The sequence below is a fragment of the Furipterus horrens genome, unplaced genomic scaffold, assembly GCF_987537825.1.
Source record: "Furipterus horrens unplaced genomic scaffold, mFurHor1.1.pri manual_scaffold_12, whole genome shotgun sequence".
NCBI classification, from domain to species: domain Eukaryota; kingdom Metazoa; phylum Chordata; class Mammalia; order Chiroptera; family Furipteridae; genus Furipterus; species Furipterus horrens.
Window position 1 is genome coordinate 74,521,140 of NW_028327182.1, and position 144,179 is coordinate 74,665,318.

At 41.4% G+C, this 144,179-nt stretch overlaps 4 protein-coding genes and 2 pseudogenes across 13 annotated transcripts in view; 3 read left to right on the forward strand and 3 right to left on the reverse strand.

Moving 5' to 3' along the window:
- Positions 1 to 3,448: 3,448 nt before the first annotated feature.
- LOC149996402 (protein-lysine methyltransferase METTL21C-like) lies at positions 3,449 to 13,354 on the forward strand. The gene is made up of 6 exons (XM_090258460.1): positions 3,449 to 3,472; positions 4,072 to 4,180; positions 5,636 to 5,774; positions 8,624 to 8,775; positions 11,692 to 11,809; positions 12,721 to 13,354. Exons 3-6 carry the CDS (start codon positions 5,648 to 5,650, stop codon positions 13,113 to 13,115), a joined length of 792 nt encoding a protein of 263 aa, XP_090114586.1. The 5' UTR covers positions 3,449 to 3,472; positions 4,072 to 4,180; positions 5,636 to 5,647; the 3' UTR covers positions 13,116 to 13,354.
- An 8,301-nt stretch (positions 13,355 to 21,655) lies between these two features.
- POLB (DNA polymerase beta) lies at positions 21,656 to 48,452 on the reverse strand. 2 transcript variants are annotated; one of them, XM_090258378.1, is made up of 14 exons: positions 48,156 to 48,440; positions 47,750 to 47,807; positions 43,254 to 43,320; positions 39,895 to 39,969; positions 39,230 to 39,288; positions 37,761 to 37,810; positions 33,905 to 33,956; positions 32,287 to 32,341; positions 32,117 to 32,189; positions 29,045 to 29,115; positions 28,288 to 28,374; positions 24,430 to 24,494; positions 23,779 to 23,918; positions 21,656 to 21,929 (listed from the first exon to the last, which is right to left on the reverse strand). In XM_090258378.1, the coding sequence occupies exons 1-14, from the start codon at positions 48,214 to 48,216 to the stop codon at positions 21,835 to 21,837; spliced, it is 1,008 nt and encodes a 335-aa protein (XP_090114504.1). In that variant the 5' UTR covers positions 48,217 to 48,440; the 3' UTR covers positions 21,656 to 21,834. The 2 variants fall into 2 exon arrangements, with proteins under 2 accessions (XP_090114504.1, XP_090114505.1); XM_090258379.1 differs by lacking the exon at positions 23,779 to 23,918 and having other exon boundaries at positions 28,288 to 28,319; positions 48,156 to 48,452.
- A 1,191-nt stretch (positions 48,453 to 49,643) lies between these two features.
- Positions 49,644 to 50,595, forward strand: LOC149996404 (STING ER exit protein pseudogene; annotated as a pseudogene).
- A 2,484-nt stretch (positions 50,596 to 53,079) lies between these two features.
- On the reverse strand, positions 53,080 to 106,101 carry IKBKB (inhibitor of nuclear factor kappa B kinase subunit beta). 7 transcript variants are annotated; one of them, XM_090258857.1, is made up of 22 exons: positions 105,968 to 106,034; positions 105,195 to 105,317; positions 94,555 to 94,649; positions 93,229 to 93,346; positions 90,437 to 90,506; positions 76,858 to 76,946; positions 75,688 to 75,777; positions 73,282 to 73,406; positions 69,691 to 69,798; positions 68,364 to 68,493; positions 67,798 to 67,992; positions 67,025 to 67,139; positions 65,909 to 66,032; positions 65,223 to 65,350; positions 64,973 to 65,034; positions 63,785 to 63,906; positions 61,973 to 62,022; positions 61,763 to 61,862; positions 61,406 to 61,553; positions 58,528 to 58,655; positions 56,240 to 56,330; positions 53,080 to 54,652 (listed from the first exon to the last, which is right to left on the reverse strand). In XM_090258857.1, the coding sequence occupies exons 2-22, from the start codon at positions 105,297 to 105,299 to the stop codon at positions 54,587 to 54,589; spliced, it is 2,259 nt and encodes a 752-aa protein (XP_090114983.1). In that variant the 5' UTR covers positions 105,300 to 105,317; positions 105,968 to 106,034; the 3' UTR covers positions 53,080 to 54,586. The 7 variants fall into 7 exon arrangements, with proteins under 7 accessions (XP_090114983.1, XP_090114980.1, XP_090114981.1 ...); XM_090258854.1 differs by lacking the exon at positions 105,968 to 106,034 and adding an exon at positions 106,037 to 106,097 and having other exon boundaries at positions 53,709 to 54,652; positions 65,199 to 65,350; XM_090258855.1 differs by having other exon boundaries at positions 53,709 to 54,652; positions 63,785 to 63,894; positions 65,199 to 65,350.
- A 4,167-nt stretch (positions 106,102 to 110,268) lies between these two features.
- On the reverse strand, positions 110,269 to 110,696 carry LOC149996406 (large ribosomal subunit protein eL33 pseudogene; annotated as a pseudogene).
- A 31,972-nt stretch (positions 110,697 to 142,668) lies between these two features.
- PLAT (plasminogen activator, tissue type) overlaps positions 142,669 to 144,179 on the forward strand; it is a 21,613-nt gene continuing 20,102 nt past the window's right edge. For 2 of the 3 annotated variants that reach the window (XM_090257996.1, XM_090257998.1), the window contains exon 1: positions 142,669 to 142,790. The gene's annotated coding sequence lies outside the window, so the exon portion shown is untranslated. Of the gene's footprint in view, positions 142,791 to 143,557; positions 143,606 to 144,179 lie in introns of those variants that run through there. The other variant, XM_090257997.1, reaches the window with a different exon arrangement.

A 144,179-nucleotide genomic window follows, 5' to 3' on the forward strand; every position in this document is an offset into this window, starting at 1 on the left:
GTTACCATCCATTGTAGAGATGCTGCGTTTCCATTTTGAAACTGTATTTATCAAAATCAGAAAATGTGTGTGCACAGGGTAGCCAGGAAGAGGAGGAGAGCCACACCTAACTCGCATTTTCTGGGCACAGCATCCCTCCTTTGAGCTGCCAGACCTGTTCCTAACCATTTGGTGGGTGCTTTTCACACCACCCAATGCTGACTGTAGGGCTGAACTTATGACCAAGTTACACCAATAAGAATATTTTCCCCCACATCTTAAATCTTGACCACAGTTACATGGGGATGGAAGGTGACTGAAGTTGAGGTCTCCAACAGCACCGTTGAATGAGAAAGCCCATGAACTCCTGCTTCTGAGATCTCTGGAGCCAGAGCAGGCCTGGACTCTTTATTTATCCAGCCCCAATACTTAGAGGTTCCATTTGATTCAGTGAGTAATCCAGAATCCTTCCAAAATGCACTGCTTTTTTTAGCCCTCTACTTAAATGACAAGCAATTTAATAGAAGATATTTGCTTACCAATGATTGCGAGCTTCTAGGCACCAGGCAAATTCTTTCAGATAAATAATATTTCATTTACTCCTTACAGTTGTGTAAAGGAATAGCAGCATTTCATGGGGCCATAGCAGATGCTGCCGCGCCTCACTCTCAGACACACTTGAGTGCTCAGGCTGTTAGTCTCTGCACTTGTGCTAAGAGGGTCATGTAGAAATAGCCCTAAAGCCTCCTGAACCTGGAATGGAATGATTCTGAGGTTTGTGATTTGCCTCATCTCCCAGCCTTTTGCCACGGTTGTAAGATTTTATCTCCCCTCGACCTCATTCATAGACCACTCTTTGCTGGCTTCTGCACTTACCCTCAATTATTTTCTCTTTCTCACTCCCCAAATATTTCTCTCAAATCCTAACTCTGGGTATTCTCCTGGGAGAAAGCAGATGAAGTGCAGACTGCCATGACGGATCTTTGGGAAGATGTAGCTCAGAATCTGGCATGTACAAGACACTCTGGAAATACTATCCCACCCCATTTTATAGATGAGGGCACAGAGACAGAGGGGACACAAGGATCACCTGGCTAGTAGAAGGTATATGCGGCATGGTGATTAGAATTCACACTGCATGACAGCCTAGATTTATTGCCTACACCAGAGTTTCTCAACCTCGGCACTGCTGACATTTTGAGGCAGACAGTTCTTTGTTGTGGGGGCTGCCCCATAAAACATAGAATGTTTAGCAGCATCCCTGGTCTCTACTCACTAGATGCCAGTAGCATGCCACCCCACTTGGGACAAGCAAAAATGTCTAAATCATCAAATGTCCTTGGGAGAAGGGAAGGATTCTTCCACGATGAGGACCACTGGCCAAAAGAGCTGGGTTCAGCTGGAAAAAGCCCAGTGACAGATCAGAGGTCTACGCCGATGGACAAAGGCAGAGAAAGTGACCTTGTATAAAGCTTTGATCCAATCTTTTATCTTCTGACTTCAAATCTGGCCCACTTCCCATTAGGCTAGGCTCCCTGAGATCAACTGTTCCATTGTTCTGCTTGTTAGAAAGTTCTTTCCTATAGAGCCCAATTCTGCTTCCTGGAAACTTACTTCATCAGCATGCCCTCCAGGGCCATGCAAGAGGCCTAATCCGTCTTCATGGATGGCACTTCAACTATCTGAACACAACTCCTGTGTCCCCTGCCCTATAGATTGATGTCTACTAAATGCCAAGTGCTGTAGACACACAGAACAGTTGTCAGACTGCGAGTTCAAACTTCTGAGCTCTTTCTCAGACCTTTGAACAGGAATTTCTAGAGGCCTAGAGTCTGTGCATTTTAAAGCTTCCAGGTAGTTCTGATGTCACCCGCCACAGTCCGATATTTAGGAACTTCAGACTGGACTCATTCCAGTTCCAGGTAATAGAGTTCTGCTTTGTTTTTTAAAGCAGATACCTGAAAGATGGTTTTTGAAGTGTTACAAAGAAACTCTTAAAATAATAGGATATTCCATTCTAGGTCAAAGAGGTACATGTTTTTATCCAGTTTCCTTTTCAGTAAAATAGCTTTTTATTAAATGTATGCAAAATAAAAAGGCCTAAAAGTTAATACCAGAAATGGTTTACTTCTCTATATAGTGGGCTTTAAAGAGGTTTAAAATTTTTTTCTTCTTTGTCCTCTTCTTCATTTTTAAAGCTCATAGGATGAATGCGCGTGTGTAAATGTACAGATATATATTCATATGCATTACAATCGGTTTTCAAAAGTTATTTAACAAGTTGCAATGATGACCGCTTTTTGCTACATCTGGTGGAAATAAGCGCAGGGCATGATCATAGAAGTGAACCATTTGGGGAATAATAAGAGCACTAGAATGATAGATTTGAAAAAGCCTCCAGGTCACCTCCCCTCATTTAAGGGAGTGGGAAAGAAGACCTGATAGTCACAGGACCACAGCATAGCCACATGAAGATCTGGAGTTAAAGGTGACAAACATCAAGTACCAATGTTAGGTGAAAATAAAAATAAAAATAGGCTCTTATACCTACTCAGGCTAAATCACCATTCAGCTTAAAGGTTAAATATAGTCCCTCATAAATATGAATGATTATTTAATTCCTATTGGCCTGAGAATTTAAATTACATGCCCTATATTCTATTTTAAGCGTTTCCAGGCTTCCAAAATGAACAAACACTCTTCTTCTTTCCCTTTTAACTGTCCCTATTTCTATTAAATAAATTACAACAGCTTGCTTTTTCCTTTACAGAATTTTTCTGATTTCCTGCTCAGTTCCGCCCCCACTAAATACCCCTTATGGGACTTTAAGCCCTTACTCATGTCACTTCTTATGCAGAGACTGTTCTCATGTCTTCCTTGCAAGTTTTCACTACCTCTTGGTAGTCTTACGTTGTTTCTGGGTGCTAGAATCAGGGTCCAGGACAGAGACCATGGTAGGCATGCCCCTTCCTTTAGCCACAGGAGTTTGGCTAATGAGCAAAAAGTTTGCAGGCCCATAAACTTCAACTTCTCAGCCCCCACTTTTTAAAAAAGCGAAATATAAGTCTACATTTCAAATAACATCACAGAATACCGCTGAGTGCAGTCTCTGCTCTGCTGGAGTGATTTTCTGGACCTTTTGAGGATGATTCTTATTTCATGTTCCAAGGATTGTGTGTGTGTGTGTGTGTGTGTGTGTGATAAATTTTAATATATGTGTGAGATAAATTTTAAGAGAGAGAGAGATTGAAAGAGACACAGAGAAAGAGAGAGAGAGGGAGTGAGGAAGAAAGAGAGGTTGAGAGAGAGAGAGAGAGGAAATCCTAGCAAAGCAATGTGTCTGGGTACTGGTGGGTAATGCTACCCTAAATAACTTGGACTTCCACTGGCTGGCTTTTGTTCATAAAATGCTAATCCTTTTAAGTGCAGATCTATATAAAACATTGGGGATTAAAGCGTACACAGATATCTCAAATCTCTTCTGCTACATAAGGTAAATATATCTTTAAACTAACAGCTCAAAATTATTTTGAGGGTACATACTAACAGAGTCATTTTTTAAACTTCCCAATTTTTTATTAAATACTAACGTGTGATATATATATGATGTGTCAAACTAATAATGAACGCTGGGCAGATTACTGTAGTTACATTCTAGGTCATTTTTCAATGTGTGACTGTCTTTGGGAAAAAATTGATTTCTCATGTCAACTATAATGATGGGGGAGGGAGTCACTTCATTTCACAAGGAAAATAATTCTCCTTCGCTTGTAAAATGAAGAAATGTTTTAAACTTAATGTTCAGAGTTCCATGATGCTGGACGGGAGTCTGGCACAGAGTGTCATATTGCATGACTTCTCTAGCTTCAGAGATGATGATCATAGTAGATATTGTAGTGAGTCTTTGCACAGATTACTTTTCTTAACTCCCACTACCACCATGTGAGGTAAGTATCATCATTATCTACATTTTCAACAAAGACAGCACATGGCAGAGCCAAAGTTCAAATGCAGGCTCCTTGCCACAGCGCTGAGACTTTTGCACCGAAGATGCTCTGTGGATTCATAAGCCACCAGTCTGCTATCTTCTAGGGGAAACTTCCTGGAGTTGTGGGAAAGTTGAAAGGAAGAAGCAAGTATCTTCAAGAGAAAACTCTTCTCCTACAAAGCACAGACCAACAGATCACTCTTGGCTGCTTTGGTGAGTTGGAGAATTAGGAAAAATGTTCACTTATTTGACTCTAGAGCCAATGAAAATGTTAAAGTACTTTCACAGCAATCTCATTTGTCCGAAATCCTCTTGCACATGGATTTGAGGGACATAGTTTCTACAGGTGTGGGATGGAATTACATTCGCCGCAGGGACTGGCACTCTTTCCTGTGTTTTGTTTGCTCCCTGGAGTAGGTCAACGCCTGGATGGCAGGGTTTCCTGTTGGTTTCTGGGTCAGCCAGTAAGTTCCGGTGTGGCAGGTGTGGCAACTTGCTATCCAACGTTGGCCAAAACAATATGATGATAGGCAATGCGTGTGTGAGTGGAAAATACAGAATGGTAGACACAAACAAGAAAAACCACTCACATTTTGTAAAAAAAAAAAAAAAAAAAGACTAGAAAATGTCACTGTGATGAGAAGACATTATGAGTCATTTCAGGGTGAATGAAGCAAGGAAAGGCAGGGCCAACTCAAGCTGTGTCCTGCCTCACATATAGGAAGACAGTCTCTGCAGCTGGACCTCGATTTGATTCCCAGCTCTGCCACTAACCAGAGCTGCATGCACTGGGGCTGCTTAGTCATCTCTCTGTGCCTGAATTTCTCTCATCTGAGAAGAGGCATAATAATGGCATCTACTTTACAGGGTTTGCTGTGAGGATTAGATGAATCAGTCCATGTAAAACACTGAAATGTGCTTGGCAACAATATGACATGTCCTGCAGCGATGTCAAGTTTTATTATTTTGACACCGATCAGTGACCCTAGCAGCCAGGTCCTCTTTCCTGAATCAAGAAGTTTTCCCATGCTGCACTAATCACTTTTGCTCTCCTGTTTCTCACCACGGCCCTAAGAGGTAGGCAGGCATTATTGTCCCCTTTTTGCTGATGAAGAAATGGCAAGGAGGAGATTAAATGAATTGCGAAGTGTTAGAGTGGGGAGCCAAAGCAGGCTCCTGGCTCTCTGCCCCACAGCCCTTTCTCCTGTCTTGCAATAAAGCCTCGGATGAAAATGGAGTGGCGCTGCATTTGCTCCAAATCCTGGCTTCTCACCCATGATATCATTTCAGTCCACAAGGCGCTGCCAATAGTCATATTGCTAGACCAGATTTTCTTTACTAAGATTCAGCTTCCAGAGTTATCAGAAGTACTCTTTAGACCCTGGCAACATCATGCCCACCAACTCCAATTGTTCTGTTTTTGCCTTTCTTCATGCACAGAATAGGTTCGGTCACGTTTAATGGTCTCCCTCTACTTTGCTCTGCACAACCAGGATGGTAGCTCCTTGAGCGGGTGCCCTGCTCGCCCAGGGAACTAAGCTGAAAAGCAGGTGTTCTTTTCCACTCAGCAGATGCTAAGGCGATAAGCTGCACCTTTTAGAGCCCTCTGAGAGACTCAGACAGTCTGGGCTGAGCCACTCGGGTCTTGTCCAACTTTCTGCTCTTCAGCCGGCTCCCGCTATGGACGCGTGTCTGAGCTCCGAGCAGCAGCCTGGGCGTCTGGGGAAAGGATCGGGCTCCCCAGATGGCTGGTTTGAGGCAGAGGAGGAGACGCTGCAGAAAGACAGCACCCGTGGACGGGTAGGAGGTAAACCCCCTTGTCACCTCAGCACCTTCTCAGTTGTTTTTCTAGTGATGGCATTTTCCAGCTAACTGCTGTGAGGAGAATTTGCATTTCCTTTTAACTCTAGATTTTTAAACGACAGTTATTGAGATATAATTGACGTGTAACGTTATATCAGTTTCAGGTGTACCACAAAATGATTCGATATTTGGATATATTGTGAAATGATCGCTACAGTAAGTCTGGTTAACATCCATCTAAATTGTTCGTATAATGAAGCTTCGTAGGAAGATGCCCTTATGCAAGCATAAGTATCATTATTTACTTATCAAAATCCACAAAGTTGTTTTGTCTTGTGTATAAATCGAAGATTGTGTATTTCTGTAACAAGAACCTTTAAAGAGAAATGAAACTTAGATTAGTTCCTGCTTTTCACCAAAATGCATTCCTGGCAGCTCTGTCACACACGGCATCCTTGTAAAGCAAAGCATATCTTCCCATCAGGACGATGGAATCATTACAGTTGCATTTCTGGACAGGGACTTAGTAGTTAGTAATTGATAGACATGAAAAATAATGTCATAAAAGCCAAGATATAGCATTTGTAACATTTACAATAATTTCATGTGGTATAATTATGTTTCAACTCTACTAAACTAGAATTTATTTATTTTTACTTAACTGTTTACCTAAAAATGCAACTTTACTTTTCTCTAAAACCTGGTCCCTCTAAAACAACCAGGCTAGCACAGATACACTAGATGAAAATATTTACTATGCAATAAACATAAATTTCTATATCTTTGTAGAGCATAAAATGTTCTTATGGGAGAATATTTATATACCCATGTTTCTTTACACTGTTGATCGGGGAAGTATAAACATTATTAGCTTATTAACCTGCGAAATGATGAGCCATTCAAAATCAGCCCATCAACTTTCTCCCCAGTCCTGAGGGTCCCTGGTTGGTGATATGTGGGAGGAAGGGAAGAGTGAGTGCTTGGGCCATAGCAGGGGTAGGGTAGGGGAAAGAAGCCTGCAGGAGTTGGCATGGGTGCCTGCTGGTGTCCGCTCTTGATGAAAGCCTTTGAGGAGAAGCGCAGCACTGTGCTGACTCCTCATGCTGACTGGCCTGAGCCAGCTCCTGAATTTCAGGAACTTTGTGAGTTGGTTATTAAAATGGCCATTATTGAAATTTAAGTTATATAAATGTATAATTAAATTGGTTATATGAAAGGCAAAGGTATCTTAAAAAACTAAGGTCATAAATATGACTCATCATGAATTATTTTAGTACATCTGACAATTAGCTATGCTCTTGAGGCCACTGATATCGCGGGTGTCTGGATGGCAGAACTACTCCATGATGGGGCGCTGCTGCACATCTTTTCCTGGTGACATTTTACCAGTAGTTTGAAGTCACCGGGTGGGAGTGTTTACGCCATGGTCAACATCACACTCTACAAACTGGTGCTTCTTTCCCTTGCGCCAAACTGGTCGTCAAATATTTATCGGTCACCACAGTCTATTCCTCAGCCTTCTAATTGTCTCTGAAACCGAATTCAGAGTCAGCCTCCCTGTCCTCTGAGAGAAGCTAGGGCTTCCCTGCTCATTCATAAATATTGGGTTGGTGTTGTTAGATGTCAGTAACTTCATAGAGGTAGGTGAGGGTCACAGGTCTTCTTCCCTCCCCTACAGACTCCCACAACCCTACCCAGGGCTCATGACAGGAAAAGACAACATCTCAGGGCTGACTTGGCCACTCTTTGTCAACAGTGCAGTCCCTGGTCTCTGGAAGCTCGCCTTTCGTTAAGGTTAAGAATTCTCCTTCCCGTGTGGGACACACTAAGTCAGAACCTGTGGCCAAGGGCAGTACTCTGAAGAGCTGCGGACATCTGTTACGCTATTTAATAAACCAGTCTCTTCGCTCACACTATGGTCAAAGACCTTTTCCCAATCTGCCACATACTGCTACTTTTTTTTTGTAAAACACAACAAAAATGAATTTCTAGGGAAACAAAATGAAAATACATGCAAAACACAAGCATGTAAATCGATTCAACAGGCATGATCAAATTATAAAAATTCTAAATGCTTACTCCAAGTTTCTGTACTGTTTCTTCCTGGGAACCTGTTACAGTCTACAGACCAGAAGCGTAGAACTGTCCTAATGCATATGGAAATCAGGGATACCTGAAATAGCCTGCGTGCCTGCCTCTCAGGGGTTGACTCCTGAGTAGGTTTCTTTAAAGGCCCACCAGCCTTCTTCACCCTCTATTCACATCCTTCTCCAAGCAGGTGCTCTTTTCCTCTCATTTTATGTGATATTTGAGAGCTGCCAGAGTGGGTCATGAGAGTAAGGAAGTATTTAAAGCAGTAGTAACTTAATAGTCAGAGCTCATCTGACAACCTCCCCTGGACTGCGGGGCTGGCTCATCTTTGGGTGACCTGTACCTTTTGAGGAGCCGATGTAGGAAGGATTTAAGGAACACACTCCAGCCAACGTGTAGGAATGTTACCTCAAGACCTAAAAATAGTCAGGTCCATGTTTGCCCAGGTCTTCCTTACACAGGCCGCCCATCGGTGACATTTTCCTGGTGCCATTTAGTTTTCTCCTGTCGTCAAAACAGAATGTGGGGATGGAGCCACACCTTTTACGTCACCTCCTAAATAGAGGGAAGGAATCAGGACATCCTTTGGCATTTCATCATCTGATAGAAATGTCACATCTGAATTTTATGTCCCTGTCACCCCATATCATTATTTTGTGTGAGTTTACAGCCATTGTCATTGATAGCATTGGCCCTCTGTTGAAAGAATTCTCAATCTGTTTCCATCTTACCAATTGTACTATTTTATTTTCTGCTCCACAGATTTTAACAGCATAGAAGCGTCTCTTCAGAGCCTCCAGGAATTTGTTCCTACAGATTATGCCAGCTACACTCAGGAGTATTATCTGTTTGCAGGCAAGAAGATTGTCATTCAAGAATCAATAGAGAGTTACGGAGCGGTGGTGTGGCCAGGGGTGAGAGAAATGTCACACAGGGATGGTAGGATTTCTGGAGGTGATAATAACACTCATACATCCGTGTTACCTTGGACAACTTGCCAAGTGTTTAACATTCTGTGTTTCTCCAACTGAGGCCCAGTTGTTGCCCTGCCTCCAGCGGTATGGGTGGCGTGCTTGGGCTGCACAAATACATAGCGCCTCTCCCATAGACATTGATTTTCCTCTGTGCTATGGTCTTGAAACATTATTCTTTATATTAACATAAACTTGAATATATCAGGAAGTAGAATGAAAAATTCATGTGAATTGTTAAGATAAGAAATCACATTTTGAGGGTTTAGGCTTTGCGGCATGTAGCTTGGGGCCATTCCCACATACCCTCTGGGACTTGTTTCCTTTCACACTGTGGATATTCCAGTAGAAACGTTTAGGGAGCATGACTGCAACTCATGTTCTCCTTGCAACAGCCCTGTGAGGATGCCGCCGAAATGGGAACGCTCTGAATTTAGAGCGAGAAAACCTGCTCTTCCCTGGCTGAGTGGTCATGGACACTCACTCCGCCTCCATTTGCCTTCATTCCCATATTCAAAGCATGGGGCAGGGTTAACGTCCAGCTCCCAAGGTGGTTGTGAGGGTTTAATGAAGTGATAGGCCCAAGCTCATGTTAGCTGTAATTGTTAATGTAATATTATTAATAGTAATGAATTACTCAATTAATGAAGAAAAGTTAATGATTTGGCAAAGCTATTGCACTGGGGGCGCAGTGCACAGCCAGGCTGGGTCAGTGGCCTCGGATGCCAGCGCTGCTGTTCTTTCCATTGAAGGGCTTTCAGCCTTGGCTAAGAGAGGCTCCAGATCAGAACAGGGTGGAGGTGAACCAAATTGGGATCTCGTTAAAATGCAGATTATGATTCAGGAGGTCTGGGGCTGTGCCTCTGCACCTCCCACAGGCCAGGGTGATACGAACCTCAGGTCCAGGGACTGCAGGTACAATGAGAAGTCATGATTAGGGGTTCCATGGAGAGCCCCCTGCATGATCCAGGGTACTGGCGGCAAGTGAAAGGGGAGCAGAAGGAAGAAGGGACAGCCAAGGGGCTCCACACTCTTACAGCTTCACCCCCTCTTGCTCCTCCCAACCACGGAAGCTCTGCTTTCACCCCTTATGCATGTGTGACTTCTTTCGAAATAAGATTTTTCTTTTCTTTTTTTTAATTGAACTTATTTGGGTGACATTGGTTAATAAAAGTATATAGGTTTCAGATATAAAATTCTGTAAGACATCATCTGTGTATTGTACTGTGTGTTCACCACCCCAAGTCAAGTCTTCCATCACCATGTCTCCCCAGATTCCCTCTGCTGCGAACCCCTTCCCCCATTTCCCTCTGGTAATCATCATGCTGTTGTCTGTGTCTATGATTTTGTTGTTATTGTTTTTCTTTGGTTTGATGACAAGTGAGAAAATCACCAAACTACTCCACAGCTTTCTATGATAATATATTTGACAAAGAGACAACCATGGCAGCGGTATCAGAGATCAGGAACAGAAAAAGATACTTGCCCACTGGGCTGTTTTATTCTCATTAAGGCCTAAGCCTTTCATCCACCAAACTCTGGCCTCTCTTGGGACCTCAGCCCCCTGAAAGCTATAAAAGAAGGGTTTACATAAAGTGGGAAAACACCCTTTTCTTCTGTGAGTTCTAGTGCAGCTCTCTGTGAAAAAGATCACTTTTCAGTGCTGACAAGTAGGGCTAAGAAGGAGTGGGGGAGTGTTTGTAATGTCAAAAGATATAACTGTTCCTGAGAAAAGCTCTGTCACTGGATAGCACCCCAGCGGGGCCAGCCTCTCACAGGGCAGGGCTATCTCTTTAGAAAACACCTCGAAAGCTATGTCCTCTTGAGAGCTCTAGTGACCCTGTCTTCCTAATATTGACACCCCCACATCGCAAATAATTACCCTTTTTTCTCAAGGGACGTTTGATTTTCTGTATAAAAAGCTATCTTAACTTATTTGCATGTTTGTTTGTTTTAACATCTCCTTGCTACTACAGTTCAAAGTGTGGTCCATGACCCAGGATCACTGGCATCACCTGGTGGCTTGTTAGAAATGTGGTCCTGACCCCCCACACAACCTTGACCCTACTGCATGAAGATGTACATCTTGAACCAGGCCCCCAGATCATTTGCATGCACACCAAGGTTTGAAAAGCGCTCTTCCCTTAGTCTAAGTATTTCTTAGAGGAACCACTTAAATAACTGCCCAGTTGTCCAGTATAACAAAGCCCTAGCCCACTTAAGTTTTGATAAAGGCTAGGAGAGAGGTGTTGAAGACATTTATACAACACTTAAAAAAAAAACTATTTTATTTATTTTTATTTTTAGAGAGAGGGAAAGGGAGGAAGAGAAAAAGGGAGAGAAACATCAATGTGTGGTTGCCTCTTGCATGCCCCCAACTGGGAACCTGGCGTGCAACCCAGGCATGTGCCCTGACTGGGAATTGAACCAGAGACCCTTTGGTTTGCAGTCTGGTGCTCAATCCACTGAGCCACACCAGCCAGGGCTTATACAACATTCTTAAAGCAGGTGGAGGTCCAACACGACTAAACCAGAGCAAGAAGTTGCTGTCTTGTAGGCCTCACTGCCCGGATTTGCAAGGCATGAGCTGATCTTCCAATTCCTAGAGATTGATCAAGAGTCTTCTAATGCAGGCGATTTAACAAACCTGTTTTCTTTGATGCATAGTATAATTTCTATATTTCAGAGATCTAAATACATCATTAAATGTATATTTTGATTCTGATGAATCTTTCCATAAACTGAAACATTAATATAATATTTATATTTAACTAAATTATTTAACTTGGGGTAGGGATTGGGGTCATTACTAGTTTCCAGTGTTCCAGTGCTCAAGTGACAACTACAAATATTTTTTAGGCTACAGCTTTGTGTCAGTATTTGGAGGAACATACAGAGGAACTGAATCTTCAAGATGCTAAAATACTTGAAATTGGTGCTGGACCAGGCCTTGTTTCCATTGTGGCCAGTATTTTAGGTTTGTGTATTTGTTTATTTCTGACCTTGTTTCATAAGATCTTTATTGTGACAACAATGATGTGATTTGTCATAGGCTGTGGTTTATCACAGACTGTAGTTTAGGTGCTTGGCCATGATTTCACTCATTGACTCTCCCTCAGATGTCATGAGCTAGAATCACTACAGAGATAAAATTATTGCGTCTTAGAGAGGCCACCAATTACCATGTGATGAAGGTGAAATTTTGGAGGTGTCACTTTTAAATGTCTGTTGTAAATAACTATGTTATGTTGTCTTCTGCTTTTTGTTGCAAATATTTTAACTAACAGTTTGAAGGGGGAAAGAAAAAAAAAAGTGAGTTAATCCAAGGTGAACATAGATCTATACCCAAAATGCAGGTTGTGAGTTCCCGGGCACTGGGCAAGAGGTAGGTATTAATCTGTCATACTTCTGCCCACAGTATTATAGCCTTGTTTTGTATTTTTAACTAATTTGGTGATCTATTTAGTGAACCATTGTCACTAGCTTTTAAATGCCTAAGAATTCATTTAAATGAATTTAGATAAGGGTGAAAGTCATACAAAATAGATCATCCTTTGTGGAAAGAAAACTGGCTGCTGAGTGAATACTTTATGCCAGAAAAAAATAAAATCTTAAGACAAATGTAATTCAGGTGGGGAGGTGCTACTGTCATCTAGTGGATGGGGTCCAGAGAAGCTGCCAAACATCTCACAGAGCACAAGGCAGCTCCCACCCCCACCACCGCCCCTGAAAGACTTATCCAGTGGAATTATATCAAATATGTCCAGCCCATAAGTCAGTAGGGCCAAGGTTGAGAAGCCCAGTTCTATTGCTTTTGTTTCTTCCTGAGAATATATGTCCACCCTGAAAGCCCAAATGTTTTAAGGTAACTAACACTTTTTCTCTTAGGAGCTCAAGTCACAGCAACAGATTTGCCTGATGTCCTAGGAAACCTTCAATACAACCTTCTAAAGAACACACTAAAACGTACAGCACATCTGCCTGAAGTGAAAGAACTGGTGTGGGGAGAAAGTCTGGAACAAAACTTCCCCAAGGCAACTTTTTACTATGACTACGTTCTGGCCTCTGATGTAGTCTACCACCATTACTGTCTGGACAAGCTGCTCACCACCATGGGGTACCTCTGCCAGCCAGGGACTGTGTTGCTTTGGGCAAACAAGTTCAGATTCAGCACTGATTATGAATTTTTAGATAAATTCAAGCAAGTTTTTGATACAACATTCTTGGCTGAATTTCCAGAGTCATCAGTGAAAATTTTTAAAGGAACACTAAAATGGGATTAAATTAAACAAAATACCTTTTAAAAAATTAGTGTGTTTGGAGCAGAGTTAGAGATTGTATTGTCAATAAAACACTTGTAAGGTTGAGAAAGCAGTGCATTAAAAAACAAACTTGTACACCCAAATAAACAGAATTTAATATTACAGCAGCTTTCTAAAATAACCTACTTAAGATTATCTGGTTAATCTAAGTATCCACAAAGAATAACATGAAAGTATAAAAATAACTTTGCTGGCTGGCTTCCAAAAGTCTCAATGAAATGTTTAGTAAATTTCACATGAATAAATTAATGAACAAGTATATTTTCTCCTTGTTATTTCTACTGTAGAACACAGTTATAAACTTGTCAATATACTTCTGTCACATGTTTTTTGAAGCTGAGCTTCATGGGGTTCTTACATCTTAATTTGAAGAATCTTCTTCTAAGGATTTTCATTAGCAAAAGGAGAGGATATGGAATGACAGAAAACAATCGTATGCTAAACAATGACTAAAAGTGAAAAATATGGAAACAGAGCTAGAATTAGGAAATGGGTGCTGCCTAAGAAACTTCTTAAGAGAATTGAATTTATAAATACTCTCCCTCTGTGTCAACTGCCTACGACCATTGCAAGCTAAACTTCTTGGTTGTCTGATATTTTTTTAAATTAAAATATCTTAGAAAATTAGGAAAGAATAGAATTTTATTTGTTCTAATTAAAGAAGACTACAGAAAAATCTAAACCAAACATCACAATTATAGAATATTAATAGGGTCTCTTTTGAGGTAGAACCAAAAAAACTTAAAATTCCAGCTTTCCACCATTTCTCATCAGCATTGTACTGGAGATTTTAAGCAACATAATTGATGAAAGGAAAGAAATAAAGCATGCAAGTTTCGAATAGTAGAAAACCTTTTTTTGTAAAGGGCAAGATTATAAATGTCTAGGTTTTGTAGGCAATATACTGTTTCTGTACAATATTTTGTGTATTTTTGTTTTGTTTGTTTGTTTTTTACAATAATTTATAAAAATTCAAGAACAATCTTAGCTTGTGGGACCTGTACAAACAGGCCTTTGGTTGGCTTTGGTCCATAGGCCATAATTTGCTGACCCTGGACCTGTAGATAATTTACTATGAAATTACTGAAATTTGTAAGTGTAGCAAGTTTGCCAAATGTCAACATACAAAGCTCAAGTGTATTTAGAAATTCTAACCACAAATAGTTAGAAACTGAAATTTAAATAAAGAAATTTTTAATACCAATAGCAAATGCTTAGAAATAAAAGATAAGCAAGAGCATTTTCCGAGGTGGCGGTGGAGTAGGTGGATCTGTGTTCATCTCTTCCCAGAAGCAAACTGGAAATACAACTAAACTGGGGAACAATCACCCCAAATGACTGACTGAAGACTGGTGGAGGGGGAGTTTTATAACCAGGGACTTGCAGAAGAAGCTGTGTCGAGACTACACCTGCACAGCAGCTCATACACCGTGGTCAGGGATGAGCCTCCCCGCCAGTCTGAGGGTTGATCCCACCTACCAACAGGCCAACAGCAATCAAGAATACATCACCAATGGAGCTATCAGCACCCGAAGTCACAGAGCAACACGCCGGGAAGCCCTGGGGAGGCAGTCCTCCGGAGCCTCGGTGGGAACACCAGGGGTCTTGGGCAGTGCGTCCACTCCATGGATGATGCTTTAGAGGGCCGATCCCTACTCCCTAGCTTATATAGATTTTACTAACAATAATTATATGAAGATAATTGCTCTCTGCATGACAAGAAACACCTGGTGGGTTCTTGGCCCCCAGAAACTGGCCAGATTCCCAGAGTACATAGAGCCCCACCCTCAACCCTTTCCAGTGTTCAAGGTTGGTCTAGTCTTGTTTTGGGGGATGCTTACATAATAACTCTTGGCACTTTTCCCTTCTGAGGTCATATCTGAAACCATGTCCCCGGTTCACTTTTAGACCTCAGCAGTACAAAGTCTTATTTTGATCTCAAATAAAAATAAACAAACAAAATTTTAGACATCATTTACTACATACTTGTTTCTCTCAATTATCCTTCTCATTCATGCTGCGTAATTAAAAAGAACAGGGGTGGGTTTTATATTTTGTGGCTTTTTCTGCATAAGTTGGCAGCTACTGTTATAATGTAAGCTAATTTTATTATTTTCATACTGTGACTGCAACTAATTTTGATTTCCCATAACTCTTGTTGATGAGCATTTCCCCCACTAGATTACAGTGAAACAGACAACACTGCATCATATCTAAAGACCAAAGAGTTGAAAAAGTTTCTTTCCTCCACATCTGGTTCTTTCTGCAAGTCCCAAGAGACCTTAAAGGAGGAAACTATACTATAGATAAGTAGTCATACTCTGTAAATAAAAAGTGTCTTTACTCATGTTATTCACTTAGTCTGGAAAGCCCTTTGCTTGATCATTCCTACTGACTGAAACCCTCATTCCCATATTCTTCCAGGAAGCCTCACCTAAAATCTCAAATTGGAAGTGGTGGCTCTTGTGTGTCCCACAGCACTGTCGCTCTGGTTTCATTAAACCGCTTAGGCTGAGGTCTACATCAGAGTAAATTCCATATCAGCAGGCCCCTGCGAGATTTCAGTTTCCCGGAGGGGTGTTGCATGCCGTAGAAATCCAATTAACATTGAATTAACTAAAAGGTTTTTTGTTTGCTTATTTTTAATCAAGTCCAGTCCTAAAACAGGAAACTAAGCTATTGCACTTGATGTAGTTCCAACTGAACTGTAGAAAGGCATGGACCATTATTTCCAGCACTTAAAACATAAATTGTATCATGCTTCCACACTGCTTCATTAATTACTTCACAAAATCTCCTGAAAGAGAGAATTCCTTTGAACATAAAAAAATGCCCTGATTTTCAAGAACTATATTATTGTTACGTAAAAATATTTGCAAATATGGTTTATATAAAAAACCAGACTAAAATACGGTTCCAAGTAGTAGAACTAAAACAGTGGCTATAAATAAGAAAATGTGCATTAGAATCACTCAGGGGCATTCTCCAATTATGAATGCATAGCTTCTATTCCCAAATTATTTATAATACCAAAATATTGTTCAAATGCATAGTTAAGTAACTTTTGGCACCACCCACCATTGGTGGTACATGCTACAGCCATTCCGGGTAATACACCCTCGTGGGGTTTTAGTGTTGGGAAGCAGTCATGAGGGGAAACTACAAAAGGACTGAAAGCAAATACTGAATGATTAGCAGTGACTGGGTTGTGGGGCAATGCGTGGTTTCACTTCCATCCCCCACTTAAAATAACATATCCAGAAACAGCTCCTTGGGGGATCCCCATATGTATATTTGTGATTAGTGACAAAGGCGAAGGGGCAATAAGGCTCCAGGGAGAACTTAAAAGTAAGATCTAAAATATAAGAAATCTGACTTCCGGCCAAGATGGAGGCTTAGACGGACACGCTAGGTCTCCCTCTACAACTATAGAGGAATACAACTACTTCAAAACAAAGGATAACTAGAAATTCCAGAAAATAAAACTACACGGAAGTCCAACATATGAAGTTATAAACCAGCGGTGCCATTTGGGCAGGTAAGAGTTAAAGTGGGCAGTGCTGTTTGCGGTCGCACCCGGAGCGGCGGGCGGCGAGGAATCCCGGCTGCGCAAGCCCCTGGCGGTGCGCGACCCCGGCGAGGAGTCCGGCGGCCAAGCCCCTGGCGCTGCGCGACCCCGGCGAGGAGTCCCAGCTACGCAAGCCCCTGGCGATGCGCGACTCCGGAGCTGGGGAGAGCGGCCGCATCGCCTTGAACAGTGAGGCCCAGGGGGGCGGGAGGACGGATCCCGGTCTCCTAGCTGAATAACTGTGTGAATCCATCTTGGACCCCCGCCCCCAAAGAAAGCACCACAGGGCTGCGAAATAGGTCGCGGACAGGCAGGCGCCGGCCGGTCGCTGATTTGTGACGCGTACACAGGCACTGCCCCCGACAGCCAGCCCAAGAAAACAAAACGCATCTGTCAAAATGAGGCAGGCAACTTTAGAAATACCGGTAACACAACTCACCAGGCAGCAGATAGAGAACCTGACAGATGAACAGATAAGAAACCTGTCAGAGGCTCAGTTCTGGGCCATTGTTATCAGGTGGCTTACAGAATTCACAAAAGAGCAGGAAAAAGATATGAAAGAAGCGAAAAACTTTCATAACGAAAGGAACAAAACAGCATACGAGACAGAAGGAAAGGAAATAAAATCCAGAGTTCATTTCAACAAACTGGAATATGGAGAAGGAACAAGCAGTCAACCAATGCAGCGAGAGGAAATGGGAAGCAACAATGAAAGGATCAGAAACCTCTGGGACAGCTATAAAAGACCCAACATAAGAATCATTGGTTTGCCAGAGAATGAGGAAGATGAACTAGAACTTCAAAAATTGAGTGAAAATATAATAAAGGAGAACTTCCCAGACTTGGGGAAGGGAATAGACCTGCAGGTCCAGGAAGCAAGGAGAGTTCCCAAGAGACTGGACCCAGGGAGAACCACTCCAAGACACATTATAATCAAAATGTCAAAAATTAAAGATAAAGAGAGAATCTTAAAAGCAGCAAGAGAGAAGAAAAGAATTATGTACAAAGGGGTCCCAATTAGACTATCAGCTGACTTCTCAAGGGAAACCCTACAGGCAAGAAGAGACTGGCAAGAAATATTCAAAGTAATGAAAATCCAAAACCTACAACCACGAATACTCTATCCAGCGAAATTGTCATTCAGAATAGAAGGACAGAGAAAGTGTTTCCAGGACAAAATAAAACTGAAAGAGTTCACTAGATCCAAACCACTGTTATATGAGATGTTAAAGGGACTGGTTTAAAAAAAAAAACAGAAGCTAGGGAGATGAAACAAAGGCAAACTAAATAGGCAACGAGAGTGGAAGAGGAACTGTGGGTATGGGAAGCATATTGGGGGGAGGTCAACAGGGAGGGGGAATGGGGAAAGGGAGGGAGATGATATAGGAATTGGGGATCAAGGTAGGAGGGAATGGAATAGACGGAGAGAGGTTGGGAGGAACTGTATGCACAACTAATGGACATAATCTAAAAGGGGGGGACAACTGGAGGGAGGGGGGCCACCGGGTGGAGGGGAGCAGAGGGAAGGGAAATTGGCACAAATGTAATAATTTAATCAATAAAACACATTAAATCTGAAAAATAAAAAATAAAAAAAAATAAAATATAAGAAATCTGGTTAGAGCTTGATAGCAAACAAGAAAAATGTACCAGTCCCCTTTACGGGAGAAAACCAACTACATTGAAAAGTAAAGATGCGGCCTAAGGCTTGTCACAGCACTCAAGGTGCCACTATGACTTGGCTTCCTCCACCTGCTGCCCTGAATAAAACGTCATTACCTTATGTCTTGTTGGAGTCCCTAGACTGGTGACAAGTTTCTCTTCACAGGGTTCACAATGTTTGTCTGACAATGACTGTGATACCATGTTGTGGCTGCAGAGGTGCCAACAATGCCGCGTGCTGCTGAGGAACGCTCTGCGTGAACATTAAGCCATCATAAACATTTGCAGGGACAGCTTTGCTCTAATGAGCTTTGCTCCAGTGATTTGTAGACTGAAGACAGAATCTCAATCTCATAGACTAGACTATCCCAAGATTGGCATTCTCGAAATGTTTCCTGGATTCATGCTTGAAGTAAATTCTTACAGCTGCCTTTTCTTGACACAAGAAAATAGTTTATTTACTGGCAATAGCTCTAGCCAGCAACTTGGAGATGATTTTAAAGGAAGGTGCAGGTTGGAGTCTTTCAAATTCTTCTGTTTTTACTTTGATTTTGTTAATACTTAACTACCTCCTGCCATACGTGAGCACGTAAATATTTAGCGCACATGTCCCAGAAACCTAGAAAGTTATATATAAACTGAAGGCAGAGGGTCTGCCAAACTATTCAACAGTACGGTAAGTAGCACGTCCATGGTTCTAATCCTTGAAGTTAATAGCTCTTACTACACCTGGTTGTCTCTTAGATGTTTGCTCTGCAAGGGAACATGCAGCCCCAATATTGGAAAGGCAGACTAATGACCATGATGACATTGCTACCTACAGAAGTAACAACTAAGCATCCAATTCAGGAAAACAAATCCAAAAGGAAGCCAAATATTAAGAAATCACAAGGCAGTAAGGGTAAGAGCAGCATTCTGAGTACTTAAAAAAAAATCTTAAGGGTAGACTGAAATTTTTACTCCTCTCTACCTCAGAAACACGTAGGGATCATGTCTTGCTTCTAATCTCTTTTCATAAGCAGCTATGGAGATCAGGTAGAAAGGAGTACAAGGTAATCAGCAGACCAAGAGGACAGAGGAGTAGCCATAATTATGGACTGGTTAGCAAGAAAACCTTTCATTGTTGAATTGAACTTTATATACACATCCTTTTACAGTCTATAATTTACCAAATGGCAGTTTCCCTTTTTAGATCCTCAGGATGCAAAATAGAGATGAACATAGGTGCATTGACTTTGCATTCTCAAACTTCACTAAGATGCTTTTTAACAAATTGTGGTGTCAAATTCCAATTTTTGACATAAAGCAGCTGGAAAGTTTGTGGGTGGTCAATTGACCATTCTTATTTGTGTCCTCAGATGAACTGGCCCCTTTGTAAGTAGTGGTCTTTGTATCAGTATAAATCTCAGTTAATAAAACATTAATGAATGATACTACTTTATTTTTCAGGCCTGGAAAGCCCACCTTTCTTTGGCAAATGTTTTAACTTTATAAAAAGTTAGTTCCGTCAGGTAGAGCTGAAATTTCTATTTCATTATTGCTTTCAGCATATCAAGCTCCAGGAGAACTGTATGCTGTTTCTACTTTTGCTTTGTGGCTTTTGGTTCTATATCCCAAGCCCTTATCTCAGTAGCAATTTCCCCCATTTACTGCTAAAGCCCCTATTAATCTTGTTACAGAAAAAGAGGGAGAAAGTTGTCTTAAAATTTTAAAAATTATTTAAGTATATTTTATTGATTATGCTGTTAACAGTTGTTTCAATCCCCCCCCACCTGGTACCCCCATTCCCTCCAGCAACCCCTCCCCTCTTAGTTCATGTCCATGGGTCCTGCATGTTAAATTCTTTGGCCTCACCCTTTCCTATTCTTAACATCCTCCTGTCTATTTTGTTCCTACTAGTTATGCTTCTTGATCCCTGCACCTGTCTTAGAATCTTTGATTGCATGCATGGACTTTGCTGTGCTCATCGTTTTGGGACTAAAATTTGTAAAGTAGTCCTATTGGTGGGACAGGTCTGCTCTGGATGCCATAAAGATACTGCTCAAATCCAGAAATCTTCCAGCATTGCGACTGTGGTTCCAGACTACTGTGTCAGTCACGTGACTAGTAATCAACAACACGCATGGTAAAGTGTGCCAAAAAAAATCTAAAACGCTGTAAATACTTCAAAATAAAGATGACTCATTGTATTCAAGCAGAAATTGCAGGTGTTAATTTTTAAATCTTTCCTATACAAATGTATCTTAAAATTGAATCTTGTAGCAATTGAATTATGACTGGGCAAGAGAATGGTGAGATGCTGCCTTGTAATGAATGGAAACTAGCTTTTGCTTTTGTCTATTTCTGCAGAAAGGTGATGTGATTCTGTAACAAAAAATTTAATTTTGATCTAATGATTCAATTAGTTCAAACAATCTTAAATAATTTCTGGTGAAGTTCTGGTAACTGACAGTAGCTTGCAGGGAAAAGTAATGGCATCTACAGTTCAATGAATTCTTTGATCTTACCAGTGGAAATAATCACAGCAAATTCTATTTTTTCCTTAAAAACATTGTTTATTTTCTTTCATTTCTTGGAAGGGAAATGCCATTTCACCTCAAAATAATTTAGTTAGTAAAGAAATAAGATTCAAAAGGCAATATCATCTTATGTTTGTACAGTTCTTTGCAAATTACAAAGCATTTTTACAGTTTGTTTTCAATAGCTTTACTTATCATTTGATAACTTTTTGTATTTTATATTTACATAACTTTTATATTTCAAAGCTACAGCTTTCAATGAGTGATTTTAGTTGTATAGTTTTATCATTTAAACTTAAAAATTACCTTGGAGGAAAACTAGGCCAAAAAAGTGAAATTTCTGTTAGAAGTTGAAGAGGCTGTATTCTGTATTTATGGGTGCATTGGAAGTGGCTTTGCTCAGGGAGGCTCTTTCTGATGGATCACAACCAGTATTTCATTTAAGAGTTAAACCACACACCTGTTCTTCTATTTAAGTATATATCACAAAATCGAATATAGCCAATCAAAGAAAAAAATTAAATTTATGAAGATCTCTAGTTTTTTAAAAATACTGAAACATCCTTAAGAAGATAGCCTCTGGGTGTATCTTAACTAATTTGTAATCAGTAAATAGAAGGAAAGAAAGTGGGGGTATGTTGATTTATAGCATAAGGACAGAAAATGAGAAAATAAAAATTCCCATTAAAGATCTATCATCTCATCTCTTAATTCTCTCTAGTAAACCCTTGGTAAAGTGTGATCAAAAACATATTTTCTAATAAAACCAGAACAAGATCATCTGATCACAGTACATGAGGTTTTATTGACCACAGTGCAGGCTCAAGCATGAAGAAACAATCATTTAAAAACACCAAAGACCCTTAAATAGCAAAGGTTAAGAAATAAATTAAGACTCCTGTTGGGCTGTGCCTGGGAGGAAGGAAAGGCATCATTCACTTCGATCCTTCGGCTCTCGGTATTTCCACTGGATGTAGTCAAAGATATCTTTCTCACTATCCACTGGCAGGGGTTCTCCTGCAACTCCTGCAATTAAGAGACAAAAGAAACTTATAAACCAGTCTCAGGACTGACAGTTGTATGGGACATACTTTCAGGAAAAAAAAAAAAGGTAACCAAGACACTAAAAATAATAAAAAAAAGAGATCCTGACCACCCCATCCTCCCACATGAGTTTGTGTTTGAGGTTTGTCACAGATGCCAGTACTACCAAAGGAAGCTGAGCATTCCAACTATGGCCTTTGAAGTGACTCTAATTCATGATTTTCCTCTCTGCTGGATCTCCGCTGCAGCCACCAAGTATTTGTAAAATACTCTAGTTAGTTCCTTTGCAACTCAAAATGTGGCTCCTAGACCAGCAGTGCTGGTGTCACCTGGAAGCTTACTAGAAATGCAGGAACTTGGGCCCCACTCCAAGGCCCACTAAATTAGAATCTGCGTTTAATGGGGTCTGGATGTGGTTTGGATACATGTTGACATGTGAGTACTCTCCTAGTCTACCAAGGAAGAAAGCCAGATTTTACAATTTTAGGACAAAACAACAAAATCTTCATTTTCCTAGTAGACAACAATAAACCACACAGTATACTGTGAAATGTTAACAAGATCCACAAAGCAGAGATTAAGCAATTCTTACCCTCTTAACCCTTTGCGTGCCAACGTCGCTTTGAGAGACTCTGACAAATTTTCCCAAAAGTGCCAGTGTCACTCCCAGTGACTTTTTCGATACTATAAATGTAAATAACAATGGAATAATTCATATTTTATGTTTGTTCTCTTTTATTGTACCTCAGGTTATATATTGATATAACTTTTTCTCATGTTGATCCAAATTTCAAATTTTTCTTGTTCAAATACTGAAATATTGTTATAATTTTTACTCACATTTTAAATGGTTCTTTTAATTTCATTTATCTTTGCAATAATCATTGAAACTCTATGCAGTGTGTATGATTAGGAAGCTTTTGCTAATGGACATTTTCATTGCTTCACAGTATAGCGTTAGCATTTTGTTTATAAATTGTTTTTCACTGTTGATATCTATTGATATATGTCTCTAGTGTGAATGCCATTTATGTTCATTTTTTTATATGTTATGAAATTTTCTTTTTTTTTAAAAAGAATTAATGCAATATTTGGTATACTTCTTGCTTGCTATCCATGTTGCTATGTGTTTTTTCAAATTATAATCATAGGTTTTATATTATACTTCAAAAGCCATACTGAATAATTTATTTTTTCTAAAATAATTGTTATAATAAAATAATTTTAATGCAATAAATTTTTTGCTAAATTGTATCAAAGAATATTGTTTACAAAACAAGAATGTATTTACTATATGTCGTGAAATTTTCAGCAAATTATTATGAATAATAATGTTTTTATAGACATTTTTCATAAACTCTGCATTTCTCAGCAAAATAGCCTGGCATTTCTCACACGAATGTTAACTATTACGTATGGCACTCAAAGGGTTAAACTTGAACCACATGGGCCAAAGTTACCAGATCTGGCTGGGCACCAAAAGCAGTGATACCTGGGTTCATCAGAAGTGTTGAAGGCACATTAAAAAAAAAAACAACACTTAGATCAATATATATTTTTTCTTTTTTTACTGACTATCATAGGTAGAAAGAATGTAATCCATTGTGATAAAGCTAGAAATAATTCTCACCATTGCGGGCCTGGGAGCAGGTATGGATTAAAGCCCCTTTTGCTGCCTGAGGGACTAACACTATAAAGAAACTAATTAACTAGTATAGTTACTTAAAGGCTTTTTAGATAAATCAAAGTTGCTAAATCAAAATATCCTATCTTTGAAAGTAACTTGCTCTCCAGATGACTGGGGTTGTCTCTAAGGGACACAAATGCTCACCAGTGACTCCTAAGGGACGAATTGAGTATTCGTTGATAGTGAAGCCCTTTTCTAAGGCATGAGCTCTCATGTTCTTATTGAAAATATCACTCCCAGTGAAATAGAGAACACCACAGTAATACTGATCCTTGGGTATCAACCTAAAAAAAAAAAAAAAAAAATATATATATATATAGGCAATAATGGATATACTTCTACTACACATTTCAAATTTAGTAAAAATAAGACTCTTAAAATCAGTAAGGCACATAGCACCTAAAAGAATTATGTGGCCAAATAACCTGAGAAGACTATCGTTAGGTAGACCATTCAAACTCCCCAACCTTGCAGTTTAGGTCTCCGTAAGCTACGCTCTGCAACAGGTGTGGAGAAAGGAAAAGCAGTCTCGCTTAGTACAACTAACTTTCTCTGGGCAGGAAACTACTCTTGAGCTGTGGAGGGCATCGTGATGAGATGGAGAGCGAGAGAAAATAAACTAGATCCTGTAGGCAGTTATTATTTACATATTTTCAGACTAAACATTGTCGATAGCCAAAATGTGTGGCACTTCTTCAGAATAAAAAGGGATTCTAGACATTTATGTGAATTCCAAGGTATACAGAGGGAGTGGGGGAAAGGAGAAAAGAAGGAAAAAGTCAGCAACAAAAATACCTGATATCAATTCTTCTGTGTGGATATTCCTTTCCATCATTTTTACTGGGAAGCTGGCAAACACCCTAAAATGGATATTCAAAAGAATGCTTAAAGATGTTTTTAAAATCAAGGCTTAATTTTAATTAAATATTGTTAAGTTTGAGGTTATATTTGTTTTAAGTGGAGGCAGTTTTCAAATCTGGAGCATTTGGGGATTTTTTTTTTTTGGTTGTCAAGTGATCTTTGATTGAAATATTTTCCTTTGTAGTGAACCAGCCAGGCATCCCGCTGCCCGCTGCCAGTGTCATCTACAATGTCGTGATGGTTGCAGCCATCAACACAGGCCGGGCAGTCCCTAGGAGTTCTTTAATGGTTCCGAGAATTCTCTAGCTAACGATCAGTGCCACACCTGTTAGGCAATGTTGACGATCTCATCAAAAGTGATATTTCCAGCAGGTGAGCATGGCCAAGTAGATTGAGCGCCTGCCTGGGATACAGAAAGTGGTATTTCCAGCATGCTTAATGATTTTTTGCTTCTTTCTGCCTTGTGGCGGTTCTCCTAGGGCTTTGATGATCAGGGCAGAGGCAGGAGGCACTAACTCATACAGGCCTGTCTGTTCTGAATGGTCAGTTTCGCTGTAACCCTCAGACCCTTCCCATAACTGGTTGCTTTGGCGATGTCATTACCAACCTTTTTGGGAGACAGGCCCAGGGGGCTGATCTTGGGGGCCAGGGCAGACGTGGCACCGACTTCCCCACTAGTGCACCTCAGGGGTATGACTTTGATCCCCTACGGGTCAAACTTTGGTGGCATGGTGGAAGTGGCTGGTGTTGCATGAACCCAGATTCAGGCAACCAAAGAAAGATGCACTCTAGCCTCCTCCGAGCTGAAAGCCAAAAAACCCGAATTCGGAGCACTTTTAACTTAGTTTTTCTAAACACTGTATACTCTCACTACCTCCCTATTACACTTCATAATTAAAGAGCTGCATGAAAAGCAAGCAAGGTATGAGGATTTGGCCTTTGTGTGATTCTAAACAAGCTAATCAAGGAAACCATCAAACATGAAAGACAGAGACCGAAACAAACAAACAAATGGTTTTGTTTGGGATTTCACTTAGGTAGCTTCATTCGAGTGTCTGAAATAAAGCCCCTCTCACTTTCTCAGGGTAGTCAAGGTTCCTTCCATCTGCCCCTTGAATCCTGACTGTAGTAGATATTTCACAGAAAATCATCCAAGGACTAACTTGCACAAAATGCTAAAATCTGAATGGTACTCATCATATATAAAGTAAATAGGCACCTAAATGCAGATAAAATTTGTTTTCATGCCAAATGTTAAATTCACAGGAAGAATAGCTTAACTATTTAAAGACTATGATTTTACAAGAAGATTTAGAATAATACTGGCTTTCCTAAGGTTTAATTACTATTAAAGGAATTAATGTTTTGAAGATAATTTGAAAAACATACAAATGGTCATATCTTTACAACTATTTAGACAGTGGTTATAGCAACAAGAGGTTTCGAAATCAAGTGGACTTAGAATGAGAAGGGTTTATTTAACCTTATAAATTGAATTCTTTTGCAGCCAACTTCCTTTCAGAAACCTAGAGATCTTAACTTCTTTGGCTGTCTCTCCTAACATTCACACACTTCGGGTCAGTGCTCTGCTGCCTCCTCTCCCTCCAGGTATCTACCTGGCTCAATCCCTTACCCCAAGTCTTTCCCCACAGCTCATTCTCTGTCCCTGATCATCCTGTGTAACACTGTCTCCTGCATGCCCTACGCCCCGTGCTCTGCTCTCTCCGCTTTTTTTAAAAATAGTACTTATTAGCCTAACCTAACACATTATACAATTTATCTATTTATTAAGCTCATTGTTAACTATCAGTTAGATGTTAAATACAGTTTTGCTGAGTGACTGAATATACCTTCTCATCCTGTTGACACTCATCCTCACCATTTTGTTCTTTCATATCATGAACAATGAGTTCTGACCCGGCCTGCTTTGTAGCATCCTTGGGATGTGGCTGCCCATGCACTTCCAGGTAAAGGTCTTCTCTTTTTTGATTGAGCAGTTTACTAAAATAACCCATTTCCACGACTTTCAGCAAATCTTTACGTTCACATATAGTTGGCTACACCTAGCCCACCAGCTTATATTCTTGCTAGCTGGACTCCTACAGCCTCTGTTGGTTTTTCCTCTAGATTGCTACTTGAGCACCAGCAGACTACTGTTCAGACTGTAAAAAAATGCTTCTGCTATAGCACTGCATAAACACCGTCCACATCGCTGATTCTGACAGCAGGCGGTGTACTTCCCCAGGTGGGAGTCTCAATGCCTTTCCCAGGGATGACTATCGGGGAGGAGCGGGGGGAGAGTCAGGCCAGAGAGTTGCCCAGAACCTGCCCAGGCATGTAAGCACATTCCTACTGTGAAAAGAAAAAAAATCCAACTCATCTAGTTTGTACTATTTTTAGGATTTTATCTTATTGAATGTACTTTAAATGTAAGATTTATGCACATTCATTTTAAGTAAATTAAAATTTAAATCTAAATTTTAAAAGGATGCTCATGGAGCATTATAAACCCTATTTTCAGTAAGATCTCACGTGTGCATATACTTTTGGACATAGAGAGATCAAAATCTGACAGATTCAGGAAAAAAGATCATATGTTTAATTCCCAAAGACTGACCAGAATTTTTATTTTTACCTTTCCCAAAGTTCTTTTGAAAACATTGATCAAGTGTGACCAACATAGGTAATACACTTTCATAGCCCATTAAAGTCACCAGGCTGGATTTAATAACATTTTATATGGTTAAATATAAAACATAAAATTTACCATTTTAACCATTTTTAGGCATGCAGTTCTGTGGCATTAAGTATTTCACACTGTTACGCAACTATCGCCACTACCTGCCACCTCCAGAGATTTTTCATCTCCCCCAGTAAAGCTCTGTACCTGTTACACAGTCACTCCTCATGCTCTGGCAGCCGCCACTCTCCTTTCTGACTGACAGAGTTCAACCATCTATCTCAACCATCTTCTGCTACTGTTGGTTACAACTGCTGTCAAATGGATGCACGAGACTTGCTAATTCTAGCATGTCTATCCTCCAAAAGCAGTCTCTTTCCTTTCAGTCACACAACTTGGGAAAAGGGGAACACAGAGAAAAGGTGATACAAATGATGTATATTTAAGTGATCAGTAGAATAAAGATAAGCCTTTATTACCTTATTCCTAGATTTCTATTTGCCTTCCTGATGGTTTTTACACAGGGCCGTTTATTAACCTGTTTTTAATCCATTTGCCATTTGTCTTGAGTTTTTACATTTTAATGCCCTAGATGACAGAATTTTGACAGTTCATCACTACGAGTTTCACTTTGAAAAATCTCTGCAACAGTTCCCCTCTGTGAACTCCCCTACTTATCATTCCACAGAACACATGTCTTCCCTGTGTGTTCTATCACATACCTTGATTCCTTTTCTTTGGTATTATAATAGGTTAATACTCTTCAGACAATTTTATTGGAGAATTATTGGAAAGTTCTGAGTCAGAGAGTATGAAAACATTTGTTATTTTAGGGAAAAACTTTTATATCAAGGTATCTTGATATGGGTGTCTTGAAAATAGATTATAACTAATGATCTATTGTGCTGACACAGATATTTACAAGTAGGGAATTTAAAACAAAATTTTTTACTAAAATATTCTGAGATTAGCAATCTGCTAATTCTTCTTCTCTAAGGTCTCAAGGATATCTACTGACTGCAAAACTAAGCTACAGTGAGGTCACACACCACCATTACTGAAGTCTTTAAGGTTTTTTTTTCCCTGAAATATTAACTCAAATGAGTACTTACCATGAATTTTGTTTCACCTTTAGACAGAGTATCTGTAATAAAACAGACCTTTTGTAACTGCTCCACAACACGATGTAACAACTTTGGCTGTAGAATCACAATTAGGGGATAAGAAAAAAAGCAGTCACTCTGTTACGGCAAGAAAACATTTTTAACACGAGTTTTCTGATTATCTGTGGAGAAATGCCTTTTTTTCTATGTTCTGAGTAAATGCTTTTTCTTTTAACATATAATTCATCATATTAAATAAAACTTATTTTAGATACCATCATTTCTTACCAATATCATGGCACTCCTAAATAAACATCATTTGTTTATGTTTCATTAAATCAAAAAATAAGCTGCTTCATCTTTAAAAGGCATATACTCCAAAATCAAAAACGTTTTGCCTTCTTGAGTTTTCTAATAAAGGTAGTTTTTTAAGCCAATATTTTTAATTAGAAAAATGTTCCTTTAATGAAAATCTAATTATTATACTGGGTATTTCTAAAATATCTGTGATAGACAATAAATCATTCTGGAAATATTTTACTAAATTTCATCTCTTTCAAATGCTGGACTGTCCTCCCAAGTCCTTGTGTATCCCTTTCAACAACTTACTTTGCCTTTCACATAATTCAATCAATACAAAACACTTCAGTTGACTTTTCAGAAAGATTAAAACAAAAACTTATTCTGAAAATATCCAACAACCATATATAAAATGATATTCACTGCTATGTAGGATTGATCACATCAATTATAAATTCTGAGGTACCTGTTTATTTGATTCAGAGGTAAAACTCGGATGGGTCAGAAGAACATCCATGTCACCACTGGACTCTGCACCTATGATAACAAAGAAAAGGTATGGAATTCCTCATGTAAATTTATCTATTAGACAAACAGAACCAGGGTAAGGACACACACAGAAGGGCCTTACTTCTCAATAGCCTAACTTTCTATTTCACTGTGCTTCATATTCAGAATTAGTGAAAAGATTTCAATTTTCTGTCCAATTATTCAGGTATATTGATGAAAACAGCAGAATCTGGTATAACAACAGTAACTGCCATTAAATATTACACATAATCAGTTAATTTAAGGTATTAAAAATGCACTAAGGTACTCAATAAAGAGTAAAAATAACATTTAAAAATAGCATCAAAATACATCTATGAATACTATATATCTAAAAATGTCAATTAAACCTTGAGCTCTAACTCTATATTTCAAGTCTTATGATTGAACTTATTTAATGAATAATTGGTAAAAATTACAATACAGGGTCATGGATAGGAACATAGTAAATGATAATAACTTAGGCTTTCATTCTGAGCCTTACTTCAAAACCAAGTAACTTCAGGCAGGTTACATACAGTTGTTTAAACTGTTCTTTTTATACAGAATTTTGCCTCCACTTAGATGGAATTTTTTCACTTTAAATTTCTTTATTCTTTGTTTTCAGTATTGCAAATGAAGACTGCATATTCCTTTAGACCTCACTTTCCTTATATACAAACTACTAAAAACAACTTTATAAGCTGTTGTGCAACTAAATAAGAATATATGTAAAAGGATCTAGACTAGTGCCTGGCACACAGCTAGCACAATATAATCCTGTTTATTGCCTCTTTGGCTTTTTTTCTTCCATTTTTATAAGTATAATTTATGTAAACAACACTTCTGGTCCCTGAAGATCTAGAAGTGTCTCTGGATCATCATCCTACCCATCAATAATCTTTAACCAGCTATTTAAACATAAAGAAGATTGAATATGTACTGATTCCAGGACATTCACAGAAGCCATTTCAACAATTAAAAAATTATTCTTTTCTTCTCATTTCTTTTTCCTCAAAGCTGAATGTCTTACACCATTTACCTACCACCAAAAGTGTACTACTTTACCCATTTAAAAAACAAAAACAAACTACTTCAGCAAATAAACAAGAAGCAACCCCAGGATCCATTAACAGAGGACTAGATAAAAAAAGATAAGATATGGAATATCCACATGAGCAAATGTTATGCGCAGCTATAAAAAAGAATAAGGAGCTCTCTATGTATCAATGTGGAAAATCCCCAGGATGCATTTTTAAGTAAAAAAAGTACAGTATTGTGTATATATTACCTTTGTGAAAGGAAAAGAAACCAAAAATGTATATTCACATTTAGTTATATTTATATGTAGAAAACTGAAAGAGTAAACAAGAAAGTGGTTATTAATGGGTCAGTAGTGGAAAAACTGAAAGAGTAAACAAGAAAGTGGTTATTAATGGGTCAGCAGTGGAAGAGAACGAAGATAGACAGTAAACGAATAGAGTAAAAGAGAGACTTCCTAGTGTAATGTTTATTATATTAAAGCACGTAGCCATATAACCTACTGAATAATAAATAAAAACAAAAATAACAAAAAAATTATATAAATCCAGAACAATTGTCATAATCAAATGAGCGTGCATGTCACCTGCTGTGTATCAAAGTCTATGTCTTGAAAATATTGATCGCAAGGACCCACCCAAGGAGATTCTTATGTGGTAGGTTTGTAGTGGGGTACAACAATGTGTATATTTTTAAAAACTAGGTGTTTCTGATGCACAGATTTGAAAAACTTAACTTTTTTCTTTTCAAGCCCCTCCCCCCCCCCAGGGTGGGTAAGGGAGGAAGAAAGAGAGGGAGAAAAACATTCATCAATTGCTTGCCCCTTCCTTGCACACCCTGAACCGGGGACCTGGCCCAAAACCCAGGTATGTGCTCAAACCGGGAATCGAACCGGTGACCTCTGGCTTCACAGGCCAGCATTCAACACACTGAGCCACACCAGCCAGGGCACACCTTGTTAACTTTAACCCTCTCATTCTGCAAATACGGAAAACAGGCTGTGGAGAAACAAACTTACTTAAAATCATATAGTGATAGATTTGGCCCCAATCCAATGTTCTTTTAATTTATCAGCAATTACAGATTTAGTCCTTTTCTCTCCCCAAATCTAAATTCCTACAGCAGCTACCCAGAGAATTTCTTATAGCCCATCACCTACTTCTAAGCAAAACTCCAGAGGTGGCCAGAGATTCCATCAGATATCTATTCTAAAAGTTTTAAATAAAGTTTTTCTATTCTAATCACTAAATTTTATCTTTTTAAACTTAATTACCCTTGCAAATTTTTGAGGCAGTAAGAGACCACAATTATGTGGTTCTTGCTTTGCTGGTATTCACACAGTAAATGGAAATCTGCAGAACCTGGTTGTTGTGAGAATTGGTTTCGAACTGGAACTTCTGGGACATTATTCTTAGACCCATTATGGAAAACTTAGAAAATACAAAAAGTAATATAAACAAAAAACTACCCACAGATTCACTAGCATCTAGCCAGACAACAACTATTAGGATTTTAACATATTCAAAATCATTTTATAAATTTTAATTAAAATTAGCTACTAAAATATCATTCTATAATAAATTCAGTATAAATTTCCTCTAATTTTTCATATATATATTTCCATCTATAAATAAATGTGTTAATGCAACTGGATCTTAGTCAACCTGTTAACATAAATCACATCTATTTATTTATTTATTTATTTGAGAGGGGAGGGGAGGGAGAGAGGGAGAGAAACATCAATGTGTGGTTGCCTCTCGTGCACCCCAACTGAGGACCTGGCCCACAACCCAGGCATGTGCCCTGACTGGGAATCGAGCCGGCAACCCTTTGGTTTGCAGGTTGGTCCTCAATCCACTGAGCCACACCAGCCAGGGCTAAATTATATCTTTTTAATCCATGTTTTTCATATACATTAGACAATTTTAACATCAAGGCATGAATAACCTGAGATTAGGAAGTATATTACCTCTTCTGAAACTGCCACAGACTGTAACAATGTATTCAGAATCCACTTTTTTAACTTCATTTAGCACAATATCCTAATAGAAGAAAAATTAGGTCAGTATTCTAAAAACGGCTTTTCACCAAGTGACACTGTCAATTCCAATCAAAGAATACAATTCAGCACACTCTTACTTGCATTTGTAACATCTCTTCTCGAGGAATTCTTTTCTCAAAGTCCTCAAAATATCTAAAGACAAAATAAATACAGTATTTTTGTGACATTTAAATCTTAAAAATTACATTTCCTACCGTATCAGGTGCCCTTATGTAATCAGATCATTCAAAATTCAAGATTAAAATTCATTAAGACAACAGTAAAACTGGGGGTTGGGGAAGGTTTATTCCGTAACTTGGATCAAAATCCTTAAATGTCATCTTTTCTGATATTCCAGATACTCCATCTAAACTTATTTATAAGTAAACTTCACATTAACATACCAAGAGTAAATAAATATATACTAGTACATTCGCAAATTAGATTGCTCCCTATTGACAAATTAAGAGGTTCTAGTTTATTTTCCTTAAATTGTGTAAAATTATTGTATTTTAAAATATTCTAGTAGGATCCTGCACAGGAAAGAACCCAGGCATTATTATAATTGAAAGAAGCCAGTCTCAAAAGACCACACACTGCATAATTTTATTTATATGAAGTGTCCAGAATAGGCAACTCTATAAAGACAGAAAGTAGATTAGTGGTTGCCAGGAGCTGAGGTGAGGGGTGGGGAGGGAAAGAGGTGGAGGGTTGGGGAGAAATGGAGAGTCACTGCTAATGGGTATGGGCTCTTTCTGATATAACAAAAGCACTCTAAAATTGACTGTAGTGATGGTTGTACAATTCTGTAAATATACTAAAATCACTGAATTGTATACTTTAAATGAGTGAATTGTATGGTAGATGAATTATACTTCAATAAGACTATTACAAAAACAGTATCTTAGTATGAAATAACATCTAAGAATAAAGCACCTGGTCAAAACCAATTCTCACAACAACTAAGTTCTTCAGAAGACTTCTATTTACTAGGTGAATGCAAGGGAAATGAAAACTATACCATCCTGGGTCTCTTACTTGCTAAAAGTTTTGGAAGGGCAGAGTAAGTTTAAAGTATTATGGTAAGGCATCAACAGAAAAGTTCAGGTTATTAGGACTGAATTGTCAACAAGACTACATAAGACTAGAGGAAAGCTATGCATGTGCTACATATTTTAAATAATTAGAAAGGGGGTTCCTGATTATATCTGTACACAAAATAACAGCTCATGCTGATATACAACATGCCTATTAGTTATTCCTTTACTGTTACTTAAGTGTTCGGTATTTTTCTTCTTTTTTAAAAAATTTAGTGTTTCAAGTTTATGTCCTATCATCTGAGGTAGACTCTAAACTTTAAGCACTAAACTGAGCCTGTTCATATCCTTACCCCAGACTCAGTGCAGTGTTTTGTATAATGTAACCATGGAATAACATGCACTGATTGCCTGATGCACTCAGTTCTACGTATTTGCAGAGGAAGCTCCCTGCTAAAGTGAGGAGGATGAGGGAGATACTCAAAACAAGCAAACTAGAAAGCAATAACAAACATGTGAATACAGGCACATTCTCTACTGGAGTCTGCAACAAATCTTAGCATTTCTAAATAGAAAAATGGTTGTTTAAGTTTTAAAAACTATTATGATGCATGGAAGAATGCTATAAAAATTTTTACTTTTACATCTACAAGAGTCAAAATAAAATTGGCCACCTTACTTCAATCCAATTCGCTGATGATGGTTCAATTTATCTTCATTTTTTCTGAGATCTGTTTTAAAAAAATGCTAAATTCAGTGATCCTTTTCATAAAGAACTACTGTGCTAAAAATCCTATTGAAAGGAGAAGTGTTATCTTTATTTTTTAATTAAAAAAATTGTCATAATAGCACATCTTAAATCTACAAGTAACTTAGTTCCACTTGGATGTTCCTTTATTGGGCATGAGTACTAGAGTAAGCCTTGTGTAAGAGACAGCAAAAGAAGTATGCTTCAAAAGCAACTCCTACAATCACTGTCATATTCACATAAACTCTCTCTGGAAATATAAAATGGAAAAAAATAAGCATCTTTGTGATACATGGAGCACTTAATATTTCTCACAGATGTATTTATACAGAAAATACTAAAGTATATGACAAATGAAACAGAAATATTGAGTTTATTTTATACTATATATGATATATCAACAGTTATATTACATATCTGTAAATTGTGAAATAATGTAAAAACCATTACAGTAGAGCCTTCACAATCCCAAGGTGGATGCAACTGAATACCTCTTGACTACTTTATTCAATATTTCACTCAGATAAACCACATATGCCACAAGCAGGAAAGCACAAACCCTGAGATATAGTTGTAGTAGAATTTATCTAGCCGTGTGACTCACAGATTCTTAGTAATATTACTGATTAACCATGCCTCTTAAGAGTTGATTACTATTTTTAAGTACATTCTGGTAAGTGCTTTATATACTGAATACCTTATTTCATTAAATCCTATGAGACAAATTAAAATACCGTTTGATAGCTGGGAAACTGAAGCACCATGGTCATTCATCCTAATGAAGTGGTAGAGACTAGATTCAAACTAGGTCAATCTCTAAAATCTGTCCACCTAACCACTGTGTCACTTACAAGTAGCTGAACGCACAAATATTAAATCCCAAAGGCCACAGTAATGTACTATAATGAATCTATATATATATATATATATAGCATATGCCCTTGGAAAACAGAATAAATAAATTATATTTAAAGGATTGCTACATTAGGTTTAAGGAAAATGTTTCATAATTACTTAAGTTCTATTTTAATCACTACTTCGAAAGCAAAAATTCAATAAGTGTTAGAAGCCTCTTACAGAATTTTTCTCAATATACATAACTTTTAAGCTAAATGTGTAGGACTTCATTGTCTAAAATTTTATTAAAGAAACAAAGGTAATTTAAATCATCTAAAAATCTGCAAATGAAATAGCTGTGTTAAAACCAAAAAGCCACCCTACCCAGGTAACTTAGTTGGTCAGAGCATAGTCCCAATATACCAAAAATATGGGTTTGATCTCCACTCAGGGAACATACAAGCAACCAATGAATGCATAAACAAGTAGAACAAAAAAAATCAATGCTTTTCTTTCTCTAAAAATCAATGAAAAAGAAAAAGGTGGGATGTCCAGTCAAGATGGTGTTGTACGTAGACACAGCTCACCTCTTTGCACAACCACATCAAAATTACAACTAAAATACAGAGCAACCACCACTCAGAACCAACAGAAATCAAGTTGAATGGAACTATGCTTTACACCTTAAATCCTATCAAACAAACAACAGCTGGTCTCAGTGAGCTCCAGGCCCAGCACTAGCTGCAGCGAGCCTAGATTCACAGCTTGACTTTGCCTGGGAATCTCCACACCCAGCACAAGTGGCAGCCATCTCAGATTGCTTTATAGCTCAGGCAGAGTGCCCTGGGAAAAACACAGGTGGCGTCTGACCTTGGCCTATACCACCCAGGAAGCCTCAGGGCCAGAGCACCCAGTGGAACCTACAGACCACATTGGGGGACCACCACCCTGACCCTGCACAGCTGATCCTCCACGGAGGGCGAAGGTTGGTGGTAAGTGGTCACAGCCACACCTTATAGCTGACTGGCCTGGGTAAATCCCTCCCATTGATCTACCAACAGCAACCAAGGCTCAACTACAAGAGGAGGGTGTACTCAGCCCACTTGAAGGGTGATAGGGGAGGCTATGCCACTGGACCCTATAGGACAGCTACTACATTAGGCCACACTACCAAGACACGGAGTCAAAGCAGCTCTATCTAATACATAGATACAAATACAGGGAGGCTGCCAAAATGATGAGACAAAGGAACATCACCCAAAAGAAAGAACAGATCTGAGCTCCAGAGAAAGAGCTAAACAAAATGGAGATAAGCAATCAATCAGATGCAGAGTTCAAAACACTGGTTATAATGATGCTCAGGGAACAATGGACTGAGCAGCACAAAAAAGACCCAAGTCAGAAACAGGATTTACTAATTGAAATAAAAAATAATTTACATGGAAACAGGAGTAGAGTGGATGATGCTGAGAATCAAATCAATGATATGGAACAGAAGGAAGCAAAAAACAACCAATCGACAGAAGAAGAAGAAAAAAGAAGCCAAAAAAATGAGGATAGTATAAGCAGCCTCCGGGACAAATTCAAGGGGTCCAATATTCGCATCACAGGGGTGCCAAAAGAGCAAGAAACTGGAAATCTATTTGAAAAAATAATGAAAGAAAACATTCCTAATTTGGTGAAGGAAATAGACATGCAAGTCCAGGAAGTACAGAGTCCCAAACAAGATGGATGCAAAGAAGTCCACTCCACGACACATCATAATTAAAATGTTAAAGGATAAAGATAAAGAGAGACTCTTAAAAGCAGCAAGAGAAGTTAGTTACCTACAGGGAAGTTCCCATAAGACTGTCAGCTGATTTCTCAAAAAAAAACTTTGTAGGCTAGAAGGAACTGGCAAGAAGTATTCAAAGTCATGAAAAGCAAGGATCTACAGCCACGACTGCTCTACCCAGCAAAGCTATCATTTAGAATTGAAGGGCATATAGAGCTTCCCAGACAACAAAAAACTAAAGGAGTTCATCATTACCAAATCTTTATTATATGAAAAGTTAAAGGGACTTTTTTACGAAAAGAAGATCAAAACTATGAGCAATAAAATGGCAAAAAATACAAATCAATCAACAATTGAATCTAAAAAACAAACTAAGCAAACAAGTAGAACAGAGACAGAATCACAGATACAGAGAGCATTCTGATGGTTGCCAGATGAGAGGGGTTATGGGGAAGGGGTGAAGAGGTGAGGAGATTAAGAAGTACAAATAACTAGTTACAGAATAGTCATGGGGATGTAGTCAAAAGAACTTATATGTATGACCCATGGACATGAACAATGGTGTGGGAATTGCCTGAGGGAGCGCAGCAGGGCGGTACTGGGTGGGGGGGGGGTGGGCAACAGGGGAAAATCAAGATACTGTAATAGTATAATCAATAAAATATAATTTAAAAAAAGAAAGAAAAGCCACTTCTTGCTCTTCTTGATTTTCTTCTGAGTTACAGGCCTAAACATGTTTAAGGAGAGAATATAAGCTACTCTTAAAAAAAAAAATCATTGATGAATGTTAGATTTTTTTTAAAAAGATTTGTTTTTAGAGAGGGGAAGGGAGGCAGAAAGACGGGGAGTGAAACATAGACGTATGAGAGAAACATCGACTGGTTTCCTCTCTTAAGCACCCCAACTGGGGACCAGGCCCACCACCCAGGCATGTGCCCTAAATGGGAATCGAACCAGTGACCTTTCAATTGGTGGAATAATACCGGTCAACTGAACCACACCAGTCAGGGCTAAACTGCTCTTTATATTTACTCTCTACTGTAGAGTTAAAAGGAAAACATCATTTGCATCTACTAATTAGATTCTACTAACTGAGAAACAGTTTTACAAGTTCTAGTTTGTTAGAGCATTTAAAAATCCATCAGGACTACATTTAATCTGGAATTAGAAACTCACCTTCTAATGTTTTAATTCCTTCATCTACAAACTTCCTTGCAGCAGATGGACTACAAAGAAATAAACGTATTATATCGATATTAAGCAAAACTCAAGATTCTTGGAACAAATAACTAATTATGTCTTCTCTTGTCAAACACAGAGTTATTATTGAGCTGAACAAGACTTGCTAAAATGTTGCATGGTTAGTTTGGTAATGTTCAATTTCACCCAAAGAGAAGAATTCTTAAAGCTTCAATCTAGGAATACAACTACAAACTTTGAAATGAAAAAGATGTCTAAACAGCTAGGTATCATAATTTCTATGCACTTTATTCATAAAAGACATAAAGGCACTTGAAAATTGTTCATTCATTCAAGATATTTACTGAGGGGCTATTATGGGCCAGATACACTTCTAGGTGCTAAAAATATAAAAGGAATAACACAAATAAGGGACCTACTCTTACCTATTCACATTCCAGTGTGCAGAGATAATAAATACAAATATGAACAAATAAGAAAATATCCAGTAGATGAATTAAAATAGAATAATATGACAGAGTGGCTAGGTTGGTGAAGGAAGGCCTCTGAGATGATATTTAAACTGAGCCTGGAATGACAAAGGGCCTTTTTACTGAAACTGTGTGGTACAGAAACTGATATTCATGTAAGAAAGGCAGTGTGACATAGAAAAAATAGAACTGAAAAGGGAGTCAGGAGACACAGATTCTAATTCTGACGCTGCCCTAGTTATCTCACTTTCTGAATTCAGTTTCTTGCCTGAAAAAAGAGGATTACATAACAGATGCCCTTTAAAACAACTTTTAACTAACATTTTATAGTGGCCTTGAATCCCCAAAGAATCGAGCTCATTTTCAGTAGACTAGGTTCAAGAATTTAATCTATTTTAGAGTAGCTTTCATTAAAATGTTGCCATTTAAAGAATTGTCATATATCTAAAAAAAGTCTCATTCCATGAGGATGAGAGTAAGTAAAGCATTATAGCCTTAATATTTCAATGTTCCCCTTTACTTTGTCTAGTGTCAAAGAGGCCTCCTTTCCTGCTAGTTCAAGTTTTAAAATAAAGAGTCCTTCATTAAAAAATGCTTGAGGGCTTGATTCAAATTCATAAGGTACTTTGCTAGATGCTATGGAAAAAAGGTTTAAATGCTTAAGATAAATATGCTCAGAGAGACAAATGAGCTTTAATCTGGAAGAAGTAAAAAAATGTACACAGAGTAAGTATTAGTAGAGTTGAGAGGAAGAAGAGATTATTTCAGGTTGGGGAATCAAACTGGTTACGTTAAGGAGATAATATTTGCCTTGGATGGGGCTTCCACAGTAGAGGCACCATCTAGAGAACCAGCCTCAGACATGTGAGCTATGGAAAAGTAAACTTGAAGGGAAACCGCATACACTTTAGTTTGGCTAACATAAAAACATTAAACCAACCTTACTATTGTGTCTGCTTAAAAAATAGTTCTTACCCAATGCCAGTAACTCGAGTCAGGAAATTGATGGATGAACTCGTATCATCCTGCCGAATCTTTAAGGAAAAAAAAAAAAGTAGAGCAATGATTTAGGAATGCTTTAAGGACTCAAATAATCTTACTGAAAACATACCAGTTTGCTAAGAGACCTGAACAACCACTTACATGTGCCTGGATAACCCCTACAGAAGTGTTCATATATAATGTAGGTGGTTATAAGTGATAACAGAGCAGCTGAAGAAGTCTCATCTCTTATTTATCCAATATCCTTAAAAGACTACTCATAAAAGACAAGAACTGATATAATTACTATCATCAGGATGAAACAAAATCCTAAAAATGGTTGGGAGAATTCAAGCATAGAAATTCTAAAAGATAACACCTTTTAGTCAGAGTTTATAATCTCTCCCCTGAATGGTACTGAAAATAAGGAGATAATTCTATCATATATGGTAACAGTCTCTTACATGCCACATAAATTAAGTGAACATTTTATAGAATATTCAAATTTCTAAGAAGTAGAATGCTTAAAGCTGTAAACCCCCTCCTCTCTTTTCCTTCAGCCTCACTACAGTAGGTGACTCTGCAATGGTGCTCTGTGACAGCTGCCGTAAAGACCGACATTAAAATCAAATAAGCAAATAAGTAAATTAAAAGTTTACCTTTTCCAGTTTACGCAATTTTCCAGTTGCTAAAAATTCATCAATTTTTTCAGCAATTTTTGTTCCTACTCCGGGCTACATAAAAAGTTAAGAATATAGAAGTCATATAAATGTAATGCTTACCAAATCACTAAAAAATAAAGTACAAAATGAGAAATGAAAAAACACATGATTGTCACATGACCAGTTTTGAAACAAAGTATAAAAGATAATTGAGCCCTAGTAAAATTTTGTTTAAACAATTTTATTATTTATTTATTTATTTTTAGGGAGAGGGGAAAGGAGAAAGTGAGAAAAACATCGCTGTGTGTTGTTTCTCACTCGCGCCCCCAACTGGGAACCTGGCGTGCAACCTAGTCATGTGCCCTGACTGGGAATTGAACCAGCGACACTTGGTTCGCAGGCCGATGCTCAATCCATTGAGCCACAGCAGCCAGGGGTAGCCCTAGTATAAATATGACTCAAATGACCGACAAAAGAGAAACCCTAGCAAAACAATTCTAAATGACTCGCTTTTAAAAAATTAACTTTATTGTAGAAAAATTAGACAATATAGTTGTATAAAGAAAAATATTTAAATGACTTGTTAATTTCATGACTCTGAAAATTTAAACAGTGAACTCATAACTTAATATCTGCTATATATTGACTTCTTTTGTTTATATATGTAAGTAGATTTACTACATATGTATATACATACTATGTTGTAAAATGTTCTTTCAACTTAAAAATACATTGTGAACAAATTTCCATATGAATAAATACAACAACGATATCTTTAATGGCTCATAAACATATCATTATATAAATGTACCATAATTTACTAAACAAATACCCTACAGGTGAACATTTAGATGCTTTCCAATTTTTGATATTATAACAAAGCTGTCATAAACTTCCTCTACAATAGAGGTTCTCAAGCTTTTGCATCCACCAGCATCACCTGGAGGATATGCTAAAACACAGAATGCCAAGTCCTACCTTAGAATTTCTGATTCAATAGGTTGCATTTCTAACAAGTTCCCAGGTAATACTGATGCTGTTGGTCTAGGCACCACACTTTAAGAAGCACTACTCTAGAATTGCAGTCAACATGGCAGCCAGCAGCCACAAGTGAAAATTTTAAGCTTACATTAATTAAAATTAAAAATTCAATTCCTTCGTCACACTAGCCACATTTCATGAGCTCACTAGCCAAATGTGGCTCATGGTTACCATTTTGGACAGCAATGCTCTAGAATATAAGTTCTAAGAGAGCAGAGATCCTGTCTTTTCTCTGCTTTATCCCTAGCACCTGGATAAATACCTGACATCAGGTACTCAAAAATGATGAACTAATGAATCCTTGTAAACGTATCTCTCTGTTGGTTTCCTTAGTATAAATTCCTCAAAGTGGAACTGCTAGACATTTTGCCAACATTCTGCCACATTATACTTCTGAAAGGCTATGAACAACCAACATTTTGATGAGCAATAAATGATCTTTATCCCTATTGCATATTACACTTCATAATTTAATAGGCATTATATAGCACCTTGTTTTAATCTGCAACTCTGATTACTCATGAAGTTGAATTTTAATCATGCTTATAAATGTTTAACATGCATTACAACACATGTGCCCGGTATTTCCTACTGTCTTTAAGTTCACTGCTACATCTTTTTTTTTTGGTTTGTCTGTTTTTTATATGATTCTTTCTTCTTTTGCCTTTTTTTATTCTTGATTTATTTAATATTTAAGTGTCCTAAGACTACTGAATGTATATTCAAGTTTTGAAAATAGCAAATACCAGCTAGAAATGAATACTTTATAAGAACAGACTGAAAAAGGGAAACTGCTCAGGTTTCTCATTTTGTATGTCAGAAGATACCTATTGACCTAAAGCATTTTAGGCCCAGGCTCTTTTTTTTACCTAACATTAAAGAATACAAGGCAAACTACTCATTCTGGAATGTTCAGACTCCTAGATTTATTGCGGAGAACTCAAATGCACCAGAAAGTAGTGTTTAAAAATAACAGTGAAATGGAATAAAGATGAGAATTTTCATATTAAGTCCAATCTTATGCAGAAAAAAGAAAAAAAGATTGGGTACTTCTGTATTCTTTTTAGGGATATGTCATAAGCTCAGATTTGGGATAAAGTGCATCAGAGCTTGACAGATGTTTGCTTCTAATAACTGACCAGGGTATTTGCAATTAACATAAAAAAGGAAATTCAGTGGTGATTAAAGAGGAACAGAATGGGAACAGAAGTAGCTCCTGAGGTTAACACTAGGACAGTTCACCAATAAAGAAACTTAGAATTAAAGTCTAATGTATTTATGACTTGCTTGACTAGCCTATTTGGGGAGGATATATTGATGTTGAGAAATATTTTGGCACAAAGGATTTAAAATTTAGACACCAGAGCATGATTTGTATTAAATAAATTCAAGATGAAGATGTGTGGTACCTGACTAATGTGGGTAATTGTCACTTAGTCATAAGAAGTACAAAATTCATGGTAATGTTAAGATTCTGAAGGATAAAAATATTAGGACAGTTATAGTTTATATTCCGAAAGCTGTCATGAGAAAATTAAGGACAATCAAATAATACCTACGGGACTTCTATGAAACACAAATGCATAAAGAACAACAGAAGAAGGTGATAACTAGTAGGACCTGGACTAATCAAAAGCCACATCAGTTTGACATCTTTAAGAAAAAATGAATAAGACAGAGTCTTTAATTTTGAAGAACTCAGAATCTTTTAGTGAGATTCAGATGAGAGAGAATCTGATTATCAATAGGTAAACTTTCCCAGGATATCCTTAACTATACTATTACAAATACTAAGAGATGTGACCCTCTAGAAATTGTGACACTACTAGGATACAGGGCTTTATGGAAATCGCAGGATAGGGCTAAATGCCATTACATACAAAAGGGGTTTAATCGTGTGCTTATTAATGGTAAAATCCCCTTGGAAACACTAGGTCACATAAGTTCCTATACCTGAGAATCTGAAAAAAGTAGCTGGGGACCAGACATGCTGGACCCACTCTGTCACCATACTCTTCTTCAGGACTACACTCAAATGGAAAATGAGTATGTACATGTACATGTGGAGAAAGCAGAGAAAGAAAATGATAATTACATATGTTTAAAAATTTTTAAACCCAACCCGCCCCCAATCAAAACAATTTAAGCTTGAAAATGTATGCGTGAAACAGAATAAATGTTATTCCAAGAAATAGTAACAGTGAAATCTGCCTGTGTGGGTCAAGGCAGCTTCAAAGAGGCAAATTTCGTTTCATAGGAGCCCACCAAATTTGTACATGTATAAACTCTTCAATCAACTTGCTCACTAAACTTACCAATTTCTTAGCTTCTGCTCCACTCTTTATTTTGTGTGGGTACTTTGCTATCACAGATGCTGCCTTTCTATAAGAAAAAGAAAAAATAAAAATTAGAAAATTCAGTGAAGTCTTAATTTTTCTTAAAGTGGAATTAACATATAAGCAAATATGCATCTTAAACTTTCACTGAGATAATTCTCCATATCTGTGTAAACCTATAAAAAACACAGATGAGCTGAGAGACCACCCATCACTCTAACTTTTAGAAGTATACCTTGAAAATCCTCACATTAGATGATAATATGAACTTAACTGTATATGTAAGACTAGGGAGATTCAGGGAATTGTAGCATTCCCTTTTTGAGATTAAGTGGAAATATCATTGGGCCTTTTTTAATAGCTAGTTTTTAGAAATTATTCATAACTCTTTTTAAAAATGTGCCCCTTAGTAGTAGTCACACTACTAGGTACCCAGTTGGTTAATGGATATTTTTAAATTCATGGTTTAAAGCTGCATTCCCCTAGGTCTTTAATACCATTTCTTTTTCTTTTCCTTTTAAAATTGCTTCCATTTCAGTTCCACATAAGGCAGTGACCGGTGATTCTTGCCCATCTCCACACATATCCAGCTCAGAAATCTGGTGACAGATTGGGTACACCCTGGGAGCACACTGATGGCATCCTGTCTATAATTTCAGTGCTAATTGTAGTTTAGTATTGATGCTGATAAATAGCCATAATACATCTAAGTCTAAAGCATAAATATTGGATAGTCTTTGGAGTCTTGGTTTTCATTCTACATAGTACATATAAACCTTTAGACTAGGATTTCCACTTATCTATTAGCATAATACTGATGATGAGTCTGGAAAGGTAGGTTGAAGGCAGTTTATGAAGGAAATTGTTTCAGGTAATTGGCACTATGGGGTAAAGCCTGAAAAGGAAGAATTAGATTATGAAAGGCCTTTTGTATGCCACAATGCATTTAGGCTTTAACAGGGTAAAGAAGAAATATTTAATTACTTGATATAGAAGAATATTCAAAAGAATATTTTGGCCACAATCAAGAGAAATGTATATCGGGAAAGAGAGGAACATGCAGGGGTGTTACTTACTTTTCCAGACTTATTTCCCACTCAGACCACAACTCTTAAGCAAAACTGACTTACTAGAAAATGCTATACCCCTTCATGTCTCAATGCCTTGGCACATTCTGTGTCCTCTCTCTAGACTGTTCTTCCCCTCACTTACCCTTTATTGGGTTTGTTCAAGACTAAACATTTTCTCTCTGAAACCTGCTGTGACTCAAATTATAGGGTTGATGATCTCTTTGATTTCTAGATCATCAAATGCATGGATGATAGTACAATTGCTCTACATAGGAAGTTACAGGAGGTAAAAGAGAATGGAATCATTTTTGAATTTCGCTGGCTAGCTGGGAAGGGAAGGAGGGAGCTGAGTTTAGTTTTGAAAAGGTAAAGATAAAGGAAACAGAGACCTAAAACTCTAGAGAAAAGCCCAGTGAGATGCAGATTTGGAGTCACTGATGTAACCAGTATCCAAAGCCACCAAGAATATTAAGATTGCCAGGCAAAGTATGAAAGTGAGAGAAGAGCATGAAGGGCAGACCTCTGGGAGCTACCAACATTAAAAGATGAGAGAGGAGCCCTGGCTGCTGTGACTCAGTGGATTGAGCGTTGGCCTGCGAGTCAAGTGTCGCTGGTTCGATTCCCAGTCAGGGCACATGACTAGGTTGCACGTCAGGTCCCCAGTTGGGGGCGTGAGTGAGAGGCAACCACACAGTGATGTTTCTCTCCCTCTCTTTCCCTCTCTTTCTCCTTTCCCCTCTCTCTAAAAAAATAAGTAAACAAACAAATAAATTTAAAAAAAAAAGAAACCTTTAAAAAAAAAAAGATGAGAGAGGAAATAGGGCCAAGATGGAGGCTTAGACCGACACGCTCCATCTCCCTCCACAACTAAGAAGGAATACAACTACCACAAAAACAGAAATAATCAGAAGTTCCAGAAAATAAAGCTACATGGAAGTCCAATGTATGAAGTTATGAACAAGTGGTGCTTGTCCGGACGGGTAGGAGGGGCAAAGCTGGGGAGGAGAGGTCAAGCTGTGCTGGCGGCGGCAGCTGCAGCGACAGGTGGCGGACTGCAATAAGCACAGACACCCGTATTTAAGGGGAGGTGAGAAGCGCCTGGGGAGCACCCACGACTGCAGTCCAGACCCGTCAGCTCGCGATTCCAACGCCAGGGAAGGTAGACCCCCATTGCCTCGGACTGTGAGGCCCAGAGGGCGCGGGGAAGGAGGAGGCAGCTCCCGGTCTTTCAGTGGAGAGTAACAGCAGGAATCCATCTTGGACCCCCACCCCCACACAAAGCGCCACATTGTGGTGAGAAGGGTCGCCCGGTAGTGACAAGTGAACAGGGCTCTGCCCCCAATAGTGTAGGAGGTGAAAGCCCCACCCAAGAAGGAAAGATAAACGAAAATGGTTAGGATGGCAGGAATCATGATTGAAATGCCAATCACACAGCTGACCAAAAAGCAAATATGTGAATTAACCGATGAACAAATAGATAACCTTTCTGAGGCTCAGTTCAGAGCTATAGTCATTAGGCAGCTTACAGAATTAACAAAAGATACTGAACAAGACGGGGAAGGAATGAAGGCTAGTCCTGCTGAAATGAATGAAAACACATACGAGACAAGTGGTGAGGGAAGGAAAACCAGGGATCAAATCAACAAACTGGAACATAGGGAAGGAACAAGCAGTCAACCAGTGCAGAAAGAGGAAACAAAAAGTGAGGAATATGAGGAGAGGATCAGAAACCTCTGGGACAGCTATAAGCCAACGAACAACCGAATTATAGGGTTGCCAGAAGGTGAAGAAGAAGAACTAGAAATAGAAAAATTATGTGAAAAAATAATGAAGCAGAACTTCCCTAACTTGGGGAAGGAAATAAGACTTACAGGTCTAGCAAGCACAGAGAGTTCCAGAAAAACTGGACCCAGGGAGAGCCACACCAAGACACATTATAATCAAAATGTCAAAAATTAAAGATAAAGATAGAATCTTAAAAGCAGCAAGAGAGAAGAAAAGAATTATGTACAAACGGGTCCCAATTAGACTATCAGCTGACTTCTCAAAGGAGACCCTGCAGGCAAGAAGGGACTGGCAAGAAATATTCAAAGTAATGAAAATCAAAAACCTACAACCATGATTACTCTATCCAGCGAAGCTGTCATTCAGAATAGAAGGGCAGAGAAAGTGCTTCCAGGACAAAGTAAAACTGAAGGAGTTCATTAGATCCAAACCACTGTTATATGAGGTGTTAAAGGGACTTGTTTAGAAGAAGGAGGATCAAAAGTATGAACATTAAAATGAAAACTGTATCACAACGACCAACAACAGAAGCTAGGGAATCGAAACAAAGGCAAACTAAGTAGGCAACGAGAGTGGAAAAAGAATTATAGGTGTGGGGGAAATTATGGGGGTAGGTCAGCGGGGAGGGGGAAAGGGGAAAAGGGAGGGAGATGATGGAGAAATTAAGAAGCATAGTAGGAGGGAATGGAGTAGATAGGAAGATGTTGAGAAGAGCTATATGCATAACCAATGGGTATGGACTAAGGGGGGGGCAACTGCAGGGAGGGGGGGTCACTGGGTGGAGAAGAGCAGAGGGAAAAAAATTGGAAGAAATTGGGACAATTGTAACAGCATAATCAATAAAATATATTAAAAGAAAAAAAGATGAGAGAGAAGAGGTGAAAGAACAGGTGTGTCATCCCAGAAGTCAGAGGTAAGACATGAACAGAATGAGGTAGTAGTGAATGTCCCGGAGGGTCCAACAAGAGATGTAGGTGAGGGCAATTTCAGAACAACAGAGTGGAAATTTTACTGCAATGAGATAAGAAATGACTGAGAATTAGGAAGTCCAGGCAAGGAACTCAGATTATGCTAGAAGGTTAACTGCAAAGTGGACGAAAGGGGAAGTTAAGAAGATTGCTTTGTTTTTGCTTTTAAGAGCTGAGGGATTTGGACACGATTCTAAGCTAAAGATCAGAAGCAGGCGGATGTGGGAATAATGTCTAAAATAAGGCCCCTGGTGAGATGAACAAGGATGGGATCCAAAAAGGTGACAGGATAAGACACAGACCAACCAGATGGAAAAATGTGATTCCTTGAACCACATCAATTTCAAAGCACAGACCTCATCCACTGTCTTTCATTAGGGCTTAAAATCAAACTGTATTTTCAGGAAGTCATGTTTGATGAGAGGAAATCAGCCTATTTTCAGTCAGAATTGGGAACTGATCAGAATAGATCCTACAGAGCTCTGCCCATGTTCCCCTAGAAAATTCCTATAAGGTGCCACCACAGAGGCAATACCCTCGTTTCTTGTTTTTCTCTCCTCCTGCAGGTGATCCAAATATCCACTGGACCCTCACCCCTTTGAACTGCCACACATCCCAGAACGCATGCTCCCAGACTGCTGCATCGTCCCACCTGTAAGCATTGTATTTGTGGATCGCCTGGTTCACGTTCTTCTCAAAGTTTGCGAGTTCTGAAAAGGCAGCAAGAGGCTCAGGTGAGCAACCACGAGTAAACAAATGAGAACTGAGTTTCCCTTGAGAGGCTGAAACAGCCTCTTAAAGGACGCCCCGCCCCGCCCCCCTCACCTTCTACACGGGCCAGGCCAAAGGCACCCGAAACGGTGACAGAATGCCAGTAGGGCTGACAATTAGCCACTGGCTACAGGAGCGGAAAGATCCGCACGGAAGGCTACTCGCTGCGAGGGGCCAATCCCACCCACGGGGCTGTCGGGACGGGAGAGAAGGTAGGGAAAAGCAATAGGAGTGGGGGGGTGGGGAGTGGGGAGAAGAAAGCCAGCGGCCCCCGGTGCGGTGCTAACCTGTGAGCATGTCGGTGATCCCTCCGTTGAGAGTTTCCTGTGGCGCCTTCCGTTTGCTCATGGTGGCCTTTACCTGAGAACCTCCGGGAGCACAGACCCAGGGACTGGCTCCCCTCTCCCAGCTTTAAGGAGGGGCAGGGATTGAACAGAGGGAGTAGGACCAGCCCACCCCTCGAACACCCGGCGCGACCTGCCGAACAATGGCTGCCTCTGACAGGGGGCGCGGCGCACGGCGCACGGCGTGACGTCACGCTAGGGGGCGGTGCCGGAGCGGGGCTAGGACGGCGCTAGTTCCTGGGAAGCGACTGGCAACGAACCGAACCGGGAGGGTGGAGGGGACCTGGAGCTTGGATTTGGTAGGAGGAAAGTGGGCACCTCAGAACTACATCCCAGTGGGTTTTCTGTAGACCTGGATTCCTAACCCAAGACTGTCTGTTTTCCTAGTACGTTTCTCTGACGTCCTCTCCCGAAGAAGGGGAAAAATTGGAGTCCGATTTTTGGCGCTGAAGTCAAAACTTAAGATGGTGGGGTCTAAGGTGGGGGGGTGGGAGGTGAATACTGAAGACTGCGCACATTTTGTATGCACAATAATAGTTACTGAATTCATGACGTATTTTATATGTGATATGAGGCAACACCAGGGTCATATTTTCTGTCAAAACTCTGTAAGAAAGTCCACAGTGCACTGGTGGACTCCTGCACTACCGGCGGCAGGAGGCCGGAATGAAACCTGACGATAACAGGAAAGCCTCCTTGTGAAACATTTCTTTCTTCCCTTGCCTTTTGAGGTAGGGGCCAAAGTGAAAAAAAAAAAAAAACTAGAAAGGAAAATGTGCCTAACCTAAATTGTTATTACAACATGATGACCTATATCTGAGAAACTTACAGTGCTGCTTGAGAAATGAAAATGTGACATCAGCAATATTTTACAAGTGTTAACTCCTGAGTTCATATTAAACTGCCACATTCCAGGCAATTGCTTTGTAAATAAAATTAAAAGCTTATTACAAAGTGATACATGGTTGGCTGTAAAAAAATCAGAAAAAAAGTATAAGAGGAGAAAAGTAAAATCAATGAATATCTCACCATCTACCTTAATTACTATTAATATTTTGGGATACATATTTCCAAGTTTTCTAATCCAGTTCTTTTACAGTTCCCACTATATTTTAATAATGGAATAATGCTTTTAGATATAGTTTCTTTGATTAGGTTGTGCTTGGTTGGTTTTTTTACAGTATCAGTGTATATCTTAAGTTAGACTTAATTGGACATTTGTGTTTCTTCTTTTGTGAATTTCCTGTTTATATCCTTTGTCCATTCTAATGGGGTAGTTGTCTACTAATAATTTGAGATTTTTAATATATAACTCCTAACCCTTTTTGTAAACTGTATTTTAAAAAATATTTGTATTTGCTACTTATCCATTGCTTTTTAACTTTATTCTGTAGCTTCTTCACACTTGGATTCCCACCTTCAATTGAAGCGAATCATCTGGATTTCTGCACGACCCCTTATTTTCGTGTTGACTTTGTGGGCTTACCCTGTGAACTATGCCTAAAGTTGTGTCCAGGTCGGTTGTCTGCTCCTACACCCGGGACCGGGAGGAATATGAGGAGAGTGAGAAGCCCCTCCACGTCTACTACTGTTTGTGTGGCCAGATGGTTCTGGTGCTGGATTGTCAGTTGGAGAAATTGCCCATGAGACCCCGGGATCGATCCCGGGTGATTGATGCTGCCAAACATGCTCACAAGTTTTGTAACACAGAAGACCAGGAGACTGTATATCTCCGCAGGCCTGAAGGCATTGAACGACAGTACAGGAAGAAGTGTGCAAAGTGTGGCCTGCCACTCTTCTACCAGTCCCAGCCAAAGAATGCCCCCGTGACCTTCATTGTAGACGGAGCAGTTGTCAAGTTTGGCCAGGGTTTTGGGAAAACAAATATATATACTCAGAAGCAAGAGCCTCCTAAGAAGGTGATGGTGACCAAACGAACTAAAGACATGGGCAAGTTCAGCTCTGTCACTGTGTCTACTATTGATGAAGAGGAAGAAGAGATTGAGGCTAGGGAAATTGCTGACTCATATGCACAGAATGCCAAAGTGATTGAAAAACAGCTGGAGCGCAAAGGCATGAGCAAAAGGCGGCTGCAAGAGCTGGCTGAACTGGAAGCCAAGAAAGCGAAAATGAAGGGGACTTTGATTGACAACCAGTTCAAATGATTAGGACCTTTCCCTGAACCCAGGCTAGAGGCATTTAGACCAGGAGGCAAAAAACTTTTTCTTCACTTCATGGACTGGTTCCTACCTTTATGCCCCAGCAGAAGGCTTTGAGTCCATCTGACCTGGTTTCTACAGATGGATTTTTTAAATATATGGGTCTTCTGTACTATTTTGTCCATTTGATGTCAACTTCTTTAGTTGTGTAGAAACTCTGAATGAATCAGTACTTGAGTGTCTTTTGTTTCTAAAGTAGCTGTTCTTTAATAAAATGTTTAAAGATTTTTTGGGAAAAAAGTGGATCTTAGTTTTTTTTCTGTTCATTTTTCCTATCCATCACTATTCCAGGCTATATTCATATTATTTTGTTCTGAAGAATGATCATTCTTCGTTGAAGTTTTTATTCACCTCTGAATAATGAATGTTACAACTTTGGGGAATTGGGGAATTATTTTTCATATGAGTATTATGCCAACTTAAAAAAAATCATGCCAGGAAACCCAAGGGAAATGATCAATTCTCTGTCCTTATCTTTTTGGACCAACCATTAACATCTGATCCACTTAATCAACTCTCTTCTTGAAATAATGTTTTCAATTGGCTTCTAAAATAGTACATGCTCTGCGTTTTCCTTCTTCCTTACTCTTCTGTAGTAGCCATTCCTCAAGTTTGTTGTTTTTTTTTGTGTGTTGGTTCCCAGCTCCTCTGCTCTCCAACCTCCATGGGAAAGTGCCTCTGGCCTTGATCTAACCAGCTTTTCCACCTTGTCCAGTTTCACCTTTTTAAATACCATGTCTAGCTTGAAGGTTCCTAAATTCCTATTTCCAGCCCTAATCTCTCTTGAGCTCTAGTACCATATATCACACTGCCTACTGGCTATCTGTAATTGTCCAAATAGGCACTGTAAAGATAAAATGTCCCATAGAACTCATTCTTGCCCCATTAGCTTCTCCTTAACTTTTCCCCATCTCAGTTATTGGCAGTTTTTAAAGTTTATTGGGGTGATCCTGGTTTCAAGTGTACATTTCTAAGATACATGATCTGTATATTGCACTGTGTGCCCACCACCCAAAGTCAAATCATATTCCATCACCATATATTTGGTCCCTTTTTACTGCCCTCCACCCCCTTCATTCTGGTAACCACCATATTGTTGTATCTATGAGCTTGAGTTTTATATCCTACATATAAATCATATGGTTTTCAGCTTTTTCTGACTTATTTTGCTTAGCATAATATTCTCAATGTCCATCCATGTTGTCACAAATGGCAGAATTTCATCTTTTCTTATGGCTGAGTAGTATTCCATAGTATATATGTACCATGTTTTTATCCAGTCATTTATCAAAGGACACTTCAGTTGTTTTCATGTCTTGGCCACTGTGAATAGTGCTGCAATGAACACAGGGGTGTATATATCTTTGCAAATAAATGTTCTAAAGTTTTTCTAGTAGCTAGCCAGAAGAGGGATTGCTGGACCATATGGTAGTTCTATTCTTAATTTGTTGAGGAGCCTCCATACTGTTTTCCATAGTAGCTGTACCAGTTTACATTCCTACCAGCAGTAAATGAGTGTTCTTTTTTGTTCACAACCTCTCCAGCTCTTATTACTTGTCTTGTTGATAGTAGCTATTCTAACAGGTGTGAGGTGGTATCTCACTTTAGTTTTGATTTGCATTTTCCTAACAGCTAGTGAAGCTGGGCATCTTTTCATGGATCTGTTGGCCATTTGTATGTCTTCTTGGGAGAAGTGTCTGTTCAGGTTCTCTGCGCATTTTAAAAAATTGGATTGTTTGGTGTTGAGTTGTATGAGTTATTTGGATATTAACCCCTTGTGGGAGCTGTTGTTTGCAAATATCATCTCCCATTTGGTTGGTTACTTTTTAGTTAATGACACTTTAATCCACCCTGCCATCAGGCAAAAACCCTAGGAGTTATTCTTAATTGCTCTTTTCATACTGCAAATCCAATCTGTCAAGTCTTGTCTGATCTGTCTTCAAAATATATATTCTCAACTGAATTCCCTCTCACCACCTCTAGTGCCACTACCCTACTGCACTCTACATGATCTCCCTAATTACTGCCATAGCCTCCTTGGTGGGCTTCCTGCTTCTCTTCTTGTTCTCTCCAAGTAGGACAAGAGTGGCTTCTTTTTTTGAAAAATGTATATCAGAATATGTCATTCATTTACCTAAATACCCTCTCATTGCACTAAGAAGAAAATCCACACTCCTTTCCATGGCCTACAAGGCCTAATGTGATCTATCTTCTACCATCTCTCCTACTTCCCACTTTTCCCTTTGTTTAGTGTATGTCATGATTTAGTGCACACATGTACCTGCTTCAAGGCTCTTCTGTCATTGTTCAGGCCTTTGCCTGGCTGCCTTCTTCTCACCATTCAAATCTCAGCCTAGCAGTCCCATCCTTATCACATTCCTGAATAACACTGAGGCACTCTCCATCCATTACTATGTTTTATTTTCTTCATAGCATTGAAACTATTTGAAACTTACACAATTATTTGCCTATTATCTACTCCTGGCTCTACCCACTCTTCCTACCAACATAAGCTCCATGAAAATGAGGAGATAATTTTTGTTTGCCACATAGAGGTGCTCAATAAGTACTTGTTGAATATCCTAAATTGTAATTTTGTTGAAGTGTCAAATGCTTTCAATTACACAGGATATGGACACATCATGCTGTAGAATGGCTAATCCTCCCATGTTGGCAGGGACTGAAGTTTACTGGGATACAGAAGTTTCTGGGCTAAAACCAGGAAAGTTCTGGGCAAACCAAAATAAGGTGCTTAACCCTAAGATATTATGACCATTTCAACAAATCTTTTGCCATGGGATAATTGATATAAACAAAAGTTAAGGTCCTATAGTATCTCACCAACATTATAGTGAAACAACTTTGAATGAAATGTTATTCAAAGACCTGCTTACTTTAATATACCAGTGTACAATGTAAATCTAAGAGGCAATTAAAGCATGAAGCATTTCCAAAACTTACTCAACCATGAAACCCTCTGTAGTATTTCCATGGAAGCCATTTTGTGAAACTCTTCTGTTCCAACTCTATTTTCCAACCAAACTCTTTTATCATCACCTGAACTTGTTTTGCTTTCCTGCTTTTATATAAAGGCGAAGTTTTATGAAATGTCAGAGGCAGTACTACTACTATGGCACTACTTGATACAGGCACTATCCCATCTTGTAAAATTTCTATTAAGTTGGATCATGAGTTCCTAAGTCCTAACCAAAGGTACTGTAAAAATGGATTATGAAACCCACTATAAGTGTTTGAGCCACATTAGGAGATATAGAACTATTTTTTTAAATAAAACAATTTAATACTGCTAGATGATATGCGACGTAGGGACTCCTTGTCCCACCACCACCACACACAGATGTGTGTGAGCAAGGACAGGAGGTGTGAGCATTGTGGTCAGCAGGCCAGTGGTTGACAGGTAACCTTTTCTTCTTTCCTTCTTCTCTATGACAACTCACTCCCAAGTTATCTTTGGGACCCAAAGGAAGGGAGTTGCTTCTCCATCCTGGTTCTAGTGAGTCACTCTGTGGCTGAAAGGACTACAGAGAGGGAGAACTTGCATACACAACCTTGCCAAAGGGAAGAATAACCACCAAAGTGTAGTTAAAAGGAAAATTTTAGCAGCAGTGAAATGAAAAGTGGAAGAGAGAGGATGGGGCCAGGCCAAGTTCATGACTTAAAAGTCAGTTCAAGAGAAGCCAAATCCAATGAAACAGTAACTGAGAGGACATTGGGTGAGGGCCTCTGGAGATCAGGAGGGCTCAGGAGAGAACAGGCTGGGACCAAGTGCTGTTCATCTTTGTCCTGAAAAATTCACCTCAGACATTTGTCCAGTGGTCTTTGTGGCAACTGTACTTGAGCACTTCTTTTCAGAGCAGAGGAAGGAGCTGCTGTGGCTTAGTCTCCCTAATGCTTGTGCCCGGCATCCATGTTTGCTGGGCTTCTGGGATGGAGGGCTTCCAGTGTACAGACAAGTTGCTGGCAGTGCCCACAGAGGGCCACACCCTTGGTCCACGGTCAATGCCACAACTGTGCGGGAAGTGAGAAGATCTCCATCTGGGTGCTGAAGATGCTGGGACATCTATATAGCAGGGGCCACTGAGGGACAGCCTCTGGCCAGGCAGCCCCATCAGGTGGTCAAGGCCACCCACACAGTCATGAGGCCTGCTCCAAGCTATTCTGCTCTTCTTCCTCCATCTGTAACCAGCTCCAGTCTAGAGACTGAAAGTCAATAGGCAGGTTAAAAATACAGCAGCCACCAATACACCTCAGGCTGTTTTTCTTCTCCAGGAGGCAACCAGCGAAATTTAGAAGGAAATTTAAACCCTCTCATTATTAAGCCTTGTTATTGCAGGGTACCCTTGAGCTAAAGTGACATATTCAAAAGCATACAGGATCTTTTTTTTGGACTGACTTAGAATCCCTGAGATTCCTGGACTATGGAAACTAGGAAGGCAATTTTAGTATTACTTGTACTCATGGTGCTTATTTATGCCCACTGTGGGTAGGTAGTACCAAGAGCATTCCAAGTGCAGCAAAATCATATGCAAATGCCCTGTGGCTATAGGAGTATAGCCTAATCTAGTAGCAGAGTGAATCTCAGCAATTGATTTCCAATCTCACCAGATGAAGTGCTCTAATTAGACTTCCTCTTCCTCTGGCATAAATGCAAATTAGCAGTGAAAGGATTAAATATACAGAGTCCTATGAGGAGGAAGAGCAGCAACAACAGGTATAGAATGCCCCCAAACCAGAGAACGACACTTGAATAAATACCAGATTGTTAAAATTAGCAGTATCCCCTCTGATTCTTCTGAAAACTAAGGAATTATAGGGCAGGCTAGCAGGTGATTGTACTGGCAAGAAAAGGCCATTTAAAGATTTGAGGGAATGATTTAGGATCCTCAAAGCAATGTTAGTCTTGTCATTTTTTAAATCCTCACCCGAGGATTTTTTTTATTGCTTTTAGAGAGAGGAAGGAAGAGAGAGAAGGAGAAACATCGATGTGAGAGAGAAACATTGATTGGTTGCCTCCTGTATGCGCCCTGACAGGTGATGGAACCTTTTTGGTGCACGAGACAATGTTCTAACCAACTGAGCCACCAGGCCAGCGCAGTTCTGTCTTAATGTACCTGTATCTTGACTGGTTTTTTCTTAGGTTAGTTTCCCTATAACTAGCACAGCACCCACAACACACAAATACTCAGCAATGGAACAAAAGCTGCTGGGGTTTGGGGGAGAAGGTCTTCTCAGAATAATATTACATTCTTCATAAGAATCAAATGCTGTAGGATTAAATGAGATAATGCACATAAAGTACTTGTGCCCATTCCATAACTGTTAACATTATTTTGATGAATAATAACCATGTACAGTTGACCCTTGAACAACACAGTTTGAACTATGCAGGTATATTTGTACGTGAATTTTTTCCAATAAATACAGTAAGTGTATTCTCTCTTCCTTATGATTTTCTTAATAGCATTTTCTTTTCTCTAGCTTACTTTACTGTAAAGTATACAATATATAATGCAGATACAAAATACATGTTAATTGACTATTTATGTTATCAATAAGGTCAACAGTAGGCTATTCATAGTTAAGTTGTTGGCAAGTCAAAAATTATATGTGGATTTTTGACTGCACAAGGGGTTAGTACCCCTAACCCCTGTGTTGTTTAAGGGTCAACTGTACTAGAAAATCATAAGTGTGTCTGAGATTGAGAAAACAATGGATTGCCTTCCCATTTTCGTTTCCTCATCTGCTGTAGAAAGGACAGGGGTAGCTGGGGTTCACACAGGCCATTACCCGTAAACTCTGGTCCTGCTCTTTCATGGTGTCTTGCACTGTGCTTTCTAGCTGGGTGCAGAGAGTATGTGCTTCAGCCACCAGTGCTTCACTAAAGAAAAGGATCAAGTTATTAGAAAGTGGTCAGTATTATTTTTTCAGAGGTGATATTACTGCTTTAAAATATGCTAAAGAGCTTTTGACAAGATTTTTAAAATTGAATAAAAATTATTTTGGTGCTGAGTGTCTTTAAGCACCATATTATTAGCTAGCGATCTTGTTCATCTAGTTAAGCACTTTTTGGAAACCCAGATCTAGCCATGAGCATTACCTGTCATGGCGTGGAAAAGCAAACAGATCCCTGCTTAATATAGAAGTTAAAAGTAGAAGAGCTCTTTTGGACTTAACTAGATAACTGATTTATTAATTCACTCCAAATTGCCAAAATCTAAAGATCACCTGTTTTCTAACTTTTGAGGTGGAAAAATATATATATAAATGAAGCAATTTCACCAGGTTCCCACAGTTCCTTGAGATCTGACGAAAAGCAAGGTCAGGGCAATGATATAATTTCATCTGTACTCTCTCTTTTCTAGGATAACAATGCACGTGTCCTATCAAGAATGGGCCATGGTGAGGTAGGGGACAGTCTAATAAGCCATCTCCCCTTTTCTAACCTCAGCTCTACCGCGTGGAGAAACAACTGGCAACCTGTGCTCCCAGGATGACTTTTCTAGATCTTTCAGTGTATCACTGGAGGGGATATGACAAATCCAGGAAAGCAGTGTCCTCTCACCTTGCAAAGTGTGATGCTCTGATGAAAGGAACACAGGGCACCTTTTTTGCTTAGCCTCACCCACAGGGCCACTAACTAGGTTAAAGGCTCAGTGCCAGCTCCAGAGGACAACGTAGGAGGCACAGGACCCAGTTATCATCCTCAGGAAACTCACAGTAGGTTGAGGAGAGAAATGAGAACTTAAACCCACATTTGATTAAGTACCAAACCAGTACAGGCTATGAACGCCTCAAAAACTGGAACAAGACTTTTTAAAACAATTTTACTGAGATAAACCTACATACCATAAAGTTTGCCCAGTTCAAGTGTACACTTTGATAGTTTCAGTATATTTGTAGTTATGCAACCATCATAATAATGTAATCTTGGAACATTTTCATCACCTAAAAAGCAATCTTGTACCCATTAGCAACCACTTCCCATTCCCCTCCCCACCTGCCCTAGGCCATCATTAATCTATTTCCTATGTCTACAGGTTTGCCTACAAGAACTGATTTTAGCCACCTCCAGTGCCTAGGGCCGGGCACATAGAACGTGTGGAGTTAATGGTGTGGGACTGAATTAAAAACAAAAAACCCAACAGGAGGTCCAAGAAGAGAGCAATCTCCGGGTGCTTGTGCTGTCACAGCTTTGGAAGATGTGGGAAGCAGATGTGTCTTCCAGATGGGAGAACCATTCCAGAGAAGTTCTCAAACTTGAATGTGCATCAGAACCAGCCTGGGCTTGTTAAACACAACTGTTTTGCCCCACCCCTGAGTTTTGACTCAGAATCTGCATGTCTAACAAGATGCTGCTAATGCTGCAGTCTGGGCCAGACTTTAAGAACCACTGGGCTAGAGCAAGGAGTTTGGGCAGGCACCGTGGATCTGCCTGAGCGGCTCTGACATGGCCGTGAATGCCCGAGAAGGCTCAGGATGCATCCATTACTAGTTACTGACCAAGGAATAACTTGATCCAAATGGTATTTTGTGAGAACTAATTTGACCAGAGAGGGCTTGGAGGCAGTACCGAAAGCAATGCCAGAAAGGGTTCAAGTGTTCTGTCCACCACCGCTGTGGCAGCGGTCCAGGTGACAGGAGGGGCGAGGAAGGGATGAATGGGAGGTGATGAGAGGCAGTAGGAGGAAAACGGTAACTTGGCAACTCAAAGTGGTGGTGGGGTGAGAGGGAGGAGGCCAGATGACTCCGGTGGGGAGTCTGGTTTTGAAGACCAGATAGTGACTGGCGGTCTACAGAACAGCATGGGACTGACTAGCACTTTCAATATTCTCACTGAGCAATTAGTAATCCAACCCTCACATAAAGAAATTTTAGTTACCAAGATATTCTGACTCCCAAGGGACTATGAGACATTTGTCCCTGCAGTGCCACCAAATGTACCAAACACAAAGGAAAATATGCCCAAAGTCATTAGACAGATGAAATGGTCTATCAGTGATAAACACCCATTTCCACCCCACGACCTGCCGGTATACCCTTGAATATTACACTTGGCACTGTTAACGATGACGTACCTTTTGTTGACTGACTCAGGTAAGCTGTCAGGGGCAGTGGGAGGCTGAGACATCAGCTGACCAGAGTGACTAAGGCGGGAAGCGTTCATGCTATCTGGGCTTCCACTAACAGGACCACGGACCTTGCTCTAAAACACAGAAAGTCAACAAAGTTTTGGGGCAAAGGGATAAGTCAACTCTTGCATTTACACTGTGGTATTTTCTCATGAGACAATTGGCCACAAGGCACATACTATTGCTAGAGGATATCAGTCAACACCTCCTTTCATGACAACAGTTTGTAGTTTGCCTTTCAGTTTAGAAAATGTTTCTGTTAGATGTACTTTTTGATAAAAGATTCTAAATATAGGGAGATTTGAGGGCCTGTATTTGTAAGCTTTATTTCATTAAGTTTGATTGCTTAATGAACTCTTATAAGGAAATTAAAAGTGAGGTGTTTCTATTCTTTTCCAAGTAGAAGACTAAGACACATGAAAAAGTTATCAGTGACTTTCTGTGAATTGCACCCTCTGTGGGACAGCTGAGAAGCAAACCAAGGTACTCTAACTCTCAGGCTGCTGCAGTCACTCCATCTCAAAGCCAAGACGCTAACCCAATGGCTCCTGCTTCAGCTACTTAAACCTCCTCAAACCTGCAGCCCACAGACGTGACCTATAGTCAACCTTCTCATCTTCCTCCCCGAGTCCCCACCACATTCTCCTCTGTTGGCCTCGCCTACTGCTCATTAACCCCTCTCCTTGCCCTCACTGCAGCCTGCAGTTTTTCATCCCTCTCAGCTGCTCAAACTGTGGGTCCCATCCTGGCTCCACAACCTCCCTTCCAGCTGAACGTCAAGGTCCAACCTCAACCAGCCATTCAATTACCCTATTCTGTCCTGCTCTGTGTCTTTCTACCGTGTCTTCCCGAGGGATGACCACCCTTGGAGAGACACCGCCACATACCTCCTTCACTTCTGCCTGGGCCTGCAAGTGAGCAAGGAGATCCCTATTGAGCTGTTCGGCCCTTTTCTCTTCTACCACCGTGTCCTGTGCACCACAGGACTACTCAACGCCAGCCCCCACCGAGTGGCCCCTCGCGCTCCCTGGTGAGGTCTGCCAAAGTCTTAAGTCTGTTCTCCAGCTGCCATCAGAGTGAGTTTTCTAAAACCCTAAAGTGGTTCTCCACTCCCATACTTAACTTCCTTCAATATGAAAGGAAAAAAACAAACACTGCAATGTTTCCTTGATGTCTTCAAAATAAAGTGCAGCCCGAATGATCTAGCCCTTGCCTACCTCTCTAGTGCCATCGGTGACACCTTTTCCCCATGCCACACCTACCTGCTTATACTTCCTCGCTCCAGGCTTTACAGGGCAATGTCATTGTCCTGGAATGTCTTCATCTCTGCCTAGCCACCTACCTACCTCCTACTCATACTGCCGGAGGAACAATATCTCCTTGTGAATGTTCTAAGACTGAAGAGGGCATTCCTCCTCTGCGTTCACGCCATAGCTAGTGCGTATTATAGCTGCTGTGTGGCACTTTCTGCCCCAAACTGTCCTCGCTCATTTCCCTGCCTGTGCTCCTTATCAGATTATGAGCTCATTGGGCCACGCACCATGCTTATTTTTCCTCCTGCAGCTCCAGTTTTCAGCAGCCTACTAGGCATATACAGTCAGCACTCAATAAATGTTGAATGGACGCAGATGGCAGATCAGGCTATCACTTGTAAATCCCTCAACTTCACTCTTAAATATTCTCTGCCTCGTCAAATCTCCTCTGTTCTTTTTCTCCTTACTTATAGGAGAAAATGTCACTCATCCCTTCCCAAGGCCAAGCTCACAATACTGACCTCTCCATTGTTCTCAACTGGAGGCTACACTGTCTCCTGTCACTTGGATACTGTGAATCCCCAGAACACTGTCTCCTGCTTCACCTACAAATAAGCTCCAGTTTCCATGATCTTAAAAAATGCCATCCTTTATCCTGCTTCCTTCCACCTTTGGCAATCATATTCCCATTCTCCTCTTTGCTCTTAAAGGCTATCAAGGACTACATGGCTCTCTCTTGAACCTCTTCAGCCTTGGTGCAGCCCCCACAGTGGGGGTCACTCCCCCATCAGCTCTGGCGTCCATCGTTTTTCCCTGACTCTTTTCAGTTCTCTGTCCTGAGCTTCCTTTTTTGTGTTATGTTTCCTAAGCAAACTTCAGTGGAATCACAGCTACATTAAGACAGAGAGTGGGCACAGAAAGGATGGATTATAACAGAAGCAGCATACGTAGATGAGGACCCACCACATCATGCTGCCATGCACTGTAGAGGGCTAAATGGAGGACTCCCCAAAGATCTGTCCATTCCTAATTCCAGAAACCTGGGAATGTGACCTTTCCTTGTAGCTGTAGTTAAAGATCCTGAGATAAGGTCATCCTGGACAACTTGGTGGGACCAAGATCCAATGACAAGTGTTCTTATAAGAGACACCCAGAAGAAAGACACAGAAAGGCCATGTGAGACAGAGGCAGAGATTGGAGTGATGCAGCCACAAGCAAAGGAACACCTGGACCCACCAGAAGCTGGAAGAGGCAAGAAAGGATCCTCCCTAGAGCCTTCAGAGGGAACCTAACCCTGCCAGCACCTTGATTTCAGACTTCCAATGGAATATTTTGTGGCAAATTATTACAGTAGCCACAGGAAATGAATACATGCATAAATAAGAACAACAAGCCTAGGCCCTAACGCTGTCCCCCCACTGCTCACTCTAAGTCATGAAGAAGTGAACAGTGAGCAGCAGCAGCTGAGTGGTGTATCGGTGGCTTCGTGGTCTCCCTTGCAATGTGATGACACACACAGAGGCAGAAAGGTCCAGAAAGGGCCGTGGGCCTGGCTACAGGGGCTCACTCACACAAGCGATCTTCAGGAGATTCCAAAGCTCCTTCTGCCGCTTCTCCTGAAGCCGAACAACAGTCTTCTCATCCTCATTCATTAAACTCACGACCTCTTCCACCTTGGGTAACAATTCCAGAGCCTTCTGCTTGCAAACCACAGTTTTACTGTGAAGAACAAACAAGACAAAGTCCAGTGGCATTTGGGGTATAGAAAGCAGGAGAACATAATCCCTGGCAGTTTCATGAATCCATTCAGCAGCTGCAGAAGAATTTTCTTCAGGTGGGTAAGAGCATCAGAGTGGATGAAGAAATGGCCTCACACAGGCTCGCTGCTTCCCCACATTCCACCCAAGTAGGAAAGTCAGAGCTTATACCTGAGCTGTGTGTAAATCACTCGCACTTTCTTCTCAAAGGCTTGGATCGCCTGAAGTAGCAGTCGCACCATTTCCTGACTGTCGCCCTCAGTTCGTTGGTCTGGAAAGAGGAAAGGAGGTGCACAGTTCTTGCAGGTCGTTGGCAGGGAGTACCACTGCCTCACACCTGAGATAAGAAGGGGCCCAAGGCTGGCATAAAACCCCACTTACCTCTTGGTTTTTCCCTGAGTCTCCTGTAAAGCTCCCTTGCTTGCTCTTCTCTGAAATATACAAAGAAGAAGCTCTGTCTAGATCTGAAACCAAATCAGCACATTTGAAGCATTCATAAGCTAATTCCTGCCAGGAGAATTACTGATTTCCAGAAGTAAGACCGGAATTATGTCTGACTAGAGAAAATGATTATTCCTGGTGATATTATAGGTGACATCTATAATAAGGGAATGACTACCCTCATTATCAAAAATCAAACATCTGCAAGGTTTCATGAGAGGGGTCTAAAGGAAAGGAGTCTCCACTCTGTCCCTTGGAATTCCTATCCACTTGGCTTCCACAGTAGTGATTCTGGGTGCCATCCCTGGACCCAAACCCAGAGAACATGGCTTTCTCTTGAAAGCACAAACCCAGAGTGGATACAAACTCCTACTCCTTATTCCCCTTAACACAGTGAGACAGGCCAACATTTTCAGAGGTGACTTTTATTTGAAAACTAGAGGAGAATAAAGGTGTATATGATTCAAGAAAATACAGAATACCAACAATCAGATTTCTGATGTTCTGGCTCCTGTTCCTGAGAATCTTAGTAAAAGCATCAGAGGACACTGCTGTGCCCAAATGAGCTGGCCCCTGAGAGGCTGATGTGCTTGCCTCCCTCCCTCCCTCTGCACCCCGGGGGCTGTGTGCAATTTCCTTCAGGCAGGAGAGCACTACCTGGGCACCTCGTCCTCTCAGAGCCAAGGCCAAAGTCCTGATGAAGACTCAAATGAACAGTTTCCAGGTCCAAACTTCTAAGAGTTGCCAGACTTCTCCTTTTCTACTCTACTTTCTGCTCTTTGAGCTACACCTGGGTCAGGGTCGGCTGGACGAACAGTGATGCCTGATACCATGGTAAAGGCTCCTTGCAGTATTGCTTTTATAGTTTACAAACTACTGCTCTATGTATTATCTGAACTGATTCCCATAACTTTGGGAGGTCAAACAATTTTTCTGGCCACTAAATATGAGGGATGACCCCCCCAAAAAAACCCGTAATTATCTTCTGGAGGGTGGGCCCCTTGTAGTACAGGTTTCCCCTGCTAGGTGAGTGTTCTAGGAACCCATCTGCATCAGGATACCAGCTGGTGTTGTTGTAAGAGGCTGCATTTGGCTTCAGTGAATTTTTTCTGAAGACTCTTTTAATGCATTTGCCCATTTCATGATGGGTGATTTATGAGCACACCTACCCACACCTCACTGAGTGTTCAGCAGTTTGGACCAAAAAATGGAATGACCTCCATGCCTCATCCTCTCTAGTCACCTGATCTTGCCCCGATTAACTATTTTTTTGTTTCCCTTGATGGAAAAAAGTCCTCAAAGGGAAATATTTTGCCGATGTAGAAGAGGTGAAACAAAAAATGACAGAAGCACTAAAAGGTATCAAAATCAATGAGTTCAAAAACTGATTTGAGCAGTATAAAAACCATCTCAATAGATGTACTGCATCAGATGCAGAGTACTTTGAAGGTGACTAAAGTTTAAACATGTAAGAATAAATACACAATTTTTATAAATAAATTCTGGGGTTTTTTGGGTTCCCCCCTCATAGATATGGAAACTAGGGCTCAGAGTGATGATCTGTCCTTGCTCATTTCTGGAACATGATAAGATAATTCACTGAGGGTGGGGGATACATGCTCTACAGGAAGGAGCACAGTCTCATGAGCTTCCATAATAACCATACACTATTCCAACACACATATAGAAACTCCAGTTGGGGCATGTGCATGTACTGGGGACAGTGTGTGGTCCCCGACCGCTGGTACTCACAGGTCGTCCAGCGTCCCGCCCTGTTTCCGACCCATTGGGCTTCTCTGCAAGTCCACAATGTCTGTCTGCAGTGCCATCATCCGCTCCACCAGATGTTTCACTTCATTCTCCTGGTGAAAAAGCTGTGCTAATGTCAACTGACGTAATGATAGCATTCTGAGATGCAAGATTTTCAGGGGAAACCCTCCAAACTCACTGCAGACTTTCAATTGACTGGCTAGAAGGAATATGGACTTTGGAGTCAGAATGAGCTAGGTTTGGATCTCAGGTCTACCACTTTCTGTGTGACCCCTGGGTAAGTTACTGAACCCTTGATCTTCAGTTTCCTCCACCATAAAATAGGCTTCTAATAGGGCCATTTTAGGGGTCAGATAAGTATGTAAAGTATCTGGAGTGGTGCCTGGCATATAGAAGATGCCCAATGCATATTCCTTTCTCTTCTCTTAGTTTGTCTCTCCAATGCCATCTCATGTGGGGGCTCAGATTCCTTTATTTCACAGATATGGATATGATACCAAGATGGGTGGAGCACTCACCCACCTATGGTCAAATAGGGTGTTGTCTAGATATATTCAGCCTTAAGCATGCAGTTGGTACTGATTTACAGTAACAAACATTAAAACACAGAGGTGAAGGTCCTCGCCCAAGTTCACAGGAGAAAATGGTGGAAAAACCCAAGAAAAAGCCTCAGAGCCCAAGGTCTTCAATTTCTGTGAGGTTTACTAAGTCACACTTGCCCCACCTTCCTAATTAAGACCTTCTAGTGGCATCTGAATACACTGTCCTAAAACTCCTTGCCTAGACCATTCTCTCCTCTGGATTTAGTATCCCAACAAATTTAAGCAAAAACCTTTGACTAGATGGAGTGTTGATCATTCTTCCAAGGCCCTTTCTATAGGAAGAGGTCTAGGCTTCCCCCCAAGGACACTTCACACTTTGCTCCTTATTCAAATCTGGGCCAGCTCTGTCCATCTGGGTAGCTCCTGGATCTGCCACAGTGCAGCCCCTTTTAGTGGCTACTCTCCCAGCCTCTTTCCAGCAAGTTCTAGTTAAAGTCAAAGAGCAAGGCGGAGAAAACTTGAGTTCTCACATACAAGATGGACCTAGTGTTTGAAGAGAAAGTGGAAAATGGTAGAAAAAGGCCTCGTCATCTTCAGTAAGGATAAAATCCTAAAATGAGTCTCCTACCCGCCCACAGAGCTCCACGGCCTGTTCCATTTCCCTCCAGGCCAGCAGCAGTTTATCTGATGCTGGAAAAAAAAACATAGGGGAAAAAAATGAAAAACAAAACAAAGACACCACAAAACCAAAACAGAAATAAGCAACTCAATTATAAAGGGATAAAAGAAACCTCAGGAGGATAAAAATAAGAATGAAATGGTCTCTCCAAACTCATTGAAAAGAGTACACTCACTGATCCCAAACTCAGTTTGCTCACTATACTTCTCCAGGTCAATCTGGATGCTGGTCTTAAAGAAATCCAACTTGGCCTTGAGCTGCTGAGACATGGAGGCCATGGAATTCTTCATCTTGGAGAGGCAGCTGTTATTCCGCAGGAGATTCATCCTGCAGGGACCACAAGAAACACAGCCTTGGGGCATCTATGGGATCCAAATACCATTTCCTGTACAATAACACAACTGCCTCAGATGCCAAGGCAAATCGCTGCTATAATTATTATAAGAACAGCCACTTATAACCATAAAGACAATTTCCTTGTCCTCAGCAGTGCATGAGGTCCTGCACCAACACTGGAATTAGGAACAAACTAGTCCTAACCTGGGAAAAAAGTCAGTCAGTTCCTGGCATGACAATCAGGGGAGTGTAGCTGACCCAGATTGCAACGACCTCCTCCATGTTCCAAATTCTATCCCCCACCCCATTCCGTCGGCCCAACTCTCAGTTTACATTCCTGCTCCGCGTGCTGAAGTCACTCAGCCTGTCAGGTCTAAAAGGGCCTCCCTCCCTCCAGCCCAGCAGACCACTTCCTGCCCTCCCAAACCAGTGTCTCCCTCTTGTCTCTCCTAACAGTTGCTTCTGGGTCCCTGCCTCCGCCACCTCCCTGTGGCAAAAGCCACCAAGCAATTTCAAATAAGTTAAGTTCAAAACCGCCTGGCACAATACATGGCAGCTCGCTGTCCCTGCTGCAGCCGGTTACAGTCCTCCTTCAGGGTTTGGATGCTGTGCCAAACCTGGCCCCACACTTTCCGCAGCTGGAAGAAAGACAGGTTCCTCTTGGGCTCTTGAACTGGAACAGAGACATATACAATTGTCAGAGAATAGCGCCCTATAATTAACCACATCCTGCCTTGCAACATCACAGGCTTTTACATTTTTAAAAGTTATATAACTACTATGCTATTATATAACTCTTTGGGGTGCTATGCCTCGTTACTGTCTCATGCACTTTTTTGTACCCCATTACAGAACAAGCATGTACCAGTCAATAAACGGCTATTGATTTCATCCAAAGAAAAACTATGAATCATGTAGACAGTCATATGTACACAGGTTCATATATATATATGTGTTTGTGTGTGTGTGTGTGTGTATATATATTTTTTAAAGATTTTATTTATTCATTTTGGAGAGGGGGTAAGGGAGGGCGAAAGAGAAGGAGAGAAACAGCAATATGCAAGAGATACATTGGATTGGTTGCCCCTCTTGCATGCCCCCAACTGGACCTGGCCCACAACCCAGGCATGTGTCCTGACTGGCAATCAAACCTGTGACCTTTCAGATCACAGGCCAGCACTCAATTCACTGAGCCATACCAGCCAGGGAGGCTCATAGGTAGAATATCCCTGGAAGGTATACCTAAGAATTTGATAGCAGCAGTTTCCCTGGAAGAGGCTGGGAAACTGGGGAGAGAGGATGGCTTATTTTTCACTGTATATCTTCTTCTTGTACCTTTTGGTTGTTTTTGTATCATGTGCATATATTAATTATTAAAATATAAATAAACTAAAAAATAAAATGGCCATCTGGTTCAAGTTCAGTGGCTTGCAGGCAATATTCTCTGTGCTCTGCTTAAAGCTAGGAGGCTGGAATTCACTGAAGACCTCCCTTGCTCTTTTTCGGCTGGGTTACTCCTCACATGCCCCTAGTGAAGAAGGCTGCCCCGAGGACAGCATAAGCCTATCTCCTTGGTGCAGACCCATCCCCTGGCCCAGGTCTCTTCCTCCTGCCATGTTCCAAGCATTACAAGTTATTATTTTTAAAAAGAAATGATGTTCTTACGGATACAGCTGACACTTTCAGGTTGGGGCCGTGGAGAGATCTGAGTCTCATAGGTGACTTTACTGTTGTCAAAGAGAAACACGAGATCCATGTCCAATGTGCGGCCCTCATTTAGCTGCAAAGGGACAAAAACACAATGCGATCTTGTGGGTCTAACCCCTCCTTTTCCTAAGGAATAATGAAGAGACTTCAAAGGGTTTCCCACTTTTACCAACAGCATCATCTTCCGCCAGCAAGTACTAAAGCAGCTGTCTTGCTTCTACTTCCTTTCCCTGTTCCTTTCACACTTATTTATCCCAATGTACAGCTTATTTACAGCTTATTATATTCTATTTTATTCTATGTTTGTCCTTTGGGTACAAGTTAGACATTTTCTGTCTCTTTTCCTCTCCAATAATTGTATTTTACATGTTAACTTCATCAGCTTTTTGCTGGGGAAGAGGGGGGCATGCCTTTCATTGCTGGGGCTATCAGGACAGCTCTGTACACAAGGGGTGCATCATAAATAGTTTTGGTTGCCTTGGAAGAACGAAGTATCACTTTGACAACAAAGGCAAAATAAAGGCACTCTAAGTGGTCTGAAAGTCACAAGTCAAGTGTGGAGTGACTGGGGTCTCCCATTAGGGGATCTCGCATTCCCACTTTCAAAAAACAGGCAGGTGTCTATGTGGTGAACAAAAATGATAAAGTAGAACTAAAATCTGAACACATTATTTTCCTTGCCAGCAAAGTCAGGGAAAAACAGAACATTCTGCAAGAAGCCTGGGGCTCACCTTGCCATCTGAAATACACTGAGTGGCAGGCTTGTCGGGGATCAACACCAGACCCGCTTCCTGCAACAGCTCCTGGTCCTCCTCGGGGATTCCCGTGTCCTGCTGGATTCTGGCCTTTAAGCTCTGTAGACTCTCATCCTCTGACACTGGATAGGTGTGAATGGTGCCCGTGACCATGTTCAAGATATGAACCAGCTGCAACACAACTCAGATGTTATTGGAAAATTGCAACTTTACAGAGATGCCCATTTCTTTGCCTGGATCCTCTGCTACTCCCAACACTTTCCAGCCACACAAAGCAAGGGCCTGGCTTGAGGACGGGAGCCGAGTGCCATACCATATATCCTCTAGTCTTTAATATTCCTATCCGTCCTTAGCTACAAACTTACGACTTATGTCCGTCAGCACAGGGGTCCTATCCTCTTACTTATGTAGACAGATACTCCCATAGCAGCCTAAATTTCCCCACTGGTCTGACAGCTCATGACCTGTTTCTTAATGAGCATTTCTTCCTCATAAGAACGGCAGTGTCCCATGGGGACCTGACCTGTTGCCTCCACACTCACCCTTAAGTTTAGGATGTCATCCAGAGCCTTGAAGCAGCCATTGGGCCCATACACGGGATCAGTGCCCCTTTGTCGGGGGTGCCACATCAGCATCAGCTGCAGCCACTTCTCCAGTCGCTGTGCCAGGACGCTGAGAAGAGGAGCACAGCGTAGGAGGTGACACCTCTGATGCGAATTTCAGGTGGCCTTAACGTGCAAAGTGAAAAGCACACACCTCACATGCATTTCACCATTACACACACAAATGGCAGCCAATAAATGATCACTGAAAATGAATTAATCTGAGAGAAAAAGGGACCATTTTCAACCAAATTAATTATTCAGGTGCTTATCACCTCTCCTGATCTGCTAAAACACTCCCTCAAATCAGGGATGTGTCAACAGATGGGTCACCAGGCTGATCTCCAGCTGCCTATGCAAGAATGATCTGTGACACTTTTTACATGCACTTCATAGGCGAGCCTGACCTCCAGGTGATTCCCTGCTGCAGATTTACTTATTTCTTTTTGTGAATTACTCCCCTCAAAGGCCTTTGGTGGGTTCACATGCCTTCCCTTGGCCCTGCCGGCCCCCCACAGCCTGCCTCCTGGAAGGTCTCAGCTGGCCTCTCACCACCCCTCCACAAAAGCCCTTCTAGAGGCCAACATGGCTACTGACTGATTTCCTAAACATGTCTTTTCTTCCCCCAGTCTTTCCCCTTTGAACTTCCTCCTTATCTATCCATGCCCTGCACATCTTTCCAGATCCTTCCACAAAGTTCTAGCTCATCCAAAGTTATTCCACCTTAGCTCTAATCTATACAATACGTCTCCCCATCCTCTAAATACTCATGGTATTTATTATCCATGCTACTCATGGATAACATGACTGCCTTGTACCTTTCTTTTCTACTATTACTGTTCACATTCGGGGTCTAAGACAAGATTGCAATTCTGTTCAAATTACAAAGGTTTGTTTGTTGGCTATGACACAGTACTAGGCTACATGAGGAGTGCAAAGAGAAATAAAGTATAATTCTCTACCCTTAAAAGACTTAGAGTTGAGTAACAGAGCAACTCAATGCAAAACCAAATGTAACACAAGGTCAAAGCTACTAAGGATAATAAGAGGTACAGATAAATTGCTATGGGAATTTAGAAAAGGTGATTTCTAGATGAGGCAAGGAGTGGGAATCCATTCTAAGTTTAAGACTGAGATAGACTATGCCTAGTTCTTAGACATAGGATGATACCCAGATAACATATTTAAAGCCATCAGATGTCACCTCAAACATCTATTTCAAAAAGAAGAGAAATATTTGTTGAAGAAAAATGCCACTGTACCTTACCTGTTAAGATTATTGGGGTAAGGTAAAGAGCTCGAAAATTTCACTGCTCCATTCAAGTCTTCACAAACAACGATGTCCACCTCACTCTTCTGCCGGACTTTGGAATGCCTGCAGACACATGTTCTTGTTCATTACAGCCTTTAAGTCACTTTGCAGTCAGGAGTCATTCTATATTTTAATATGTCACTTTAGAACTGTACAGGAAACACCCAGGTCACTATTTCATCTTTTCAGATAATGGCCAGTGCATTTGTATCCTGGTAGGAAGCCTTCTTTGAGAGTTTAAGAATGGTTGGTACAGCCTGAATGACTGAGTCATTAACCATCCTGTGCCCAGAGTTCTGCAGAGAGAACTGCCGACTCCTCACTTCATCCTTGGCTTGTCATTATCATTTTCTCTATCTTTCACTTTATCTAATTCAAAACTCTCATGTTTTGATGGAGAATAAAATTAGGACTTCCAAACCATGATTACTGCACATTTCACATTTACAGGAAATATGCACAACACACACACTTCTCTCTAAATGTAATGGCTCAATATTATTTCTAGGGGTAAATGAACTTTTACATTTCCTAACTTAGAGAACTACTGATGTATCTGAAATATTATTTAAAGAAAAAAAATTTAAGTCCAACTGGTTTAAAATCTTCTTAGTGACAAGGGTAATAACTTGAATTATGCTTCACAAAAAACCAAGTACTCTGACATTGAACATGCACTTCCTTTACCATGATAACCCTGTGTGGTAGACATTGTTTTTAGTCCCCTATTCATTGGTAAGGAAATAAAGATCAGGTGATTTGCCCAAGGTCAAACAACTGGAGAGTGGAAGAACTGGTGTTCTTTCTACTCTGTTTGAATGTCTGAATCTTTCCTTTTCAAAAAAAACTAGGAAATTCAAATAAAAAGTATTCTCCTGAACACTTCTCATTAGTAAGGGGTGAACTGACCTATCTGGAGCACATGGGAAACATGGAAGAGCTGGCAGACAGCAGAGGCTGGTGGGTTACAGCTCTGGCTGAAACTCACTACGATAAGTCAGGTGCACCAAGACTTTGTCATTACATTCAAGTGGGATGATCCTCTAATAAGAAACTTAATCTGTCAATGAAAAATTATAAAAATAAAAGGACATAGTAAATAAAATGTTTATTGCTTATGTCCTAAAAGGTATTGCAAATTAACTTTATAATCTTGTTATAAAGCTGAAATTACATTTGTCCTAAAATTACCATCTACCTGACATCTGAGATGAGAGAGTAAAATTTTAGAAGAGTTGTCTGAGGCATTACAAAGCGGATGAGACAGGCGCTTCTCACACACTAATCCACTACACAGCTCCTTGCTGGGGATCAGAGAAATTCATTTGAAAGTGGTCACCTGGCCTTGCAGCACTGATGAGGGGAGTTGTAGGAAGTGATTCGGCAAACAACAGATTTACTGTGAAGATGCTGAGCCATTAGGAATATATTTTCAAATAGCATTTGTTCTTCCAATTCTAATGGATTTTAACTCATTTTGTTATAAATAATAGAAAAAGTCAACATTTGAACTGAAGAAATGCAGTAATTCCTTGATTATTTAATAACACTACAGCTGTACAGATAGTTTGTAAATAATGGTTACAGTAGAAGGTGTAACTATAAAATAATTAGCTAATTCCTCAATATTCAGAACCGATGAAGATCAACAAGCATTGCTTGTTTTAAAACAGGCCACCACAGGAGGGCATTCTTTGTCATTTCATCAGACTCCTCGGGAGCAGGGAGCTGGCCTCATGCACCTTTGAATTTCCAACACCTGGTGTATGAAGGTTGACTGAATTGGACTGCTATCACATACTGTGACTCTCTGGGACAGATTTCAAAGGCTGCATCTTATTCTCATAAATAAATATTCTCATGATGTAAATACCTGTTTTTGAAAAAGTTAATTGTTTTTACTACTTTCGATTTAAAGGTAGAAAAATGACAACAGCCAGTGTTGGCAATGGTGTGGTGAAAGGAACAGCTTTGTATGTTCCTGGTGGAAATGGTATTAATACAACCTTTCTGTAAGCAGTTTGTTAATGCACATCAAAAACCTTTGAAACCATGCATAATCTTTGAATTGTTTCCAATTCTAGGAATTTATCCTCTATAAGGATTTCCCTACAAGGATGTTATTCTTGGTGTTATCTTAAGTAAAAATTATAAACCACCCATATTTCCAACAATGAGAGGTAAGTTAAATGAGCTACAGTATGGCCACTCAGTAGAATAACAAGCAGACATCACAAATAATATGGAACAACATAAAGCATTTTCAATAATAAGTTTGCAAAGCAGGTTCTATGTAAGTATATAATTTATTTGTATTTTTTTTAAAGTATAAAACACACCGAAGAGCCTGGAGACACAGAAATGTTCCAAGTGGTGGTTTCCGGGTTGTGAAGGAAATTCTCAGTGTAAAACTGCTTTAGGAGCACGTACAGGACAGAGTTCATATTATGCTACCACTGACATAAAAAGAGGGAGAAATCTATTAATTAACAAACAAATACATGCCAATTTGCTAGTGTATGTAGGAAATATCCTTGGAAGCATACCAAAAACCAATGCTATCAGGTCCTGTGGGAAAGGAAACCAGGCAGCTGGGAAACCAGTGTGAGATGACTTGTCCCTGTATGCCCTTACACTTATTATTATTATTATTTTGTTGTTGATATGATTTTTTATTTTGGATGTCTGTCACTATCTATATGATACAGCAGGGTTTGAGTCAACAATGGACGAAGGGAATCACAAGCTCTTACACTTATTGAAGTTCAAACCATATGAATTTATTACTGCTGCAAAAAACTAAAACCTAAAAAAAAAAAAAAATTGACACACAGCAGTATCATTAAATTAGTATGTGGCCTCTCAATGAACAATTCTGAATGAAACTTAACTGCTTTAGGAGAATGTTAATTTTTAAATTATGCATTTCAGTAATGATTAACTTTTATAAATATATAATGATCAACACATTTTTATAATAAAAAAAGTTAAAGAATATAGAGTAATTTTTAAAAACTTAATTGTATCCTTTGCTTTTTATACTAGAAAATCTTCCTTTGTAACTTATTTGGCTCACATTTTAAGCCAATTCTTATACTTTAAATAAAAAAAAAATTATATTTTTCTTTAGTCAAATTTGCCAACAATAAATTTTCATGCAAATATTTCTCATTTGTCTTGTGCACGTACCCTTTGTTTATTAATACACAGAATTTTCAGGGTAAGTGCACACGTTACACAACAATCTGTGAATGTACTGACTTGTTGCTACTGAACATAGGGCCAACGTCATTTCTGTCATATTCTAGTTAAAGATATTAATACTCAACAACTGCTCTACTTTTCTAGGTTTTTGGAGCTTGACCTGCCCACAGGCTGGATCCGAACAGGACTTTCTTTCTGGGAAGCAGATCACAGATGTCTCAGGCCGAGCCTGGGAGCGCCAGTGAGATGGAAACAGGTAAAGCGACATGACAAAGACAGAGGGACATATTCCTTCAGGAGACTCTCCCAGCCCCTGTCCCGGGGCCGTGGTCTCTCACTCACCACTGCACAGGCTGCCAGTTGGGGAGGAAAGGCCGGAAGCCCGTGATGCACTCGAAAGCCAAGGTGCCAAAGCTCCAGTAGTCGACGGTCACTGTGTACTTTTGCTGCTCCAGCAGTTCTGGGGCCTGCAACGAGGCAGGCGGAAACACACCTGAGCCACGGCAAGAGGGGCCATCCAGCCCTTCTAATCATGCCCCACACTTTCCCTGGCCGCATCCAGGAGGTACCGGCACGTCCACTCAAGGATGAGGGGGTGACCATGTTGGGGTGGTGTTATCTAGATTTTTCTGTACCTTGTTGACTACTGATGCTGACTCAAGAACCTCTAAGGGTATTTTTAGGTAGATTAGAGTACCTCATATGCCCTTCTCTTGGGCGCTTTATAGAGATGGGAAGATAGGCTACAAACAACAAAGGAAAATGATGCTGAGCTGTACAAACCAAATGCATAATCCATGTATTAAATGCTAACCAAGTCTCCTAAACTGATGTGGTTTACGACCTGTATACAATGAAATGGAATATTTATAATCAGGCAAGAAAAGAGCCAGAGGCATGACTGCTGCTCAAGTAGAGAGAGCTGGGGTGACCAAGGAAAGCTTCGAAGCATAGGTGGGAGAAGTCTTGGAAGAAGGCTCTCCATACACCCCTGCAGGAGTGCCTGAGAGGAGACATCCCAAAAAGGACCATCACAAGCAAAGGCACGGAGACAGGACTGTGTGTGATCTGGCTGGATGTGTGACACTACGGAAGTGCCCGGGAGTCCAAACCAAGAAGAAAAATTGGGGGATGGTCAGCTCAATCTCTGTGTCTGGTTATGGACAGAAGTTTTGGCTCCTGCAAGTGAACGATCTCACTGAGCATCCTGGTCAGAGTATGCCCCTCCACCCCCCACCACCAAACTGCTGCTGAGTCGGTGAGGATTCCAGAGGACACTCAGCAGGACCTACGTAATGACATTATGTGGACACAGGGCCCTGAATCACAGCACTCTGAGGCACCACTCTGAAACCTCTATTCCTTACAGTGGGTGATAAACTGATGGAACACATACCCTAGTTGGTGGGATAAGTAGGAAGTATGAATGCACTCAGAAAGACTTCAGAGAGTTTCCTTTTTTATTATTTATTTAAAAACTAAATGGAATATTTAAGCTCATCAAATCCAGTGGCTTTCAACCTTTCCTTTGGTTTTTTGTTTTTTAAACCAGAGGCTCCTTTATTCATCAGCATTTTAGTGGCTGTTATCATCCACAAGCAATCTACTGTACTACCAAGTCTTGCTATGCGTCCTGCTAAGCATTGCTCACATCGCTGCTACGTCCTCACTGCCGCCATCAGCTCTGAACTGCTGATCACAATGTTCTCCTTACTACTTGCCCAAATTTTACTCTTGTTCCGTGAAATTCATTCTCCCCACCCTATTAAGGGTGATCTTTTCAAGAGGTAAAACTGATCCCTCTCCAACTTAAAACCCTTCAATGTCTCTCTGGAGGTTTTGGGAGAAAGTCTAAAACCTTGAACCCAGCCAAAAAGGCCCTGAATCACCTGTCCTCTCCCTCCATCTCTGGCTTCAACTCAAGACACTCTCTTCCTTCTTCTGTAGGGTCCAGCCACACTTTCTGGTTTCCCAATGTACTACGCCTCTGCCTGGGATTTCCTCTTCCCCCTCCACCTCCAGCCCTTTTTCACCTACTCATCCTTCAGGTCCCAGACTAGGCTAGGTCTTCCTAATATACAGTCTTATCACACCCTGCACTTTTCCTTTGCAGCACTTATCACAACTGTAATTTTTTATTATTGGTGTAAGTTTTAGAGTAATGCCTACTTTCTTGCTAAAGTCTAAGCTCCTAAAAGTCAGGGAAATGCTTGTCTTCTTTACCAATGCATAACCAGCTCCTAGCACAGCGCCTGGCATAGAGCCTACAGTCGATCACTATTTCTTGAATGAATAAATGAATGAATGAATGACTCAAGTAGAACCACAGTACTCAGACCAATTACTATAAGAGAGGGTGGGAGCTCAGAACTCTCAGCTCCTCCTCAATGGCCCCCAAGACACCTCATGGAAATTGTGGTCTCTACCGACCAGTATGAATCTAATTTAAATTCTTTATTTTCAGACAAAACACCAAAGCACCGAGGTTATTGGATCTGTATGAGGGCACACCAGAAGAGCCCTTTTGACATCAAAGAAGATGACCATATCCTTCCACAGGGCCTCTGCTGGCAAAAGTGCTGACTTCACCAGATTATGGCTCTGACCTCACACAACAATTCCTATGCATCGAGGAAACATCCAAGGAGTTGGCAAGACTTAGGTGCTAGAAGGCAAAGATAGAGGGGAGCCCTGCAAACATGGCCATCAGAGAAAAACTGATCAGCAAATATGTAAATTGTTTCTTACCAGGTACTGCAGGGTTCCCACAAAGGAAGTACAGAGACTGCCCTGATCCAGTTCCTTGGCATATCCTAGGTCAATAATTTTGTGTATTAACTGGAATAAAAAGGGAGGAAGAGAAATAGGAGCATTATGAATATACATTGTCCTCCGATAAGAATTCTGATTGTTTGCTGATAGAGCAGGGACATTTCTGAATTTCACGGAGGTATTAGATTCTAACTTCCTAAGAACCACCAAATACACAGTAGAATGCCTTCAACATGGTAGATTTAGGGCAAAAGGAAACAAACATATGCAGTAAAAATGCTGGAGAAAGGCATATGTTCCTCCTTGCTCTGTGGCCAAACCCCAAGGGAAGGCCAACATTAACAGACCACCAGCCCTCAACATCGCTAAACCTGGACTTCAGGAGATGAAAGACCAGGCCAGTCCCTTCTCACAAGTAAATACCTTCAGTTCTCAACTGGGAGAATCAATGGCAAGAATGACTGTGAACTGAAACAGAGGGAAGCACCCTGACAGTCATGGGCCAGCTAGAAAGCTGAGGGAAGCTATATCAGAGAAATTAAGTGACCCCACCTGATTTACTACATTCCTCTCGGCTGAGCCCCTGCTTATCACCCCTAGCTAAACAAACAAGGCTGTGAAAAAGCACAGCACCAAGCCCCACGGGGAGGTTACCACCACACCTACATAGGAGGGCCACTGAAAAGATCCACTAAGAGCTCTAGGGAAACTGCAGTCTACACCAGGCTCCATGGGCCGCTCCAAATGCCTCTTCTCAACCACATCCAGAACCAACTTGGAAAGGTTTCCAAATCAGCATCAAAAGTGGATGCTTTCAAGCAAATGGAAAAAAAAAAAAAAAAGGCTATTTCCAAGAAGTGCTAGTCCCAAAGGCTGGGGTTGGGGTGGGGGACGGGACTTTTCCTTATCAGATTCCTGCAACCTGGGCAATTAACAATGTGATCCATTCAAACTTGCCTCAGTCTGAAAGCAGGAACTTTTTGCCAAATTTTGTTTCAAATCAAAAAGCATTCCCAGAGAGTCAAAGCAAATATAAACTCAAGAGAATGCGAATATAAACAAACATGAAAGCACGTCCCTTCTCCAGCAGGGAAGCTTCCCTGAGCCAGTCCCCAGGACCTTCCAAGTCCCAGGAGGGTCACTCACTCTTTGCTCTCCTTGCTGCAGGACAATGTTTTCTGGCTTTAGATCCCGATGGATGATCCTGTTTTCATGAAGATATCTAAGTGCAGAGGCTGAGAAAGTGGAAAGGGGAGTGAGTTTTCATTAAGTCTAAGAAACACTTCTCATTTCAAAATCGCCTATGCTGTGAAAGATGAATATTGTGTGCGCCTGGCCCATAGTCTGATTCCCAGTGCACAAACTCCTGGTGGGGGGCCTGGGCCTGGGCAGATGCCCCTCAGGTGATGTAAAGGAGGCCTGGCTATGTGAGCCATGCTGGATACAAGAATCTGGCTTTTTAACACAAGGAACTCATAGCCTCGCATCCATGAGGTCACCAACTACAGTCTGGAGCAGTGGTTCTCAAATTGTATTGCCTAGACCAGCAGCATCCAAACTTGGCAGAGATGCCAAGTTCTCAGATTCCACCCCAGACCTACTGAATCAAAAACTCTGGGGGTGATCCTGTCATCTATGTTTTAACAAGTTCTCCAGATGATGCTGATGCTGATCAAGTTTGAGAAGGGAAACTGCTCTGGTGTAGAGGCTCAAAAATCTGAATTCTACAGGGAGAAGTGCCTCTGGGCAAACAGCACTTTGGTCATCTGATCTAGAGTCCAATAAGGTCAGAGCCAGCCTCAAGGAAGAAGTGGAGGTCACTGAAGGAGAGAGCAGGAGCACCTTCAACCCATCTGACAGTCTGACGTGTTTACTATGCACCCAGTTGTCTGCTGGGTTCTGCGAGGGACATAAAATAAGGACATGATCCCCAGCTTTAAAGAGTTCAGAATCTAGCTGGGAAGGAAGGAGCCTGCACAATATTGGCTTTGAAGTTATCTGATACCCACAACTTTTGCTGTGAAGAGGAAATGTGATGATACATAGGAGGGCCAGGCACAGAGCAACCGGCAATCGGGCGGCGGTATCCATCTACAGCTCAGACTCCAAGCAGGTGTGATTTTTTACTTGTAAGGCAGGTTTTAATAACTTAACAGAAGTCTGAACTAACTATACTACAAAAGCAAAAAATGGAATTGGAATAAGTATACGAAGGAGATAAACTTATCTTTATTTGGAGATGATACGACTAGGTGCCTAGAAAACTCAATAGGCTAAAAACTGGAAAGAATTTAGTAAGTTATTTGGAATAAAAACAAGTATATACAAGTCAATAGCTTTTCTCTATGTCAGTTATATCCAGTTGAAAAAAGAAAAATAATCTCATTCACATTAGCAACAGAAACTCTAAAATAACAAGGAATAAATTTAGCAAAAAATAAAAAAATAAAATAAAGTAGTAGTAGGTGAAGAAAAGTATATGGCATAAAGAAAAGCAATACAAATAACATAGAAAGGGTTTAAAAGTATCTTTTATGGCAAAAGATACTATTCACAAAGTCAAGACAAAAGGGCTGGGGAAAAAATATCTGCAACACATATGCCAAAGAGTAAATACACCTAATAGACAAAAAGCTCTTATAAATCCATGAGAAAGCAACCCAGTAGAAAAGAAGGCAATTTACAGAAGAAGAAAGACAAATGGCGAGCAATGTACAAAGCTGCTCAAGGTCACAAATAATCCAAAAGGTGTAAATTAAAGCACAGCAAAATGCCTTTTTTCACATCTTCAAATGACAAGAATTTTACATAAGAAATAAAAGGTACTTTCTTACATTGTTGGAAGGAGTAAAAATTGCTGTGCTTTTTTGGGAAAAAAATATGTCAATGTCTATTAAATTTAAAAACATACATGTTGTTTGACCCACTATTTCCACCTATGGTAATCTAGTTTGTAAAATCAAAAGCACCATAATATATAAATAAGGATGCTTATTGCATACCTTGGAGTGAAATAGCCAGAAATACACTGGAAGTCATCAATCAGGGAATGGTTGAACAAATTATGATAGATCCATATTATAATAGTCAACTGCTTTAAAGTCATTTAGGTTTACAGATGATAAAACTCAGAGAAAGTATACACAGGAATGTCAATGATGCACTTTCAAGTTAATAGTGTGACCTGTGTTTTTGCTCTTTAGCAAAAAGTCAAAAGCAAATGTAATAACAACACTAAGAGAGGTTTAACAATGATAAACAAACTCATCAAGCCAGACTCAGAATGCAGGCAAGCCAGGGAGGAGGGCAGCCCTCTGGCCCGGTACAGCAGAGCAGGAGAAGAAGGCCTCCACAGGAAACCAGTGATCAGACACGCTGCATAAAGACTTTCATGCTGAATGTTTCTTGAAAATAGCTGAAAGTCAAACTGAGACAAACAACTGACTGACAACTGATTGGGGCAGTTCCATCTCAGGACAAAACCTCTAATTACATCTGCTCCTTTGAAATGAGCCTTTGATCATATAGTTCCAGCAATTCATACTTGCTCCTGATTTTTCTTTTCTTTCATAACTGAATTGAGCACATTGGCTTAGATTCACTGAGTGTCCCAATGACATGACAAACTTGCTACTGTCAATGCCTAAACAATTCTATTCCAGTTTGTTCTCTATTGTATTAACTTTTAAAGACTAATGCTTCTTAATGCATTTTCACTTTTGTTCTACTAATTTTTATTAAAGAATCAAAGCAAAGTATAATAAAATACTGTAATAATGGCATAAACACAACCTTGCACACAGGGATGGTATAACTGTTGAAATTAAACTAGCAGCTGGCAGGGAGTGCTTATGTGCAATGACTCAAAATGTTTATTGACTGATACAAAAAAAGGTCTGTTTGGGTATATGACAAGAGTGTCAGGATATAACAGATAAAAGTATGGGTGGATGTGTTCAAACGCAGAATGAAAGAAAGTTGAGACTTGCTGTATTTGGAACAAGCACATATACTCAGATTAAGATAAGGCCTCCGAAGCCGTAGATGTGAAAATCTCAGTGCAAACAACATGGGGCAAGAGCAGGGGAGATGTCCCAAGCAGCCCCCCAGTGACTGAGAAGTACGTTCAGATCAGACTGAAAGCATCATTCTCTACGCCATGCTGATTAAGGGTTGTCACCAAATCTTTAGAGAAGAGATGGCAAGTTGGTCACTGAATCCACTGATTACTATTAATAGCTGTCTATTTTCATGCTTAAGCAACTGGACATAATTAACTTTAATCCTCATTTGGGGGCAGTCACTTATTCTCAAGCATTTCTGTCGAAGTTGGAAATTAAAGAATCCTACCGATATTGTTATATGTAGTTTCTTGAATTGAGTAAAACACTCAAAACTTTGATAGGCAAACCTCTTAAATAGTTCCCCTTACAGAATCAGTCCTTAAAAAACTTAGATTGGGACTTTCAGTCAAGATGAAGGCGTAGATAGGTACGCTCCGCCTCCTCGCACACCATAGAAAGAATTACAACAAGATCTCAAAACTAGTAACACCCAGAACCATCAGAAAATTGAGCTGTACGGAAGTGCAACAACCAAGGATTTAAAGAAGACGTTCACCCAGACGGGTAGGAGGGGTGCAGTCACGGAGACAGGCGGAGCAAGGAGGAAGAGGCACAGTGGCGCAGAGAGGCAGCGGTGGTGGAAAGTACAGGAGGGACACATTGCGAGCCAGCGATCCCAGCCCCAGGCCAGACTGCACAGCCCCGGGTTCCAGCACGGGGAGGACAGACCCCGCCTCCATTCCCTCTGGCTATAAAAACTAGTGGGGGTTGGAGCAGCAGAAGAAACTGCTGATTTTCGCCCATTAAAGGGCCAGCATGGTCCTAGAACAACACAAACCCGCACACTCTAGGATTCGCCACTGGGGCAGCAGCTGGAAGGGCACCAGTCACATACGGGAAGGCGGTGAAGTGACTGGAAACGAGGAGAGTGCTGAGCAAACCACCAGAAGCCAGGCTGTGGCACTGTCCCCTCTCCAAGCCTTCCCCACACAGCCACAAGACAGTGAAGCGGGTTGCCCCACCCTGGAAATTACCTAAGGCTCCGCCCCATACAATTTACAAGTGCCTTTTCCACACACGCCACACTACTAAGACAGGGATTAAACGCAGCTCTACCTAGTGCACAGAAACAAACACACGGACGCTGCTAAACTGAGGCAACAAAGAAATACGGCCCAAATGAAAGAACAGAACAAAACCCCAGAAAAAGAACTAAATGAAACAAAAATAGGCAACTTATCAAATACAGAATTCTAAACACTGGTGATAAGGATGCTGAGAGAACTCCTTGAGTACAGCAAAAAAGTAAAAGAAGAAGTGAAGTTTACACTAAGTGAAATAAAGAATAATCCACAGGAAACCAACAGAGAAGGGAAGAAAGCTGGGATTCAAACCAACAATTAGGAACATATGAAGAAATAAACACTCAACCACAACAAAAAAAAGGAAACAAGAATTCAAAAAAAAAAAAAACAAGAATAGGCTTAGGAACCTCTGGGACATCTCTAAATGTGCCAATATCTGAATCATAGAGGTGCCAGCAGGACAAGACGAAGAGCAAGAAATTGAAAAGTTATTTCAAATAATAATGCAGGAAAACTTCCCTAATTTGGCGAAGGACATAGACATATGAGTCCAGGAAGCACAGAGTCCCAAACAAGCTAGACCCAGAGAGGACCACACCAAGACACATCATAATTAAAATGCCAAAAGTTAAAGATAAAGAGAGAATCTTAAAAGCAGCAAGAGAAAAGAAGAGAGTTACCTACAAAGGAGTTCCCATAAGACTGTCAGCTGATTTCTCAAAAGAAACTTTGCAGGCGAAAAGGGACTGGCAAGAAGTATTCAAAATAATGAAAAGCAAGAACCTACAACCTAGATTACTCTATCCAGCAAAGCTATCATTCAGAATGGAAGAGCAGATAAAGTGCTTCCCAGACAAGGCAAAGCTAAAGGAGTTCATCACCATCAAGCCATTATTACATGAAATGTTAAATGCACTTATTTAAGAAAGAAAAGATCAAAACCATGAACATTAAAAAGGCAACAAATTCATAACTATGAACAACTGAATCTAAAAAACACACAAACAATCAGAACAGGAACAGAATCATAGGTATAGGGATCATTTGGAGGGTTATCAGCTGGGAGAGGGAAGGGAAGGATGAGGAAATGGTGCAGGGATTAAGAAGCATAATTGGTAGGAACAAAATAGGGGAAAGTTAAGAATAGTAAAGAAATGGAGAAGCCTAAGAACTTGCATGCACAGCTCACGGACATGAATTAAGGGGTGGTGGGAATTGCTGGAGGGAAGGTGGATACCAGGTGGAGGGGCTCAAGGGTGAAAAAATTGGGACAACTGTAACAGCATAATCAATAAAATATACTTAAAAAATAAAAAGATAAAAATGAAGTTAAAAAAAACCCAAATTTGGTACGGCCTGACTGTTATATTTTACAAAATAGTACCTGAAGAGCATCATGAAATGAATCAAAATTGTCTCAGGCCAAGGGAACTGAATTTGATTTAAAATAAGAACTTCAAATTAAGAGAAATACTTTTGCACTTGAAAGTTTATTTAAAAACCTAAACTTCTAGCAATAGTGATAATACACATGTATAAAATTAAAACCCACAAGCTCCAAAGCTTAAATGTTCATTTGTTATATTATAATTATAGAAAAGAACTTCTAGGATAGATATGGAATACAGAGAGTCCAAGTTAAGAACCTGCCACAGGAAAACGATAGCCTCCTCCTATTATCCTTCTCAGGGCTGGCATCCAGTCATTTACCTCAGCTTTCCCTTAGCTCAAGACGTAGACAAATATATAACTGAAGAATGCAACACTTCTAGAGTTCTTATTGACGAACCAGAAACCCAAGTCAGAGCTCCTGTATATTTTTTCAGATTACAAACTACAATTAGGGAACAGATTTCCTCGTAGAAAAGGTTTCATAAGGGTTGTGTCCATGAGTCCCTATTTACTACACTCCAAGTTCAAAGGGATTACTAGGCTCCCTTAAGAACATTTTTGTTTGGGATACATTCCATAGAGAAGACATGGAAAGATAAATGGGCCTAAAGACTGACAGAGATTAGAAGAGACAGAAAAGGCAGTCACCAACTGGTGATTTAAGTCACCAATGAGTAAGAAGGGCAACAGGATGTTCATTCACTCAATAAAAATTGGCCTACTATGTGCCAGTCACTTTGGTGTCACTAGACTTTCCAAACAGCTTATAAGGCCAAGTGCAGACATGTGGAGAAAAGATTTAGTCCAGCTAAAGGTTTCTCGGCTAAAAGAGTCCCTATGACTAATCAGCAAGGCAGAAAGGCAGTCACACGAAGTGCTGAGAAAAGTGAAAACTCATGCTCTCATCCATTCAACTAGTAACTTATAAAGTGTCTTCTATTCACTAGGTGTTGTGGAAAATGTGCCAGTGAATCAAAATGTTTTCTTTACTTACTGCACCAAGTCTGGTCAACGGGCCTCAGGCCCAGAAGTCAGTCCTTACTGTCAACCGCAGGCAGAGATCACATAACATCAGCAGAGATGCTGAGTACTAAGTGAGCAGAGTAGGCCAAAATGGGAAAAGAAAGCCATGAGAGCCCTGACTGCTGTGGGTGTTGTGCTGCAAAGCAAAAGGTTCCCAGTTCAATTCCCAGTCAGGGCACATGCCTGGGTTGCGGGTTCAGTCCCCGATTGGGGGTGTTTGAGAGGTGGCCAATCAATGTTTCTCTCTCACATCGATGTTTCTCTCCTCCTCATTCTCCCTCCCTTCCTCTCTCCCTAAAAGTGAATAAATAAAATCTTTCGGAAGGAAGGAAGGAGGGAAGGAGGGAGCTGTGCGAGGAAGAATCACTGTGAGTGATGGGTCAGGGCAGTTCCCATGGAAGGGATAAGTCTAAAGCTGTACCTGAAAGATAACAAGGCTTAGGGTTGTTGGGGAGGTGCAGGAGCAGCATTCTCAAAGGAGGAGCAAGTGCAAAGGCACGCAAGAGGACTGAAAAGTGGGCTTTCCGAGCCATGCACACGTGAAGTTGGCTACAGTGGATGAGAAGAAATACAAGGTTAAAAGGTTTGGCCTTGAGAGGACTTCCGGCCAAGATGGAGGCTTAGACGGACACGCTAGGTCTCCCTCTACAACTAGAGAGGAATACAACTACTTCAAAACAAAGGATAACTAGAAATTCCAGAAAATAAAACTACACGGAAGTCCAACATATGAAGTTATAAACCAGCGGTGCCATTTGGGCAGGTAAGAGTTAAAGAGGGCAGTGCTCTTTGCGGTCGCACCTGGACAACGGCAGGCGGCGAGGAATCCCGGATCCGTCAAGCCCCTGGCGGTGCGCGACCCCCGCGAGGAATCCCGGCTGCGGCCAAGCCCCTGCCGGTGCGCGACTCTGGCGCTGGGGAGAGCGGCCGCCACATCGCCTTGAACAGTGAGGCCTAGGGGGGCGGGAGGACGGATCCCGGTCTCCTAGCTGAATAACTGTGTGAATCCATCTTGGACCCCCGCCCCCAAAGAAAGCACCACAGGGCTGCGAAATAGGTCGCGGACAGGCCGCCCCCAAAGAAAGCACCACAGGGCTGCGAAATAGGTCGCGGACAGGCAGGCGCCGGCCGGTCGCTGATTTGTGACGCGTACACAGGCACTGCCCCCGACAGCCGGCCCAAGAAAACAAAACGCATCTGTCAAAATGAGGCAGACAACTAATAGAAATCCCGGTGACACAACTCACCAGACAGCAGATAGAGAACCTGACAGATGAACAGATAAGAAACCTGTCAGAGGCTCAGTTCTGGGCCATTGTTAACAGATGGCTTACAGAATTCACAAAAGAGCAGGAAAAAGATATTAAAGAAGCGAAAAACTTTCATAACGAAAGGAACAAAACCGCATACGAGACAGAAGGAAAGGAAATAAAATCCAGAGTTCATTTCAACAAACTGGAATATGGAGAAGGAACAAGCAGTCAACCAATGCAGAGAGAGGAAATGGGAAGCAACAATGAAAGGATCAGAAACCTCTGGGACAGCTATAAAAGGCCCAACATAAGAATCATTGGTTTGCCAGAGAATGAGGAAGATGAACTAGAACTTGAAAAATTGAGTGAAAATATAATAAAGGAGAACTTCCCAGACTTGGGGAAGGGAATAGACTTGCAGGTCCAGGAAGCAAGGAGAGTTCCCAAGAGACTGGACCCAGGGAGAACCACTCCAAGACACATTATAATCAAAATGTCAAAAATTAAAGATAAAGAGAGAATCTTAAAAGCAGCAAGAGAGAAGAAAAGAATTATGTACAAAGGGGTCCCAATTAGACTATCAGCTGACTTCTCAAGGGAAACCCTACAGGCAAGAAGAGACTGGCAAGAAATATTCAAAGTAATGAAAATCCAAAACCTACAACCACGAATACTCTACCCAGCGAAATTGTCATTCAGAATAAAAGGACAGAGAAAGTGTTTCCAGGACAAAATAAAACTGAAAGAGTTCATTAGATCCAAACCACTGTTATATGAGATGTTAAAGGGACTGGTTTAAAAAAAAAACAGAAGCTAGGGAGATGAAACAAAGGCAAACTAAATAGGCAACGAGAGTGGAAAAGGAACTGTGGGTACGGGAAGCATATTGGGGGGAGGTCAACAGGGAGGGGGAATGGGGAAAGGGAGGGAGATGATATAGGAATTGGGGATCAAGGTAGGAGGGAATGGAATAGACGGAGAGAGGTTGGGAGGAACTGTATGCACAACTAATGGACATAATCTAAAAGGGGGGGACAACTGGAGGGAGGGGGGCCACCGGGTGGAGGGGAGCAGAGGGAAGGGAAATTGGCACAAATGTAATATTTTAATCAATAAAACACATTAAATCTGAAAAAAAAAAAAAAAAAAAAGGTTTGGCCTTGAGCTAATGATGGATTATGATAAAAGCGCCCTTTCAAATGAAAGATGGATTAATAAAATGGAGCTAAGTGAGGCTAGAGGTCATTACAGTAACTTGTTATGACCAATGAGTGAAGGCGGTAGGAACAGAAAGGGAAAAGGGGATAGACAACACAATGAAGGTTGAAAGTTTTAGGAGACTTTTTATTTTTACTTTGTTTTTTATTTTTTAAAAAGTTTTATTTATTGAAGAGAAACAGCAATTTGTTGTTCCACGCATTTATGCATTCATTGGTTGGTTCTTGCATGTGCCCTGACTGGGACTGAACCTGCAGTGTTGATGGATGGGGATAATACTCTAACCAAATGAGCTACCCAGCCAGAGCATACTTGGAGACTTTTTAAACAGAAGTGTATGGAGCAGGAAGAGGAGTAGATTCTAAGAAATGAGAGTCAAATTGGCAGGAAGATGGGACAAATGACACAAGAGATCAGAGTTGAACATACAAATTTTGGAGATGTGGCTGATACAGATGTCATGAGAATGGCCTGGTAGTGAGCGGTCAGTCCAGGGATGAATAGCACGGAGCAGAAATAAAAGAATGCATCTAGCAAGGCTCTCGGCAAGAGAGGGTGCATTAAGAGAGAGAGGAGAGAAAACTGTGGGAAGCAGTCAGGATGGGAAAATGGAGTGAACATTAAGACATTCTGGGGCAACTATTCTGAAAATCAGCTACTTGAATAATGAAAATGGACTATTTAGAGCTAGAAGGGACCTTCTCTAAGGTTACCTAGCTCAAATTCCTTGTTTTAAAGTTGAGGACATGTAGGCCAAGAAAGTTATCATAGTTTTCCATAAAAAAGAAATGGAGAGATAAATAGACCAAAAAGTTCCTCACATAAGGAGAAAGAGCTGGGAAAGTAAAAAGGCCGGAACTGAAAGATAGTTGTCTTATTATTATACTCATTAATCTGGTTATTTGTGCTTTCCAAATGATCTAAATCTCTGAGATCAGGTAATCCCCTTTTGTTATAAACCCACAATTAGAGAAACACTAAATAGAGAGCCCAATTTTTTGATTTCTAGAATAGAGCCCTGTGTTCTCTTTGAAACCCTCTCTGCCCTTAATGTTGAAGTACTGAATACTGCTAGGAGCAGCTCCAATAAGGACAGAGATGGTGACCCAAAATAAAAAGCACAGATAAAAATAGGGAGTGGGGTTCCTGAAGGCTCAGAAGACAGGATGGTCAGTCACCATAATAAACCAACCATCTGGAGAATCAAGGAAGATTGAGTCAGATCTCAGATCAGATAAGGCCCTGGCAAATGCACAACTGGCCCACCCAGCTGGGCCAGGCATGGGCAGGTCCCCACCCCTCAGGGAGCGGAGACACGGGACTCCAGAGTGTGGCAATCTGTACCTTAATCTTGAGTGCCAAGGAATCTTCTCCTCTACTGGCAGAAGGAAACACACACCATTGTTTTCCAAAGATGAGCAAGGCTGTTTCAATAGAATCCACTTAGATACCACTTTCTTAAGCTATTTTAGGACCACATTAGGTGGAAGACAAATAATTTCCAGCTGCCTCTGACCCTGTCTCTGGATCTCTTACCAGCATAAAAGCAATGGTCTAACAGGACTGTCCTGGTGGAGGATACACGGCTTACCCATGTGCCAGGCATCCCGTTCATTTTCTCTGTGGACATTGCAATATCTTCTCGGGCAATTTAAAATTCACTGGATTGCCTGAGGGAGTGGGGAAATGCTGGGGTGGGGGTGGGGGGCAGCAAAAGGAAAAAAAATCAGGACAACTGTAATAGCATAATCAATAAAATATAATTTAAAAAAAATTCACTGGAAAAATCCTACCCATGTCTACTGTATTATTCTTGTCACTGCTCTGAGAGGGCATCTCTGGGAGGTTAGCAGCACAGAAGATATGGGGAGTAAACAGGTTTAACCAGAAGAGAAGGCAATGAATCTGGACCCAGCAGTCAAGGGTGTGGCAGGGCCACTTATCTGAAGTCAACTTGGCAGAGAACAGAAGTGGCAACTCCAACAAAGGGAACAAGGCGCCAGCACTTGAAACAAACTGGAACAAAATATGCTCAGGAAATGTTACGGAATACAAAAGAGTTATGTGAGATGAGCTCCAAAAAAAGCTTTTGAACTCTGGCTCAGTGACAAAATCCTTGCAAAAGAAATAAATGTGGTGAATCTTGTACACAAATCAGAAATAGGAATAAAAGCAAAATACAAGTTTATCAGCCACCTCCACCACAACCACAAACAACATTCAAAAGGTGGCTGAGACAGGAATGCGTTTGACAAAGGGAAGTCTCATAAGACAACCTCCTGCTGGATCCCAAGCTCAAGTCAATACCCAAATTAGCGTGATGGAGGTTTTTCAGCAGGGGTGCTATCATCCAAATCCAGAAGCGGAAGGAAATGAGAAAGGAACTAACACTTGCTGGCTGCCCATTCTGCCAGGAGCAGAGCATGGTGCCAGAAGCTTTATGTACATCATCTCATTTTATCCTCATAATAATTCCAATGAGGTAAGTAATGGTTCCATTTCACAGCTAGCAAAATCAATGTTTTTGAAAATTAAGTAACATGCCTAAGATCACACTGTCAATAAGTGGAAGAGCTAGTATTTAACCTGAGAGTGTTACATATATGTGGATACACTCTTTTTTAATACATCCTTATTTTAATTTCCCTTGAGATTTATTTCATTCATTTGACAAGTGTTTATAGAGAGGCTGCTATATAAGGCAGTACTGTTCCACAGGCTGAAGGTATAACAATGACTAAAACCTCCACTTTCAAGAATTTAATTCTAGTCTACTAATAATTCAAAGCCTCATTATTTCCAACTTGGGGTTGCAGAGAGGAAAGATGGGGAATCAGTGACATAAAGGGTTTTAATATATTCATCTATATATAAGAGAACTGAACAACATTAAGCCCTTGAGAGTTTATGTCTTGTTTTTTCTGATTTATGTATAACTTAAACACAGATGTACAACTTGAACAGGTAATAAATAATATGAAAGCTACCCCACAAGTCAATGCTAACTGGATACACAATGTGCCCAGACCAAAGAATACAAAACCAGAAGAAGTTCTATTAATATCACTAGAGAATCACTTGAGGAAGTATAAAAGTTATATAGGTACCTAAGTCACTAATTTAAGACTTTCTTAACAACTATCTGCTGCATGCACAAACGAGTAAAAGAAAAATATTTGAAAATAACATTTTTAAAAATGACCTGAAGCTATAACCAGGGAAAAACAAAAGTTGTCCATGAAAAGCAAAAAATATTCCCCAACCTACTAACTTGCTTTCAACCCAACTTAACAGAGAATAAATTAATGATCTATCCATGGGGAAAAATAAATCAACTAAATGTCTGAGCAAAATGTAGATGGGTGAGTCATGTAGCAAGATGCCATGAAAACAGGTGAGATTCTTGACCTATGGATTAGACCCTGTGGGTAGACAGACAGGATCCTTCCAATAGACCCACAAGGGCCAATGTATGAAAGAATCAGTCTGGCCAGCAGTGGATGTCCAACCAAGTCAGATAAAATTGGTGCCATGTCAAATTGCCCTCACTCTGAACTCCATTCAACAGACAAAGACACAGGACAGAGAAGGAATCGGAATTTTCTATGTCAGATTGTTTGGATCCAAACCTTAAATATGTCATTGCTTGACTCTGCCCCACTTCATTCCATCAAAAGTGTCAAAGAGTAAGGAAGAAGCAGACCCACAGCAGCAAAGCGAAGTGCCTTAGAGACTAGAGGCCCACCTATCCTTCCAGGCCAAGACTTAAAAGAACACAGCTTATGGCAAAACGGTAACAACAGGTGAACCTAGATGACATTGTATGTGGGTTTCACTGTATTATTCTTTTAACTTTTCTATGTGTTTGATGTTTTTCTAAAAACTGAAGTGTCAGCATACAAAATGAAGCTTCAAAAAAGTTTCAGTGAGAAAGGGATAAAAATGGTATGTATATCACTCCCCAGATCTCAGAGCAAGACGCAGCGCTAATCAACTCCAGGTAACGCTAAACTTTAGATCTTCCAAGAGTCAATTTGTACCAACAACCCTGGAGATTAAAAATAATCTTTCTCTCAAGAGGCCTGGGAAGCCCCTCTGTCACTCCTGATGTATATGTCGCTAGGCTGGCGCCATGTGCTGACTACCTGTGGAGTTCCCCCTCAGAGTTCCCTCCTGCAGTAGGCATCAGGGGCTAGGAGGTTGCTTCTGGCCTCTGCAGTCTCCCCGAAGCCAGCCTGGTCTCCCCAGAGAGTGCCACAGACACCCTCACTGAGGGCACCAACAGTACCAAAGGACTAAACAAGGGCAGTTTTTCCTACACCTGTGTTGGCAAAAGAGCTGCCAATGTGGAAGTGGAAAAATCCATTGCCAAGGGATGAAATTCATTCAAGTGACAACCTACTCTATTACTGGTCATTCCAGGAAGGTAGGGAGTGGAGATCTTTAATGGGAAAGGAAATCTGTTATTCTATACACATAATTCACTTCATGACTTAGTCCGGAAGGAAGGGAACTCTATTTGAGTTCAGTGCCTGCCTGACTAGTCCTTTGTTGCCCTCCCCACTCTGTCACCCCTCAACCAAACCCTCTGCAAAGACCAGGGGGCCAAAATATCACCCCTCCTGTGCTCACAGGGGCACCACACACACTCCCTGGAGGGCTCGGCCTGACCTCCAGGGCTAGGATTTACCAATGTCACTCAGCAAGGTGAGGATGGCTCCTTCCCGTAGGCCACAGCAGTTCTCAAACTGGTTCAGGTACTGTCAAGAAGATAAAAAGAAGTGTCAGACTGAGTGGTCACCAACCACCAATAAGCCCTCCAGTGGCTTTTGCCAGCTGAAGTCATCTGAGCGCGGTCCTGGCCTGGGCTTTGGGGACCTAAACTGACAGCCAGCCCAGGGAAGCAGGACTGGCAGAAACTAGCCCAAGGCGAAGGAGGAAGCTGGACTGAGAGCTCTCAGAAGTGCCCACTTACGCACAGTGAGCTGTCCGTGTCACTCTATGATGATGGATTTTCAGTCTCACCTGTGCTGCTGTTCTGAGGGAGACAGAACAGTCTCAGCTCAGCCACAACTGGTCCACTGCTCCTGAGCATCCCGCAAAAGGCAGGGTGGAAGGCAGTCACTGGGGTGATGATGACAGGAGGGGGTATTTAATGAGCACTTACTATGTGCCTCGCACCAGGCAAACCTCTGCACAACTTAGCTGGGAAAGCTTTACCTGCATGTCTCATTTCATCCTCCTCACTGCCACTGAGGTAAGTACTGTTGGAATTTCCATTTCATAGGTGAGGAACCTGAGACTGGTGGGGGCCAGCGATCTGTCTGCTCACACAGCCACTCCAGGGCAGAGCTGGAATATGAAGCCATGTGTCTGAGGCTCAAGCCCAAACACTTAACTCATTTGCCCTCCTGGCCCTCTCAGCTTACTGAGGGGCTCCATATACTGCTGAAAATTGGCCTCAGATGAAGACAATGGAGAAAAACCTTCCCAACCATGAATGTCCAAGAGCCTGTTCCTGAGCCAGGCATACGGACTCCACTCTTTCACTCTGTTCCAGCTTTTACATTTGCTTATGTGCTGGCCAAGCTTGTCTCTATAACCAGGGTATAGATTTTGGACTTTTTAGAGAAGGCAAAGACAGGCTACCTAATCTGGAGAACAAAGGGAACCCCATCACTCTGAGCAGCAGCACCCTCCTCCAATCTCCCCCACCCCACCCCATGGGTAACAAACAACATTGACAGGGGCCTCTTAGGGTGCAATCATTTCCTGCTTCCCCAGATTACCCTGCACCCACACCAGGTCCACCATACTGAAATGTGTCTCTTCTTCACTGACTGGTCGACTCTTTGTTGCTTACAAGATCAAGTCTGAAGTCTGCCCAGTTTTAGGGCCCTCAGTAATATGGTCATATCCCACCTACCTCCTGCTCAACTACAACATGGCTTTATTCCTTAAATAACTGCAGTTAGTAATCAGATGACTGTCAAAGGTTAGGAAAATAAAGAAGAGAACTGAAGCTTTGTCATGTTCCCCATTTCTCATATGTTATCAGTGCCCTGTCTGTGGTCATGCCAGCGACTATGTTCACATCCGGCTGTGACACTCCCAGGATGCGCCCACCTCCCATGGCAGGAGAAAGCTACTGTGGCGGACCAGCCCTCGTGGGACGTTCCCTCGTCAAAAAGAAGGTGGAAGGGGACGGAAGAATAATGAGAATAGCACACAACGCTGGGTCCAGGAAACTGCCGTGTGAAGACAAAAGAAATGCCTGGGTATCTCCCTCCCCAATATCATGGACCTTCTTCTAGAGGAAGAGCTTAAGGAGATGAGCACTAATAGAGAAGCCTTTTTTTCAATATAAAAATGACTTTTTTTTCCCTAGTCTTCACCCAAGGATGTTTACTGATTTTGGAGAGAGAGGAAGGTGGAGGGAGGGGGGGAAAAGAAACTTGGACGTGAGAGAGAAACATCAATCGTTGCCTCCTGTACGCACCCTGACTGGGGCTCAAACCCACAGTCGAGGTGTGTGCCCTGACTGGGGACTGAATCTGCAACCTTTTGGTGTACGGAACAATGCTCCACCTGGCCAGGGTGCGGAAACAGCTCTTTTGTCCAGAGCATTTAGTTTTCCTCATGTTACTGTATACGGCATTATTCAGTTTCACAGATGGAGAGGTGGCCTACAGTTGGGTTCATACTGGCTATGACCCAAGCTCTGTCACTGCAGCTGTGTGAGGGCTGGTAATCACCTAACCTCTCTGGGCCATGATATTCACCCTTTACATGACAATCATATCGGTTTTACCACCATTATGGGGTTGTTGAAAATCAAACGAGGGAATGCAGAAAAGCAGGTTTTGTGATGCTGTTTCAGAGAACATCAGGGAGGCGGACACACACCTCTGTCCCTGAAATGAGCTGGGGCTGCCGTCACCCACCCTGTAGTGTACACTGTGGTGAACAGAAGTTAATGTGGTAACGAGGAAGAAAGCAGAGCCCAGAAGGTGAGTCAGTGGTGGCCCTGGACTCTAGGCTCGGTTCCCTGATTACTAAGCCAGCCCCTTCCTGCTGTGACACTGAGGGCGCCACATCTGTGGGAGAAAATCCCTCCTAATAAGGACAGCAGTGACGCTGACATGAAAGACTGAAGTGGCCCTGACGTGCTGAGGGAGGAAAAGTTTGTTTTGGAATGTATCCAGGCTTTCCCCGTCCTCGAGACCTGGTGATTGCTTCCTTGTCATTTTAGTAATCACTGTGCAGAACGTACAGTGAGCCCTTGCCTGACCTTCTCGTAAGAGCTTCTGATTCAGTCTCGATTCACACCCCTCACTGGGCATGGATGGGGGATCTAAGGAGGAAAAGCAATCCTGCTGAAGTCACTGTGGCTCCCTGAGCTTCGTACTGATGAAAGCGGTGAAAGGCCTCCCCACTGCTCCCGCCCAGACAGGCTGCGCCCCGCCACCTGGGAAGCCTCACCTTTCGGAGGTCTCCTCCTTGGCAGTACTCCATGGCCAGCAGAGGCAAGTCATTGGGAGCCAAGTTCTGCATCCCTTCGGGGACATCCCGGGCGGCCACCACATTGGGGTGGTTGAGTCTAAGAAGGAGGAAAAACCAATGAAGGAGGGACCCAAGCATTGGCTCAAACCCATTCCTCACTCTGTCCATGTCTCAGTAAAGCTCGCCTTACACCAAAGGCCTGGAATAGCCAAGGGCCCTCGGGAATAAGCAGGAGGACAGAGGTCAGGAACCAGTGACTCACCACAGTGCCAGGTCAGTTAGCATCTACCCAGCTCCACTCTCAGCACCGTGAACTCAAGGACTCTGTGAGAGCATCAAGTATGACTTAATTTAACTTTGAGTGCCCCATGTCAAGTCCTCATTGTACTTGAAAACTGCTTCTAAAAGCAGAGAAAGTAGAGGAACTTCCAATCTCATGCAATTCAAGTGGAGATGGTGTGTTTGTGTGTGCATGTGTGTGTGTGCAGACAAGGTGATGCCTCCCCTTTTTTAAGAGGTTCGTGGAGGGAGCACCTGTTTGAGGTCTTCCAAGCGGACGAGGTTGTTGGGAGGACAGCATCCATCTAGGGACAGACAGGCCCTGTCTCCACACAGGAGGAATAAATATCAGCAACAGGTTCACAGCAGTGGAAAGTCACATGCCACCTTGGAATGGGAAATATAGGGGGAAAAGGATTTCTGCTAACAAAGGAAAATTCACTGGGATGGTTGTTTAAAATTCCTTAATATAGCCCTGACTGCTGTGACTCAGTGGGTTGAGCGTCATCCCACAAACCAAAGGGTCGCTGGTTTGATTCCCAGTCAGGGCACATGCCTGGGTTGCAGGCCAGGTCCCTGGCTGGAGGCATGCGAGAGGCAACCAATCCATGTTTCTCTCGCACATCAATGTTTCTCTCCCTCTTTTTCTCCCGCCCTTGCTCTCTCTCTAAAAATAAATAAAATAAAATCTTTAAAAATAAAACACACAAATAAAAATAAAATTCCTTAATACAACAAATAAAACTGACCAAAAGCTCTTGACAAGGCCTGGTGTTAAGACACCAACCACCACTACTCTGGACGACAGCTACCTGGACAGTCTGGCTGGTATCCGGGCCGAGGGACTGAGGTACGCCGAAGGTGGGACCGAGATAAGCAGCAGGAGGGAGCAGGTGGGACTCCCCCTAGATTTCATTTCAATGTCTCATGGCCCCTCAGCTGCAGGAGCAGCCTTGTGCCCCCCAACCCACCCCCAGGGGTAGCTCTGTCAAAGGGGCTCAGTGGACCGGCGCACCGAGCCCTCACCTTCTCATGATCTGGATCTCCAGACACCACCGCTCTCGGTTCCGAGGGCTGAGCTCCTGCCGGCACTGCTTGATGGCAATCTGCTCGCCTGTTTCCTGCAGTGAGAGCAAAGGGGAAGCGGTCAGCACAGCCTGTGACCAAACACAGAGAAACCCACTGGTCAAATCTGAAACTGTCTCCCTAGGGCCCAGAGCATGGGCTCCCGGGGCCCGCGTATGTACCCACTGATAGACATCGCCAAGTCACCTGCCAGCCCATCAGGCTAGTAGTCTCCAGCCTCCCCACCTCTCACCTTGCCTTCTCTCTCATTTCTCTCCGTCCAGGGTCTAGATCAAGGCCTTGCACCCTTGCCACCACCACCTCGAAATCTCTGCTGACCATTCCAGCTCAGGAGATTTCTCATTCCTCCGAACCCCAACTGCTGTCATACCAGGTTGAACCACATGACATTGTGATCTTGACCATTCTGACCTACAAAACTGGCACTTCATATGGTTCAACCTAATAGTTAACACCACATTCTCCTTATGTTTCATGTTTCTCTTCTTTATCATGTTTCTCTCTCTGGAGGGAGTTTTATCTCTCCAGAGAGAATGCAAGCCTAGTACAGTAGGTGGAAGACAGACTGATTCAAATTCCAGCTCAGCCATTTACCAGCTCTGTGACCCCGGGCAGACCACTTGGTCTGACTCACGTTCTTCATCTCTAAAATGTGAATATGGATGCCCAACTTTCAGGGCCATCATGAAGCTGAGCGCCTAGTAATGTCCAGCCCTGAGCAGGTGCCCAGTAACACTCCTGGAGGCACACCCATGTCACGCATGTACTCACGGCATTCAAAGTCCTCTGAAGCCTGGCTCCAGCCTGCCTTTCCAGTCATTCCCCCATGATTCCACCCCAGGCACCTGACGCTGCAGCTCGGTTACACCACCTGCCCCGTTCCTGTGCTTTTCTAGTCTATGGTCTCATAGGTACACAGGCACTAGTCTTCCCACTGCACGGGGCCCTTGCCCTCCTCTCTAAACAGCTAACTCCTCCACTGTACATACCTACCAAAGACTTATGTTCTGTAGGGTCGTAGGGTTATCTTCTCTTTTCTTTGTTAAATTATAAGTTTGTCTATCCTCATGCACTTTAACCTCTACTTGAGTAACTAGCATAATGCACTCATTAAGGTTTCATGAATGGAAAAGAAGGTAATCAATAAAATTTTTGTGATTAACTGGCTGCCCGAGTCCTGAGGATTAACTTTTCCCTTTTCCTTAGTGCTCTAGGCAGCACCAAGGAGCCCATGAGGACAGACTAAAAGTGGAGGGGCCCGAGGCTGCAGCATTGGCAACAGCAGGGACAGTGGCTCTGGCCTTGGCCACTTCAGCCACCACAAGGTGGACAGGAGGGGAGTTGCGACTATGCTGCTTCCACCTCCATGGGGGCCTCCAGGATTGGTGAGGGACAGCAGCAGCTGCCCCTGGCTGTGGCTTTGGTGGCCACCAACCTGGAAGCTGGTCCTGTCATCAGTGAGCAAGCTATACCAATACCCTGTGGGCTCTGTGCACCTATAGCAAGAACCTCCCCTACAGGACCATGCTCAACATGCACCAGGGAAAGAGCCACAGCCTGCAGGATGGTACAGTAATCCATCAGTAAGAAAAGATTTCAAAATCATACCAAAATCTTACTGTTGCCCAACTGAAGCATATCCTAGAGGTCTTATCACACCATTTTCTCATTGTATGAAAACGCATACTGAAAACAATCATAAGCCTTATAAGTACAGCACTGAACGGGACTTAAATATCACATCGAGGATTATGGCAAGACCTCCCAATGTGCACGTGGCTGCCCTTCTGGCAGCAGAACTGCATCACAGCCACGCATTTATTAAACTAGCCACGATTCCTGCAGGAACAAGGGCCTTCCCAGGAAGAAAGGAAAAATGGATGTCTCCAAACACAAGCAAAGTTATCTAAGAAGACCACTGAATCATTGCTCAGTAAACCAATCCCTGAATTGACAGTCAAAAACTGTAAGCTTGAGACCTAAGATAGAAGCATCTCTGACCCTTACAGCTCCAATGGGAGAAAACAGATACTTACTATACTGCTAAGATACTCTCAGAAGTTGTTTTTACCAAATCCCAACATTGCTGTGGTTAAGCTCTCCGTCATGCAGTTAACTCACACACCTACCTTTTTTTTAGCAGCTCTACTGAGATATAATGCATATATTATACAATTTGTATATGTAAAGTATACAATTTCATAGGTTGGGCTATATTCAGAGGGGTGCAACCCAAACCACAGTAGATGTTAGAGCATGTTCATCATCCCCCAAAGAAACCCCATACCCATAACCAGTTACTCCTCGTTTTACCTCCAACCCCTCCAACCCTAGGCAACTACCAATCTACTTTCTGTCTCCAGATTTGCCTGTTCTGGACATTTCATATAAATGGAATCATACAATATACGGTCTTTAGTGATGGCATCTTTCACTTAGCATGTTTCTAAGGCTCACCCACGCTGCAGTCACATGCCTACTTTTGTGACAACAGAGTCCTCGGTGCAGCCCTCAGTAGTAGGTGTAGATAACCAGGTTCTGCTGTATTATTCACATACGTCGCTAATAGGTCCCTGACATTTGCCTAGACTTCCAAAGCTCTCTCTGAAGATGTTCAAAAACTGCAAACTGTTTCCACTGAACCAATTAGCATAGTTGTACAAGTAAATCTGTGTAGAAGTCCGCCTAGGAAACATGTCAAAAGAATACAATTTCTTCAATCAATGTACAGACTTAATTACATCTCACAAAATGTTTTACCCTCTACATTATGCACTTCCAAATTTCTCTCTGTTCTTAAACTGGTTTGAACTTGGTTTCAAGCCCTGGCTGGTGTGGCTCAGTGGATTGAACACAGACCTGCAAAACAAAAGGTCACGGGTTTGATTCCCTGTCAGGACACATGCCTGGGTTGTGGGCCAGGTCTTGAGTTAGGAATGTGTGAGAGGCAACTGATTGATGTTTCTCTCACACATCGATGTTCCTCTCCCTCTATTTCTCCCTCCCTCTCCCCTCTCTAAAAATAAATTACTAAAATCTTTTAAAAAAAGAACGGGGTTTCAAGTTTCGCTTCCTATTCCTGTTCAGACTCACACTTTTGCCCAGTTCTCTAGTAACTTCATCAAGAGCTCTCACATGCCATTACAGGTGCCTGTTACCATTCAGATGGGATCTCCACAGAAACTCAGACCATGGAATGCACAGTTCTACGTGAGAGAAGATGGATGGGCCAAGCTGTAAAATGAGGCAACATTGTTGAGAGTGTCCACTCAGCATGTGACTTTTTTTATGGACAGTCTTATAAGCCACAGTTTACCAGACAACACTCATGGTCTGTTACTTCAGAATGACTCTGAGAGTTTATATCAAGATATTTTAAAATGTGCATCTATTTTAACTTCAATTCACGGAAGAGTGTGTTCATTTTCGATGGCTGCTATAACAAACTGCCACAAACTCAGTGGCTTAAAACAACACAACTTTATGGCCTTCAAGTTCTGGAGGTCAGAAGTCTAGCACAGGTCTCACTGGACTAAAATCAAGATGTCAGCAGGGCTATGCTCCTTTCTGAGGCTCTAGGGGAGCATGTGTTTGCTTTCCTTTTCCAGCTTCTGGATGGAAGATGCCTGCGCTACTTGCTCAGGGCCCCTCCCTCAATCCTCAAAGCCAACAATGACCGAGTCTTTGTCCCATTGCATCACTTAGACAGTGGTTCTCCTGCCTCCCTCATCCAAACCAGGATAATCTCTCCATCTATAGTCAGCTGATTAGTAACATTAATTTCAACTACAATCTTAATTCCCCTTTGTCATGTAACTTCATATATTCACAGGCTCAGGAAATTGGGACATAGACCTCTTTGGTAGGGGCCATTATTCTACCTACTACCGAAAGTATGCTTCCTTCATAAAAGTGACAGATAAATCAAAACCAAAACCAAAAGGTAGATTTATTAAGTGACTTAGAAAATATTTTAGGTACTCTGTCTACCTATACATTGAGTAATTGTAGATAATTGTAGTCTTCTGTTCAACACAAATATTGGACCTAACACACTTGTCACTGGCTCAATCCAGAATCTAGGAATAGATTTTTATATTGAAGACTGATATTAAAGATTGAAGATTTGATATTGGCCTCAATATTCAAACTCAAACTAAAGAGTGAATTTAGTAGTATGAACACTGGAGTAACTGGCCATAGAGGCCAAAACTGACTTTCTATTTGTGGACAGTTGAGCTTCGTCCTACGGGGAAATCCTAACTCTCTAGGCCTGGGGATGCCCCATACAGATATAGACACACAAACTATTCTTACAAAGTGGCCCTCTAGGAAATGTTCTAAAACATTCCAGTTTTTCTGTGAGTAATGTTTTATCTGAAACATAAACCCAAACACTGACATCCTGTGGCTTAAAACACACCCCCTCTAGAAAGCAAAATTCGATGAAACAGTACAGAAACAGACTATACATACTGGTTTTGAAATCCTGGGGAGTATGTTCTTTACCAGCAATGAAACTCAAATGGCAGTGTATGACTTTCTTTATTTGGCCTGGTACTCCCTAGTCTCAGCTCAGTTCTGTGGCATCCTAGACTTGGCCCGAACCATCTCGCTATCCAACTTCCAGTAAGTGGACTCTGTATGTGGGCCGAAATGTAAAATAAATTTGTATTTTGTGAAATGAAGAAAGGGGCCAACAGTGTAATCTATGTTGGATGTAGTTCATTATGAAAGTCATTAAGAGTCTCTATGATTCTTTGCTTTTAGTACATGAAAATATAAAACTTGTGTATAAATGTGAGTGTATTACAAAGTGTAGAAGGCAGGAGGAGGGAGGACACATTCTCGGACTTGTGAGAACTATCGAGAGTTGCCATAGCAAAGTGATCTGGAAGGCTAGTTTATATAGGAGCTGGCGCAGCTTCCCAAAGTTAACCCTCTTTTAATGACCAGGGGAAACTCACAGGAAGCCAAAAAAATACATTCAAATGCTTGGAAGAAAGCTCAGTCTCTTGTTACCATGGCAACCATCCAACAGGTCACCGTGGTATAAGGGGACAATTAGTAATAACCTCCCATTTCCTCCTCATGCCCTGCCATCCAAAATGAATGTTTCAGAAAGAAAGTGCAATGCTGGGCCAGAGAGATCCTAGGGCCAGAACCCAGGCCTGAGAGTCAAAAGGTCCAGGGTCTGGCTGCAGCTTCACCCCTGACTCAACAGCATTAACCAGTCTATGCTGAGAGGGCTCTGACTTGAACCCACTCTGTTCAGTATAAACACCCAATGGATACAGTGGCCTCCAAACTCACCCATGGGGTTTGGGGGTGAAGTAGGTCAGGGTGTAAGTCCCTCATCCTTCACCTGGGAAATGTGACAATGAGCTCATTACTTAAGCTTCTGGGTCTTTATCCACAAGATGAGATGACTCTTCCACTGTTGTCAGTTAAAATGAGATGGAGTGTCTGATACATAGTGAGCCTTGAGTAAATTACAGTGGTATCATTTCCTTTCTCTAGCTCTTTGTAGATGTTGTTCTTCCCATCTGAAATGGCTTCTCTCCTGTCAGACTAAGGTCTACTTCCTTTCAAGATCCTGCTTAAGTTCCATTTCCTCAAGAAACCTTCACTCTCCTCTGAGCATTCAAGAAACAATATGGATAAAGCACCTAGACCCGCTGGCAGATGACACTTTTGACAAACAGTAGCCATTATTATTTCCACACAATTTGATCCTTAAATATAGACATACTTGATATATTCCTAAGTATTCATTTTCTCTCCTCAATTAGAGCATAAGCACATTAAGCAAGGTCATGTCTATTTTTTCCCTGGATGGATCCGTGATGGAGCTTAGGTCAGTGTTCAATAAATTCTCAGTGAACTGACTGGCTAAAGTCATTACTTCAAATCACACAGATAAGCTAAGTGAGCTTAGCCTTCTCCAGTGAGGGGACAATAAAAGTCAGTACTACTTCATCAAGGGATTAATAATACCTTATTTTTTATATCTCTGTAACAGCCCAGTACCTACATCACCTCATTTAACCCTCACACAAGCAACCTTTGGGACCCAAAACTGCTTCTCAGACACTTTCACAACAAAGTGAATATATGTAGAAGGCATCCTAGAACTTTTCCAGATGCTTCCAGAGAGCAGCTGCCCATGAGTGGCCGAGAGCCAGTAGGGATCAATATATCCACATCCTCAAAACCCACGGAGGAAGTTGTGATCCAAAGCCATGACGCTGACCATAACAGAGCCAGGATTTGAACCCAGTGTTGTGTGGCTGCAAGTCACATATTTTTTTCCCTTTTCCCCATAAGGCGCTGCAGAATGAGGTCACTCAGATCATCTCCTTTTCTTTTTCCTTTATATGTAACAAAGATGTTATTGAAATTATCAGACTGTTTAGGCTGGACTGACCCTTGGGCTGAAGATTTAAGTGAGTACCAGTGCAGCAAGGATTGTCAAAGCCCATCCTTAACAAGAATAAAAAACCAGGAGTGGGATCATTGATACACTGTCCTTCCTCACTGAGAAATAATCATTTTCGAGTTCTCCATTAAACAAGGAAGACATATTTTGCCCTCCAAAGGAGGGTTTCTCCTTAGTGCTTTAAAATGGTTTAGACTGATTGTAGAGAACTGATCATGTCCTAGGTGTGTCTTCCCGCTTGGACTCCCTCACCATGGAGAAGCCACAGAGAAGAAGGCAGGAGGCTGAGATTCCAACAGGTATAGGCTCAGATTCCAACACTTTCACACTAACTAGCTTAACCTCAGGGTAAGTGACTTGACCTCTCAGCTACAGTTTCAGTTTCCTCAGCTATAAAACAGGATTAAAGACAATAGCACAGCACTTCTTTCTAGTGTTACTGTGCAGACTGATAAAGCATGCAAAATACCTAGCTCAATGCTGGCATGGAGTAGGTTCTCGTTAAATGATGGGTCTATTATTAGGCATCACTTATCTGACTGAGGATACCAATGCTTAGGCTCTTTTATGCAATTTCTCTTGTGATAAAAAAAAGTCTCTTTTGTAGAGAAGATAAAGTACATGGAGTATAAGGAAAATGTGCATGATTAACAGCAGACCCTCCATATCACCCCGCCCAGGCTCTGTAGCTTCAGCTTCACTGGAGAGGACACTCCAGCGTCATCGCAAGATGTCGATTCAACACGGGAGGAGACAGATACCGTGTCACTCCCGAGTCGGACTGCACAGCCATTCTCGGCGGTGCAGATAGACTCTTAAGAAGCTACACCATCGTCTCTCGAGACGGACGGCTGCCGACGACGATGTTAAGTATAATCATTATACCTGACTGGAGTTAAGTAAATTGATACCACCCAATCCCAACTGCTTTCAAGAGGTTTTGAACAGAGGGGATTCCAGCAGACAACACAATGCTCATGTTCTGATCCTCAACCCTGATTAAAGAACCTCCCCTAAGCACCTAAAGCAGCTCTATAGGTTTCTCCAACTGAGGAACAAGCCACGAGGATGGTGGAGGACTTCCTGGACTGAGCCAGGCTCATCAGCAAGCCTTCACTAAGTATTTGTAAACACTCAACGCCTCCCCTCCCTCAGCCCCTCCACCTTCTATTCCACCACTAAGTCCGGTCAGTTTTACCCCTAAAACAGCTCTTTAATCTGCCCACTTCTCTCCATCTCCGCTGCCCTCAGCCCTGTCCAATCTCTCACCTGGACTACTCTAGACACCTCACAACAGGTGTCCCCACGTGATGGGGCAGTGCCAGGGGGGCCCCCGGGGACCAGTTCCTCAGATCTGATAGTTAAATAATCAGGAATTGAGTGGGAACTGGTTGTTATACTATCAGTGTCTTCAAAGAAGCTATGGTAGGAGTAGTTACTCTGTGGAAATTGGAAACCACTACCAATCAGGTTTTGTTTTGTTTTGTTTGAGAGCTGATTTTCCAGCACACCTCTTCTTGGGCCCCTCCAAGCTGCTCCTGCAGTCAGAGAGGACTCCCTTTTACAGCTTCCTGTTGCTCTTTAGGTCAAGGCAACATCTCAGCAGTGTCTGACTCACCTTCTATACTTTAGCCTGCCTGGCACCTGGCTCTCTGTCATCCTTCCTTCCAGTCACACTGGCTTTTCAGTCCCACCAACTTGCCTTGACTGACCTGTTTACAGGAGCTCTGAAAAGGCTATTTCCCTCTGCCTGGAACTGTCTTCCCACATTCTCTGCCCAAATAACTTCTGTCAATCACTCAGGTCTCTACTGGAGTGCCACCTCCTTGAGAAAGCCTTCCTCAATCCCTGGTGGAAGGTCTCACTGCACTGGGTCCCTCTCCTGTGTCATACTTATCATAGTTGGGAGTTTACATGTATAATTATTAATGAATGGTTCTTTCTTTTTTCCAGAAAGGTCTTCCACAACAGACAATATTTATGGACTCACTAAATGAATGATTTTGTGCACCTAAGACATGTATAACATAAAGATAGTTGCTATGGGGGACTTGAAAGAAACCCAAAGTTGGACAGAGCCCTGGGTGACCTTGACAAGACACACTCCGACACACAGACAAAAAGGCATTTTATGAAGCATGCCAAATGAGTACAGCTGAAGGATTCAATGGAAGAACTAATTCCCATGGAATTAAGGTGTCCATGATGGGTTTATGGAGGATGGGTTTATGGATGGGTTTATGGATGGGTTTATGGGTTTATCTTGAGCTGATCCTGGAAGAATGGGTAGAATTTATATACAGCTGTCCAGGAGAGAGAGACTTGTCCCAGAGCAGGCTCCTATTGGAAGTCAACAAAGGGCAGTAAAGCCAGAAAGACAGTGGGAGGCCAGGCTGTGGAGGGGCCTCAAGTGACGGGATGAGGAGTTTGGCTTTTGGCTTTTTAAAAATAAAAAGCAAGTTAAGATTTTTGAACAAGGGAAGGAACTTGAAAATAGTAATTCTAGAAGAGTAATACACACACACACACACACATACACTCTCTCTTAGGGTCACGTATATGAAGCCAGAAATGAAATTCAATCTGACAATAGCTTTCCAAACCCAGAGATCAGATGGAGAGGGCATTTTGGGCTAGAGATGATGGACAATTGGTACATTTGGATAAAACTCTTGAAGGAAACCAAGATGTCTCTAGTTCAGCTGCAGCAAGATGTCTGCCATAGCCAAGACTCTGAAAGCCCTCGCCTATTTAGAAGCAGCCCAGCCCAGGTATATGTGGGCTATAGAATGACCTGGCTCTTCTGTTGCAATGCTAGGTCCCTGGCTATACTCTGTCCAGAATTTGAGCCAGTGGTGTTACTAAGTCGTCCCTGCCCAGTCAGGTAGAGTGTTTGCTGGAACCCCAGTTTACCAGTTGGGTGTGAGAATGTTACTGTAGGGCAGAGTACAGTCCTGGCTGGCCGGTAGCCTCGATGACTCTCCCTGCTCGCTGCAGCCAGGCTCCTGGGAAGTGATATACAATTTGCTATTCCTTCAGTCCAAAAAGATGCTCAGCAGCCCTTGACTAAAAAGTAGGTGCTTTTCTCCAAGGATTTCAGTGGGTCTGAATTTTGGATTAGGAAGCTAATTTAGCTATTTGGTGAGTGAGGGTTCCCGGGAGCAGTGGTCTCCAAATTGGGTATATGCACACAGGGATTAACCAGGACTGGAAGTCAAAAAAGTAAAAAAAGAAATCAGGCTTTTCTGATATTAACTATATGGCACTCTCCTCAGGCCATCTGTCAAAAGGTCACTTGCCACTTCTGGTACTTGAGGTATCCTGAGGAAAAAGGGCATTTCATAGGCAGGGGTGGAGAGAGGCCTATGGGAACATGTACTCCACTTAGTTAGAATTATGGGTTGCATTCTATAATTTTTAGTAACTCTCATGAAATGGTTGAGTGGCTTAAAAAGATCCCTACAGAGAATTTCAGTACGTGTAACACCTGCACAAACAGAAAGATGGAAGAACTAGGACTTCTAGTGTGAGATACTCACGTCAAATACATAAGGAATAAAAACAGTGAGGTGCTAATCAGCTCTAGAAAGAAAGCAGTCCAAAAAATTCAAAATTATTTGAAATGTGGATTTTCATCCAAGATCCTTAATGATAATTCTCACTCTCACATGTATCTGTGTATGTTGCGCTGTGAAGTATTGCAAATAATACTGGGAAGACATTTTAAAATATTTCATTATTCCCATCTTTTAAATTTTCCTATTTGTATGTTTAACAACATATGATATGTTAGAACACAATACATTTAGTACATGATAGTCTAATGTTTGCATAGATATGTATTGTAACTTAAAATATATATACAATTGAGGCTGAAAGCTCAAGTTTTTTTTTTACAATTTATTTAGGTGGCATAGTAAATAAAGCTTGGAGACCACTAACCTAGAGTCAGCTTAGCGGCCCTGACGCCCCCTTTCTCAGTCCCCGTTTCTCACTCTCTCCCAAGAAGCCCATGGCAAAGGAGTGCCCCGTTGTACCCATCAGGCACATCACCGGGATACAGGCCTTGAGAGGGAGGACTGGCTTCCCCAGCCCCACCCCCACCTGCCCATGGCTCCTCCCAGCTGCACAGAGTCCCTACCTGATTGTGCCATCGGATGACGTTTCCAAATCCCCCTGTCCCAAGTCGTTCTTTCATTTCCCAGGCCCCACATGTCTGAGTTGGCAGGGAAGGTGACCAGCTCATACCGATGCCGTGCTAACGCTGTAAGCAATTCGGGGTGGGGGACAAAAGGTTAAGGTTAAGAAAAAATGGAACTCAAGGAGATGGAGAAGGTAACTGATACCATAGTCCTTCGGTGTTAAGAAAAAACTGAGCTGGTTTTCATTTTATATGAAATTAAAGTTTGGTTTGTATTTTGGTTTTGGTAACAAACTTTTGTCTCTTGATCACTCTCCCCTACCCCCACCTCGGCCACTGTGCAAGCAAGCAGGGAGGAAAGGCACCCCAGGACTTCGAAAAGGGATCCCCAGCCCGGACTTCAGCAAGGGGTGCCCTGCCCTGCCATTCTGCCCAAGGTGGCAGGGGCAGAATCTCTTAGACGTTCCCCACGGTCACGTGTGTCTTCACACAGTCAGAATGAATCACGGCTCCCTCCCAAAGCCGCCCACCTGGAAGCAGCCACCTGGAACCGCCCCCGCTAGAGCTGTTCTCCTGGGCCTCCCAATTCCAACTGCACAAGAGAAACGCTTCCACGCCCAGAATCCCCCAACTTCTAAGCTCGACATAAGTTTCTTCAGGGGCCTCAAGTGAGGTGGGAGGTGCAAGTACGTCTGGGCAAAGGAGACATGGGGTCGGCAGGTGGCGCCGGGGCCCCGGCGCCCGGCGGCCCACGCTCCCCCCACCCGACTCACCTGTTGGCGGGGACACGGGACGGGGGGTGCGGGGGCTAGGGCGGCAAAACTGGGGGTTCTGGTACCAACCCGAATACATTAAAATGCGGGAATCTTAAACCAGCCAGCCGAGCGCCTCTTCCTCAAACACTTCCTGCTCTAGCGTCACGAATCACGTGCGCCCCCGGTCCGCCCTTAAAGGGGCCGCCAGGGGTGCCGGCCAAGGTCACTGCGGTGCCTAAGGACTGCGTCCGCGCAACCCAGGTGATACATTACGGCCCCGGCGCTCAGGGGACACTGGGAAGGATGCATGTGGCATCTAGACAATGTTATTCGAAATTGTACAGGCTGTGCTCTCAGAGATAGAGAACAGCCCTAAAGCAAGCCCTAATACTCCAGAGTTCGCTTTAGTAACTTCCACCTGAGGCAGGTTTCCAGAACAGGGGTAATGGGGATTTCCTCACCCCGGCGCTCCCGGGGTGAACTTGACCCTGCTTCCTAGACTTTTACTTAGGTGGAATTTCCCGCGCCCCCGCCAGGACTGATTTAGGGACTGTTTACAAGACTTGCCACTGGCAGCCTGTGCTCATGCTGCACTCCCCTGGTCTGAAGGTTCTTCGGCTCTATATCTGAGAATGATAAATCACAACTGCACTCCTTAGAAGTGACAGCCTCCGCTCTCCTCTTTAAAAAATAAAGAAAGGGGAAAAAATCTAGCGTAGCACTGAAATGCAGCTTCAGGCCCAGTGATGTGGAGAAATTGAGAGAGGCTCTTAATCCTGAGGTTTATTCTCCATCTCCTCCCTACTTGGCATTTATATTAGCAGACAAAGGAGTTGTGTGTGTTGGTATATTTACTAAAGTAGGAAAAAATATTAAAATATTAAAGGAAACCAGAAATAATAATAGTTGCATTTATAGAGTGCTTACTAAGTACCAGGCACCATCTAAACTCTGTACTTGAATTTCTTCATTCAGTCTTCAAGACAACCCACCAAACTGAACAATACTGAATTATTATCATCTCCATTTTATAGATGAGAAAACTGAAGCACAAAGAGGAAAATTCTTTTTATTTTTATTGTTTTATTTATTGATATTTGGAGAGAGAAATACCAATTTGTTTTTCCACTTATTTATGCATTCATTGGTTGATTCTTGTATGTACCCCAGCCTAGAATTGAACCTGCATCCTCGGTGTATCAAGATGATGCTCTAACCAACTGAGCTACCTGGCCAGTTTTTTAATTTTATTTTATAAGAGTTTTTGTTTTTTGTTTTTTGTTTTTTTTTTAACCAAACTGATGACATATGTTGGGAACAAGATCTAAAATGCTCCAGAAAAGTCTTTATCCCAAAATCACAGGCCAGTAAGTTGATGATCAGACATTCAAACTCAAGCAGCTGGTTCTTGGGTCCATGCTTTTAATATTTAGTTAATAGTGACTTACTGAGAAATTCAGAGGAGGCCAACTGACTTTTGAAGCAGCTACTGCTATTTGCAGGCTACCTCAGAGAATCTAGGGCCAATTACTTAACCACTGCAAGCATCCATTTCTCTTCCTTAAAATGTAGGCAATATGAGATGGAATTGCATGAAATTGTCATTTTTATCATTCAAAAACGGTTGAAACATAAACAACAAAGACCAGCAGTTTTATCTCGTTCAGTCTAAGAGCAGCAGGAAGACGGAAGGGCACACAAGTCAGAGAAAAGAGGCGCCAGCAGGGTTGTTGTGAAGGACAGATGAGGTCATGGAAGAGCCGTGCCTGACACAGAGGACACTCCTGCCTGAACAGAGCCCAGAGGCTGAAGTTAGTTAACTCTTGGGAGCTATGTCAACCCAAACAGATGGGTCAGCAGTACCCAGGGCCACCCTCGCACTCTGGGCAGCTCAGTATTTCTTGGTTTACTCTATGGTCTCCACTAAATAGAACACTCAGCCTCAAAGCAGGAAGAGAGAAGAACATGAGTAAACACCTGTAAAGCAATATGTGTTTGTTTAACAAATAAATTTTTTAAAAGAAGACATTTATTGAGCTCCTATTGTGCTAGGCCCTCTGTAGGGTCTATTTCCTGTATGACATCATTAAAGGTTTCTCTATAATCCTGTCACCTCTGAAAATCACTGTCCCTGAGAAACTTAGGGAGACATCCACTGATAACTGATAGGCCGAAGGTTTACTCTGTGCCTCTATAATTTAAGAGTTCTCATTGTTCAGCTCAAAATAACTTGGTTTTCAACTGAATGTAAATCACTCTGATAGTCATATATTATTAAATTTTTTTTAAAAATCAGTGGTGGCTCAGGAAGGTGCCTCTGGGTTTCATCACATCCAAGATACTTACCAGCTTATTCTCTGTTTTCTCTCCAGATAAGACATGTCCACTGTCTACATCTGGTCCCTATCCTGCTTGAGAGATGTGAGCAGACTGTTTACAGAAATATGTTTTCAAATGGTACAGAAAAAAAAAATGTGTGTGTATATATATATATATATATTTTTTTTTTTTTCCTTTTTTGAGTTTGAGAATGCTATTTAGCAATGACTATAGGATAATTGAGAAATACCGAGCAACTAGAGTGCCTCCTACAGCCCTGGGCACTGCTGACCCAGGGGATCAAGCCACATAACTCTTCATCAGGGACACCTAGAATCTTACTGGGAATATAAGACTCATAGAGAGCCATCAAAGAATGTGAGATAAGGACCAGGCAATAAAAAAAACAACTGATGCTAATTAGTTCTGCAATAAAGGCAGTAATGTTTTTGTGATAAGAATAAAGCTTCAAAGCGTTCATTTTAAAATAAAATCTTTTTCCCATGATAAATCAAAGATATCTATTCTGTTACTCGGTCTTTTTATACTATCATTTGAGAAAACTCTGCTCTCTCACCTAATAGCATCCAGGCAAAGCAACACTGAGCTCCTTTGGGTGAAGAAAGGATTGTTTTCTGAACAATCTGCAAGATGAGTCATAGTAAGAGAAGCCAGGCTAAAAGATAGGAAGGTAATAAAATAGACCACTCCAGACAGAGGGGATTTCTCCATTCCCCGAGCCCCCAGAGTCAGCTCTGATTCAGTCATTTCAGCAACTCTTTCATTATCTTTCCAAGTTAATTTTATCCCAGCCCTGCAGAGAGAAGAGTTTGCAAGTCAGACTGCTCCTTCAAAAAACAAAATGTCTTCTGCCAGAAAAGTTAGAGAGCTCATTTAATTGGAAGACACAAAAAAATCCACCCTTCTTCTAGGGAAGCTGGTGGGAGATGCAGGGGGGCTGGTGGAGGCAGATGGAGGGAATAAACTTTGGTCCAGACCCCTGAGAGCTCAGTGCGTCACTGGCTGCAGAAGAGAAAGGGAAGAAAACATGACTGATTTTTCTCTCTGTGAGTAAGACCTGGACCAATGGTGAAACTTTACAGGAACCAGGAAACTTTAGAGGCACCAGGAAATTTTAGAGGGAGAGCCAGGTCATGACACCTCAAACCTTGAATGAAACACTGAAAGCTGAGGATTTGGGGCACTGATAACCCTCCCTGGTGGAATGATAGATTAAAGGGGAAATGATAGCTTCATATTTATGTGTACATGTTTTTATTCCAGTAAATGTAAATTAAAGAGGAAGAAGTTACTAAAGGGTGGCTGCCCAACCTTTGGTAGTTGTGGCCCAGAGACTTGCATGTGCACTAGGTTTATATGTTTATACCACCTGGCAAGTATGTTCCTCAGCTCACCGTAGTTATGAGCTGCTACTTTTGCTCCATGGGAGCAGAGATCTTGTTCACTGCTGCATTCTTAGTGCCTGGTACGTCATAAGTGCTCAATAAAAATTTCCTGAATGAATGAGAATTGGCCAATGCAAAGACTGGGAATAACTACACTCTTTAGCTTTTGGTTATACATCGTCTCTGGAGTCTGAGAGATGTGGGTTCTAATCCTGCCTCTGCATTTTCTTGGCTTTGTGAACTCAGTTTACTGAAGCTCACTGAGTGTCAGTTTTCTCATCTGTAAAATGTAATCTAATAAACCCTATTCCTCAGGGTTATTTGGTTTAAGTGAGATTATATATATATAAAGTGCCTAATACAGAGCCTGGTGCTTATTAAGCACTCTTTGAGTAGTGGTTTTTAATGCTGTTTTGTTTGTTTGTTTTTACTTTAAAAATGATTTTATTTACTTATTTTAGAGAGGGGGAAGGAACGGAGAAAGAGAGGAAGAGAACCATTGGCGTGTGAGACAAACATCCATCAGTTGACTCCCCTTTGCATCTTGACCAGGGACCAACCCCGCAACCCAAGAATGTGCCCCAACCAGGAATCCTTTGCTTTGCCAGAGGACCCCCAACCAACTGAGCCACACCAGTCAGGGCTGTTTATCTACTTTTCAGTAAGTTTAAATCCTTGAGGGGTACAGCATTACAGATTCTGTGTCCAATGGCCTTAGCAGGAAGGTTGCTTCGGAATTTAACATGAACCATGCCACTGTTTCCATGAGCACGAATTACCTTTCCCCAGATGACTCTGGTTTTGTTCGGTTTACCACTAGGAGTCACTGTGTTGTTCTTTGCTTTGTACACATAAGCACATCTCTTACCTAGCTAGAATTCAGTTTCATCTTGAGCACAAACACCTTCAATTTTAAAAAGAGTTGTGCGCTCCCTCTGGTTCCAGAGACCCCATTTATAGCCAGCAAAGATGGCCTTGAACCGCAGCCTCCTGGACATATTTGTTGTTGTAGAAGTCCTATTCCTGGCACACTCCACAGGTGCCAAGATGGCGGAAAAGGAAAGCCAATGCTGTTATTCTTTAATTGCAATAATCCAGAAGTCGGCTGAGTTCTTTGTGATTCCAGTGAAATGGGCTTCAGCCCTACCCCCTTACAGTGAGAGGCTCCAAGTCCTTTCTCAACTGTCACATCTTTCCAGGAATATGATGTAAGAGGTGATGGTGTTTCTTAGTTTCTTAACTGCCCTTCTAAATAGGTCCTCCTCTCCACCCCAGCTGGCTATTTTGTCACATACTCTACTCTAGACCTTCAAAGTGTTTATCACTAATTTTTAAAAAAAGTTCAGCTTTATTGAACACATTCCCGAAGAGGTTTAGTTGAAAAGACCTAAGACCACATCATCATCAAAGCCCTCAGATCCTTCTTTCTTTGCCTTCACTCTCTTCTCCCTTCCCTCACTCCCCTCCAGGGGCCACTGTCATGGTGCTGGAGGGGGCAGGATCTCTTGCTGGGCAGGGTCACCAGTCCTTGCCCTTAAGTTGTAGATGAGACTCCTCCCAATGTTGATGACCAGGGCGTTTGCAAAGGTTCAACATTTACATCAGCTGCTGTAAAGAAAGCATCAACCTTATCTTCTGTGACTGTCACCTCATTGCCTGCAGTATGAGGACAAGAAGATACAGGCTACTTCAGAGACAGATGCCCAGGTGTAGGCAAATGCTGGTCTGATGGCTGCCAGGCTTGGTGCTAGTTGCTGGATGAAGAGAGGTCCTCACCCCAAAGCAGCCATAACTTCCTTGGAAGGACCCAACACATTAATGACACCTGTGGAAAGGGGGTCATCACTAGTTTTAATACAATATTAATTTATTATTTATTGGTTGCCTCTCCCACTACTGTTAGCTTCCTGTCTGCCTATTCTGTCTCCCACTGTTCATGCATCACCTACTTGTGTGCTGGCCACAACATAACAACAACAACAACAACAACAAGCACTTGTGGCTGCACAGTAGGTGCTCTATAATCATTCCTATATTGGAGGAATTTGATCAGTTTATGGGTCATTTTACCATCCTGGGTTTCTGGATCTGGTTCTTTGTCCAGCCATGAAAATCACCCCTTTCCCTCAAATTCATCCAAATGATCATACACTTGGTATTTCACAGAATTCACCAAAGATTTGGAGAGATGGAGGGATTTGTATCACAATGCCACAGGCAATTTAAAATTAAACATCAGATAACTTTTTTTCAGAAGTTTCCAGAACTAAGCAACGAGGAGCTAGCCAATCTAACAGACAAGGAGCTAGCCAACCTAACAGACACAGAGTTCAAAACACTGGTGATAAAAATGCTCACAGGCTTGACAGATATGCTTGAGTACGGCAAATGCATAAGGGAAAAAGTAAAGGCTATGCTAAATGAGACTAAGGAAAATCCACACAAAACCAATGGTGAAGGATAGAAAACCAAGGTTCAAATCAAGGATTTGGAACATAAGGAAGAAAAAAACAGTCAACCAGTATAGAATGAGGAAACAAGAACTGGAAAAAAAAAAAGAAAAAAAAGAGGCCTAGGAACTTCTGGGACAACTTTAAACGTGCCAACATCCAAATCATAGGGGTGCCAGAAGGAGAACAGGAAGAGCAAGAAATTAAAAGCTTATGTGAAAAAATAATGAAGGAAAACTTTCCAAATTTGGTGAAGGAAATAGATATACAAGTCCAGGAAGCATGGAGAGTCCCAAACAAGCTAGACCCAAAGAGGACCACACCAAGACACATCATAATTAAAATGCCAAGGGTTAAAGATAAAAAGTGAATCTTAAAAGCAACAAGAGAAAAGAAGAGTTACCTACAAAGGGGTACCTATAAGACTCTCAGCTAATTTCTCAAAAGAAACTTTGCAGGAAGAAAAGACTGGCAAGCAGTATTCAACATGATGAAAAGCAAGGACTACAACCAAGATTACTCTATCCAGCAAAGCTATCATTTAGAATGGAAGGGCAAAGAGTGCTTCCCAGACAAGGTAAAGCTAAAGGAGTTCATCATCACCAAGCCATTAGTATATGAAATGTTAAAGGGAGTTATTTAAGAAAAAGAAGATTAAAACTATGAACACTAGCCCTGGCTGCTGTGGTTCAGTGGATTGAGCATCGGCCTGAGAACCAGGTGTCGCTGGTTCGATTCCCAGTCAGGGCACATGGCTAGGTTGCACATCAGGTCCCCAAATGGGGGCGCGAGTGAGAGGCAACCACACAGTGATGTTTCTCTCCCTCTCTTTCTCCTTTCCCATCTCTCTAAAATAAATAAATAAACAAACAAATGATTATATTTTTAAAACTATGAACACTAAAATGACAACAAACTCACAACTATCAACAACAGAATTTAAAAAATAAAAACAAAATCCAACTAAGCAAACCAGTATAGGAACAGAATCATAGGTATGGGGATCATTTGGAGGGTTAGCTGGGTGGGGGAAGGGGGAGAAATGAGGAAATGGTGCAGGGATTAAGAAGCATAATCGGTTGGTACAAAATAGACAGGGGGTAGTTAAGAATAATATAGAAAAGGGTGAAGCCAAAGAACTTATATGCACAACCTATGGACATGAAATAAGCGGGGTGGGATTACTGGAGGGAAGTGGAGTACTGGGCAGAGGGAGCAAAGGGAAAAAAATTGGGACTACTGTAACAACATAATCACTAAATATACTTTAAAAAGTCAGGCATATATATATATATATATATATATATATATATATATATATATATATATATATATATATATAACTTACACAAAGTAAAATTTGCCAATTCTAAATGTACAATTTAATGAGTTATTTTACAATAACATACAGGTTCTATCACTCCAAAAGCTTCCCTTGTGTCCCCTTGCCATCAACCCCCTCCCCTGCCTCCTGACCCCTGTTCTCCACTGCAGCCCCTGGCAACCACTGATCCACAGTCACTATCGTTTTACAGTTCGGCTCATTTTAATTTAACTTCTTAGTCATCATTTCTAGAAAACTGTTAAGGCGTGACCAGACTGCTGGGCTGGATATTTCACGCTGAGGAGTCAGAGGTCGGAGATGAGGCAACAACTGAAGGGCCTGGGACTGCTCGGGTCGGCGGGTCCGGAGTAACGCAGGCTGAGCTAGCCGAAGTGGGAAGGACCGCTAATCCTGAGCCTCCAGAAGCCTTGCCAAGAATGAGGAACAGAGAGAAAAGGGAAAAACCAGAGCACAGTCTAGAGGGAGGAGGTGTGGAAAAGGCCAGCAGAGATGGGAACTTGACCTGAGCTGTGCTGCAATTCAATGGTCAGATCCAAATGCATCCTGAGCCCAGGCTGCTCTCAGCGCTTCCCCTTGTCAGAGGTGTCCGTCCCACCTACTTGCCAGCCCCAACTTCTCCCTTCTGCGGGAGAGTGCGGTGTCTGGACGACCCCTCTTCTCACTTAGGGGCTGCAGGCTGAATCTGGGAGCACCACACTTAGCTCCTTTTTCCCCTGGGCCTCTGTCTCCAAGTTCATGCTCCTGTCCATGTGTGGGACCCCGTGCCAGGGCATTATGAATTTTAATAGGAATAAGGAAAGGAAGAAAGCAAATTAACATCTATTGATCATCTTCTGGGTTGGGGGCGGGGGGCGGTGCGCGGGGAATCATAGTTAAGAATGGCAGGCCCTGGCTGGTGTGGCTCAGTGGATTGAGCGCTGGCCTGCGAACCAAAGGGTCGCCGGTTCAATTCCCAGTCAGGGTACATGCCTGGGTTGCAGGCCAGGTCCCCAGTTGGGGACACGCAAGAGGCAACCACACATTGATGTTTCTCTCCCTCTCTTTCTTCTTTCTTTCCCCTCTCTCTAAAAATAAACTTAAAATCTTTTTCCAAAAATAAAAAAAGAAATGACACAAATGAAAAGTCTCTTTCTGTCTTGATTCCTAGTCTGTCTTCCAAGAGCCAACACTGTCAAACATTTCCTGTATGTCCTTTGAAGGGACAAAGAAGGGATAATGCTTTAAAACAGCATAATATACACATGGCTTTGCACCTCTTTATCACTGTATAATCCATTTTGGAGCCCTTTTAGTGCCAGCATATATATTAATTTTGATATAATTTCAAACCTACAGAAAACTTGCAAGAAAAATAAAAGGAACTCTTGTACAACCATGACCCAGATTCACCAGTTATTTACATTTCACCCCTTTTGCTTTATCATTTTCTCTGTTTCTATCTATCCATCTACATATTATTTTTTCCGAAGCATTTTAGAATACACTAAAGACATTGTACTCCTTACCCCCTAATTACCACAATGTGCATTTTCTAAGAATAGGATTTTCTTTTACATAGTATGAAAATTAGGAGATTTAACATTGGTACAAAACTATTACGTACCTGACTCACAGTACATAGTTAAATTTCATCAGTCATTTCAGTAATATCCTTTATAGCTAGTTTTCCCAGGTCCAGGATCACATACAGTACTGCATTTAATTTTCTTATCTCTTTAGTCTCCTTTATCCTGGAAAAGTTTCTCAGCCTTTCTTTGTCTTCCTTGGCCTTAACAGTTTTAAAGAGCACACACCAGTTATCTGATGGGGTCTTGTATCAGTACATCATCTCAGGAGGCATACGTTCATTTTCTCTTATTCATTACTGATGCTAAAAACTTTGATCACTTAGTTAAGGTGATATATGCTAGATTTCTCCATTTATAAAATCACCATGTTTCCTTTGTGATTATGGAAAATTGTGTAACTATCCAGTTCCTCATCAAACTTTTATCCACTTTTCTGCATTCATTGATGATTTTCTAACTCTATTATTTCTTATAATTGGTATTCTACTATCAAGAAGTTTTTTTTTTTTAAGCTGGTGTTCTGCTCTAAAGAATGGCTTTTCCTTCTCTACTATTTATTTATATGTTTTTTTGTTATATTAGTGTAAACTCTTGGATTCTTATTTTATTCAATGAGTTATAATCCAGTGCTGTTTTTTAAAAAATATTTTCATGCTCAAATTAATTCAGAGGGCCAGTGAAAGTCACCTCAAGCTGGTGCCTGTGTCTTCCTGACATGTCCCCATGATTCTTTGAGTACTTCCTTACATTCTGATACAAGATGTTCCAGGATCATGTTATACTTTCTATGGTATAGCCCTGGAATCATCCTTTTCTTGAAGGAGTCCTGGTTCCTTTAAATGGAGAATGTTATTTGGAAACCAAGCACATATATTTTCATCTAATTGATTTAGCAGCTGAGTATTATTCTATTATATGTACATAACATGATTTATATAACAACCAGTTAATGGACCTTTGGAGTGTTATCAGGTTCTTGCTATTACAAAAATGTGCTGCTGTGAATGTTGTTACACATATATCTCAGCTTACATTCGGAATTATATCTGTAGAGCAAATTTCTAGCAGTGAAATGCTGGATCAGGTTTGTGCATTTAAAAAATGTGATAGATGTTTCCAATTATTTCTTGAAAAGATTAGAAAATTGTCCTGATTCATATATATTCCCATCAGGGATGTATGGGAGTATCTTTTAACCCAAATCTTGCTAACTCTAACTACTACCAAAATTTTACATTTTTGTCAACTTAACTACAGTTTTAAATGCATTTCTTGTGTTACAAGAGATGTTGAATCTCTTTCATTGGTTTATGATCATTTGTATTTCATACTGCCTGGTCAAATCTTTTTCTCATAAATATACATTCTCTTTATTCTTATTGGTATATATACCTCCCTTGTTAATTAAGAATATTAGCCATTTGACAAAAAGCTTCCCAATTTACTTTCTGACACTGCTTAGTGTGGTTTTTGTTTTGTTTTGTTTTTTGCCATGAAAATGTTTTAAATGTTTATTTGATATTTTGTGGCTTCCAGCCTTTATACTCTGATTAGACAAAGCTTCTCTAATACAAAGATCATATAAATTTCACTCAGATTTTCTCTTTGTAACTATGTATTTTCTTTTGGGGGGGTTTAAGGATCCATTTAGCATTGTTTTTGTGTGAGTAATAAGGTAGGAATTCAGCACTGGCCCCCCCAACCCCCACCCAGGAGCTAGCTTATTGTTAAAGCCATTTATTAAAAAATTCATCTTATTTCTCGCTGCATTGATATGCTATGTTTATCAGAAAATTCATTCTCATTTGTTTTGAATTTATGCCTGCATTCTATTTTGTTTAATTCATCTTTCTTTTCTTCTCCATAAAAAATTATTTTAATTATTGTAGTTTCATATGTTTTAAGATCTGGAAGATGATTCATGATCTCATTTATTTTGCACCTCAAAATAATTCAGGGAGAAAAGTATTTCTCCATCACTGCTAATAAGGAAATGGAAAAGAGGTGTAGCAATTTGTACCAGGCTGCAGAGAAGTTAGTAGAATACTAAGACCAGCACCAGCCTGTCCATTGCTCTCCAGGATTTTTTTGAATTCATGGCCTTACAGCAGGGCTTAGTAAGTTCTGATGTCTCACTAGGATGCAGAAGAGTCATCATGCTTTTCCTGCGACCATTGAAGGTCTTGCCGTTTATTAGTCTCATTAATCTTAGATAGTCCCAGTTAATAGAACTACTTCCTGCTCTATGTGATAAATGTTTTTGAAAAGTTGAGTATATCTGGCTTTATTACCAATTTTTCAATTTTTATCAAGTGAATCCTTTTTCAAATAAACCAGTCTCTTCAGAGCTCTAGGGAAGCAGAGTCCTTTTGCAATTGTAAAAGACACTCCTTCCCTTATCTGTCTCGTGATCCAGAGTTAGAGACAATATCTGAGTTTCTTAAAAATAGGCACACCCACCCTACTAGAGTCCTGTCCCATTATGGCAAGTGGGCATGAGGGCCCGAGATATTTGTGAAAGGGGCAATAAGGTTGGACTCTAAGGTAAGATCAGCGCTTCCTGGAGAACATCCTTCATCTTATTTCACCAGCATCTGATATTCACAAAACAGTTGTCTGGCAAAAATGACCAGCAAGACAAATGATAGTATCAACAGTTCATCTTCCTTAAACAGGAAACTTGAAATTACTATATCAGGACAGTCAGAGGGCAGAAAAGCTACTGAAGAAACTTTTCCACTGGCCCACCTCACTGAGGTGCTGTGTTTTTTTGCAACAAGCTCAAGAAGGTATCTATGGCACCTAGATGTTTACTGATATTGTAGAGCTAAGATTTAGTGAGCATCACTCCACGCCTGATCTGTGCTAGGGGCTTTGTACATCTCATTAAATCTTCACATATATTTTTTATTATATACACATTTCCTATTTAAATGCATTTTAAATGTAAAACAATGTATCTCAGAGAGAAAAAAAACAGAGCAATACAGAAATGTAGAATACGAAAGTGAAAAGTTCCACAAGGCCATTCACAGAGGTAAACTCTTCTGTAATTTGTCCACTTAATACTATGTCTTGTAGATACGTATATCTGTGTCAGTTCTTACTCTTTTTCATAGTGGCTTTGTATCCTGTTGGATGGATGTATCACTTCCTAACCATTTCTCCATTGATGATTGTTCCAAATTTTGGTCATTACAGCAGTGTTGTGATAAACATCCTTGTATGTGTCTCTTTGCACATGTGTCAAGAATTTCATAGAAACTTCTAGAAGTGGAATCAGGAGTTCAAAAAGCATGCAGATGTAAATATTGTAATAGTTGTTGCCAAATGGCTCTCCGGAATGTGTATGTTGTATAGGCATTTTCCAGATATGGGCTCTTGTATCTGAGAAACTAAGGGCTGCCTTTCCTCGCTGAGCCTGAGAGTCCTTGATAATCTTATGATCACAATAAGATGAAACTATGGGTTCCTAGAGACAGAGTCTCACTCTCCCTTTATTCTGCTGTCACATGTGTGCCAAGTGGTGTCCAGATGAAGCTCACACTGCTCTCTGCCTGCCTGTGTGATTCTCAGTCACCCAAAGCCTCTCCCTCACAGAGCAGGGTCTTCCTTGGGCGCTGCTGACAGATGACCAGTGACCTGTCGCTGAGCCTTTGTGAACATTATCAGTCTGCAGTACTGCGGTGCCATAACCTCTTTCGTTGCCTTTCGCAGATCAGAAGTTGTAGACCCAGTGTGTCATCCAATCACAATGCCCTCACTTCTTTGGGGGTACTGAGGGGAAAGTGGACAGGTATTCCTAACCTGTATAGAATCATAAGATGTGTGATTTGCAAATGAAGGGCCTAAAAACCCCATTAGGCCAGGGCTTTCCAGGTGTCCAAGTGACTGGATACTACCTTCCAATTCCTGACCCAATGACAGGGAGCAGCCCAGTGTGACTAGATTATTCATTGAGAGCTGGCAATTCAAAATATAAAATTAATTACGAATTATTTTTTAATCATTGTTATTCCAACACAAGAATACAGTGAAGAGGAAAAGAAGTAAGAGGAACTTGGCACACTTAAATCAGGCTTGTTTGTTCAAAACATAATATGTACCATCGTGTGTGTTACAGGTACTACCTGCCCAGTCCCAAGTCCAACAGCCACAGTGCTGGAACTGCCAAGGACACAGTCTCCTTATTTTCTAAACAGGAAAGAGAATGGACCCTGTTTTACTATGTTCTTTTCCTAATCAGAATAATTAACTACCTTGTGCTGAGTAGGATCAGATTAAAAGACTCTGAAGCTTTAAACAATGAATCCAACCAAATAAAATTACCCCACCGATGTGACAAATGCTTAGGCCTGGATTCCCACATTTTGGTTGGATGACCTCAAAGCATGATAAAACTCCTACCCTGGCTGGAGTGGCTGAGTAGATTGAGCTCTGGCTTGCTAACCAAAAGGCTTCTGGTTCGATTCCCAGTCCGGGCACATGCCGGGGATATGGGCCAGGGCCCCAGTTGGGGGCATGCGAGAGGCAATCAATTGATGTACCTCTCACACATTGATGTTTCTCTGTCTCTCTTTCACCCTCTCTTCTCCTCTTTCTAAAAAATAGTAATAAATAAATAAAACTTAAAAAGCATGACAAAACTCCCAAATAAAATAATAAAGACATTTTATGAAAAGTATCCATATATCATCAATGCAATTAAAACCTGATGAAAAGAAATATCCCCCAAATAGTGGGGATTTTGTTTGGTAATTTAGATAAACAAAACGGTATACAGCCTTGAAGTCTGATAAGAACACCCCTGTGGGTATAAACTGCTAATAAAACCAGATATGCTCAATGATTAAAATGCATCATCTGAGTTCAGCCCAGTTTCTATCTATATCCTAATTTTTCCAGTATGGCCAAAATCCTATATCATAATTCTAAAAGCTCAAATATTATGTGTCCAACTACAGATGCTCTTAAAATTATTAACCAAGGGAACAGGATTGTTTATCCTTTTATAAAACTTTTATTAAATTTTAAAGAAACAGAGAGAGAATCATTGACTTGTCGTTCCACTTATTTATGCATTCATTGGTTGATTCTTGTATGTGCCCTGATTGGGGATCAAATCCACAGCCTAAAGTATATCAGGATGACGCTCTAACCAGCTGAGCTACCTGGCTAGGGCTGTTTATTCTTATTTTAATATTCTAAACACCAGTGTATCATCATAATCACTTGGGGTTACAAGCTTCAGCTTCCTATCTGTAGTGTCTATCTCAAACTCAATCCTATTATCTGACTCAACTTCAAACCAAAGTAGCCTCATGTAGTGCTAGAAGCAGTAGCACAATTTCATACGAGCTTACGCTAGTCTATACGTTAAATAGGAGTTATCAGAGGCGGATTTAACAGCAGGCACATCGGGTGCACCGGACGTGTGCCCTGGGCCCCGAATCTGAAGGGCCCCGCAAAACCCCAACTTTACACTTTTTTCTAATGACACCAAGTTTGGTTTCATATGTGCAATTTTAATTACGTACAAGTTGTAAACTTGTGGGGCCCTTCAGAAGTCAGGGCCCAGGGCGCGCGCCCGGGGCGCCCGTCATTAAATCCACCTCTAGTTGTTATTATTAATCCTAACCACAATTCAGTGGAATGGTGGGACATAAAAACCCCAGAGATGTTTTGGGACTCTGAGAACAGAGATCTGTGCATATATCCTGAGTGACTTGCTTGCTGTCAGCAAGCCCACAGCAGCCATGCGGACGTGGCGACTGGCGGTGTCCAGTCCCCAGTGTTCCTCAGCCCTTCAGGAGAACATCAGAAGTGACTGGTGGAGGCTCTGAGAATCAGGAGGAACCTCTCAGAAAGGATGGGCAGACACCATCAGCAGAACTGTCACTGGCTTTATAAGCCAGAGGCCATGAAAGACTGGGCAGCAGCAGCAAATGCTGCAGGGAGTGAGGACAATGACCAATGGCCAGGCAGAAGCCTTGTGGAGGGTGACAGAAAACATCATGGACCAGAGTGCTCCCCAACCACCTGCAGAACTTAGCCATAATTAATTTACCAACCACATAGGTATAGAGTTTTCATTATACCTTTATTATTTCTTATAGGGGCCCTACTTCTTTTATATACCTACTTGACAACATCTACCTTAATATCTCTAATTTTTCTATTATTTTCAGTGCACAGTGCTGCTATGAGGCTTGCTAATAATATCTAACACCTGCAATACCTGCCTACTCAAAATCTTAATCATTTTTAATGCTAGAATCTTAATCCCAATCACAGGGATGGTGCTTTACATTGTCTTTACTTTAAACTGATGCTCTCTGTTTTGTCATTAATGCCTCCCTCCCCTGATATAAGTAAATCAGTTATCTAATTTAAGCTCAAATTCCACACTGACCAGTTCCACCATCTCTTTCTCTTCTCCCACTACTTTTATCACAATTGCTTATAAGCAGACAAGCTTGTATTTCTATATTAACTCATTCCACTACTACTGATTGAGACTCCCGGTTTTTTCATGTGTTTCTAATGTGTTCCTAATCATTCACTAAAGTATTTTTATAGTAGCTGTTTTAAAATCTTATCCAGTTAATTCTGACATCTTTGTCATCTCCGTCTTGGCATCTGTTGATTGTGTTTTTCTCACTCAGTTTGAGGTCTTCTTCGTTCTTGATATGATGAGTGATTTTTCATTAAAATCTGGATCTTTTTTAAGCCTTGTGTTTTAACTTGCTGCCTCTGACACCACTCCTGGAGGGGAAGGTGGAGGGAAGGTTACCACTTCATTACAGCCAAGAAGAGTAGAAATCTAGATTCCCTTCTCAGCCTTTTTTTGTTTTTGTTTTTGTAAAATATAAGTGTTTTATAGTAATTTTTAAACATACATAAAAACGTAGAAACCAATACAACATATGCACATGTATGCATCACACAATTCAGCACCATCAACATCTGGTCATTTTTCTTTCATCTACTCCCTACCCCTCTCTTTCTTTTATTTTTAAGCTGGGTTATTTCAAAGTAAATTCAAAATTTGGCTCTAATATAATTTCATATAATTTCACCCATAAATACATCAGAATACATCTCCACAGATAAATCTTTAAAAGACATCATTGCAACACCATTATTACACAAATAACAAAATTAACAATAATTTCTTAATATTTCCTAATACTCAATCTGTGTTCAATATTGCCCAGTTGTCCCTGAAATTATTTTCTACAGCTAATTTGTTTGAAACAAGATTCAAGTAAGTTTCACATATTGCATTTGGGTGATAGGTCTCTTAAATCTTTTTAAAATTTGTAATATTTTCCTATTTCCATTTTTCCCCCAGGCCATGTACTTATTGAATAAAACTTGTCACTTGAATACAGATTTTCCTATTTTATGGACTTGACTGATTGACCCTGGGTCATTTGGCATGTTCCTCTATCCCTTGCATTCTTTTAAATTCAGATATAATTGGCATATAACATTGTGTTAGTTTAAAGCCTACGACATAATGATTCAATATACATATATATTAAGAAATAATCACTACACTGAGTGTACTTAGCATCTCATTCCAGTCAGGCGGGGGGAGGGCAGTGGTCTAGGCTATTCCCTGGGCCTTTGCTGGTATGGGTAGGTGTGGGGCCACGGTTTTTCTGTCATGTTTGTCCCGAAGTTTTCTCTCTTGCTAGGCTGCCACTTCCCCGGTCCTTTGCCTAAAAAGAGTGGGCTTTTCATGAGGGTTTTTTCTTTTTCTTTTTTGTCTGTACCCATTAGCATTTCCAGGTGGCTCACATCTTCAACTGCAAGTCTGGAATATATGAGGCCAAAGGAAAACCCAGAGAACTCACCTCCATGTAGTCCCCTGGGTTTCGGGGTCCACAGCCAGTCTGTCTTTTTAGGTTTGTTTTATATATAATGTCCAGGATTTCTAGGTGTAACTAGTGCAGGAGGAATAAGGAAAAGCAAATCTGCTCCATCTTCCCAGAAGCAAAGAATTTTTCTATTTTTACTACTGCCTGTAAAGGATATTTTTATAACCAGACTGAAAAAAAACATTACAAATGACCTCTTCAATAGCAATAGTTGCAACTGCACTAATCAAGCATAGGAAGATTTTTAGGGACTAAAACTATTCTAATCTCTCATGTTTCACTTTTATATTATTTATTTGGTAATTCAAACTATAAGGAAATTTGTGGTAGTACCACCCATTTGTGTGAGGATTAAGAACATTGCTACTAGCTAACTTAACAAACTTAGCTTTTTTCCTCTTGTTAGTCTGATTGGAATTAACTTATAACTAATGCTTCTTTCTTTTAATCAAGCACTACTGTTTTACTGATAGGTCCAAATTTAGTAATTACATATCTTTCTAATTATACAGCATCATTATAATAGCATGTAGCATATGTAAATACCATTTTAATTGCACTAAGCCATTTTTTATGTATAAACATACTCATAAATATTTACATGTAATCTCTCTTCTACTCCTTAGCTTAACCCTAAAGTTATTCTTGGCTTCAAGTATTGTAAATATAATTTAAATTAAAATGGACTGTGATCCTAGTAAGAGAAGCTTATTCTTTTTTACAAGAAAGATTTAAAAAATTTCTAATTCCTATTACTTTGTGTAACTTTTAAAAAATCTTTTTTATAATGGTATTTATTTATTTTGTTTTTAGAAGCCAAAAACTTGGTGATATTCCAAATTAAAGAGTATTAATATATTGAATACTTTGATAGTAATAAATCTGATCACTTTTCCTACAACATCCACACATTCACACAAGTCAAATAAATATTGAAATGATCTTAAAATAGTTATCCCACATGCCTGTTGTAACCAGTCTTGTCTATACCCTCAAATTTACTAATGCCGATTAGATGACTAGCATTTCAAACATGCAAAGAACAATAATCAATATAGTAATAATAAATTTTTAGGCTAACAAAAAATGTTTTTTGATTATTTTTCTGTAATCTTTATTTCTATTGATCTTTTTATAACAGGGTTAGTTCTAAAAATTTCAAAAGTGAGTACATATTTACTCAAATATTAACCAATTACTTTATAATTTTGCCCTCATTTATGATCACTACATCAAATTTATTCCTAACAATAGTATTTGCAAACTTTTTATTGGGTAATAAAACAGAAGTCATGCCATGTTACTAATGAACTAATGACATGATCAAACAGATGCAAACACTGCATCCCCTCCAAGGACTTCTCTATAACTGGGTTGAAAAAGTAAGCTTTGAATCACATTTGAAAAATTTAGAATTAACTCTACTTCATAAGCTGTGAACTAATTTTTATAATCAACCCTACTTGGCTACTTGTATTTTAGGAATACTAGACCCAATTTAACCTCTGGTCATGACTGCTTTCTACCATTAATAGCTTTACCCTGTTCCAGCACAAGAGTAAGAACAGGGTTTGTTTATACTACTCTGAATCTAATATCTCCTAGAGAAAACAAAACGAAACACTTAAAGCTAAACCTCTGTTAATGAGCCCAGATAATATGGCAATCTAAACAATTGTATTTTAAAAATAGTTGCTGTTTCAACTTTTGACCTACTAGGAGTGATAATAATACTAATTGGAATTAATCAAATCTGCTTAAAAAGAAGATACAGAAGTGCAAATAAGCATATAAAAAGATGCTCCACGTCATGTCATTAAGGAATTGCAAATTAAAACAACAATGAGATGCCACTACGCACCTCTTAGAATGGCTCAAATCCAAAACACTGACAACACCAACTGGTAGTAAAGATGTGGAGCAACTGGAAATCTCTCGTTCATTGCTGGGGGGAATGCAGCATGGCACAACCACTTTAGAAGACAGTTGGGCAGTTTCTTACAAAATGAAGCATACTCTTACCAGGAATTACCACAACTCAGGAATTGTGCTCCTTTGTATTTACCCAAATGAGGAGAAATCTTATGTATACATGAAAACCTGCATCTGCGTGTTTATAGCAGCTTTCTTTATAATTGCCAAAACGTGGAAGCAACCAAGATGTCTTTCAGTAGGTAAATGTATAAATAAACTGTGATATATCCAAACAATGGAAATTTATTCAGCACTGAAAAGAAATGAGTTATTAAGGCATGAAAAGACATGGAGGAACCTTAAAGGCATATTACCAAGTGAAATAAGATATCTGAAAAGACTACATATTGTATGGTTCCAACTATATGATATTCTGGAAAAGGTAAAACTATGGAGACAGTGAAAAGATCATTGGTTGCCAGGGGATGGGGGTAGGGAGGGATGAATGGAAGCACAGAAGATCTTTTAGGGGAGTGAAACTGTTCTGAATGATAGCACATATCCATCACTAATTGAAAAATAGATGTTAACATCCTGCTATATTTACTAGCATTTTTTAAAGACAAGGTATGTTACACTTTTGATGGGACAAATCACATACTATTTGTAAGCCTTATCACCATGCATATCATCTTTACTTTTTTTCTTGATCAGCGAACTTGTGAAAAACCAGAAGCGCCATTGGAAAATATCCTTCTGCGTGGCCCTGGCCCATTGTTCAATGCAGTTTCTAAGGTGAAATATAGATATTTGGTATCCAGTTCTTAGTTCAAGATTTTGTAACCTAGAATTGCTCTTTATTACTCTTAAATAAAACATCATGACAATGAATTAATTACTAATGTATCCATGGTCATATACAACTATGGTTTTATTACATAGTTATCTTTTGTTTTATTTTTTTAGTGTCACCTTAATGCACACACAGAAAAGCATGCAAATTATAAGGGTAAAGCTTGACAGCTCTCAAATCAAGTGGTATTTTATTAGATGAGAGAAATGTTATAATTCAGGTATGGCAATAAAAACCTAAAAGTAGTCTCAGAATTTACAGCATGTAATCTATAAATGTTATTTACTTAATGTTTGTTAGATACAAAATAAAATACATCTTTATTTTATCAAAAATAATGTATAATAAAGGTATGCACAGGGGCGCAATTGCACAAGAGTTAGTTAAGTGTAAACTAGAAATAAATATTAAATTAAATTAAATTAATTAGTTTACTGCAAACCTTCTTGCCTTTCTGAATTGCCTAACCCTATTACTTTGAAGATCTTGTTAAACCTCTAAAGTAAGATTAGTATATACAACAGCAATAGCTATCATCGTGTATTAAAAGACAAAATTTTAGGTGTAAATAACGTTAAAATTACCAGTGTACCCTGTAGAATTTTTACCTTGGCTTTACACTTGTGTAAATTACCTAATGTTATGCTTCAGTACAGACACAGCACAAAAAAGCATCCTCGGTTAATGTATTATCTTAAAGCTGGGCAATGGAAATGCCCAGATGGGCTTTTAAGCCCATAAACATAAAGGTTGGGCCTGGCTTTACTGTCAGTTGTCAGCAGAATTGCACATGCAAGCATCAGTACACCAACGAGAAGGGTCTCTGGTTCATTGAAAACTGGAAGCCTCTCGCACCAATATCAGAAGGCAGCTCATCACAACTTGTTTGACCATATCCCCATGGAATCATCAGTATTTTTTAAAAATCAAGCAGTAAATGAAGGTTTGATTAAGCTAGCCTTAGAATGGTAAATTTCATTAGCAATTGAGTTCATATAATTGACCTTAATCAATACTTTCCAGGTAAAGCATGTCTAAGATTTAAACATAAAGATAAAATCTAACTAAATTGTGTATACCTTCAGTTGAAATTACAATAGAGATACTTTATTTTTGTCCTTTTTTGGGGGGGGCGGCGGGGGTGTATTTCAAGCATACAAAGAGCTGAAAGAATGGTACAATGAAAATTCATATACCTTCCACCGAGATTAAACAATTGCTAACATGTTGCCGTATTTATAGACTCTCTCAAAATCTCTCTCTCTAGGTAGGGAGGTAGGTAGATAAATAGATAGGTAGACAGATAGATAGATATAGATATACAGTTACATAAATTATGTTTTTGCTATGTCATTTGAAAGTAAGTTGTAGATATTTTGACAGGATGACAGGGCATCCCTAAATATCCCAGCAGGACTCTTCTATGAATGTGGACAATCTCTTACAGAACAACAGTACTATTATCACACCTAAAAACTAACAATCAGCCTTGGCTAGTGTGGCTCAGTGGATTGAGCACCGGCCTGCAAACCAGAGGGTCTCCAATTCAAGTCCCAGTCAGGGCACATGCCTGGGTTGCGGGCCAGGTCCCCAGTTGGGGGCATGTGAGAGGCAACCATACATTGATGTTTCTCTCCCTCTCTTCTCTCTCCCTTCCCCTCTCTCTAAAAATAGGTAAGTAAATAAAATAATGATAATAATTTAAAAAAAAACTAACAATCATTCTGCATTAGGATCTATATATGCTCCATATTCAAATTTCCTAAATTGTCCCAAGAATGTATTTGATAGCCTTGTAATCACTTGTTATGTTCTTCAATTTCTTTCAGTCTACAAGTACTCCTATCCATTTTTTCCCCTCAATGACCTTGACTTTTGTTGAGTCCAGAATAATTATCTTGTGGGAAGTTCCATAATCTGAATTTGTCTAAATTTGTCTAATTGGGTCTTGATGGCATTTAACTCTTCTCCCTCCCCTATACTTCCTTAGAACTGGAAGTTAAGTATACAGCCTTGACTAGACACAGCTTAAACATTTTGAACAAAAAGTACCTGATGGGTGATATTGTGTGTTTTAGCATCATATCAGGAGACAGGTATGGTCAGGTTGTGGCACTATTTGTAAGGCTAATTTGATCATCAAAGTGGTAACCACCAGATCACTTCCTCAAAAAGGTACATTTTCAGCCCTGGCTGCTGTGGCTCCGTGGATTGAGCGTTGGCCTGCAAGCCAGGTGTTGCTGGTTCAATTCCCAGTCAGGGCACATGACTAGGTTGCACGTCAGGTCCCCATTTGGGGGCGCGAGTGAGAGGCAACCACACAGATATGTTTCTCTCCCTCTCTTTCTCCTTTCCCCTCTCTGTACAAATAAATAAACAAACAAATAATTTTAATTTTAAAAAAAGGTACATTTTCTCTTTGCAATTCATAATTAGTCTATGGATGGTATTTCGTTGCCATGAAAATAGTCTTCAGTAACAATCTTTCACCTAATGATTTTAACATCCATTATTGATCCTTGATTGACCAAATTATTATTTGGAGTTGCAAGTTGGTGATTTTAAAAAAATGACTTTCATATTAGAAAACACATAAGTCAAGATTCTGACAAGAATTAGACACTTTATTATGCTTTATCTTAAACTAACACAGACAAAGCACATAAGCATTTTTTTTGCCAGAGAACTGCTAGTAATGGCTTAAAACGCAAAGTGGAGTAGAAGAATAATGACAAATACAATCATGAAATCATCAAGAAAAAGTGCAGCATTTGGGTTAACAATAAATAAATGAGCTACATTCTCTACTTTAGAGTACAGTGTTTATGAAAGTCTCCATGGTTAAATAGTCCAAAGGAGAATTTAATAATTAATGAAAACAATCCATAAGGCACTCACACACCACCTCTCTCTCTATCCTCAATGAAAAATCTGTATCTCATAATATGATGGATTTTTTGAAACTTACAGAGGGATGAGTCAGAACACAGTAAGCAGACTGAAATGTACAACGTATGACTCCAATCATAACTCAAGTCAAGAATCTGATTTATTCAGGGAAGGTTTGGGGAACACCTGATTACTCTGAACTCACCCTAATCCTTTTCTAAATGTAGTTAAACTGAGTTTAACATTTCTTAAAGCATTATGTTCACTCACAGAAGTGAAGAACACTTGGGATTTTTAAAAAGTGCTAAAAGAAAATGGCAAAGTAATTGTACAAGTTAGTAAATTATAAAAGTTACATCTTGATATAAAAATATTAACCAGAACTACACACCCCAAATCTTATCAATTTAAAATTTCGTAACTCAATGAACAACTCATGAACAATGAACAGAGTGAAGTCATCTATGTTACAAAATAGTGAGGGAATTTATTAGTATGGGTGAGAGGGCACCTCTGCTTAGAGACGGTTGTCTAGAATGAAATTAAGGTTAAACACGAAACATACTTTTTAGCAACAATAACCACAAGGTTATTTTAACAGGAAAAAAACAAAACAAAACAGGTACAGGTCATTTGAAATAGAAAATGCTCTTTGTTAGAAAATAAAAATAGCAAAACTCCTAATAGGAAAGGCATCAATTAAGTAGCTTAATTCCAATAATCAACCAGTATGCTTAACAAACTATTGGATGTATTTGTAGAAGAGTAATACTTATATAATTTAGAAATAAGATAATCAGATTTCTTAGCACACCTTCACTTAAAAGATAAGTAGGACAGAAGGATGGAGAGGTGTTGGGGACCAGGTGGGGGCAGGGAGAGAGAGACGCATTTCACCTGTACGTAGTGGGGAGCCAATGACTGTTCTTGAGCACAGTGGCAATATGAAGAAGAAGGCATCATTGGGAGATGATTGGGAGCAACTCTCTGAGAAATGATAATGGCTTATTTGGTAGCATCCAATATGTGCCAGGCTCTGTGCAGTCTCAGTGGATAGTCTTTCTCTAAGCCTCACTGTCACTCTGCAAAATGAATGTTGTCCCTGTTTTACAAATGTGGAACAGGTTCTGAGAGCATGTATTTCACCCAAGGCCACACTGCTGGCAAATTATGGAACAAAGATTCAAAACAAGTGTGCTGATGCTGAGGGTGGTGTCCTTTTCTCTGCTCCAGACAGTGGCCATGAAGAGCAATCGTAGAAGCCCTGCCTTCTGTGCAAAGGAGAGGGTTGGCTGAGCTGAGGACCAGGGACCGTAGGGTTCCTGAATTTCCAGGGACAGTGGTACAACTAGGGGAACCTCTACCCCTTGCCCCATCCTTTGCCACTTTACTAGCTGCGTGGCCTCAGAAAAGTCACCTTACCTTCACTCTAAACCTCTAAAGTCTTAGCAAAAGAATAAAGAAATAGGACACAGGATATACGTAGCCTATGTAAGATGGGACTTTCAGGGTGAGGTATTTGGCTCTGATCCTCAAATGTGTCATTTAAAATTTTTTCTACTCTCATTTCCTTCTTGCCTAGCCAACTACCGCCATCATCATTGGAAGCCTACTACCGTTGTCACTAGAAGCAGGGATGACGCAGATACAGGAAAGAGAAAGAATTGGGAAGGGCGGTAGATTGGTGGGGAGTTAATAATGTCTTCTGGACTCAGAATATAGCTGGATTCAGAATATATAAAGAATATCATTTTAAAGGTTATTTAAGGAATAAATAGAATTAGGGTTAGTGACCATTTTTGGAAATCATTGCAAACTATGTCTCTGGCATTTCTCAAACTCAAGTGTGCATATGAATCACCTGGGGAATCTTATTTTTAAAAGATTATGATTTCGTAGATCTGAGGAAAGGCCTGAAGATTCTCCCAGCTGGGCCGATGCACCTGGTCCAAGTCCGTACTTGGAGTGATAACAAGCCAGACTTCTGTAAAGGATAAACCTCTGTAAATGGCTTCGGGGGCTGTTGGTGTGGAGCATATGTGAAGAACTAAATTAAAAGACATTTGGATAAAGGATAAACTTTGATATTAATTAATTAAACAAACATTTATTGAACACCTACCAAATGCCTGACATACATGGTAGAGGAAAAAGAGACTTGGCCTAGAGAATCACCCTAACTTTCAGAGGGTGGAATTAAAGAACCAAAATGTGCAGCAACTAAGCAACCAAGTAAACTAGGCACAGGGAGGGGAAGAGCCAGGAGTGAGTCCTCATCTGGAATCTCTGGAATTCCTTTCACTTCATGACCTCAGGCATAAAGACTAGTGATGCTGCTGCCCCTGCCAGGGCTCCAGGTGGACCTCAGCCAGGAAGACGGGAACACAGCAGGCAAGCCCTTTGCCACAAAGGCACTCCCTTGTCCCCCTTCCCCCTGCCCCCCCCCCCCCCCCCCCCCCCCCCCCCCCCCCCCCCCCCGTCAGTGAACCAGGCTCTCCCTGCCTCTGAGCCAGCCACCGGAGAACACTCCAGTGCCCAGAGGGGCCTGCTGCTTTCCCTGCCTGACTAATGGGGTGACTGGCCAACAACTCTGCCTTGAGATCCCCTCCCCACACCACCCAGAATTTAACCTTCTTCCCCATAACCACTGAAGCCTCCTTCCAACTCTGAGAAATCGTCGCAGTCTCTAAACTTTCCTGCTGACTCGGGGAGGCCCCTGGCAGTGGAACACAGGAGGAAAGGGTCCTCCAAGCTTGGACCCTACCAAGGGCAGCAATGTGGACAGAGCCAAAGGTGGGGCACTGAACACATGTGGGTTTGAATCCTGAAAAAATGAGATTAGTAACACCCACCCCACTGTATTTTGTGAGAATAAAAATGAGATTGGTCATGTAAACTCTCTGGAATCATGCTGGAACAACAAAGCTTCACGCATGCTTGCTCTTCTTCCCCCCTGCCCTGATAAAGACCAAAGTCTTCATCATGGCCCACATTGCCTCCCTGAGCTGCCCTGCCTCCTTCTCCAGCCCCATTTGCCCTTTGTCTCATCACACTAACTGGTTGTGGTCACCTAAACCCTGTGCTGGGCTCGTATCACAGGGCCTCTGCTCCCTGATGTACCCTCCTCACCCCCACCCCGTGCCAGCAAAGCTGCTCCTTGCCACAGCCCACGTGGCAAATCCATACTTCTCTTGTTCAGTTCAGCACAGCAAAGCCTTCTTCACAAAGCGTGTTCCATCCTAATGTGTCCTTGGTAAAAGTGGCAACTCCCTCCTTCGAGTCATGCTATATCAGGTTCTCACTTCTATCCTGTACACCCACATTCCAGGGCAGGGATCAGCAAACTGCAGCCCCTGGGGCCAAACCCAGCTGGCCACCCTATTTTGAAAATAAAGTTTTATCAGATCACAGCCAGACTCATTTGTTACTATATTGTCTTGGCTGTTTTCATGCTGCAATGACAATGTTGTGTAGTTTTGACAGAGATCATATGGCTCATAAAGCCTAAAATATGTACCATCTGGCCCTTTACCAAAAAAATTTGCCAGCCGCCTTCTCTAGGACATACTTGTCTCTCCTCACTAGGCTGTTAGCTGCCTCTATATTCCTAGCATGCAGCACACTGCCTGGAGCAAAGCAAGAATCCAGTAAATGTCTGAGGAGTGAAAGACCTTACACGCAAATAAATGAATGCATTTCTCTTCTGTCTTCCTTATCCCTAAGTGGAGCGAGGACCCTCTGTGAGGCTTGAATTTAGAGGCACAGGATTTGTTCGAGATGAGCTTTCCTGGATGCCAATAAGAGCATCACTATGAAATGGTGAAATAAAGTAGATTATCTAGGTCATGAAAAGTTTGATCGTATACAGGAGATTCCCTGTCTCTACACGGTGCTTCTGAGGATGGCTCCTAGAACACTCCAGAACTATGAAACAGACTCTATGGGCAGGAGAACTAGGAAACCAAGCAGAAGTTGTGTGCATCTGCTTCTGTCTGGGGAAGAGTTCTGCAGTCAGATTTTGTAAAGAGGGAAAACAAGTGCTCAGATTAGTCTCTCATGAAGTGAGAGAGGCTTCATTCATAAAATTGGCTGGGACTTTTCAGTATCTATTTTTGTGGAAGCTCATAACTGAGCCTTTCTTCTAATCGAGAGCATCGCTTACTCTATAGCCACCTGACTTCGTCTGATTTCATTTCTTTGGAGCAGTGAGGTCTATTTCATGGTGCTCTAGAGAGAGCCCTGGGCTGGGTCAAAGACCGTGGATTCCCAGTTCTGCCAAACGATTGAGTACCAGTGGGTCCAGAGAAGTGCAAGTTTAGGCTAAACTAAGTGAAATCTAAGGCTTCTACTAATAGTTCATAATCCTGAAAATCTGATTTATTCTACTTTTGTCTTTGCAAGTAGAAGATTTCTTTCTCATTGATGGAATAAGGTTCAAGGATCTCAGTGCAGAGAGAGACTGTTGTGTTGTGTCTACTGTTTTTGCCTTCCTCTTCCTGCTTCTGGTAACATAGCCCAGTCCCCCAGCCACAGAGACAGACACATGACCCAGGCTGGGCAGGTCTGCGGGATCTCTCTGTGGTTATGGGCTGTAAGAATTTGAGCCCACAGATTTAATGTCTGTGTGAGCCAGAGGCATGGTGTGCCGATCAGAGGAGCTGTCCTGCAGATAGGAGAGAGATGGCAAGCAAAGCTCCAGGGTCTGTTGCCCTCAGGCTTGCTCAGTGGTTACATCAGCCAATAAACGCCCTTCTCTGCTCAAGACAGCTCATGGGGGCTACCCCAGCATCACAAGGAAGAGTCTTGGCCTTTTCACAGCACTTTAAGCAGTTGTGTACCTTGGGCCCAAAGTGCTACCCTTCTCAATGCTACCCTGTTTGTTCTCTCTAGGAGAGTCTTGTCTGGGAGCTCATGTCATTACTAGGCCATGTTGCATTGTGGTTACACAGGCCAACTCTGGATCAGGTGGGAGTAACTCCTGTTTCTGTCACTTACTAGTTGCATAACACTGAGCAAGTGACTCCAGCTCTCACTTGCCTCTGTTTTCTCATCTGCAAAATGGGGACAATCACAGCACCTACCTCACAGGACTGAACATATGTGAAGTGCCCATCCATGGAATGTGCTATGTAAGTTGTGCTATGTATGTAAGTTATGGTCAGAAAAACGGAGCCAGAGGTGGTGAAATGTTTGAAACCTTGACAACAGGAATGTCAACAGTCTCTCTGTTGGTTCTAGCAAGCAGCAGGGCCCCAGAGGCAGCCATTCTGCACCATATTACCACGTGGGGTCACAGAAGATCCATACAGAATCACAGAACAGTGAGTTTGCAAATGGCAAAACCTCTCCGGGGCCTAAAACTGCTGGGAAGTAAAAATGCAGGTTCCTCAGTTTCTAAAATGTTCTCACCAGTGGGGGTGAGCTGATGTGTGCTGAAGAGGGGAGTCACAGCCCTTTGACCCTCTGCCCCAAATGAGGATGTTTAGGTCACTGACAGAAACACAGTCCCCTTTTGTGACGAAAAGGCATGAGCACGTTAATAGTAAATAATTGTGTTTAACTTTTTGTCCCAACTCCCAGCTGGATTGAATCACTTCAGATATATTTTCGTTTATTGCTTTACCTTGAGTCATTTATAGGAACTTAGCACACAAGCACGATTTCCTGTTTAGACCAGGCAGCCGTGCTTAAGGGAAGTGGTGTTGGTTAGCCTTTCTAGACCCTGCTCCCTGCCCTGTAGACCCCCAGGACTGTCAGCCAGTCCTGGATGATCCCAAAGTGGCCTGAACAAATCCCACGAAGCTGGGTACCAGGTGCAGTGTGCAGAGGTAGCTGGACTTCCTTCCCCCCCTTCTTTGCCCCCCCGCTTCCGGTCTATACTTTTATGAAGGTGCTTCATAGAGAATAACTTAACTCATGTTTTCACAGCAAAATCTCAGTAATTATCATTGGATCCTCCAAACCCCCTCTGAAAGTAAGTAGCATCAGATTTCATTTCCATTTTACAGATGAGGAAACTGTCTCTGAGAAATTAGGAGGCATGCCCTCTGGACTGCCTCTGTGCTATTACTGGCTGCAGAGTCTTTGGGAAGATGTGTTCCAGATGTGAGCCTGTTAATCCCACCTGCCTCCTGGCACCTCTCCCAACTGGAAATCAGCTTCCCCAGCCTGGCCTGGGGTGGGGCCCAGCATCCTCTGCCCCCACATCCTAGCTGCTCACTGAGCACAGGCCAGAAGGACCCACCACCATGATGGGGCTTGTGGCACAGTGGGAGGTCACATCTACAGAGACAACTTTAATGACTCTGGCAAGGGCACGCCTTTGGCATCTCTGGGGATGGAAAAAGAGTGATCTGTCTCAAGCCCGACAGGGTGGAGGGAGAACGGGGGTGGGGGTGGGGGGCATAGCGCCGCTGCAGCTGCAGCTTCTTGGCAGTGTGACCTTCCCCTGACCAGACAGCTGTGGCCATTTCAACCAACATTTTCTGGGGGTTCCCCTTGGAGCGTAGGAGCTGAGAAGCCCAGGAGGAGATGGGGGGGCAGTCATAAGACTCGGGGAAGGGTCTTCTAGTTCTGTTAGTGAGGAAGACAAGCAGAAGGAAATACGATACGCAGTCTCAGGAATATTCTGTGGAGACAAGAGCCCACCTAGACAGCCCTGCCTTGAAGACATGAGAACACAAGGGTGGCGCGTGCTACAGGAAGCCACTTGGCATGGGAACCTACCACAACAGAATCCCTTCTGGCCAACACGCCTGAGAGTCTGTTTCTGATGTGCTGTGGCTTCTGCTGGTAGCAGGTCAGACAAAAACATCAACAAACTTAATCCTACCTCGAGTTGCCCACTATGAGAGCTGATGCTGGGTTGTCTAATTGCCCACTGACTGGTGGCCAAGCATTTCTAATGAGTAGTGTCCTGGCTGGAGCCCAGATTTTATTTCTGTTGACCTTGTGGGGCTCCCTCATGTACTAGCAAGCAGTTCAGTGGCCACAGGCAAATGTCTTCTCTGAGTCTCACTTTCCTGCTCTGTGAACTGGGTATAACACCCTCTCCATCCCTCCCACAGGATATCATATTTGTGAAGAACAAATGAGATCGTGTATGTAAAAGAGCTTTGTAAAAGGCCAAGCACTATATAAAATTAGTTATTAGCCACAACCACATGGTCTCTGCAAGGCAGGCTCACACTGGAAGCCTTTGGCTTCCCCTGGTTTGAAGTCTCCTTCCTCTATCTTCTGTCCAAATAGCCAGTATTCCCTAGGTATCAGCTGTGTTATGGTGACGTGGAGGGGCCACACCACCAACACCATCATTCAAGAATAATTTCTACCTTCCTTGATGACTCAGATTCCCTTTCACTTCCCCAATAAACCACCTTCCTTCTCAGCTTCACACTACCCCATTAGACTTCCCAGTTGCCCTCCTCCTGACCCTCGAATCTCCTCTGTTCTTCAGCAGCATCCTTCCCTATTCCTGACCCCTTTGCCTTCTGTCAGCCTAGACTCAACAACCCATTACTATAGTGCTTACTAAGAGGCTAGAAATTCTCCCTCCCTTATTTGAAAGCTAAGGTTCAAACCCTGGCCCTCTCAACACTCTCTACTAAGGGATTCACCTACTCCCTTGGTTTCAAATTATTATTTCAGAGCAATTGTTTTTCAAATCTTCAGCTATAACCTGTACTCTGCTGTTAACCCTTTGGGGAGTGTGTGTTTTTTAAAAGTTGGCTCCATAGTGTTTTATAACCTGGTGCATTTCTTCACATTCCAAAGTAATTTCTATATTAGCCCAAATATGTAAAATAGTAATTTGAGAATGAGTGCATCTATGCCCTTGACCTGTTATAGGTGTGATGGTTAATGACAGGTAGGTAGGTCAATGCTCACAACGGTCTTAAGCTTTTTAATTGAAGGATAGGTCAAATCATTCAGATCAACAAGAGCTCGTTCAGTGTTCTGCATTCTGGCAGCTTCACCAGTTTCTAATAAAAGCTGTGGACTGAGCCAACAGTGGGACAGGACAAGTGACAGCTGGAATGTGATTAAAGTCATCAATATAAAATCAAACAGGAAACGCTGTGCCCCACAGATATGGAAAGGCTGAGGAAGAAAAATGATCTCAGATTCGTTTAGATTGGTGCAAATCCCACACAGGAGAAAACACGTACAGTTCAGTCTCGTTGAGGTCAAAAAGAATCTCCTAAAATGTGCATCATTTCTTCCCTGAGGTGGAGGACAGGGGTCTATGGAAAGCTACCTCAAAATTACATTCACTGGACAAGAATGCTTGACTCAGGAAGAAGGCCTCCAGAGCAGGGAGTTCTGTGATACTGAAGTGGGAAGGTGGGTCCAGTGTAAACAGTATGTTCCTGCCACTCGGAACACATGCAGATCCCCAGCTGATGACCAGAACGGATGCGAGAGCCTCCTTTTCGTAAGTCATTGCGCACTTGGAACCCGACTCCCACGTCAGGATGATCTCGTCCCTGAGAGGAGGAGGGCTTTGGTGGCTCTCTCCATGGAGCCTGTCCTGGACATGGCAAGGACCTAACACTCTAGGGTCAGCATGAGGGCAGAACTCATTGGGTGGTTTGGGTCCACTAGGTTTTGGTTATTGCTGCTGTCATTATTTTAAAAGAAAAAAGAAAAGACCAGGAAGGCTGAAAGGAAATCAATCAAGCATTTCACCTGCTACCAGGTGTGGAAGCCCTAGGTACGGGAGGACAAAGACTTATGGAGGCAGAGGACACCAGACTAGAATCCTAGCGGAACCTACACTGTGACTTGGCGCAGTCACTTCTCAGTGTCCTGAAGTTTAAAGTTTAGGGCCTAGAAAAGCTCAGTTTTCCTAAACTTAATTGACCACCGACACCCTTAAACTCATTAAATGCTGATAGAATACCTGTCGATATTGATTAGAATGGATACGCCTGAATATCAGTACATGACAGTGGATGGTTTCACAGACCAACTAATCTCTGCAAAAAGAACTCCATAAAAGTTAATTACAATGTGTGATACATGTGCATAAAAAAGTATAACGTAATTTCATATCAGAAATGGCTGTATTTGCATTTTCAAGTAAGTATCTTTTAATTAATAGACATTATTTTTTAGAGAAGTTTTAGGTTTACAGAAAACGGAGCAGAAAGTACAGTTTCCCATAGACCCACTCTTCCCTCCTCCTGTCACAGTTTCCCCTAGTAATTATTTTGCAGTTAGTATGGTAATGTTTTTAAAAGAAAAAATATAATTAGCATTGATTTCTTTTTCCTGCATGTGTGACAGTAATTCTGCTTGGAAGCCAGTTTGAGAAAAATCTGGGATAGATTCTCTTTACGGTCCCTTTTGGCAGCTCTAAAAAAAGAGTTGAGAGCCTTTCCCCACAAAGGGCTTTCTGTTTGAGAATAGATATATGAAAGGAAGAAAGCTGCAAAAAAAACCCCAAACAAACCCTTATGAAACAACTTACTAAATGACCAACAGCATGTCATCTGTCTTAAAGCGCTTTCTTTCCCTTTTCAGCCAGATAATAATCCGCTGAAACACTAGGAAGCTAAAGCACAAGAGAAACTCGCCCATTGTCCTGCAAATAATTTCGGAGAAAAAAAGCCCAAACTTCCTGATTTACAGCCGCAGGCTCTCTCCACCAGCTGCATAGTTCGCCAGGGAAGGAGCACAGGTGGACTGAGCTTATTTACTCCTAGAAGTTTGAAGCGAGGCGTCCAGCGGCTCACAGCTGAAAGGAGTAGCTTTAGGGCCAAAGGCAGGAAGTTCTGCTTAAGAGAATTGGGAGGCCACCCTGATAAGCTCAATTTCCTTCACGAAGGAACTGATTGAAAATGAGATGTATTCAAAATGAGTTTGAATAAATTCATGGAAACCTGTGAAAGGTTAAGGAAAATTCTCAACCTTGCCACAGGCTGCCACGGACAAACCTGCCTTTTCAGAGCCTGTGTCAAAGAGAAACTGCTGGAGACACTTAGACTAGCCTGGATCCAGTATGGAGTCCGTAAGTCTCTTTTTATTAAAGTAATTTAAAAGTATCAAGAAAGGAACTTAAAAAAAATTCACCCAAAATTACAGTACTCCAACACTTGATTTTCTCTTTTCAATTTATATATATATATAATAAATTTATTCAATTTATTATATATATATAATATCACATAGTTTATATCACAGTGTATATAAAAATTTGTTTTCTACTTCTTTTGGGCAAGCCCTGGCTGGTTTAGCTCAGTGGATTGAGCGTCGGCCTGCGAGCTAAGTGTCGCTGGTTCGATCTTCCAGTCAGGGTACATCAGAGAAGGAAAACTCTGACTCCAAAAAACCTCCGCTGCCTTGCGGCATACCTCGTCAGGGGAAGGCTAAGGGAGTAAACCCCGACAGAAAATCCGGAGCCGGAATCCCTAAGGCGGTTTGATGTTGTGATCAACACCGGCAACTCCTGCGGCGCACCTGAACCCAAGCTGTATCGACTCCGTCTTTCCCTTGGACCCTTCAGCTGCGAAGAGAGGGGGGGTCTGCTGCATGGGCAACAGCAGACCCTCCATATCACCCTGCCCAGGCTCTGTAGCTTCAGCGTCATCGCAAGATGTCGATTCAACACGGGAGGAGACAGATACCATGTCACTCCCGAGTCGGACTGCACAGCCATTCTCGGCGGTGCAGATGGACTCTTAAGAAGCTACACCATCGTCTCTCGAGACGGACGGCTGCCGACGACTTCTTTTGGGTAAGGGACTTTATGGCTGATTTTGATATTCTATATAATTACATTATCAATCATCAGAATATTGAATTATATAGTACTATACTGCTATTTTGGGATATATGACATTTTCAGTTTTTAGATAGTCAAAGTAATGTTTTATACATATTCTTTCTTTATATGGGAATTTAAAATTTTTATTTTATTGGGCTAACTATTCAGCAGTAGAATTAAACACTAAGAGAATAACCCAGTTTTTATCTTTTATTTTGAAATCATGTCAAATTTACAGAAGAGTTGCAAGAATAATACAATGAGTTCCCATACAGCCTGGTGAATAATTTTTAACAAAAACGACCATATTTAAGGGCACGTCCCAGGCACTTGGCCTAAAAAACAAGAAATGATGTTTGTGGTGTTTGTGTAGAATTCAGGTTACTGGTACAAATCTGGTAGTCTCCAGTCTAGATGGAGGCCTAGACAGTGCATATCGCAGTAACTCCCTTTCAAATCCACTGTGCTCTTAACTCCAACCTCTGAAAACCTAGGTGACTATCAAAATTAAACGTTCTGAGGTTGTACACAAAATGTCTGTCTCCTGCTCCCAAATTGCTTTGTCATAAACCTCACGCCCATCTCTCTTTGCTTGAGTTTCCACAGACATCACATCATTTATTACTCAGCTGATGGGGTCTCAGTGTGTTCCTTGATCTCATGCCCCATCCCTGTGCCCCCGCAGGTGATAAGTTGCCCCTGCAGGAGATAAGGTGCCCCCGCTGGTGACTCAAGCATTCTGCCCACCCTGTGGGGGCGAGGCCCCACCTCAGAAATAGTGGCAGGCTGGGAAAGCTCTGTAAAATGCTTTCTTCCAGTCTCCCTGTGCGCACTTTGTCTCTATGTTATCTGGGCCTGGGTTTTATTTCTCTTCCTTGAAAGCAAAGGGCTTTGATACAATTTTTCCAGAATGTGATTTCACTAAGATTTTTCATTTTTTTCCCCTACAGCAATCCCTTGACTAAAAAAAAAAAACATCAAGGCTCCCATTGTGTTCCTGTCAACCCCCCTTGGTCTACCTCCTTTTTCTCAGATTTCCCCAGAATGCCCAGAGTCCATGGAAGGAAAACAATTTCATATTTCGTAGGAACACAGAGGCTTCAGTGCATAGGACCAAGGCATTAACTGGTGTGAGTCATGTGGCAGAATTTCAACAAAGCTCAGGGGCATCTGTTGGTGACCTGAAAACTCTCTCCTCTCAATCTCCTGCTCTTGGTCCATCCCTCTCTTTCTCAAGACCCCAGGCCTCCCTCCACCCAACACAGACCTTGGGGGAGGGGGCAACAGACAACCCCTCTCCACTTGAGACTACTTTGAAGGTTAACTGATCAATTTGCATTTTAACTGGGAGCTAAAAACCTAAGGGAATGAGTTTCTAGAGGTGGAATTGTAGGCAACCTGACAGGTGGGGAGGGGGCGGATTATCCTTATCCCTCCCCTTAATTATATCTGGCAACACCCCCCCCCCCATCCTGGCCCCTGACCCCAGGCTTTAGAGCCAATACCAATACCCAGAGTGCAGTCTGTATGTGATTTGAGGATTTATTTATTTTTAACAGTTTAATGTTGGCTTTTTTTTAAATTTCTTTTTTTATTGTTGTTCTATTACATTTGTCCCAATTTTTCCCCTGTTGCTCTCCACTGCCCCCCCCTCCACCCCTCCCACCCGCTCCCAGTCAATCGCTGCCCTGTTGTTCATGTCCATGGGTCATTTATACTAGTTCTTTGACTAGACCCTTCCCCTTCTTTCCCCACTTCTTCCTTGTCCCCCACCCCTCTCCCCTCGCCATCAGTCTGTTCCTTGTTTCCATGCTTCTAGTTCTTGATCTGAGGATTTAAATGTGATTGTTCAGGAACAAATCATCTTCTCCAGGAGTTTTAGCTAAAATCTCATTAACACCACCCCTGTACTCCTGCTGAACCAAAATGCCAGAAAAAGCCCCTGCCCGTCATCAGGGCATACCACATCACAGGGAAACAGACACGTCTCCGGGAGACAGGGCTGCCTCTGCCTCACCTTATCTGATGTCCTATCTCCAATGCTCTGTAGTTAACTGGTCCTTTATTTCCTTTTTTCTAATAACGACCATTGACAGACTTAACATCTTGATAAAAATACAGAAAAACCGTTTGACTTCAGCTATAGCTGCCTTATTTTCCAACTTCAGAATCAGCTCTTGTTATTTGACAAATATCAGCATATTTAAGATCAGAATATATGACATCTGGCCTCCCTAGACCAGCTGGTCATCCCACAATTTCCTCTTCCATCCACCTGTGCCTTCTCCTGACATCCTTTCTCTTCTCTCTCACTTTCACCATTTGTCTCAGCTAGACATCAACCAATAATAACACATGCCACTTACTGAGCCCAGTGTTGAGCCAGGAATCTCATACACACATTGTTTCTAATTGGAACGTAACCCGCAGATGTGAAAGCTCAGCGTAATTGAAAACACTGACTGAGCTCACCTCTCTCATTACTGGTATAGTGACTCAAGACTAAGCCTTTCCCCTATATAGTGCTGTTTTATCAGTCATCTGTAAGGTGTTAACAAGTCAAACAGGTTGTCTGTTTCCAGGAGCGTTTATGTACATTTAGGAGCAAACTCGAGCACACTGAAAAGCTTCCATCGGTTCAAGGGAGGGGTAGTAGTGACAATTTCAGGCGCAGCATCTGCAACCCCTTTATTCTACAGTCCCACTCGGGGAATGCTGGAGCTGGAAAGACTTCAGTGAGCACCGGTTCACTTGACAGAGAAGTGAAATGATTTTCTCCATGACTGCGGAGCTGGGGAGTGGCAGGGCAGGTGCCCGATGAAGCAGATTCCAGGCGGAGTTACTTTCCACTGCAGGTGCGCAGGTGAGCCCTGCCTGTCCTCAACTACCCTCACCCTTCCCCTGGCATTTCCTCCGCCTGGAGCGCAGCTGGTCCAGAGGGACAGGGTTACTGCCGGAGATTCCAGAAGAACCCCCTCAGTCTTCTTAGTGAGTATTTGTTTAGAATTGTAAAGACCTCTTTTCGTGATAGTGATTTAGAGCCCGCTAATCCTGAGGGTCCTTTTTACATCATTGAGATTAGGATTCTAAAAACAGATGACTCTTAAGGTCCAGTCCAATTCCCGAATTCTTGTGATTCGATGACATCAGGACTGGGAATAATCGGGTTGGCCCAAAGCCAAGATGGGCTGTGCAGCTTCCATAGTGAACTTCCTCCCCCTCTTTATAAAAAAAGGCCCGCCCTGGTTCGGCTCCCTCTGGCCCCATCCACTGGGCATCCTCCTGTTGCAGAGAAACCCGCCCACTCGGGGCCACCGACCCCACCCCCTGCCTTGCAATATAAAGGAGGCTGGAGCTGTGCAGAGTGATTGGCGCTGAGGTCCTGCAAGAGCCAAGCTGACAAAAAAAGCGTATCCAGGAGGGAAGGAAGTCAAGGAGTGGCGGTAGGTTGAATTCTATGCCTCTCTGTCCAGCTGGCTCCTCTTCTCTCTCAAAGGTGTTTCTGGCTAGTAAAGGAATGCCTAAATGAGGGACGGACTTCGTACTCCAGGCAAAAAGGGGATTAGCTAGAGTCACATCCAGCTGATTTCTTCTTGGATCTGCATTTAATTGGAATAGGCTGATTTCTTTCTGAATCTGCATTTAATTGGAATAGGCTGAAGTGTTTTGGACAGGCAAGTTGGGCAGGGGAAGCGAGAGAATAGAGGAGTTATTTCTTGGATAAGAAATCTCTGCTTGCAGAGTAAAGGGGAAAGTGAAAGAATTATACAGAAATGTTCTGAATAGACAATAAGAGCACCTCATGACTAATGGGCAAGCCATGTAAAATCAGCTGCCAGCAGGACACTGAGGGGTGTCTGGCGAAGCAGCCTTCCTCAGTGAGCCCATGGAAAAACTAAGGCTGGGGATGGAGGGGAGAGGCACCTTTTTGCAGAGCATGATTAGGTAGGAAGTGTTGGGAAAGAGAAGGAGGGGACTTTGAGAGAAAGGACTCTGATCCCCCCCTTCCGTCCAGAATCTCCACTGGATAGCTTTGTCTTCTGGCTTTTTGCCCAGTGTGCAAATGTGAGGTCACGTTAAGGAGTTTTCAATTACACAGAAAAAAAATAGCATCAATGTCTTTTATTCCTAAAGCACTCTGCAGGAAGCATATCAAGTCTCTCTAGATTTTCACTGTTATTATCTTTATTTTCTTAACCTCACAGGGAGGGAGGGAGGAAGGGACAGAGGCACAGAGAAAAACATTCTGAGCTCCCAGGTAACTAATGACAATCTCAAGCACAAAGAAGTGCGGTAAGGATGATTTATTTGGTGGCCACGTTGGAAAAATAACAGTGGTGTCCCGCAGCTGCTTGATGACAGAAAAAAATTACATGTGTGTGTACATTGACAATCCCATGAAGGAATTCTGCAAATATAACTGTTAAGTAGAGTTACCTCCAGAGGACTTCCTAGCTATTTTTGCCTGTAAGCAGGAAGGCTTATGCTGGAATCTGGACACTGCCTTGTCCAGAATCAATATATGAAGATCAGAGTGAGCTAGTGGGTGAGTGCTTCCTGTTAGAGCAGAGTCAGATTCGGGGCACCAGCAGGGATAGTGAATATCAACATAGAAAGAGCTCCATCCTATCCATTAATTTCTTCTACCTAAAATGTTCTGAGACACCATCCTCAAATCTCTAGATCTTGTGAAGAGCAAATGATAGCTACCCTCTGTCCAAATGACTCCGTCTCTGTCCAGACTCTAAGACTGTCTTAGCTGGTTTTGTTAAGCCTTGTATCAGATTCTCCCAGTGTCTCTGCTATTCTCAATTGCTTCGTGGCAGGCTGGG

Bases quoted from the DNA above. Each gene is read 5' to 3' on its own strand.
- LOC149996402 (XM_090258460.1), top strand. From the start codon at position 5,648: ATGGACGCGTGTCTGAGCTCCGAGCAGCAGCCTGGGCGTCTGGGGAAA. The intron at 8,776-11,691 runs GTGAGAGAAATG...AATATTTTTTAG, and splicing joins GAGCGGTGGTGTGGCCAGGG to GCTACAGCTTTGTGTCAGTA. The intron at 11,810-12,720 runs GTTTGTGTATTT...TTTTTCTCTTAG, and splicing joins CATTGTGGCCAGTATTTTAG to GAGCTCAAGTCACAGCAACA.
- IKBKB (XM_090258854.1), bottom strand. From the start codon at position 105,299: ATGAGCTGGTCACCTTCCCTGCCAACTCAGACATGTGGGGCCTGGGAA. The intron at 75,778-76,857 runs GTGAGTGACCCT...TTTTTATTCCAG, and splicing joins TGCAGCAAGGAGAGCAAAGA to TTAATACACAAAATTATTGA. The intron at 62,023-63,784 runs GTGAGTACCAGC...TGTATATTTCAG, and splicing joins GGCGGGACGCTGGACGACCT to AGAAGAGCAAGCAAGGGAGC.
- POLB (XM_090258378.1), bottom strand. From the start codon at position 48,216: ATGAGCAAACGGAAGGCGCCACAGGAAACTCTCAACGGAGGGATCACC. The intron at 33,957-37,760 runs GTGAGTTTCTAA...TTTTTAAAACAG, and splicing joins AGGAATTAAAACATTAGAAG to ATCTCAGAAAAAATGAAGAT. The intron at 29,116-32,116 runs GTAATATACTTC...TTGTTATCATAG, and splicing joins CTGTGGCAGTTTCAGAAGAG to GTGCAGAGTCCAGTGGTGAC.